Consider the following 127,442-nt stretch of genomic DNA (forward strand, 5'->3'; position numbering starts at 1 on the left):
AGAGATTTGAAATTATCTTGTCCCTTGATTGGTCCTCTGGTCAGGTGTTCATCAGGTTACTGAGCTTGTTAACCCTTTACAGGTAAAAGAGACTTTAACCCTTAACTATCTGTTTATGACATGTGCTCTGTTTGGTTTGGGAAAAGTATGCTAAAGTGAAGACTGTAAACTCCTTCAGTGTGTGGGAATTACTGTCTGGATGAGATTATGAACAATGCTACCCCTGTTAACTGTTGCCATTTTTGCCTTTCCAAAAGCGACCTTGACTGCTGGACTGCCTGTCTCCACCACTGCACAGAGGCTACAAAATCTCAGGAAGAAGCCACGAAAAACCAAGGAAGACATGCTGAAAACAGTTATTGATCACTCTGCTAGAGAGAGTAAAAACCTGCAGGACTGGAGAGAAAGGAAAAGCAGGATCCGCCAGAGAAACGCAGTGGCCAGGAGGAAAAGCACAAAGCAGCTGCTAAGCATCCTGGCGCGCCAAGCGGACTCTATCCAGTCACTCGTAGCCATGCAGGCAGAGCACTACCGTGATACCCCACCGCCCCCCCTGTCCCAAAGCTTTTTCCCTTGTGCCCCAATGTCAGCTCAAAACCCCCTTCCCCAGCATCCAGGTTCTTACCACCACCAGCTGCCTACAACACCTGTACGTTCACCAACCAGCCCTGAGAACTACGACCCTTACCCTCTGCACTCAACCCCCATCACCATGCAGTATATGCACCCTGAAGTGCAGCAATCATTGCACAGCACTCCAGACAGGACATATGCAAACTTGTGACTGTACAGTTCACCAACCCACCCCCCTGCCCTTTTAGGTTCCCAAAATGTTGTGTGTCTGTCAAGGAAGTTATTTTCTTTTCAATAAAACAATTCTTGGCTTTGAAAACAGTCTTTATTATTGCAGATAGTGAAATATACCGTAGCCCAGTAAAGAAACAGGCACTGCAAATCATTTTAGGGAAAACTGAACCCTACTAACAGTGTAACCACTGCACTTCACTCCTGTGCAAGGCAGCAAACATTACTGTTGGCTTTCAGCCTCAAATTCCTCCCTCAAGGCATCCCTAATCCTTGTAGCCCTGTGCTGGGCCTCTCTAGTAGCCCTGCTCTCTGGCTATGCAAATTCAGCCTCCAGGACTTGAACCTCGGTGGTCCATGCCTGTCTGAATGTTTCACCCTTCCCTTCACAAATATTATGGAGGGTACAGCAAGTGGATATAACCGCGGGGATGATGCTTTCCCCCAAGTCTAGCTTCCCATACAGAGACCTCCAGCGCGCTTTTAAACGGCCAAAAGCACACTCCACAGTCATTCGGCACCGGCTCAGCCTGTAGTTGAACCGGTCCTTGCTCCTGTCAAGCTTCCCTGTATAGGGTTTCATGAGCCAAGGCAGTAACGGGTAAGCGGGGTCTCCAAGGATCACAATGGGCATTTCGACATCCCCTACTGTGATCTTCCTGTCTGGGAAAAAAGCCCCTGCTTGCATCTTCCTGAACAGGCCACTGTTCCGAAAGATGCATGCATCATGCACCTTTCCAGGCCAGCCTGTGTAAATGTCAATGAAACGCCCACGGTGATCCACAAGCGCCTGGAGAACCATAGAGAAATACCCCTTCCGATTAATGTACTCTGATGCTAGGTGGGGGGGTGCCAGAATAGGAATATGCGTCCCATCTATCGCCCCTCCACAGTTAGGAAAACCCATTTGTGCAAAGCCATCCACAATGTCCTGCACATTCCCCAGAGTCACGGTTCTTCTTAGCAGGACACGATTAATGGCTCTGCAAACTTGCATCAAAACGATTCCAACGGTCTACTTTCCCACTCCAAACTGGTTCCCGACCGACCGGTAGCTGTCTGGAGTTGCCAGCTTCCAGATTGCAATAGCCACCCGCTTTTCCACCGTCAGGGCAGCTCTCAATCTTGTGTCCTTGCGCCGCAGGGTGGGGGCGAGTTCAGCACACAGTCCCATGAAAGTGGCTTTTCTCATGCGAAAGTTCTGCAGCCACTGCTCGTCGTCCCAGACTTCCATGACGATGTGATCCCACCACTCAGTGCTTGTTTCACGAGCCCAAAAGCGGCGTTCCACGGTGCTGAGCATTTCCGTGAATGCCACAAGCAATGTAGTGTCACACGCATCAGACGACTTGATATCATCGTCGGACTCCTCACTGTCACTTTGGAGCTGAAGGAATAGCTCAACTGCCAAACGTGATGTGCTGGCGACAGTCATCAGCACAGTCCTCAGCAGCTCGGGCTCCATTTCCCTCAGAAATCGCGCTTCACACAGAGAGTAAAACACAGCAAGAGACTCACAATGGCGCCAAACGTGGCCGGAACAACTGTGACTGCTGGGATGTGAAGCGATGCACCACGGGGCATTGGGACAGGAAGTGGAATGACCCGCACCCTTCCGTCCCCTTCCCACAACCCACAGCGGCAAAATGGGACGAGGTGCTCTGTGGGATAGCTGCCCACAATGCACCTCTCAATACAGCGCTGCAAATGCTGCAAGTGTGGCCACACTGCAGCGCTGGTAGCTGTCACTGTGGCCACACACGAGCGCTGTTCCTACACAGCTGGATGACCAGTGCTGTAAACTCCCAGCGCTGCAACTTTCCAGTGTAGCCAAGCCCTTAGTTTCTTAGTCTTCTCCACAGAAGGCTGCAACATCCCTGGATATCTGCTGGCCTTTCCAAAATTAGGGGACATGGCTAAAGTGGTTCATCAAGACGGTCTAAAGAAGGTGGAGGGACAATATTCTGCCAGGGCAACACAACAGACTGTGAGATTCAACAGGCAATGGAGGATAATCCATCTGGAATTCACAGGAATCTATGTGAACTGTTTGAATGAGTCATCCAAAGAACCAGACAGACTCTGGAGAATCTAATTCTTAGGAATGCCTCAGGAACTCGTAAATACCAAAATGATAGGCACAAATTTGCAATGTGGACTATGTACTAGAAAACAGATGGCTAGAACTATGTAGTAGACTGTACTACATTGACGACTATGTACTGCAGAAGGATTGTTCAGATTTTTTGGTTTTCTGTTACTATTGTCTCACTCAAAGCCAGAGAGATGTCTAAACAGGAAGAGGGTAGAAAGTAAGAAACACTCTGGGTCACCTTTTGGGAAGTGGGACAGGAAGTTCCAAGAGGTAGTTGAGGAAACTAAAACAGTTGAGGCCTGCCCTGGGTGTGGAGTTATTGTGGCTATTGTCTTATGTCTCCAGTAGAGCCTCAGTTCTGTTCAAACTGATATGGCTGAGACTCACGGTTCTGTGGTTGATCCTACACAAGGAATGGAGAAGGGCAGAACCCATGAACTCCTCTTGAGGTACTGGAGAATTGGTGCTGTAAATGAAGCAGTGAAGTGAAGTAATGAGATGCCTGCTGATAGAAGAGGATTTAAGGCCTCATTGGAGAGAAGAGTCTGCCATGGCTGCTGCATCTGAGAGGAGGACAGATCCTGGGAGAGGGCCTGAGACAGCTGTAGCAGGTTTGAAAAGCCACTGTTCAGAATTAATAGATTTGGTGGGTCAGGGGAGAAAATTATTTGCAAAACAAGCAAGAAGTATTCATAGGAGAGATATTTAGATTGTAAGCTCTGTGGAAAGCAGGGACTGTTTTTTTGTTCTGCCTAGCACAATGGGTTCCTGGTCTATGATTGGAGCTCCTAGATGCCACCACAATACAAATAATATATAAATAACAATTCCAATGGTGTGTGAGTGTCCATGTGTGGGTGGGTGAATAGAAGGTCTGGCTGTGTGAGAAGGTGTTCAGGGATGACACAGAGAAAGTGTGTGGAGGAATACTGTGGAATAGGCAGTGGTGGATTTGTGCATATCGGTGTATAAACCATATGTATGGTGTACAGTAATAGTTGGCTAGTAGATTTTTCTAGGAAATTTTGCAAGAGTGATGGAGTCATGCTCTCACGTCTGACTTTTTGTGATTATCTATACAGATATTCAAATAATTTTGCCTGTCTCTCTGACACGGCTAAGCATTACGTGTGAAGTACAAATGCTTACGAACATGTGTAATGGTTTGAGTGCATAGGTTACCATTTTATCCAGCCTCTGAGCCGGATGAGTTGAGTTCATGCAGTTGACTGTGAGGGGGAAAGGGAAGGAAGTGATGGTGGAATCTTTGAGGCAATATCTTAAAAAAAAAAGTCCAGTCTTCTCTGCATGGATATAAAATTCCCCATAGTACTTTTTATAAGCTGAGGTTTGTTCAGTGTCCTTGGTCACACATTTCTCTATTCTTAATGTTTTGCAGTGTATCTTGGGCCACTTTACTTCTTCTCTTCACCCCAGAAGCAGTTGCATTTCCATGCTGCTGCATAAGTATTGTTTGTAAAGCACTTAAGCTGCCTTTCAGATAAAAGAGTTCATATAAATATAAAATATTAATGAATATTAACAAATATACTATCTTTAGGTAAGTTTAAAATTAATATTTACACATGATGATCATCCTTTAACAGGACCATCCAATATTTCAGTATTGTACTATTGTACTATTCCAGTTCAGTGCATTGCAGAGGATCTCTACTGCATATGTATTGACTTGCTTCCCTCTGTCATATTGTTTAGCAACAGCAAACAGCTTTCTGCCAGAGTGATGATACTGCATACAACTTGATCATTTTACCACTTGTCCAGTGTCATATACCAAATTTTATAAACTCTGTACCAATAAAGGAAACTTATGGGATATTCTTTATGGAAGTTGGCTTCTCTAGCACTGTGGCTTGTTTGTACCTAAATTATCAGAAGTTTGGCAGGACAAAAAAAGGTGGTAGTGTGAGTCACCTTCTTACGTTATGATAGATATTCTGGCAGAGGCAGGCAGAGGCAGTCCGGTGGTGAATGTGTATACAAAGGGCTAGGAGACAAGAGCTGGTGGCTGGATATGTTTTGCTTAAGTAGTATTTGAGGAGATCATGTTGATAAGGTATGGAACTACAAGAGAAATCATGACAGGTTTCAGAGTAGTAGCCGTGTTAGTCTGTATCTGCAAAAAGAATAGGAGTACTTCTGGCACCTTAGAGACTAACAAATTTATTGTAGCATATTTGTTAGTCTCTAAGAGAAATCATGAAACCCCTGGGGACAAGTAATGTTAAAGTTTTTCAGACCATGGGATAACAGAACATCCTAGCTGTCATTGGGGCACTGTCTATTTAGGTGTACTATGTTTTTATTTTATTTTATGATTTACATTTTCGTTATTTAGACTGATTAAATTTATTTGACAGTCTAAATTTTCAAAGGTTGCACTGCGATGTAGTCATCCACCTTCAATTAAATGGTCTGATCCTACAATCCCTGCCCAGGGAACACTCACTCCCATTGTGAGGAATGGAAGTTTTCCCTGGACAGTAACTGCAAGATGAAGCCAGAAATCAATGTGACTCTTAAGTCCCTGTGCAATGTTTGAATGTATACCCACCATTTCTGGCTGAGCCATATGCCATTCTATTTATAGTAATAAAAACACCCTCTGAAATAAGCCAATCACTTTTTTTTCCTAAAGGAAGAATTATTGCTTATTATTTTATAAAGAATGGGTGAAGGGAGACACCAAGCATACAGACAGAAGAATAAGTCAGAAGGAAGGAATGGTCCTACTTTCCTGCAGGAGACCAGGTAAAGTGAAATGCTCTGTCATAGAATCATAGAAGTTTAGAGTTGGAAGAGACCTCAGGAAGTCATCTAGTCTAACCCTCTGCTCGAAGCAGGACCAACTCCAACTAAATCATTCCAGCCAGGGCTTTGTCAAGCTGGGCCTTAAAAACCTCTAAGGAAGGAGATTCCACCACCTCCCTAGGTAACCCATTTCAGTGCTTCAGCACCCTCCTAGTGAAATAGTTTTTCCTAATATCCAACCTAGACCTTCCACACTTCAACTTGAGACCATTGCTCCTTGTTCTGTCATCTGCCATCACTGAGAACAGCCTAGTTCCATCCTCTTTGGAACCCCCCTTCAGGTAGTTGAAGGCTGCTATCAAATCCCCCCGTCACTCTTCTCTTCTGCAGACTAAATAAGCCCGGTTCCCTCAGCCTCTCCTCATAAATCATGTGCCCCAGCCCCCTAATAATTTTCATTGCCCTCCGCTGGACTCTCTCCAATTTGTCCACATCCTTTCTGTAGTGGGGGGCCCCAAACTGGACACAATACTCCAGATGTGGCCTCACTAGTGCCAAATAGAGGGGAATAATCTCTTCCCTCGATCTGCTGGCAATGCTCCTACTAATGCAGCCCAATATGCCGTTAGCCTTCTTGGCAACAAGGGCACACTGCTGACTCATAGCCAGCTTCTTGTCCACTGTAATCCCCCAGTCCTATTCTGCAGAACTGCCGCTTAGCTAGTCAGTCCCCAGCCTGTAGCAGTGCATGGGATACTTTCGTCCTAAGTGCAGGACTCTGCACTTGTCCTTGTTGAACCTCATCAGATTTCTTTTGGCCCAATCCTCCAATTTGTCTAGGTCACTCTGGACCCTATACCTACCCTCCAGCATATCTTTGGATTTGCACTGCACCCTCCATTATCCATGTGTTTGAGTCTGGCCAGCCTGGGTGCTGTGTTGCTGTATGCCAAATAAAGGTACCTAAGTGACAAATTCCAGAATCAAATTGAGGAACTGAGTTTTTGGAAACTGACAGGGAGTGAGGAACCCGCCGCTAAATTACTGGACGTGCCGCCCCTCTCCGTTGGCCGTCCCGAGCACCTGCTTGCTGGGCTGGTGCCTGGAGCTGGCCCTGGCTGGGTCAAGGTGTTGGGGTGCGGGAGGGGGTGAGGGCTTCAGCTGGGGGTGCAGGCTCTGGGGTGGGGCTGGGGATGAAGAGTTTGGGATGTAGGAGGGGGATCTGGGTTTGCGGGGGCTCAGGGCTGGGGCAGAAGGTTGGGTCCTAGATGGGAGGGGGAGCAGGAGGCTCCACACGCTGTTCTTGCCCGCAGGCACCGCCCCACCCCAGCTCCCATTGGCTGCTGTGGAGCCGGTGCTTGGGGCAGCGCATGGAGCCCTGGTGCAAGCGCTGGGAGGGGAGGGGGAGAAGCAGGATGCAGCAGCATGCTCAGGGGAGGAGGCGGAGATGAGCTGGGGCGGGGAGCTGCCAGTGGGTACAGAACACCCACCCATTTTTCCCCTTGGGTGCTCCAGCCCTAGTTAGAAGCCCTGGAGCACCCAGGGAGTCAGCACCTATGTGTGTGGAGTCTGCGCATTCACATATCAAAACAGAGCTTTTCACCCATGGAAATCAAAGCACTTAAGTGGTTTTCCTAAGCAGCAGCACACCCCGGTGTGTGGAGGGGAGTCAGGGCTGAAGAGGGGAGTTTCTCTCTCCAACACTGAGAGAGCCCCGAAGGGTGTCAGGCCTAAACTGTTGGGCAACATCCGCCCTCTCCCACGAGTGCGAACTGGCGCGGGAAGGGATTGGATGATCGCGAGGAGGCTGCCGGGGCGTCTTTCTTTTGCTCCCCCCACGAGCGGGAGCATCCGAACGTTCAGGTAGGCTTGGAGCTGTACAGCTGCCCAGTGACTTCCCCCCGACGCCATTTTGGGAGCAGGGGCAGGCGGGACTACATTTCCCAGCATGCTGGGGCAGCGAGCGGCGCCATCTTGCCTCGTTGCGCGGCCGGGGTCTTCTTGGGAAGCAAGAGGGGAGGAAGCTGTGGTTCAGCCCATGGCTCTTTTCCCGGCCTTTGCCGGCGCCGCTGAGCCCGGGGAGACGCCAGCCAGCGGTAGCGAGGGCTCCAGGAGAGGTAACGTCCTCCTAGGGGGTCGTCATCAGCGGCCTGGTGCTCTGGCGGCTCCCAGCTGTAGCGAGCCTGCCCCGGTCCCTCTGCTCACGCCCCCAGACCTGCATCCAGAAACCCTGCTGGGTCTCCTGCTCCTTGTAGTGACCCCGCCCCGCCCCTCTCAGCAGCCCCCCGGGGCCAGCCCTGCACACACGCTCCCTCCAAGGGGTGGCTCCGCTTCCGCTGCTCCGTGCGTGGAGGTGGGGCCCGGACCCCTGAGGGAAAGGGAAAGGGAAAGCGGCGGCATCAGGTACACGAAGGTGCCTGCTGCCCCCATGTGGGGGTGTTGCCGTGTTAGTTATGCCCGGCTGTCAAGGTGGCCCCCGTTTTATGCCCTGCAGTTGTTACCCGGGAGCGCACTTACTGAGTTGTAATACATGGGTTTTCAGTGAGGCTACTGCTGGGAAGTCAGTGGCGTGTGAGAAAGGCTATCAATCCTCTGGCACGCCTCCCCCTAACTTGTGACTGCGCTGGGGGTATGGCGATTTAAAAACACCATGAACTGCTGATTTTTAGGCCCTCCCCTCGGGGTAGACATCTGTTCCCCTGTATTCTTTGTCCAGGTTGTGTTAACTTTGGACAAAGTTGGTCTTTATTCCTTTTACTCAGGTCCACAACACAAATATAGTTTTATTTACAGAAACATCATTTCTGTGTGAGACAGTAAGACGATTGCAGAGAAAACCTAAAATAGTGACACCTACAATTTTTTCCATGAGAGCTCACCCTCCTGTGTTATACAGCAGTGATTCTCAACCTTTTTCTTTTTGAAGCCCACCCAACATGCTATAAAAACTCCATGGCCCACTTGTGCCACACCGTTTTTCTGCATATCCAGAAGATTAAAAGCCAAGCTGGCATTAGATGTAGCAAGCAAGGTAATTGTCCGGGCACCATGGTGCAGGGGGTTTCACGAAGCTAAGTTGCTCAGGCTTCAGCCCTGGGCAGTGGGGCTCTGCTTTCTGCCCTGGGGCTCCAGCAACTCTAAGCCCGGCTCTGTGCTTTGGTTTATTTTGTCTGACCCCCTGAAATGTGCTCACGGCCCCCCAGGGGGCCTTGGACCTCTGGCTGAGAACTGCTGTTATACACCATGCTGTGCTTCCATTATATGGCACTGTAACCTTTGGTGCTGCCCTCACAATGAGGGGACCTTTTAGCCACGTTAGGGGACCTTGTTGGGTAGTGAAACTTGGACAGGATAGATGGTACTGGTTAAAGTCTCAATCCTGCAAATTACATTGCATGGGAAGACCTGTGTGCCCATATGGAGATCCAGTAGGGTTTTTCATGGATGCAGAGCTCTGACCACACATTGTAACTTGCAGGATTGTGACCTTGCTGTGTATGGACTTCATGGCCCCACAACAATCTTTCAAGGCATATAGACCAAGAGGTTGAGACTGAAGTTCAGATTTGGGTTCTGGTTTTTAGCACTATTTCTAGACCACATTTTGTCCACAAGTAATTTTTTAAAGAAATCATTCATTTTAGGAATATTGACACTTTAAGGGGGAATCATTCAATTACATTGCACTCTCTGCTGTATTTTGTTCTGGCTTTTAACCTCCTAATTCTGCAACTGAGTACAAATATTTTAGCTATATTTCAGCCTCAGAGGCTCAGTGCTAATTCACTTTTTGTGCCTGAGGTTGGAGAGGTAGAGATAGGAAGTGATTAGCAAACTAACACATAATTACTTTTCCAGAATTTGTGGAAATATCTTCTATAAATGATCAACTTCCACTAATTAACAGATTTGAGCATATTTTAGTAATGTTATAAAAATTAAATATTAAACAGAAATAACTGTTATACCACCATAAACTGTGATCCCATTAAATTTAACAAATCCAATAGAATAAAATGAATACTTGGCTGAGAACTACATACTGTATGTGGTGTTGATGAAAGATGGCACTCTTTCCTTGGTGTCCTACCTGAGTGTAGGGGTCATTGTGCTGCTGAATGTGTCATGTTTTAGATGATACATAAAACTGAGGTGCTCTTTGATCATTTAAGATCTCTGTGCATTTTTTTTTTTTTTTTTTTTTTGGTAAGAGCTGGGGTATTAACTCTGATGCCCTGGCCAGATTTCATTTTGGGTAACTGCATTCTGCCTACCTATGCTTTCCCTTCCGTTTTATTTGGATTTTTATAGTTTGACCTCTTCTCTGAAACTTTTGCTGTGCCATTTTGTACTCTAGACATCACTGCAATTTAGTGGTGAGTGAAGTGAAGAAATGTTATGAAGTTTAATTAGGACCCAATTCTGCAGAAGGCTACTACTAAACATAGTGCTTACTAATGTGAGCAGCCCCTTGATGGCAGTCTGTTGTACTTATAAGACTGGGCCTGTATTTTATAATGTGCCTTAAGATCCTTCAGTGAAAGGTGCTTTAAAAATGAAAAGTATCACTAGGTCCCACAATTTGTGTTAGAACCAGACTTTTAGAAGTTTGCAAAGCAAAAGAGTTTGTTTTGAGATTCTTGAACATTGACTCTGCTGTCAGGTTTTATCAGGTGGGAAGGGTAGAAAGAGTCCCATGCATTATGTTTCTGGTGTTATGCCCATGAACATTGAAAATAATAGGAAAAATTAAATTTTAACACAAATTATATAGACCAACAATATGCCAGGTGTGTTAAAAAGTTGTATTAAAGTGAAGTTCCGTCCTTGAAAACTGTACAATTGTAGGTAAATGATGATGAGATATGAGGAATTAAAAGCGATTCAAATATTTGTTCCCAGCTCAGTATTTCACTGGAGATTATTTACAAGTAGGCTTTAACTAGGTACATGTTATGTAATGAAATAGTTGTTTAATTCTCCCCCAAAGCATTAGGTCTGCATGGATTGCCATTTTGTACAGAGTAGCAAGAGCATTTTTAACATCTGGCTGGTATAAATGATGATTTAGGGGGAATCTATGCAAGTACATTGATTGTACCAGGGGTGGAGTTGGAGTTTCTACCATGATTCAACAAGTTTAAAACACAATTCAGTCTTGTCTACGCAGGCAAGATTGAGCTATGGACATAGTCAAAGAATTAACGTGTTTATATAATCATTTCTCAATGTCAAATTGCCTTTGTTGAAATGCCCTGTGACTGGGATCCCAGTGGGGGCCAGCTGAGGTTACTCAGTTAGGGTGAACTGCAAAGAATGGGGCATTCAGTCCCCAAAGCTGGTGGATATTTCAATACTTAGATTTATCAAGCCAGCACAAAACAGCTTCTTTATTACCTCACTGGTTGCCCAGAAACCAGTAACCCAGCCTCAGGCCTCCATCCAGGTACCCAAGTCAAATATGATGAAGATTTCTGAAAATCTTATTTCATCATATAGAAGGAAAGGTTCTTCCAATCCCAAAGGATCGGACACATTACTTCTCAGGTTAATGAATATTCCAGATTTTACCCAAATACATGCTTATAGCCAATTCTTATTAACTAAACTAAAATTTATTAAAAAAGAAAAGAGAGTATGGTTAAAAGATCAATATACATACATACATGAGTTCAATTCTTGAGGCTCAAGTTCATAGCAGAGATGGTAAAGCTTTGTAGTTGCAAAGAGTTCTTTTAGAATTTAGTCCATAGGTTATATCCAGGGTGTACCAGGTTAACTGGGATCTCATCTTGTGACTCAAACTTCCCCTGATGAAGCTTAAGCAGATCTGAGATAAAGAAGATCAGGACCCAGGGATCTTTTATACAATTTCAAGCCGCCTTTGACAAGTCCGAGTCCCTCAGGGAACAGTAGGTAATTAGGATGACTTTGAAGGAGGTCCATCACTGGTACTTAGCTATACTAATTAACACAAGGAAATTGCCTGTTCCTCCACCATTCACAGATGATTTGCTATACATTTCAAAGAGATGAATACCGCGATATTCCATGTTTATTATTCATTTAAATGCTAGGATGTTCTTTTGATCTCTGAACTATCAGAATACAGAATAGCAGAATACAGGGGACTGTTGATTACATTGTTGACCACTACCAATATACAGGGTATATGTAAACACACACAAACATCTCCCCACATGTCTTTAAGGGTTAAATTTGAGTCATTTATTTTGCAGGATGTTTAACCTTTTCTGGCCATGTGTCACAGGCCCTAAAATGGGAATGTAAAGAATCAGAAATTGAACCATACCTGTGTCCTTTTACTTTTGTGAGCAATCCCATTGATTTTAGTGGGTGCCTTCACCTGTTCTAGGTATAACAGATCCTTCCAGTTAAAGTTCATTTCAGGTTCACATTTTAAATATTTTAGATCTGCGGTATTTGGAATGTCTGTTAATAATGGCTCACAGTGAGAATGTTACCTTTTTTATATTTTTCCCTAATTTTTTTTGACAATCATCTTGAGAAATACACATGAAAAGGGAATATCAACTGCTTTTTTCTTTCATTTTTTTGTTTTTAGAGTATGGTTTTCACCCTTCAAGCAACTGTTTAAATTTAGAAATATTAGGTTTGATAACAATCTTCCTCCCTCCCAAAGTGAGATGGTTTCCCTATTTCCTCCCACCTACTGAGTTTTGGGCTCACCCTTCACCCTGACTGACTGACTAATGGATGAAGTACATTTTTGTTCCCCCAGGCAATCAGTTCCCTCACTGTTTCTCTGATGACCCCTGCTAGTGTCATCACAACAGCTCACCAACCTGTTTCCAAACAGGAAATAGTGTTTAAAAAATAAAAATGATCTGTTAATGTTTTGTTTATATTAAAATACTTTGATTTAGGGATTTACCTGACCTGATGTTCCTTCATTTAAGATGTTCTCACCACACCTAATGCTTGAGCATATAATTCTACTGATTTCTGCAAAGAAATAAACTTGAACTGAAGTAACTAAAGCAGTTTTGATTTGAAATAGCATTTTCATTCCACAGACTGGCACAAAAAAATAAAATAAATTGTAAATTAAAACAAATTTAGTTATTTTAGTGCAAGTTGGTATGTTGACCAGCCCTATACTTTTTTTGTGGTTTCTACCCATTGCTGCCTTTTTTTAATTCTCCGTGCACTGGCATCAAGAGTGATATAGTCAATAATATACACAGTTCAGGGAACAGTGTTTGTAATTAACTAATTCAGAGGTAAAGAGACCCTCATGCACTGTTGTTTTAAGACTCAGATTTTCAGTGGTACAGCGCACCTACAACTCCCAGTGAAGTCACGAGGAACAGTGGTCCCTAAAAATTAGGCCCCATATAACAGAATGGAGGGATGATGTCCCTAGCCTCTGTTTGCCAGAAGCTGGGAATGAGCGATAGGGGATGAATCACTTGATGATAACCTGTTGTGTTCATTCCCTCTAGGGCACTTGGCATTGGCCATTGTTGGAAGACAGGATACTGGGCTAGATGGACCTTTGGTCTGACCCTGTATGGCTGTTCTTATGTTCTAATAATAAGATTGGTAATGCAAAAATATTTCCCCCTTTATTGGGGTACTTTTACCATTTTATGTCTCAAATGGTTTTATTGTCAACTAAAACTTAGCACCTATCCACGTTAATTGTTTAAGGGCCTAGTTCTGTGCCTATTCTAGTCAGTGACACAGATTTCCTTCACTTCAGTGGTGCAAGGTGCCTTACTTGTTTAGGAAGAATTTCGGAGGCACTGTTATCTAACAGATTGGGAATTAGAACTTCTGGGTCCTGAACATTGTACCAACAGTCTCTGTGACTTTGGACAAATCACTTAGCTTCATTATACCATCTGTAAAACGAAGCTAGTACTTTATATAATGCAAATGGTCAGAACACTTTCTACTATTAAGTACAAAGTATTTTTGTCAATATTTAAAATTAAAATCAAACATGAAATGTTAAAGTATTTACTGTGCAGTAATTACTTTTTATACAAACTTATGAAAAGTATTTCAGCCAAAATAAATAATTACTCAATAGTGAGTTATTACATATTTTATTATGTAGGTAAGCAATAATTTATTAATAAGGGAAGCTGTGTGGTTATACAGAATATCTGCAGTTCTCAAGTACATTGTTAGGCATATGGCCAAAAATATAAATGTGTTCAATATATCCTCTGGGATAGGTGTAATGATTTTAAGGAGGGCTAGCTGACTTATTTCCAGTCCTGTGCTGTTATGCCACTTATCTGCACAACTAGAATCTTTGCCAGTCAGTCAGTTTTGTCTTTCATTATTTTCATCTGGGTGATATTGCAGAAGCTAAAATAGGCACTTTACAAATTCTACTGTGTGTTTGTGTAAACAAATAAATAATGAAAATGTTATATACACAAAGGACCAAATGCTGATCTCATTAAAATTCTTTAAATCCAGAATAATACCATTGAAGTCAGTGCAGTTATTCTGGATTACACAAGTATAAATTAGATCAGAATATGACCAAGGGATCAAACAACTTTTTGTTTGGGTAGTTCCTATCTCCCCCTCCCTCCCCCCCACAGCAATACTATAATACAGCAGTAATACAGTAATAATACAGTTGCTTTTACACAATAGCCAAATTCAAATTAAATGACAGTTTAACCTGGTCTATCTAGCTAGTGGTTTCTAGCTGATTGCCAGCTTGATTGTTCATATATGGTAGACTAAGGTGTAGTTGACCAGTCTCTTATTTATAAAGCACTTCATTTGTCTTTTCTTGGTGCTTGGGGCTTCCTTCACTGTATACTGTTACCTTCTGGTGTCTTTGTGGTGTGATATTTTCTGGTGTCTTTGGTCTGTGGGATGCAACCTTAAACAGCTAGTTAGTTAAGATAATACAAGTTTTTTGTTTGTTTTACATTTCTTCTTGTTTTCGGTAACCCAAATTTAATACACTTATTGTGTTTACAATGTAATAGATACCAAGTCTTTTATAACACAAGCTATACTTTTGCAGTTGTGGTATAGACATTCATTTTTTACTTGAGGTGCATTACTAATATACTAAATTTAATATCTAACTGCTAAAATAGATGCTCACAATCTTCTGTGAGAAGGTGTATTGCTTTTCCCTGCTGAGCACTCTGCTTTACAAAAGAGTTAGTAACATCATTTTTACCAAGGTGTAGCTTTTTAGAGTTAATTTGCTTGTGATACCAGTTCCACTTTTAACTATTTAGAATCAAAAACTTTAACAACCACTACATAACATAAAAGAAAAGTGTATAACAATTAAACCAAAATACATTTTAAATGCAAGTTCATGCAAACACTTTGAGGGTATTAAATTTTTATGATACTTTATTGCAGGGGAGGGCAAACTTTTTGGCCCGAGGGCCACATCTGGGAATAGAAATTGTATGGTGGACCATGAATGCTGACTAAATTGGGGTTGCGATGATGACTCTGGTTGGGGTGCAGGCCCTGGGGTGTGGCCAGAAATGAGTTCAGAGTACAGGAGGGGGCTCAGGGTAGGGTGCAGGGGGGGTAAGGGCTCCGGCTGGGGGTGCGGGCTCTGGGGTGGGGCTGGGGATGAGGAGTTTGGGGTGTAGGAGGGTGCTCTAGGCTGGGACCAAGGAGTTCGGAGGGCGAGAGGGGGATCAGGGCTGGGGCAGGGGGTTGGGGTGCAGGCTCCGGGCTGGGACAGAGGGATTCGGAGGGTGGGAGAGGGATCAGGGCTGGGGCAAGGGGTGGGGGGTGAGGTCTCCAGCTGGGGGTGTGGGCTCTGTGGTGGGGCTGGCGATGAGAGGTTTGGGGTGCAGGCAGGTGCTTTGCGCTGGGATTGAGAGGTTTGGAGGGTGGGGGGAGCTCTGGGGTGCAGGCTCTGGGTACAGCAGCGTGTCCCCTCTCCGGCTCCTACGCAGAGGTGCGACCAGGCGGCTCTGCCCTGTCCGCAGGCACCGCCCCTGCAGCTCCCATTGGCTGCGGTTCCCGGCAAATGGGAGCTGTGGGGGTAGTGCCTGGGGTGGGAGCAGTGTGCAGAGTGGAGCTCTCTGGCTTGCCCTTCACGTGGGAGCCGGAGCGGGGACATGCTGCTGCTTCCGGGAGCTGCGTGGAGTGGTCCCTGACCCTACTCCCTGGCTGGAGTGCAGAGGAGGGACATGCCGCTGCTTCTGGGAGTCACGTGGAGTGCTCCCTCCCCACCGCCCGTCACCCTGCTCTCTGGCTGGAGCGGGGCAAGCCCCAGATCCCACTCCCCAGCTGGAGCTCGAGGGCCGGATTTGCCCACCCCTGCTTTATTGTATTTGGGAGCCAAAGGTGGAAACCTGTTGAAATTGTTTGGTTAGCTTTATGCATAAATTGTTATTTTTAAACATTTTTGCTATGATATTCTTATAACTATATTTAAAAGTGCAAACAAGTTTATAAAAACTCAAACAAGAAATTGACATTTTGTTAAATATTACCTTAACCTTAATGTTGAGGTTTCCCTTTCATTTTTTTCTTTGAATAAAAAAACCAAAACAAAACTGTGGTTAATAATAGAGAATTCTTTTTGTTTGCAGTTGCATTATTTGTTGAGGCATATATTTATAACTGAGACCTTTTTGAACTTTGGAAAAAATGGTAATAATATTATGATGGCTATACCCCAATCATAATATTAAAATAGTGTATATCACTTATATTTTTTAAAAAGGTTATAAAATTGACTTGTTGCAACAAAATAAAAATAATTTTAAAAGTCGCCACATGACACACAACATACAACCCAGGGCAATATGCATGACATACAGGACAGCCTTACAATTAAAAACAAATGGTGCCAGAATTCTATTTAAGGCATTAAGAATTTAGTTACTAAAACAATGCATTTAAAACAAAACCAAGCAGATAAAAGGGTTAAACATTTAAATAAGCAAGTTATTACCTTTTTATATACAACTTTTAATAAAAATTGCTAACAGAAATTTGGCAAATAATATGAATTATCAATTTAGTAACTTGAGATATTTTTCATTACTTTATATTAACTTTATTTTAAAACTCTGCTAATTGGAAATATGGAATGCCCATGTTTCAAATATTAGTCAGTGGTTAGGATTAGAAACAGAGTCTACTTGTCTGTTGCTTTGCAACCATATCTTCAAGAAAGTTAAGAGTAATTCCAGCTGTTGCGTTCCTGAAGGGTTAAAATAATTAATTTACTAGATTAATTTAAAGTAATTTTTTACCTTGTTTTCTCTTTGATGTTTTGTTCTGTTTTCAGCTGCTTTATCTTTTGGAGGTTTCTGTAAAAACTTTAATTTTAAAACAGAGAAAGTAATAGTGTGGAGAGGCAGAAAAAAAGGTTGGGAGGAGGGAAGGATAGCTCAGTGGTTTGAGCATTGGCCTGCTAAACCCAGGGTTGTGAGTTCAATCCTTGAGGGGACCACTTAGGGATCTGGGGCAAAAATCAGTACTTGGTCACTGCTAGTGAAGGCAGGGGGCTGGACTCAATGACCTTTTAAGGTCCCTTCCAGTTCTAGGAGATTGGTATGTCTCCTATTATTATTATTATTATTTATTATTTTTAGCAACCTAGGAAAGTAGGGAGACCTGAGCCAAGAGAGATTAACTCTATCAAGGTATATTAAGGTACAGATAGCAGGAGTGAGTTTTGCAAACTGAGAAAGGCTATAAAGGAAAATGTAACCAGTATGTAAAAATATTTGAGAGAGAAGGTTTATATTTTTAGATTTGAGCGAGGATTGTGGCTCCGTAGGTTAAAGCAGTTGGGAACCTGCACCCCTGGTTTTTATCCTAGCTCTGAGAGGAGAGTGGGAGTCGTTACTTGCTCTTGAAAAACCTGAATTTGTTCCTCCTACGTCTGTTGTTTTTGTTTGCATGCCAAATGGATTGCGGGAGTGCCCTTTTTTCCTGCAGTTCATTGTTTTTGGGCAACCCCGTGTGTTAATGCATCAGTTCTAAGTGTTAACCCGCTTAATCTCGGTTTTTCATTTTGAAATTCTTTTTTATTCGTTCCCCTACAGGGTGGATATAAATCAATGATTTTTAAAAAAATAAAAAAATCAGATTTTTTATTTAAATCAGATTTTTTTTAGTTAAATTGGATTTTTTTTATAAAATGCTTTTTGAGGAAAAAACCTGTCTAAAGATCGTTTTAATTAAGATACGTTATAGCTCAAAGATATCTCATCATGGAGTAGGGATTATAAATTCTAGTTCTATAGTATAAGACAATATATTCATGTAATGTTTAACAAGTTTTGTAAATTAATGATCTAGAGGATGGTGTGGAGTGCACCTTCAACAAGTTTGCAGATGACACTAAACTGGGAGGAGTGGTAGATATGCTGGAGGGTAGGGATAGGATACAGAGGGACCTAGACAAATTAGAGGATTGGATTAAAAGAAATCTGATGAGGTTCAACAAGGAGAAGTACAGAGTCCTGCACTTGGGACAGAAGAATCCCATGCACTGCTACAGACTAAGGACTGAATATGGCTAGGCAGCAGTTCTGCAGAAAAGAACCTAGGGGTCACAGTGGATGAGAAGCTAGATGAGAGTCGACAGTGTGCCCTTGTTGCCAAGAAGGCTAACAGCATTTTGGGCTGTATAAGTAGGAGCATTGCCAGTAGATTGAGGGACGTGATCATTCCCCTCTATTCGGCATTGGTGAGGCCTCATCTGGAGTACTGTGTCCAGTTTTGGGCCCCACACTACAAGAAGGATGTGGAAAAATTGGAGAGAGTCCAGCGGAGGGCAACAAAAATGATTAGGGGGCTGGAGCACATGATTTATGAGGAGAGGCTGAGGGAACTGGGATTGTTTAGTCTACAGAAGAAAAGCAAGCAGCTATCAAATCCGCCCTAATTCAACTACCTGAAAGGGGGTTCCAAAGAGGATGGATCTAGACTCTTCTCAGTGGTAGCAGATGACAGAACAAGGAGTAGTGGTCTCAAATTGCAGTGGGGGAGGTTTAGGTTGGATATTAGGAAAAACTTTTTCACTAGGAGGGTGGTGAAGCATTGGAATGGGTTACCTAGGGAGGTTGTGGAATCTCCTTCCTTAGAGGCTTTTAAGGTCAGACTTGAGAAAGCCCTGGCTGGGATGATTTAGTTGTGGATTGGTCCTGCTTTGAGTAGGGGGTTGGACTAGATGACCTCCTGAGGTGCCTTCCAACCCTGATATTCTATGAAATGAGTTCCAATAGTTCATGGATTAGGGACCCAATCTTATGGAGTACCTGGGGCTTCTGTATAGATTATTTAGGTTAATCTTTCTATCTATCCAATAGGACTCAGTTCTCAGTCTAGAAGATACCATCAGAGATGCTTAGTTTTTCAGTTCTCAAACTGGATTTCCCTCCAGAGAGAACATGCTTAGAATCTCAGGGTTCCAAAGAGGAACAGCAAATATGTTTTTAAATATTTATTTTAAATAAATAAATAACATATAGAGGTGAGAAATAACAGACCTCAACCCTGTTGTCCCTCTGCAAATTTGTGTACACAGAGTCAATTCCTTACCTCTCTAAAAGTGCAAAGTTTCAAAAAGTTCAATGAATAGAAAATTGTTGGGGGTGGAATAGATCTGGACAAGGAGAAGAAGTCTGGAGATAAATGTGAGAAGGGAGAGGCAGGCAGTAGAAATAAAATTGAAACTGTTTGAGCAGCATATTCCAGACTTCTTGAGGTCTTTCTGAGTGTAGCCTTCATTTATTTGAGACCTACCATACCATTCTTTCACTAGAAGGGAAAACCTATAATGGCAGCAGGCTGTAAAAGAGACCAAGTTTGGGAATAAGAACCATTCCAAAATATATGTTTGCTGATAATGTTTTAAAGAAAGTCACACCGGTGAACTGGTGGAAGTCACTTCAGCACTTGGATTCAGAGACTGTTGAAGTGATAATCTCACTTTAACAGCAGTAGCTTCTTCTGTCGGTTTAGAAAGACTATTTTCTTCCTTTGGACTAATTCATTCCAAATTGAGAAATCATTTGGGACCCGAGAAAGCAGGAAAGCTTGTTTTTCTTTTCCAGATTATGAACAAACAGGAAATGAAGGTGAAGGTGACTGAATTAAATTTAATGTAATTATTTTAGTTAAAAATTTATAGTTAAAAACAATTTTAAAAACAAACCTGATTTTAAAAAACTTGAATGTTTAACTAAATTCAAAAATTCATATGCTTGTTTTGTTAAAATATTATATGTTTGCTGTTGAAGAAAAAAATCCAGAATACATAATGTTGTTGTTTTAGTTAACTAAAACAACTTAAATATCTGTCTGATGATGTTCTCCTCCTACTACAGCAGGCGTGGCCAACCTGTGGCTCTGGAGCCGTATGCGGCTCTTCATAGTTTAATATACAGCTCCTTGCACAGGTGCTGACTCTGGGGCTGGAGCTACAGATGCTAACTTTCCAATGTGCTGAGGGGTGCTCAGTGCTTAATCCCCTGCGCTGCCCCAGGCCCTGCTCCCACTTCACCCCTTCCTCCGAGCCAGTCATGCCCTCACTCTTCCCCCGCCTCCCCACCAGAGCTTCCTGTGCACTGTGAAACAGCTGAACGCCGCAGGCGGGAGGCGTGGGGAGGGTGGGGGAGTCACCGATTGCCGGGCTGCCAGCGGGCGGGAGGCGCTATGGGTTGGAGTGGGGGGAGCTAATGGGGTCTGCTGACATAGTACTGTGGCTCTTTGGCAATGTACATTTGTAAATTCTGGCTCCTTCTCAGGCTCAGGGTGGCCGTCCCTGTAATGCAGCATGGCAAGAAAATCCTCCAAATATTAATGATAGTTCACCTCCCAATGACTTCATAAATATCTGCTTCAATTACCTTTGGTAAATGAAATAATCAAACAATCATTCATTTTCTGAGATAGCTGTAAAACTAACCTGAAAATTTTCAAAATAAATCACTTAAAAATGTATAGTGTGTACCTTCTAAAAATGAAACCTACATCTATCTCTGAGTTGTGAAGAATATGTATTAAGGTTGTAACAACCAACAAGAGTGCACTTTTATGTAGAAATCCATGATTAAATCGAGTCTTCCTGACCAGTGATTTAAATCAGCTGTTTCCAACGTTATATTATCTTCCTGTGCTTTCTGTCTCTTGACTGTTTGCCACCGTTAGGAGAGTGGGAGCATTCCAGGACTGTGTAGCTGCTTCTGCTTTTTTTAACTCTTTCTTTGTTTCTGTGTTACTTGTCCCGCCAATCTTGTGGCGTGTTGTCTTAACCATTTAACAGCCATGGTCATAGTTTGCAATATTTTGCTTTTATTTTTTAAGGCTATACTGTAGTCTCTGCACTAGCCTTACAGATTCCATTACATGTTTCTTCCCCACCATATTTTTTAAATTCACATGGACCTCCTTTGCTGGCATCCCAGTGTGTCCATACCTTATCAAACTTTGTGGGGTTTTATAGGGAGGGGCTAAGGGCTTAGCATGTAGCTTTCTGCCATGTTAGATTGTGATTCTTACAGAGGACAGCTTACTTACCAGATCAACAGTCAGGGTCACCAATGTTGTCAGATGTTTGACTCTTGTGTGCTGTCCCAGCTCTGCGCAGATAGTTGGCACAGCAGACCTTAATCAAACTGCCCAATGACCGCAACATGGTTAAGGTACGAAGGCGCCCAGCCAGGTTTATTGTCGACGAAGCACGGTAATAGCACGTAGTAGATTCTACGAGGATACTGAGACATGTATGCCCGTGACAATGAACCACCTCAGTCAGTGGAGGGACTTTCCACTGCCCCATAGGCCGGACAAAGGACTAAAGCAAGTTATCCCAATATTTATAGACCGAGACAAACAATCTGGGATAAACAACCCACCTTACCTGTTGCATGACATGTTTGTTACCTCTCCTTGTACTTTCCGCCTGATGTTTTAGACAAAACATTCCTATTCACCACCTGTCTTTGTACCTTTACTCCTGATGTTTCAGTCAAACTATCTCTATTCATCACTTTTGTCAAACCATTTTATCATGTACTAGGTTAGGGTGTTCTTGTGCTGGCCTGCTGGAATGTATTTACATATTCGATGTGTTTTAGCAATGCTAGCAATACTAGTGCCGAGTTTGTGTACTAGTCACTGATTTGCAGGCAAGTATCTGCTTTTGATATTGCCTGACTGTTGCTCATAGCATAACCTTTGCTGATTTTGGTTCAGGCCTCAGGCCTTACACCAGGCCCATGCTTCATGGCTCTCTCTTTCTACTACAAATAACTTAGTATATTCAGGTTCTTATTGATAGAAAATGGTGAATGATATATTGCTTATGGACTAGATAATTCACTTTTTGCTTATGATTAAGGATAAGGTTGTCACAGAGGTCATGGAAGTCATGGATTCTGTGGCTTTCCAAGACCTTCCGCTTCAGCCTCGGGCGGTGGGGGGACCCGGAGCTCCTCCCACTCCTGCAGTGGGGCTTGGGCTCCCCCCCTTCTTCCCCCGCAGGACTTGGACTTCGGTTGTCCCCAGTCAACCCCTCCCTCCATTATTTTTAGTAAAAGTCACAGACAGGTCATGGGCTTCTGTGAATTTTTGTTTATTGCCTGCAACTTGTCTGCGACTTTTACTAAAAGTAACCATGACAAAATCTTAATATTACTCATGTTTTGTGTCAAACTGTTAGGATGGTAACTGGAATTTAATTACACACACCCAACAACATATAAAATGAATTATTAAACAAAATATCTTTAAATGTTTTGATAAAAGAAGCTTATGTATCCAAAATGTGGTTAACATTTATAACTAAATGATTTATTAACAGAGGGATTAACTGTAGTCAGTGAATTAGGCTGATTATTTCAGGTCACCATGGGAAATTTTCAAATATGCGTGTGAGAAAGTGACTGGAATTTAAATTCCTAATCTTGCCTAAGTCTGTTGAAAATGAGACAGTTTACTAAATTACTTAGGCTGACCTGTTGTGCCATATTCATAAAGCTTGATCTCAAAAGTTAGATGTTTTCCTCCTAATTTTTTCTTTATATAGAAAAGTAGCTTTTAACTCAGTTTTTGATTAAAAACTCATGGATTCGGCATATCTATTTTTTTTATTAAAATGTTTGAATAGATTATAATAAATTTAGGCTTTAATATATTTTGTAATAAATTCAAATTTCATTTTAAACAGGTTTATCATAAAGAGAATTATTGTTATTAAAATCTAAGAAATCAGATTTTAATTAAAAATCAGATTTTTTTGCTTTTTAAATCGAGTTTTATCCACCTTGAGTCCCACACTTTGAGAGCTTCTGAGGAAGTGTGCATAGTAGGCTTGCAGATTCAGGCCAACAAGGAAACCTTCACTTACAATCGAATCTTATTTACTTCTGGCAAGTCTTACTTGAATGAGTGAACCTTGTTCATGTAAGGCCCTAAGATGGACAAGGTACAGGACAACAGTTCAGGGAAGTGAGACAGAAGAGAAGGTTTTGATGTGGAGTTGTAAGGAAGTACTCCTGGAAGAATTGCATTTTGAAGGAGGAGGGAAGGAATCGTAAGGTTCTCTTCCCCCCACCCCATTATTATCACCACCACCACAAGCATCATGGCAACAGATTTTGTGCCTCCACTAGCTATTTTTCATGATTCTGAAAGGCTGGAATAAATATTTTTTGTATTCTTCCTCATCTTTTTTACTATTCTGAATGTTTATGAAAATAGGTCTTTGTTTCTGAATAGTTCATTTCCTTCTCTTTATTCTCCGAAAGAAGTCAACATCCACTCTCTTTCTCCATTCTGTTGTTGTGGAGATAATTTTGATGGCACAAGTAAAAATTATGGCAATGATTAAGTAGCCTGAACAGGTGAATTTTTAAACACAAAGAGTTGGTATTCATGGAGAGATCTCCAGCAATAAAATGTCTGGGAAGTGAACCAACTTTCATATCTTACCACCATCCAGAAAATGTGACATAAGCAACATTTTGGAGAAGTAATCACTTAAAATTTATATTAGTATATCAGAATTAAATGTGTCTTTGCTTTCATTTGATAAAGGGGTAATGGTACGTTAGTAGTTACAGGAGGGGGAGTCTAGGATTTGGGGTTCTAAATCTGGCTCTGTTATGTGAACTTGTATAAGTAACTTAAACTTGCTGAGTGTCCCTATCTGTAAAATGGGTTTAAAAATACTTTTCACACAGATAGTATTATGAGGCATAATTAGTTAGTACACATGAAGTGCTTTGATATACTTGAAGGAATTAAATAAATAAATAACACTTTGTATTTGCGTGTAACACAATCTTATTTTTCAGAATTTTTAAAGATAAAATAATTTCTGTATAGGAATGGTGGTTGAGAGTTTTGTATTGATATATTGTCTAGGGAAAGCTCTATCTGAATAATACAGGTATTTATGCATTATAATAAATGTTAACATTGAGAGCAATACATTCCTTTTGAAGTCCTCTGGTATTTTTTAATTTTAGTAACTACATGTCTGTTGTTTGGGGCATTAAAACCCACAGTCACCCTGGTTTTGACATTCCCCATATAGGGAGTTCTAGAGTATGTGAAACTCTTTGCTTTTCAGTTTACACTTTTAAATATTGTTTTGTAGCATTTTACTTAAAAATTAGATTGATGTCATGGGTGTATTCCAGGTCCTAAAAAATGTTTTACAATGTGCTAAAACTCAGTGCTCTGCTAAGTTAAAATTTCATGGATTGCTTTCTACTATCCTTGCCTCTTATAAATGACTTCAGTGATGTTTGCTGTGAATTAGGTTGTCTGCTGACTAGATGAATCTGCAACTTTAAAGAGCACAGCAGGCAAATTTTTGTAGATCTCACATTTTTCTCTACCTGCAGAATTGGACTGGCTTAGCAATCCAAGCTTCTGCACAGAAGATGCACTGAAACTGCACCAGCGTGCTGCAGATCTTACTCCTGAGAGATCACAACTTATAAGGTATCAGGTTCTTTGCAACTTTTTAAATAGCCTTTTTCTAATGTCCTACTTTTCTTTTGTTGTAAGTGTGGCCTAACTCAGGAGCTTACAGTGTAGCTTTTCATTGCATGGTTTACTGTTTATATCACCAACAGAAGTTGTTCCAATGAAAGATATTACCTCACCCACCTTGTCGCTCAGTTCACTGGTTAGAAAGCCAGGATGGTGTCATTTGTAAAACTACGAATAATTATTGCATTTCCTTTCATTTAAAGCGGGGTGGGTAAACTCTGGCCCATGGGCTGGACCCTCCTGCCCGGCCCCATAGCTCCTGGCTCAGGAGACTCACCCCCCAGCCCCTCCCCTGCTGCTCCCTCTGCCCCACAGCCTCAGCGCACTGCGCTAGCGGGGCAATGCTCTGGGCGGCCGGGCAGCACAGCTGCAGAGCCGCGGCTGGAGCTGGTGCTCTGGGCAGCGTGGCTGTAGTGCTGCCAGCCACCGGAGCTCCAGGCAGTGTGGTAAGAGGGCAGGGGAGTTCGGGGTGGTGGTCAGAGGATGGGGGTGTGGCTAGGGGTTGGGGCGGTCAGAGGGCGGGGAACAGAGGGGGTTGAAAAGGGGCAGGGGTCCCGGAGGGGGCAGTCAGGAAGGAGAGCTGGGGTTGGATGGAGTGGTGGGGTGCAGTCAGGGACAGGGGGTCCGGGAGCAGTCAGGGGACAGGGAACAGGGGGGATTGGATGGCGTAGGAGTCCCAGGGGGGACTGTAGGGGGTGAGAAGCGGGGAGGGAGAGGGGCTGATAGGGGTCGGGGGCCGGGCCATGCCTGACTGTTCGGAGAGGCACAGCCTCCCCTAACTGGCCTGCTATTCAGTTTTGGAAACTTGATGTGGCCCTCAGGCCAAAAAGTTTGTCTGCCCCTGATTTAAATTAATGAGAAATTAGCCTTTTAAAATTACTTTTCATTTAGCTTTTTCTCACTGATGCATTCAAATCACTGCTAATTTTGGTGATAGGTGGGAGCTGAGTGATCATGATTAAGTCAATGTTTTAGTCACTGGTGTTTTTAGTAAAAGTCATGGACAGGTCACAGGCAAAATCCACAGCCTGTGACCTGTTCATGACTTGTACTACATACACCTGACTAAATCTTGTGGTGGTGGCCGTGGGTACGGTGGGTGCTCGGGGTGGTGGCCTGGGGAGCACTGCAGGTGCTGGGGGGTGAAGGTTGGTGGGGCTGGCAGGCTCCCTATCTGGCTCTGCACCTCCCCGGAAGCGGTGACATCCTACTCCCTCAGCTCCTAGGCATAGGCACGGCCAAGCAGCTCTGCACGCTGCCTCTGCCCTGAGCACTGGCTCTGCAGGTCCCATTGGCCACGACTCCGGGCCAGTGGGAGCTGCGGGGGCAGAGTCTGCAGGCAGAGGCTCTGTGCAGAGCCCGGAGGCTGCGCCTCTGCCTAGGAGCCGAGGTATGTCGCTGCTTCCAGGGAGCCCCCCAAAGTAAGCACTGCCCAGAGCCCTCACCCCCTCCTGTGCCTCAACCCCCAGTACCCTCCCACACCCAAACTCTTGCTGCTGCTGTGGGAGGGGTGAATGATGGCCTGAGACTGCCCCAGCAGTGGCCGGGGTGGCTGACCCAGGGGTTGCCTGAGCTGTTTAGGTGGCCCCCGGGCCAGCCGCCCCGGCCACTGCAGAAGCCACAGAATCGGTGACCTCCATGACAAACTCACAGCCTTAATCATGATTTTTCATTAGCTTTTAAATATTCTAAGTAATCCTTGAAGGAATGCTAAGGCTTAGGTACCATCTTTGCGTGTTTTTCCCCCTCCCCCCTTTCTTTATGAAAACCAGTTCAAATAGTCACTTTCCCTACCACAGTTGAATATAGAAGATTGTCAGTTATAAACTGTGCAGAGATGGGCATTAATGAAATACTGTCCCATGTAAAGTTGTAGAGTTGCAATTCAATCTTATAGGTCACTTAAATGGCTGATTAAAGGGCATTTTGATTAAAAAAAATTGATCCAGTTCTATAGAATACAGGGTTGTATTTTAAACTCTTTTCCCAAGAGGGTGCAATACTAGACATATTGATTTAAGTCTTGGGTGTATTCTGTAGTAGTTAATGGAGTGGGTGGGTGAGGTTCTGTGGCTGGCAATGTGTAGGAGGTCAGACTATATGATCATGACGGTCCTTTCTGACCTTAAAGTCTGAGTCAGGTTGAAGCAGGAAAGTTCTGAACTTCAGTGATGTTTAATTTGGGACAAAGTCCTCCGTTTGATGTGTTGGCTGCTCTTTGTACTGACAAAAATGTGTTTGTTACAAAAATCAAAGTTGAATCCATCTCTGTTCACCAACTTATGTTTGACTTGGGTTATCACAATATTACTTCTGCAGCTAAACTTGCCAAAACTTTGTATATTTGTCATTTTTCTTCAAGTCTTTACAGGCTTATAATGTGATAAAGCAAAAGGAATTCTGAAAATTACCTTGCAGATGACATTATGTAAACAGTAAATATTTTAAATAAAAATATAATTTGAATTAAACTATCAAGAGAGAAAATATACAGAGGAATTATTTCATAAATTTGACTACTTAACTTTTGGTACATTTTGAGGGATTTTCCCCAATGATTGGCAGTAGCCCCTTCATGGATTTTTTTAACACCTATTTGTTTTCCCAAAAGGTAGTCTGTAAATAATTTTTAAAAGATTGGGTTTGTGACTTTTTTTTTTTTTGGTATCTTTATGAAGAAGGGTGCCAAGGGCTTTTTGTAGATTCCAAGGCCAGAAGGGACCATTATGGTGATCTAATTTGATCTCCTATATAACACAGGCTATAGAACTTCCCAAAAATGATTCCTAGAGCGTATCTTTTAGAAAAACATCCAATCTAGTTTTAAAAATGGTCGGTGATGGAGAATCCATCATGAGACCTTGAACGTAATAACGGCTATATTGGGGCAGACCAAAGGTCTATCTAGCCCAATCCTGTCTTCTGACAGTGGCCAATGCCAGGTGCTTCAGAGGTAATGAACAGAACAGGTAATCATCTACGAATTTATCCGCTGTCAGCCATTCCCAGCTTCTGGTAAACAGAGGCTAGGGACACATTGTTCCTGGTTAGTTACGCTCACCTTATTTCCCATCTGAATTTGTCTAGCTTCAACTTCTAGACATTGGATCATGTGTTACCTTTCTGTACTGGGTTGAAGAGCCCATTATTAAATATTTGTTCCCCATGTAGATACTTAAAAATTGTAATCAAGTCACCCCTTAATCTTCTTTTTGTTAGACTCAAAGAGCTCAATCTATATAGTTTACCACTATAAGACATGTTTTCTAATCCTTTAATTCTTCTCGTGGCTCTTCTCTGAACCCTCTCCAATTTAATTGAATTGTGGGCACAGAACTGGACACAGTATTCTAGCAGTAGTAATAAATATTGAGGTAAAATAACCTCTCTACTCCTACTCGAGATTCCCCTGCTTATGCATCCTAGGAGCTATGCATTAGCTCTTTTGACCATAGCATCACATTGGAATCTCTTGTTAAGCTGATGATCAGCCACGACCCACAAGTCTTTTTCAGAGTCACTGCTTCCCAGAATAGATTCCCATTCTATAAATATCACCTACATTCTTTGTTTCTAGATGTATACATTTATATTTAGTCATGTTAAAATGAATGCTGTTTGGTTGAGTGCAGTTTACCAAGCTTCTTTTTTTGCCCCTGAAAGAGTGCTTTTTTCTGATGGTTTTTGATCTTCGAAATATCAAGAATGTCAAGTCTGGTCTCTTTTGCTTTTTACTGAAAGATGTCTTGACAGTATCAGGTGTTTATTGTCAGCTTGTATCTTAGCTGAGAGGGTACTGATTTCTTAACAAAGACATCCCTTCTTCCAGCTGTTCATGAAGTACTGAAATTAACAGCGAGCATCCTCTCAATTGCTTTCTTCATCCTCTTAATTGCTCAGCTTTCAGTTGCTTGTACTGTAAAATTTTACTAATTTTCTAGTGAGCATAGATTCATCCAAGATCAGCAAGAAATATATTTCTAATCTAAAAAGTATATATAATATATATTACAACACATCTTTCAGGTATTTCTTATGCATGAATAAAAAGCAAAAAAGAGCACTAGTCATTCTCCCCCCCGAAGGCCTCTCCAATCATTTTAACTTGATCTAACGTGAAAGTGGCCTTGCAAAATTGTCTTGAAAATTTATCAGCCCAGGTACAAAAGCAACTCATTCGCTTTTACTCTGGGGGTGATAATAGAAAGGACTACTGATATTTATTCACTTATCAAAGTGTACTTACCATGGGCATGTGCAGCTTTGTAAGATCTGTCTCAAGTAGTAATTTCCAAAAAAAATTCAGTAATTTTAAAGGTAAAGGTGGTGGCTGTTGCACATATTTCTTCCACTTTAGTGGCAACCGTTGATGCAGTTCACTGTCTGAGAGCTATCCTTCCCTATAATTTGGAGAATGAGGAAAACTCTGGTATGAACTTTCTCACTGGTGAGATTTCTTTAAAATTGTTCTAACTATGTAAGGAATGATTTGTTTCTTAGCAGGAGTCCTTCAAGATCAGAACTCTCAGGAGGAAGTAATACCAATGAAGATCTAAAAAAATCAACTAAGAAAAGGAAAGAGAAAAAGAAAAAGCATCACCACCACAAGAAAAGAAAAAAGAAAACTAGAGAGGAATCAAGTAACAGCGAGCCAGACTCAGACAGTGAGTGTATGAAGGATAAACCTAGAGGAAGTGACACAAACCATGAAAGAGAAGCAGCAACATTGAAGTATGTGCATTTTATTAATATGCTTGGATATAAATGTAATCCTATTCTAATATGTGTTGCTTGAACTGGTTAGGTGAGAGTACTCTCATCAGTGGGTCAGTTCTAACGCTTATTCTCTTAAGTTTAAACTTCCGTTGTAACTATCTTAGAACAGCACAAGAAACACTCACACTTTTTTTTTATCCATTGTTGCATCTGAAAATTTATTATGAGGAATATTTTATGAAGTATTTTTCTCCAGAGCTGAACAGAATAGAGCAATGAAAATGTGGTGCTTTTTTAATCTTAATGCTCCCTGTGAATTATTGTAAATCTTTGTTTCATTATATTAATCCTTGAGTAACCTATTGTGCTTTGAGAGGAATTGTATTAAACGATGTTCTTAGATACTGCAGAAAATTGAAGTTGTTGAATAATGAAGCAAAAATTTGTTTTTCCTAAGGGGACGTGTTTCATTATACTATGCATTCATAATTTCCCCTCTCAGCAATGGGCATTCATTATAAGATGTATATTGAGGTTTGTATTAATTTAGTATTTTTAGTTTCATTTCTGGCCTTTAGCCATTCATTAGTATGCAGTATGCGTCATACACTTTATTTTTTGTATATGTGAATCAAGATTTGAATGAGTGATGTTCTATTATATCAGTGGTTCTCAATCAGGGGTACACATACTCCTGGGGGTATGCAGAGGTCTTCCAGGGAGTATATCAACTCATCTGGATGTTTGCCTAGTTTTACAACAGGCTGCATAAAAAGCATTAGCGAAGTCTGTACAAACTAAAATTTCATACAGACAATGGTTTGTTTATACTGCTCTGTATATTATACACTGAAATGTAAATATTATTTATATTCCAATTGATTTATTTAGATTTGTAGGTAAAAATTAGAAAATAAGAACTTTTTCAGTAATAGTGTGCTGTGACACTTTTGTATTTTATGTCTAATTTTGTAAGCAAGTAGTTTTTAAATGAGGTGAACCTTGGGGTATGCAAGAGAAATCAGACTCCTGAAAGGGGTACAGTAGTCTGGAAAGGTTGAGAGCCACTGTATTATATCACCTGTTGGCTTGCTGCTGCTTTCAGAGACACTAAAATAACCAGTAACTAGTCTGTATGTGGCAAGAAATATGTTTTAAAGTGACCGGTATGATGATTTGAATAGGAAAAAGAGCGTGCATGGATGCATTGGGTGCCCAGGCTCAAAAAGTGGGCCTTCCATTTTGCACTGACCACACTCATTGGTCTTTGATCACTTAAATGTAATTCAGGTGCCCAAACAAAAGGATTGATATTCTTGTACGGTACCTGTACTGTGCATATTGGTTGTTTGTATATTTTTTTCTGAGAAAACTTAAAACACTCTTTAAATATAAAGTCTGTGTTAAATTTTATGTTTAAAACTCTCACTGATGTTAAAATGGGACCTATGTACAGAATTATTCCTGTTCGCATTTCCATCTGAAACATAAACAGTGAAAACCCTCTTGAGTGCCTTGTCATAGGTGAATGTTGAAAACCTTTTCAGGATGCTGAAGCTCCTTTTTTTGTAATACAAATGTGAAATCAGAATTCACCTTATCTTGCAGTTCTTAGAGAGGTAACTTAGCTGCATCTTTAAAAAAAAAATCACTTATGTAACTAATTCATAAAACCTTTACATTTTACTGAATTGCATTGGTATTGTTACAGAAAATCAGCACAATATACTAACAGATTGTCCCCTTTTTGATTTACTTTTTCTTATAGAGAAAGTTACAGTTAATAGCAATATTTTTTCTTGCAGGCTTTAGACTTAGTAAGAAACCCATTTATTAAATCCTATTAAGCACTTTCCATGCTCTTGGAAGTCCATTTGGGAAATGCAGTGAATGATTTTCTTTTGAAAGTTCACTGTATTGGTGGCTCCAGTGGTAAATTTCCACTTCTGTTTTCCCATCTCTTTCACCAGTGTGTGACTTATTTGTTAAATGGTACATGTATCATGGCCTTTTGAATGTGTATAATTTATTATGGGATCTAGAAATGTTACATTTCCTGGTTTTGTAAATGCTTAATGTTTAACTCAGATGTTCAGAAAATGCTTCTTCCTCCCCTTCTTCAGTCTAGAAGACATAACTTCAAATGGTGTCACCAGTCGCTTTGTTTGGCTTGAGGATATTCAGGCTTTGACAGCAGAGACCTTCAGAACAGACAAGAATCCAGACCCTGCAAACTGGGAATACAAGTCACTGTATCGAGGGGACATAGCAAGGTACAATGGGCTGTTTTGTTTTGATCTTAAAATGTCTCAAGACATGTTAGTGGTGAGATTATATTAAAAGTTTGAGACTAAAAATATTTATTTATAAAATGTAAAACCATGCTCAGTAATGTCCCTAGCCTCTGTTTGCCAGAAGCTGGGAATGGGCGATGGGATGGATCATTTGATGATTACCTGTTCTGTTCATTCCCTCTGAAGCACCTGGTATTGGCCACTATCAGAAGACTCAGTATGGCCATTCTTATAACCTGCGAGAGCCACGGTTGATGTATGTGAAGCTGTGGTTGTCTTTACTGTCCCCTTGTCTGGACTGGTAGGGGTAGGGATGTGGCCCTATGCTGCAGTACTCCATGGACTGCAAAGGGAAGCGAGTCTGTGATTGTTGAACCTGTAGGTCCACAAGAATCTGCAGCATCTATGTTTGCTTTTGGAGAAGCCCCATTATGTCCTGGTGCATCTCCTTCTTTTTCTGATCTGTTCTTTCCATCTCCACACAGTCTGTGATATTCATCCTCCAGGCCATCTGTTCACAGACTGATGCAGCACTGGCTTGCAGGATCTCATAGGACACGTCCATCCTGAGTACGTCTTTTTTTCTCCTCTTTATCTGGCTCAGGTGTTCTGTATGTGTGGAGGGGGAAACTCCTCAAAGCTGGTACAGCACAGCTACAGATAAAATACAGAGGTGTCATAGTCAGTATAGTCAAATGGAAATCAGAAGTTAAGACTCAGAATTCCCTTGCCTTGCTCCCCTAAAGTTTTAAACAAGACTTGCTTATTGACACTTCTGCTTTGTAGTGATTGTGCAGAGTGCCACTCACAGCACCAACCATGGTGATTATGGCTTGCTGTGGTGAGGGAAATGAGGAGGGAATTGCTTGATTGCATGAAACTCTGTGGGAGTACAGGGCAATGGCATTGAATACTGGCACCATTTTCCACAGGCAGTGGTGATTTTAGCTGCTATCTCACTCCTGAAGGTAATAAAGGCACAGGGAATATAGCTGTGCTGGTGTCCCAGAGCTGTTCAGGCCCGTATGCTGCTAGCCTGTTTACTGCAATGGTGCCTGCTAAAGTTATCGCTGACTGGCATGGGAAAGTGTCCTACTTGGAGGAAGAAATAAGGCTGCCATCCCTAGAAACCTTCAGGAGAGGATTGCAGTGTACCTCCATGAAAATTTCATTGAGATTGCTCAGGAGAATTCAAGGGACATCCCTGTGTATATAAACAAACTGCGCTGCATGGCCCCCTGCCTAACTCTAGAGGGAGAATGAAAAGCTGGTAATATTTCTACCTTTGTGGTACCTCTTCTGGTGCAAGAAAATTAATGAAAAGTCAGTAGCTGTGTCCTGAGAAGTTGGGGGCGCTTTACTGTACTGACAAATTTACACAGTTACCCAAGGTTCCTTCCCCTGCATCAGGCTTGCCCATGCTTGACCGCTGGGACTGACTGTACTGTGGTGGAGTCTCAAACAGGTCCTGGTTCACAGCATAGCAGCCTCCCTCCCCCCTGCACTCATATTCCCAATTCTCTTCTTCCTCCTCCTCCCTCACCTTCTTGTGCTCTGTGTTCACAGCAGGGGCCTGTGACTCAGCCAGCTTGGGGGTATCCATGTGTGGAGGTGGTGGTGGGAGTCTCTGCCAAGTATGGCATGCAGCTATTTGTAAAAGTAGCAGGTCTGTGACTTGGCACAGGATTGATTGTTGGCCTCCCTGGCCTTCTGAAATGCCTGCCACAGTTCCTTCGCTTTCATGTGGCACTGCTGCTGATCCCTATCACACCCCTTCTTCTATGAGCAGATTGCACGGGGGATGCAGATGTCCACGTTTCTATGGCTGGTCTGTAGCTGTGTGTGCATAGCCTCTTCTCTACACAGGCCCAGGAGATCCATTATCTCCTGTTTACTCCTGGCCAGAGCTCATCTGGAGCATATAGCTGGCATGGTCAGCTGGGCAGTTGTGCACAACAGTGGTGAGTTGCTTAGAGGTGTGCTCACCAAAATGCACAATCAGGAAAAGGCATTTCAGAAATTCACAAGGTTTTAAATGGAGGTATCTGACATTAACCAGGGTACAAGCTGGACTGATGAACAGCTGCATCCTTTGAATTCTCCAGTCTAGGGCGCCTTTTACACTGCTTCGCTATGAGAGCTACCACTCCGAGTCTGCTCATAGCCTCCAGCATGTAATTTACTCCCAGTTATACAATATGAGTGCTATAGCCAGCCACTCTTGAATTACACTGCAGAGCAACACCAGCAAATTCCCTTTCCCCCAGAAATGTACATCTTGTACTGCCCAGCTCTCTCCTGCACAATACAAGCTCATATAAAGTACGTCATTTTATTAATAGAAAATGATATGCACAAATCCTGTTATCTCAAATGGAGTTTCCCAGACACTTCAGTCCAAACACATTGATTTAGGTAAAACAGGTTTGTTAACTACAGAAAGCTAGATTTGAAGTGACTACAAGTAATGCATAAAAGTCAGAACTGATTACAAGAAAATAAAAGTAAAACTCAACTAAAGCCTAACTTAACAAGCTAAGTGAATTCAAAGCAAAGGTCTCTCACCACAGTCTTAGTGTCTGAAACTCTTTCAGTCAGAATCTCTCCCCCAGTCCAGTGCTGCTTCCTTTGTTCTTCAGGTGTTGTCAGTGCTGTGAGTAGAGATGAAGGGGGAGAGAACTTGGGACTTCTCTTCTCTTTTCTTATAGTTCCTTCTCCTCTTTGTGAGTCATCTCCAGCTAAGGTTCACGAGACAAAGTATGAAAGTCACAAAGTGTGTGGGGAAACTGAGGTACAGAAAAGGTCACACAGCAAGTCAGTGGCAGAGTCAGAAATAAAACTCAATGCCTGACTCCTAGTCCAATGTACGACACCATAGAAACATTCTTTCTTTCATGTTGTTGTTATAAATCTAACGCTGGTACTTTGTATGCTGAGCTAGAGCAATATGTATATAATTTGTTACACAATTCTGCTGCCAAAAATATTTAAAGCTCAGCACATTTGTATACCGTTTTCCTTGCATGTATTTTGTATATTTTGTAGTAAATTTCTGTACGTATTTGTCATGTTTTCATGTAGCTCTGATTCCTGTGGTCTTGTCCATGTAGATTTGGTCTATTCCTTTTTGTGAAATTGTTAATGAATAATACAAAAAGGAACAGAGACCTAGAGATACAGAAAACTAGCACAGGACTAGGCTACTTATACTCTGTTTTTCCTATATAAAAACAATCCAATTTACATAGCAAATATGGAGTCTTAAATATGTAGCAATATCTTGATTGGATGGCCCCCAGTTTGTCCACATGAGAAGAGTGGTTCATGCTACTAGAAGGAAGAGAAAAGGTGATCTTTCATGGAGTACTACAGATCTTGCTTAGAAAGTATTAATTAAGTGGCAGTTTAATGCTTGCTTCAGTTCTAACGCATATAGTAGAAGTTCTGATGGGAAAGAAAAGTTGAACTGGAATAAGAGGGGGAAAAAAATAAGCACTTTGTACCTTTTTAAAGCTCTGTACAAATATCTAATTCAATTAGGAAATACTGAAAAGCGAACTTCTGTCTTATAAAAGATAAAAATACATATTTGACTAATGTATATTTTAATGGTCGTATTTTTAAAAAATGCATTGTTGTATTTTTTCTTTAAGATATAAGCGGAAAGGTGACTCATGTCTTGGTATTGACCTAAAGAAACAATGTATAACTTGGGAAAGTTCCATGGTAGAAAAGAAACAGTCCCACAAGCGACCTGAACGCTACTTCACGAAGAATAGTGTGCGGTTATTGAGCACAGATGGAATTCCAGTTTACAGTAAAAGCCAAACTTCTTCATCTGGTCCAAGCACTTTTATACCGGTTTCACATCTGGACAGTGATGCTCCTCCTACAACAACCTGTGTGAATCCTCTTGGGATTTATGATCCATTGACCACACTCTGGTTGCAAGGAAAAGGTCCCCCAGAGCATGAGACTTTAAAGCAGCAGGCATCCCAAGAGACCAGTGAGAATGTTAACTCTATTCTAAAGGCAAAAGTGGAAGAATATAATAGGATGGTCAGAGAAAATCCAAGAGATGTTCACACTTGGCTGGAATTTGTTTCTTTTCAGGTACACATTCTTGTACTTCTCGTTGAGTAATTTGTGATATATTTATTTTATTCGTATCTGAGTAATGTTCTGCTTTAACGTCTTGTTTCTGAGTTAAATTATATGTGTGTTTATGCTATTATACATGATTTTTTTTGTGATTTATGTTTTAAAAAAAAAACTTGCACTAATAGAGATGCAGTCATTCATTGTCACTTATGTCAACCTTCTCCTTAGTGCTTCTACAAAGCCTGAGAACCTTCTGTATTTATAACTTTGTGTTGATTTCCTTTTCTTTTAAGGATGAAATAATGAGAGGACCCAGCCCTTACGCCATCAAAGAGGGAGAGCAGGAAATAAGGAGAAAATCATTCAAGCTAATCCTAGAAAAGAAACTGGCCATTTTAGAGAGAGCTATTGAAAGCAACCCAAATGATGTTGATCTGAAACTCGCCAAGCTGAAGCTTTGTACAGAATTCTGGGAACCATCAAGTTTGATCAAAGAATGGCAGAAACTGGTTTTTTTGCATCCCAATAATCCAGTCCTGTGGCAGAAATATCTCTTATTTTGTCAAAGTCAGTTCAGCACCTTTTCCGTTTCAAAAGTCCATAGTTTATATGGAAAATGTTTGAGCACTTTGGCAGCTGTACAGGATGGCAGCATGGTATCACATCCTGTACTGCCTGGCACAGAAGAAGCTATGTTAGGTAAGAAGATTATCTTTTTATATATCTCATTTTATGGCCATTAAGATTTTCATACAGGCTGAATATATTTTAGGAAGAGATTCTCCTCTGTATTATGCTAATTTTTTGCTTTGCAAAGAGCCTGCTGAAAATGTCTGGCATCTTGCCTCTTTAGGTGATAGTAAAAGTAAATGTTCAAGCCCAATATGGATACAACAGATGCTTCCCTTCCCCAAAAGAGCTTGTGATATCACATCCAGTAATGTTCTGTAAAGAGTTAAAAGTACAAATTTCAAGGGAAGGGATTTGTAGTCAACATCAAATAGGTGTGGTGTTTACCTTCACAAAATAAATTCCTTTGGTTTGCGCAGCAAATAGCAGTTATATATACAGATGAAACGTCTGAGTACTCTTAATTAGGTCTGTCAATCACAGTTTACTCACGCGATTAACTCAAAAATTAAGCGCGATTAAAAAAATTAATCGCAAGTAATCACACTGTTAAACAATAGAATAGCAATTTAAATTTAATATTTTTGGATGTTTTTCTACATTTTCCAATATATCAATTTCAGTTACATCACAGAATACAAAGTGTACAGTGCTCACTTTATATTTTTATTACAAATATTTGCACTGTAAAAATGATAAACAAAAGAAATTGTATTTTTTCAATTCACCTCATACAAGTACTGTTGTGCAATCTCCATCATGAAAGTGTAACTTACAAATGTAGATTTTTGTTGTTGTTACATAACTGCACTCAAAAACAAAACAATGCAAAACTTTAGAGCCTACACGTCCACTCTGTGCTGCTACTTGTTCAGACAATCGCTAAGAGAAACAAATTTGTTTACATTTACGGGAGGTAGCTTCTTGTTTACAGTGTCACCTAAAAGTGAGAACAGGCATTCACATGATACTGTTATAGCTGGCGTCACAAGTTATTTACGTGCCAGATGTGCTAAAGATTCATATGCCTCTTCATGCTTTGGCCATCATTCCAGAGGACATGCTTCCATGCTGATGATGCTTGTTTAAAAAAAAAAATGCGTTAATTAAATTTGTGACTGAATCCTTGGGAGAGTATTGTTTGTCTCCTGCTCTGTTTTACCCTCCTTCTGCCATATATTTCATATTCTAGCAGTCTTGGATGATGACCCAGCACATGTTGTTCGTTTTAAGAACACTTGCACTGCAAATTTGACAATATGCAAAGAAGATACCAGTGTGAAATTTCTAAAGATAGCTACAGCACTTGACCCAAGATTTAAGAATCTGAAGTGCTTTCCAAAATCGGAGAGGGATGAGGTGTGGAGCATGCTTTCAGAAGTCTCAAAAGAGCAGCACTCCGATGCGGAAACTACAGAACCCTAACCACTAAAAAAGAAAATCAGCTGTTTGCAGGTGACATTTGATTCAGATTATGAAAATGAACATGTCGGGTCTGCACTGCTTTGGATCATTATTGAGCAGAACCCATCATCAGCATGGATGCATGTCCTCTGGAATGGTGGTTGAAGCATCAAAGATCATAATCTTTAGTGCATCTCGCATGTAAATATCTTGTAGCGCCTGTTCGCACTTTCAGGTGACATTGTAAACAAGAAGCAGGCAGCATTATCTTCTGCAAATGTAAACAAACCTGATTGTCTGAGTGATTGGCTGAATAAGAAGTAGGGCTGATTGGACTTGTAGGCTCTAAAGTTTGACATTATAGACAATGTAGATAACACCCCAAAATATTTAAATAGTATTCTTCGAGTGATTGTTCATGTCCATTACACATTAGGTGTGTGTGTGTGCCAAGTGCACAGATGTCGGAAACTTTTTCCCTTAGCGGCTCCAGTCGGGCCAGCAGGGGAGCCCGCCTCATGCTGGTGCATATATACCCCTGCCGACCCAACCCTCCCTCAGATCCTTCTTACCGTTGGTGGCAGCATTGGAACAGCTCTTCATCTCTCGCCTGAGTGTCCCTTAGCATTGTTATCAGCGTTTAGCAGTTATCAGTAGTTAATAGTTATCAGTAGTTAGCACTTCTCAATAGTGATAGTTAAGCTTCCTTTGTTCTAGGTGTTTGGAAGTTCTTCCAACACCAGCCCTGGGCTGCGGGGTATGCCGCAGGCCCAGGGCTTTAAGGTTTGTGCCACGTGCCGCAAGCCTATGCCTATTAGTGATCCCCACAACTCGTGTCTCCGTTGCCTGGGGGAATCACATCAGACGGAGCGCTGCAAGATCTGTAAGGCCTTTAAGCCAAGGACTAAGAAAGAGACTTTCATCTCAAGCAGCTGCTCATGAAGGCCGTGCTGCAGTCTTTGGCCTTGGACCATCCAACCTCGGCACCGGATTCCTCGGTTCGGAGTGCCCCTGCGTCAGTTTGTGATCTGGCACCAGTGGGGCACTGCAAGCATACCGCACCGAGGCAACAAGACAGGCCCCGGCACCGTTCGACCTCGCCGGCCCGGTCGAAGGGCCAGCCTAAGACCCGAGGGTGCTCCCCGCATAAGATGTCGGCACCGCCAAGGGAACTGAGCACGCAAAAGGGCATTGCTACCCCAGGGCATGTCCCGGCACCGGTGGCTCCAGCATCTAAGAGCCCGTTGAGCCATGGGCTAAGCGCCTCGAGTGCGGAGGAAGGGCTGGAGGAGCTCATAGAACAGCCCTCCACACTGGACACCTTTCAAGCGGCAAAGGACCTCATCAAATTGTCTGCGACAAGCCCCCTCGCTGCCAAGGAGAAGCCTCCGGCACTGTCACTAAGACTGCCATCTAGAGGCAAACCGGCAATGGTGCGCCCGTCGAGGTCACCATCCAGGCACCGCTCCTGGCGTTGGTCCCAGTCAAGCTCAGTCTTGGTGGATTCCCAGTTGCCCCTGAATCAGCGAGCCTCGAGGGCACCAGACCCCAGCCAACACATGGCACCGGCTCTGCCAATGCACCACTCCCCGGCACCATCGCTGGGCTGGCACTGAGGCGATGCAAGGCTGAAGTCCCCGGGCCTGACCACAAGCCATCAATACAGTTCCCAGACAACGAGGCGCCGTTCCCCAGCCCTGCAGCGGCACCGATCCATGGCATTGCCCTGGCCTTCGAGGTCAGTGTCCTTGGAATCCGAGGTGGACTCGGGCTGCTCCAGCTATGCCCACAGGGCACTGGCTAGCAGGGAGCCCCAAACCCCGTGGCACCCCCAGTGGGGCCCACCAGGACAGTGGCCGTTTTGGACACCATGGGCATATCACCAGCAGCAAAGGTCCCCCTCCAGAGCCTTAAGATCTGGCTACTTGAGGCATTGGTCCCGGTCCCCGCACCGACGCCCTTCCGCACCTAAGGAGGCCACGGTTTCCAGGCCACCAGACGCTTCTCCGGAACACAGGAGGGCGGAAGCGGCACTGAGCCCGGTGCCGTCCCAGACGCAGTCAGTCAGTCAGGCCCCAGATGAGCCCCCACCATGCGAGGTGGTGCAATAAGGGCTAGAGGACAAGACACAGAAGGCCCTAACCTCTTTGTCCTCCCCAGACGAAGCTGTGGCGGGCATGGCGGTATCAGGACCTCCCCTGATCGACCACAGGGTGCACCAGGAGCTGCTCTGCAGGATAGCCCATAACTTGGGCCTGTAGGTGGAGGAGGTGGTAGAGCAGGAGGATCTTATGGTGGACATCTTAAGCCCTGAAGGCCCCTCCAGAATTGCGCTCCCACTCATAAAGACAATCCAGTCAAACTATAAGATGGTCTGGCAACCTCCAGCGCGCCAACAGCAAAGGGCATAGAGAGGAAGTACTTTGCCCCTTCCAAGGGTTATGACTTCCTCTTCTGTCACCAGGCCCCCTTTTCACTGGTTGTCTCCATGGTCAACGAACGGGAACGACATGGGCAACAAGCCCCAGCTCCCAAGGCCAAGGAGGCAAAACGTCTAGACCTATTGGGCAGAAAGGTCTATTCCTCTGGGGGCCTCCAATTGAGGATCGTGAATCAGCTGGCGATCCTGAATAGACATAATTTTAATTCCTGGGCAGCAGTTTCCAAATTTAAGGATTCCTTATCCCAGGGCTCTCAACCTGAGTTCACGGCCCTCATGGATGAAGGGAAGGCAGTAGCCAAAACCTCTCTGCAGGCCTCCCTCAACTCGGCAGATGCTGCAGACAGAACAATGACCTCAGGAGTGGTGATGAGATGCTTGGCGTGGCTTCAGGCCTTCTGCCAGAGGTTCAAAATACCCTTCAAGACCTCCCATTCAAAGGGTCCGGCTTCTTCTCAGACCAAACGGATGCCAGGCTGCATAGCCTTAAAGACTTCCGGGCAACCCTTAAGTCGTTGGGGATGCACACCCCGGTAATGCAGAGGAAACCTTTCAAGCCCCAGCCGCCGCAACAAAGGCAATACCAACCTCGCCATAGGCAGGAACCATACTGTAGGAGAGGCGGAGATAATAGGCGTAGGCGGAACAACACACCTAGCCAAGGCCAGGGCCAGGGCAAGCCACAACCTGGCAACAAACAAGGGTTTTGAAGGTGCGCTCGAGGACAGCGCATCGAACCAGTTACCGGATCCTTTCCTATGTTTCCTGACCCACTTGTCCCGCTTCTACCGTGCGTGGTCCCATATAACATCGGACCGTTGGGTCCTACGCATGGTGAAAGTGGGATACACGCTTCAGTTCTCCTCCTTCCCTCCCTCCCACCCCCCTTCCCTGTCCCTCTCCAGGGATCCCTCTCTTGAGCAACTCCTGATGTAGGAGGTACAGACGCTCCTCGAGGCGGGGGCTGTGGAAGAGGTCCCTCGGGACCTAAGGGGAAAGGGGTTTTACTCCTGTTATTTCCTTATCCCCAAAGCAAAGAGGGGGTGTCTTTGACCCATTTTAGACCTGTGTGGACTCAAGAAATTCTTAGTCAAGGTCCGCTTCCACATGGTCTCCCTTGGCTCTATTATCCTGGGGATTGGTATGCTGCCCTTGATATGAAAGATGCGTACTTTCACATTGCCATTCATCCCGCTCACCGGCGGTTCCTGCGGTTCACCATAAACCAGCACCATTACCAGTTTACGGTCCTACCCTTCGGCCTGGCGACGGCCCCATGTGTGTTCACAAAATGCATGTCAGTAGTGGCAGCCTTTCTTCGCAAAAGAAAAATTGTGAGTATACCCGTACTTAGATGACTGTCTCCTCGCTGATTGGTCCAAGGAGAAGGTCCACTCCCACATGGTGATGTCACTGGACGTATTCCACAGGCTAGGTCTCCTAGTCAATGTGTCCAAGTTCTCCCTGATACCCGCACAGAGGTTGGAGTTCATTGGGGAAGTCCTGGACTCGGTACAAGTGCTAGTGAGCCTCCCAAAATCCAGGTATCTGGCCATCTAGCGTGCCATAGACTCCATGCTGAGGTTCCTCACAACCAAAGCCAGATGCTGCCTGCAGCTCCTAGGACACATGGTGGCGTGCACCCAAGTGGTCAAACACGCTTGTCTGCGTCTCAGGACTTTGCAGTTGTGGCTAGCCCAGTCGTATCGTCCCGGCAGAGACCCCATGGACCTTGTAGAGACAGTCCCTGCCCAGGTATTGGACTCCCTGCACTGGTGGCTCAATCAGCAGGTAGTTTGCGAAGGGATCCACTTTGCCACACCGCCACACGATGTGTGACACTGGTAACAGACGCGTCGGACCTCGGCTGGGGAGCACGCTTGGGGGACCTACGGATGCAGGGCTTTTGGTCCAGGGACGAAATGTCGCTCTCCATCAACGTAAGGGAGCTCAGGGCGGTTCGCCTAGCCTGCCAGACCTTTCACACTACTTTAGAAGGGCACAGCGAGACAGTTCTCACAGACAACACCACCGCCATGTTCTATATAAACAAGCAGGGTGGAGCCTGTTCCTCTCCCTTCTGCCAAGAGGCTCTTCTCCTATGGGACTTTTGTATAGCCCACTCAGTGCACCTTGTAGCATCATACCTTCCGGGGGAGCAAAACGAGCTGGCGCAACGCCTCAGCTGGTTGTACCAAATGCACGAATGGACGATGAGATCGGATATCTTGCATTCCATCTTCCAGAAGTGGGGATTTCCCCAAATGGACCTCTTTGCCACCAAGGACAACAATCAATGCCAAAACCACAGTCTGGGCTCGGTTGCAGATGCCTTTATGATCCCTTGAAACGGGCGTCTGAAGTACACCTTTCCACCACTCCTGCTCATCCACAGAGTCGTCCTCAAGGTTTGTAGGGACAAAGCGGTGATGATTCTCCAAGCACCTGCTTGGCCCCACCAACATCAGTTTACGACTTTGCTGGAACTGTCAGTGGCCACCCCAATTGCCCTGCCCCTGCCCCGAGATCTCATCATGCAGGACCGCAGGCGCCTGCTCCACTCAAACCTGCTGTCGTTACATCTAATGGCATGGAAACTCTGTGGTTGAATGCTATGGAGAGTCAGTGCTCTCTTCAGGTGCAACAAATTCTCCTCGGTAGTAGGAAGCCTTCCATTAGGGCAACATACCTCGCTAAGTTGAAGAGGTTCTCCTGCTGGTGTGAATCAAAGCACATACAGCCTCTACAGGCCTCTGTTCCAGTCATACTGGAATACCTACTGCACCTCAAACATCAAGGTCTCGCCCCCTTCTCAATTAGAGTGCGTCTGGCTGCAAGTTCAGCGTTCCATTCTGGGGAGTCTGGGCATTTGGTGTTTCCAACCTCATGATAGCCCAGTCCCTCAAGGGACTGGAGAGGGTGTTTCTTTACTCTCGCCCACCGGTCCCTCCCTGGAACTTTAACCTGGTCCTGACCAAACTCATGGGGACCCCCCCCCACTTTTGAGCCCCTAGCCTCTTGCACTTTCACTCACCTCTCCTGGAAGGTCGTGTCTTTGGTGGCCATTACATCCGCAAGGAGGGTGTCAGAACTGAGGGCCCTCAACTTCAGAGCCCCCTTATACAGTTTTTTATAAGAACAAGGTGCAACTTAGGCCACACCCTAAATTCCTCCCTAAAGTAATTTGGCAATTTCATATGGGACAGGACATTTGTTTGCCAGTGTTCTTTCCCAAACCACACACGGACCCGAGTCACCATAGCCCGCATACTCTAGATGTTCATATGGCCCTGGCGTTCTATCTGGAGCGAACTAGACCTTTCCGCATGTAAACGCAGTTGTTCGCTGCCATTGCGGAGAGAATGAAAGGGCTTCCGGTCACGGCACAACGGATTTCATTGTGGATTGTATCTGTGCATGCTATGAGCTCGCCAAGGTGCCAGTCCTGGCGATCACGGCCCACTTGACTAGGGCCTAAGCGTCCTCGACAACTTTTCTGGCACAGGTTCCGCTCCAGGAGATCTGTAGAGCAGCCACCTGGTCGTCGGTGCACGCAGTCACAGCCCACTACGCAGTCCATCAACAGGCCAGAGGGGACGTGGCGGTCGGCAGGGCAGTGCTTCACTCAATTGTTCCATGACTCCTACCCGCCTCCTATGGTAAGTTTGTGAGTCACCTAATGTGTAATGGACGTGAACAATCACTCGAAGAAGGAAAAACGGTACCTACCTTTTCGTAACTGTTGTTCTTTGAGATGTGTTGTTCACATCCATTACACTTCCCACCCTCCTGCCCCTCTGGCAGAGTCACCGGCAAGAAGGAACTGAGGGAGGGTCGGGTCGGCAGGGGTATATATGCACCAGCATGAGGTGCCACTCTGGCGGGGGCTCCCCTGCCAGCCCGACGGGAGCCACTAAGGGAAAAAGTTTCCGATGTCCGTGCACACGGCACGCGCACACCTAATGTGTAACGGACATGAACAACACATCTCAAAGAACAACAGTTATGAAAAGGTAGGTAACCGTTTTTTCTATTGTTTAACAGCATGATTAATCACAACTAATTTTTGTAATCGGTTGATAGTCCTACTCCTAATTATTGGGGAAAGGATAATGGGAAGTCTATATTTTTTTGTCCTGAGAATCCCCTCTAAAGAAGTTGAATTCAAAACACTGATAATATAGGAATAAAATGTATACTGTATATATATCCAGTCTTGATTTAAAGACGTAAAGTGCTGGATTACCAATTGGTTTAGAGTGCTTCTACATTGCTTGTTCATTTAAGCTGGGCTGGACAGAGCACTGGGAAATATACTATAGGAACAAATCCTGCATTGACAGATAGATGTTGGACCACATGATAATAGCTTCTTACATCTACAATTTCTGACATTTTAACCACATCCTACAGCCATCACAGTAAGGGATGTTTCTCTGAGTATGTATATCCTTATTGATCCTCATTTCTTAATCTGTAAATTCTTTTTCTTACCAAACACCTTTAAGTTATTTTCAATGTTTGCCACTTCCTTTGGGGAAAAAAGTTTGCAAATACCTTGTGTTACATGGACAATAATCAGATTTTTTTTCAAAGAAAAACTTTTTCTTTGTTTATTGAAATCCCTCTAGTTGAAATGAAAATAGACTCAATTTCACTTTTGTTTCTGGTCATTTTCACTTTCTGGTTCCCATGCACTAGCATGATGCTGTTATAGTTGGGTTGCAAACATTTTAGGAGAATGGTTTTGACATCAGAATTAAAATAATACTAATGGAAACATTTCTGAGAGTTTCAGGTTTTGTGAATGCTTTTTTTAACCAAACCTAAATCTTGGGTTAAATTTGACCTGACAGTGTCCCTTTACTTAGTAGGAAAATTACCAAATTGTCAGTCATGATAAACGCACCAGGTTTTTTACAGGTGACATAATCCTGTTATGAAGATAGTGAGTACTAAAGATGTATGCCAGTCTCCTATCTTCAGCCTTTGACAGGTACGGATAAATGAACGGATTAAAAAACCTGGTGAATTATGCCATCTAGTGTTTAATCAAATGTATTGCTAGCTGCATGAAAATAAAAACAATGAGGAATCTGGTGGCACCTTAAAGACTAACAGATTTATTTGGGCATAAGCTTTCTTGGGTAAAAAAAACTATTTCTTCAGATGCATGGAGTGAAAGTTACAGATACAGGGATAAATATATATTGGCACATGAAGAGAAGGGAGTTACCTTACAAGTGGAGAACCAATGTTGAAGGCCCATTTAGTCAGGGTGCATGTGGTCCACTCCCAATAATTGATGAGGAAATGTCAATGCCCCTCTGCCATGTACATTGGCTAAACCTGACAGTCTCTACATAAAAGGATAAATGGACACAAATCAGACATCAGGAATGGTAACATACAAAAGCCAGTAGGAGAACACTTCAGTCTCCCTGGACACTCAATAACACATTTAAAAGTAGCCATTCTTCAACAAAAAAACTTCAGAAACAGACTTCAAAGAGAAACTGCAGAGCTACAATTCATTTGCAAACTTAACACCATCAATTTGGGCTTGAATAGGGACTGGGAGTGTCTGGCTCACTACAAAAGCAATTTTCCCTCTCTTGGTATTGACACCACCTCATCAATTATTGGGAGTGGACCACATCCACCTGGACTAAATTGGCGAGGACTCCCCACAGCGCTCTCTCCCCGCAGCAGCACCTGGGATGAGGGGGAGAGGTGCCTTTCCCTGCTGTGGTGGCTCTAGGGCTGGGGGCCGTAGGCTAGGCGCCACTCTCCCAGCCCCTGCAGGTCCCGCTGGGGCTAGGTTCAGGGAGGAGCACCCCAGCTGTGACAGGTCCAGGCTGGGGCTGGGTTCTGAGAGGGGTGCCCCCACAGGGCCAGGCTGCCCGGCCCGTGGCAGATCCGGGCTGCTGCATAGTTGGGGCCACCACGGCCGTGGTAGGTTGGACGTGGAGCTAGGTTAGGGACAGGGGAGGGGTGCCCCTCCCCCGGCTGCGGCAGGTCCCCGAGCAGGTTCCCTGAGCACTTGCACAGCGCTAAATAGGCTGCTGCGCAGCCGTGCAGCTTACAGGGAACGTAGGCCTTGACATAAATCTTGGACATGCCAGTAACAGTTAACTATTTTTCGGAAGGTCGTTCTTTTGTTCCAACGTAATGAGTCTCCACAGCACTGGGTAGTGGAGGAGATATGTCTCTTTATCTTTGTGTTGCTATCCAATATTGGGGAACTAAATATTACTTTAAAGTATTATGATTTTGTTCCCTTTGCTTTCCAGCTGTCTTTCTTCAGCAGTGCCATTTTCTTAGACAGGCGGGCCATTCTGAGAAAGCTGTGTCTTTGTTCCAAGCCCTGGTTGACTTCACCTTCTTTAAACCTGACAGCGTAAAAGATCTGCCAACAAGAGGACAGGTAGCAATGTCTATTTAGAACTGTTTTTCACTCTGTCTCATTGCATGATCTGTTTACGTTGGAACTTCACACTGACAGAAAAATATTTGCTGATTTAAAGATGTTGGTTAACATTAAAAATTGATTCACTATTTATTTGGCACTTCTTCAGGGTGGTCCCTGCATTCTCCCCTGGTTGGGAAAGGCAGCCATAGTGCTGTGAACTTCTGGAACCTTCTGAAACGCATACCCAACAGGGAATGTGCATTCTTATGGCAATTAATATTGGTACCATTCACGCAAACATCGTATCTCAGAACCAGCATCAGATCTTGTACCTAGACTTGCAGATGTTTCATCTGACAGCTTGGATGTTGGTTGGTTGAGCACTACTGACAGAGATTGTTCCCTTCAGATTAAACAAACTCTCATACAAAGTAGGAAGTCCTCCACCAGGAAATGGAAAAATTGTCCTAAAAGTGGAAAAGATTTTGTACATGGGCAGCCAAAAATTTTTGGACTCAGTAAAGGCACCAGTACCAAAGATCTTAGATTATATACTACTCCTGGAACAGGTGGATCCATGTACCAGCAATATCTGCATGTTGCATACCACTACAGTCACACTCAATCTTGTCACACCAAATGATATTGAAGTTTCTCAAGAACTTCCTTCACATTTAACCTCCAGTTAGAGACCTGAAACCCTCATGGGACTTCAGTATCATCCTCGTTAAACTCATGGAGACCCCTTTTGTACCACTGTCAAAATGTTCCACAACTTATCAAGACTCTTTCCTTCTGGTGGCCATCACCTGAGCTCAGAGAGTCGGTGAGCTCTGAACTCTTATGGATGGATCGCCTTACACTTCCTTTATTAAAGACAAGGTGGTGGTAAGACCAAACCTCAAGTTCATCTCTAAGATTTTCTCGGACTTTCACCTGAACCAGTAAGATACCTTGCCAATTTTTTCCCTAAAGCTGATCCCGATGCCAGGAGAGAAGAAACGGCATACCTTGGATGTATCCAGAGTTTTACTGTGGTACCTTAATAGGATCAAGCCATTTTAGCTGTCTCCCTGCCTCTTTGTGGCTATTTGTGGACCATCCAAAGGCAAAGCCATCTCATCACAAGTGGATTGCGTAATGCATTTTTCACCTGCTATCAGCTGGCCGGTGAGGGTCCCCCTTTGAACATTAAGGCACACTAAACCAGAGCCCAGACTATATCTATCACCTGTTTTCAGAAATATTCTGAGATTTGTGAGACTACACCCTGGAATAACCCACTAATTTTTGTGAATCACTGTGCCCTTGACATGGGAGAGCAGTACTCCAGTCACAGTTTGATTCAGCCACCAGTCCACGTTCTCGCCATCCACGGAAGGCGCTGCTTGTCAGTTATTTACAGTGTGCTCCACATTGCCATTTGCTTGAAGGAGGAGGAGAATGGTTACTTATCCTGCAGTAAATCTGTGCTTCTTTGAGATGATGTCAGTGTGGGTCCTACAACCCACTGTGCACCCCAGCTACCATGGGCTTCAACTTCTGAGGGAACTTAGGGAGAGGAGTTGCCATTTGACCCTTCATGGCCTCATATGGGAGCATGAGGAAGCATAGGGCACATGCGCAGCCACGATGGACATGGCTACTGAAATTTCTAGTCTCATGCACATGAGGCACACGCACACCTCTGGCGCACCTCTGAGTCAGTCTGTATGTGAGAGAAAATCAGACCCTTTCAGGGATATAAGTCCAATGGTGGCCTATCGCAGCGCTCTCTGTAAGGTCCCTTTATCTGCAGCCCTAGCTCCTATTGCAGCATCCTGGTTTGAAATGTCTCTCATCCCCTTCTGGGCTCCTTTGAATTGTCCCTGCTCTTCAAGCAGTCCTGGCCCTGATGTGGGGCCACATCCCCCAGGGCTCCCTTCCTGGAGAGTCTTCGCCTCTCTAGTCCTTTCTGGCCCCAACTCTTAGCTGGCCCACTAAGAGAGTTCAGTTCCCCTTCTGGGATGTTTCAAAGTCCAGAGCACTTTCCCAGTGGCTGGTAAGGGGGACCCAGGCCTGCCCTCAACTCCGCGTCCCAGCTCGGGGACGCTAAAGATAGCAACCACCTGCCACGTCCCTTTAAATAAACTGTGTTGCAGCTACAATTCCCTGGGCTACTTCCCTGTGGCTCCAGCACATTCTTCACCTTTACCTCAGGGCCTTGTCCTGGTTGAGTCCTAGCAGCCCAGAACTCCTTCGTGTTCCCCCTGGCCTCTGCCAGCAGTGCTCTGTCTGGGTCCTGTAGCTCCCCCAGCCAGCCAGCCAGGCACACTATCCACACTCCACCAGTTCCATTAAGGAACTGATCTCACTCTGGCCCTGCAGCTCCTCTTAGACTAGCCTGCTGGGCTCTGATTGGCTGCTTCCCACACAGCCACTCTAGGCTGCTTGGAGGACCTCTCTACTGCCCTTTACTGGGTCAGGGTGTAGCATGGGCTGAAAGACCTCCAGCAGGGGGCCTCTGGACCTAGTCCACTCCATCACAGTAGAACTTTTTCATCTCTGCTCACATTTGTTAAACAAGAAAAAGTATTGGCAGGTTGTATCAAGAACATGCACAAACTATTATTACAAATTGTATATCTATTTTAAGAAGAAGCACACTCTCACAAAGTTAGTATATGCACTGTTAGGATCTGTATAGAAATAGATTCACTGCCACCAAAAAGAAATCATGGTTTTGGGAGGTTCACAAAAAAGAAATCACTTTTGGTTCTATTTTAATAATAATAATAATAATTAATAATTAATAAAAACCTAAACAGGAGGCAGTTTTCCCAGGTGAAAAATTGTATTGCTCTTTTGCAATTTTCACATTGAAAAGCTATTTGGTTTGGGTGATGAAATGTCACTTAATCTTTCTCCTATTTGTTTGAAAATGTCATCAGTTTCTTCCATCTCTATTAACTAAATCATTTATGGCTTTCTGTGCCATGTAGTAAAGAAAAGCGACATCTATTGAGTTGTGAAATCATAAACTTAATTATTTTAAATTTATAAAATGCACGCAGTTGCACATCCCTGTGTATGTAATACAGAAATACACAATGAAGACCTAAAACAAAACAAACTAACAACTTACATACAACACTGTACATATTCACATCCTGCTGTCAGACAAAAACCTGGGAAAGGATGGACTCTGCCTCATTTCTAAAGTTTTGTCTGTACTGGGGATTTTTTTATTTTTTATTTTTTTTTATTTCCCACCTTTGCTAACACCAATTTAGCTCATATGGTGTTAGCACCTTAGGAGCCCTAGTTTAGGCAGACTGCCGCTCATGTTTTAAGCACTGTCCTTTAATCATGCCAGCTGACATGGTTTATTAAAACACCAACGGCTTATCCGTACTTGGATTTGCAGCTTTACTAATACCAGTAGTGTGTTAGCAATGGTGGGAATTTTTTGTAAAATTTTTCCTAGTGTACATTAAAGTCTGACTGTCCATTCTAATACCTTGTTCAATTTCTACTTCTTCTTACCACGTCATATTTTGTAGAACATATTCAGGCTTCTCATCTGCCATATATATATATAGTATATATTTCTGCTTTAAGCATAGCTATATGGTGTTCTGCTGCCCATAACTATTTCTGTACTTACTGATTTGATACCACAATAAGAACGTTGAGTTGTGACGCAGAATTATATGAAATTAGATGCACTATTTCTGATCAGTTTTCAGCATCCCATTCAACAATGTACTGAAATAGCTCAGTGACCCATTTAGTATTTATTTCTAGAGCAGTTATCCTGACACAGATGTCTCACGGGTGCTTGTATGGCCAGAGGTGGATGATGAGCAGCTACTGTCCTGCTTCCACTATTGACGTGATTTCTAGGAGCCTCATTGCCCATGTTATATGCAGCAGCGAGCCTGCTCATCCATGTTAAAAGTATACCTTCAGAACTTTTTTTAAAACTTACTTTTATTTCTGTGTTACTTTCTTTCTACTGTGTGCTAATTTAGTTATTCCTCTTTTTATTAGCAGTCCATCTGTGTCAAGCTATCACTAAGTCATTTTAAAATGTGGCTACAATGTTGAAAATGATATGTAGTATGTTTCTTGCCTCAACAATAGGTGGAGTTCTTTGAACCATTTTGGGATAGTGGAGAGCCTCGGTTTGGAGAAAAAGGAGCAAAAGGCTGGAAATCATGGATGCATCAACAAGAAAAGGGAGGCTGGATTATCATCAATAAACCTGGTAAAACTGTACCCTTTCATACATTTGTTTTTGACAAGTTTTTTCTTTGCTTTCTCCTATTTATTAACTCATAAAGGCTTCTGGTTTTACTCATAGCCTGAGAACACTGAGAGTTACCATAAAAGTTGAAAATATATTGCCCTTTAAAAAAAAAAAAAAAAGAGAGCCTTACCAGTTACTACACTCAAATTAAGTCTGCCTTGGTGGACATATGAATTCTAACAGTTTGCTCTTCAGTCTTATACAATGTGTAAGGTTAAGATTTTGTCACAGTTATTTTTAGTAAAAGTCATAGACAGATTGCAGGCAATAAACAAAAATTCACCGGAGCTGTGACCTGTGCAAGACTCTTACTAAAAAGAATGGGGTGGGGCGAGGGCTGCAAGGGGAAGGGGAAGGAATGACAGCTGGAGCCCTGGCCGAAGGCACGGGGCAGAAGCATACAGAAACAGCTTCAGCTGCAGCCAAAGCCGCGGAGGGCAGGGGAGGCAAACGACTTCGGACAGATGGACTTTGGACTCTCCCGCACTGATGGAAAGCTGTGGGGTGCACAGCCCCAGCTGCATGGATGGGGACACAGCCCAGGCTCCTGTTATAGCTGCGAGGGGCATGCACAGCCCTGACTCTGGCTGAAGCCACGGGTCGGGGGTGCACAGCCCCAGCTTCTGCTGCAGTTGTGAGGGGGGAGCACAGCCCCAGCTCTAGCAAAGCTGTGGGTCAGGGTTTTACATCCCCGGCTCCAGCCGAAGTTGCCGGTTGGGGGTGCACAGACCCAGCTCCATCCCCGCTGCTGCCAGCTGAAGCGAAGTCACGGAGGTCCGGTAAAATCACAGAATCCATTACTTCCCTAACCCCTGTGATTAAATCATATCCTTAAATATGTGTAACATAACCTGCATCGCCCATCCCAGCCAGTTTGTTTATTTTATAGATGAGGATGAGGAAGATGTAGATGAAGATCAAGAAATAAAGGATAAAACTCTACCTAAATGGCAAATTTGGCTGGGCATTGAATGTTCCCGTGAAACAAGGCATTGGCTGCCTTGGCGACCTGACAGAACTAAAAAGCAGACTGAAGAAGATTGTGAAGACCCAGAGAGACAGGTCATTGTGATATATATAAGACGTGTGTGTGTGTGATTTCTTTACATTTAAGTTAATCTGTCAAGGACTCCATGCATAATTGTTTTAAACAAAAAATAATTTTGGAAAATCTTGGATATCTCTAGGGCAGTGGTTCTGAAAAAAATTTTTTTTTTCACTTGGGTGGGACTGAAAATTCACTAGTGGTTTCTTGCTGGGAGCTATGAAGTCCCCCCAAAAACCGACTGATGGGCTTGAGATAAGGTTATTCCAGGGAGTGAGGAGGTACTGGTTTGTGAGGGTAGGCTGATGGGGCTCATGGAGATCAGATATTATGTTGCGGGGAGGGAAGTTCCCGGAAGGAAGTGGAAGACTAGTGGAACTAGGAAACGGCATGGGGGTTGAGGTGATGCATCTCCCTCTTCTCATTGCTTAACTCCAGAACTGTGCTACTTCACAAAGCTGGAGCTGCCTTGTTGGCACCAAAGCCTGTTGGACATGCTGCTTCACCTCCCCTGGAGCTAAGCACAGTGCAGGCATCGAGAAAGGAGGAGCTTCTGTGGGTTAGGAGTGCGGGTAGAGTGTGCTGCTCCTTCTCTCCTCAGACTGTCTCTGGGTCCTAGCTACTGCAAGGTTTGGCTGATTTTTTTTTAGTTTTTTATTGTTTTGCCCCTGCCCTCTTGTTGATTTGTGCCCTACAGTTTAAAAAACTCTGCCCTAGGGATTGGTAGCGGGAGCCTTTGACCTGTAGGTCATTGTCTTTATATCCAACCTGTGTCAGTGGTGAGTGATAGTTCTGTGGTGGCATTTCTGAAGTGTGGTGATGTTCCCAGTCCAATCCTTTTGCAGATAAGTCCTTGTTAATAAAATCACGACCACGCTTGAATTGTCCATACAGTTTTATAAATCAAGGCTTGAAAAATTTACCAGACATCAAACCATAATCTGTATAGTCAGGTGTTGCCCTGGATTTGAGGGTTGTGTGTACCCCAGAATGTGATCAAGCTAATTGCAACCATTTTATGTGCACTCAGCCACCATGAATTAATGAAATAGAACACCACATAGTTAAGGGTTAATTTGTAGACTGGCTTTCAGAAGCAAGATCAAAACTACTGGCAGTTTTGCTAATCAGAATGTGAGGAAGGGAGAGGAAAATAAACAACTGAGACTCAAAACCTTGGTGGAAGGAAGACCTTGAGTCTGGATGCCTCTGATATTAGAAAGTTTATTGAAAGTTATTAAAAGTGATGATCTAGTAGGGGTCATTATGACCTATGTGTTTTATAGAAGTTAGTTATAAAAAGTCTAGATAATAGAGTGTACTTTGGAGCCATCTTGAGAGAGGTTTTTCCTGACACCTTTTCTCCCTGTTGGGTGAGCAACTGGCAACTGTGAACCTGCTGTTAATTACTCAGTACTGTTCCAGATATTAAGTAAATATCTGGGATGCGCTAAACCTATTGTTTGTCTGTGTGGCTTAAATCTAATAAACTGCAGTTTTAGATAGAGCATGCTTACTTGCATTCATCTTATCACATGGAATTTCTGTGTTCCTATTGATTTATTCCTGACACCGCCTGGAGTGAAATAGTTAAGGTGCCCCTGCTGTGGGTTCTGAAAACCCTGGGTAACCAAGGAAGTTGCAAAAGACAAGGATGGGACGGGGGGAAAAGCGCTTCTCATCAAGATCTAGAGGCCATACTCTGCTTATGAGCCCAGTACACTTGTCATTTCATGTGCTTGAAAGGAAGAAGGTACTGAGACTTCTACCCCTGCTTGAAGGCTTCCACCTTTATAGTAACCTCTCGCTAATAGGTGTCTTACAAATTTTAAACTTTACTGCTGGAGCTGCTGTAAGAGAAAAGGAATTTCTTCAAATTTCTTCATGTCAGGAGATTTTTGTCAGCAGTGTCTGAGATTCCGTGCCTGCTCCCTACATATCCTCTTGCTCTGATATGAGAGTATATAGGAAGGGGCAGATGCTCTGCCACTGCGGTTCCTTCTCAACGGCCTGTGGCTTGAGATGGAGCGTCATGGTGTCTGGTAGCCTGCTGACCCAGTTTGCTGACTTTTTTTTCTTTATTTCATCATTTTCTTGTTTAATTTAGTACAGCTTTGTGCTTTTTTGGGAGAGGGGGATGTCTTTGTCTCTCAGTATTCTTTTGTCTGTTCCACTCAGCCCCTCTCCTTCCATGGCCTTTCTTCGTGGATTATGCCAAAGATTTTGGGCTTCAAACCTTGCCAGACCTGCCACAGGTCCTTCCCTGTCAGCAAGGGGCATTCCAGCTGTCTTGAAGAGGTGCATGTTCCCGCCAAGTGTAGCATCTAATCAGCAGCATATCCAGAAAGCTGAGGGAGAATTGATTGAAACTGCTTCTTATAGACTATTCCCTGAGACTTGCAGGGTCCGAGTCCCCACTATTGTTCAACTGCCTCAACTGCTCAGAATTCTCCAGTGGCTGCCCAAGCCTCTGCTCGATAACCAGAGATCTGGGAGGGGAGCCTTCAAAGTCTTCAAGAACATCTGAAAAGAAGAGACCCCATTTCCCTGAGAAAGATACCAAGAGAAGGGAGAAAGTCACCCTCTAACTAGGGAACAAGGAGACTTCATGTCCCAGTATGGGTACCATTAAGGCTTTTCCCTTCTCCAGTACTGAAATCCCAGTACGATTTCATAATGCGTAGTGAGAAGCCTTGTGCAGTACCAGTGTTGGTACCAGAATAGGAGCCTTCTAAACAAAAGGATTCCTCGAAGACTCAGGACTCAGTCATTGTCCTTGGTGTCACTGTGCTCAGGCCATGAGAGAGAGCACATGGACCGTACTTTGGTACCATTCCAGGTATCTCTCGACATGATGACTCCCAAAAAACAGTACCCAGATTCATAGAATCTCAGGGTTGGAAGGGACCTCAGGAGGTCATCTAGTCCAACCCCCTGCTCAAAGATTCTCTGGTACCATCCAGGATCCTCTTTCATGAAAACCTTCGAATCCTGGAAGAGCCCAAATCACCTCTGCTGAGGGCTACTGAGAGGGATTTCCCACACATATTGATATTACCATCTGGTACTATACCAACGCACCCTTCTATGAAGGCTCGGCTGTCATTACTGATGCGATTGCCAGTCCATCCTTGCCCTTTGGTACCACAATGACTCCCAGTACTGACACTTGTTGCTCATCCACTGGACATGAGTAAGGACACTTTCTTGGACTCAGATGTGTTTGTCCAGAATTCCACCAGCTTCCCTTTCCAGCCTTCCTCCCTTGAAGTGCACCCTGAGGTCTCACCAAGAACACCGGCATCTGTGGATCCTCTGGAGACTTGGGAGAAGGGTCAGAAACTGGGGGGGAACATGGGCCACTATAGCAGGAATAAAGGAGAGAAAATCAGACCAGTATCTTACATGTCTATATACTAATGTGAGAAGTATGGGGAATAAGCAGGAAGAACTGGAAAAACTAGTTAATAAACACAACTATGACATGGTGTTTATTAACTTGGTGAGAATATTGGTATAGAAAGGTACAGCTTGCTCAGAAAGGACAGGCAAGGAAAAATGGGAGGAGGTGTTGCCTTATATATAAAAAAATGTATGCACTTGGACTAAGGTTGAGATGAAAATAGGAGACACTTATTGAAAGTTTCTGGATAAAGATAAAAGGGGTAAAAACAAGGGTCATGTCATGGTAGGGATCTACTACAGACCACCTAACCAGGAAGGGAAGGTGAATGAGGCTTTTTTTTTTTTTTTAAAATAAACTAACAAAATCATCCAAAGCACAGGACTTGGTGATGGGGGACTTCAGCTACCCAGACGTCTGTTGGGGGAAAATAACACAGCAAAGCACAGATTTCCAACAAGTTCTTGGAATGTATTGGAGACCATTTTTTATTCCAGAAGGTGGAGAAAGCCACTAGGGGAGAGGCTGTTCTAGATTTGATTTTGACAAATAGGGAAGAGCTGGTTGAGAATTTGAAAGTGGAAGGCAGCTTGGATGAAAGTGATCATGAAATGATACGGTTCATGATTCTACGGAATGGTAGGAGGGAAGACAGCACAATAAAGACCATGTATTTCAAGAAGGCAGACTTTAGCAAATTCAGGGAGCTGGTAGGTAAGATCCCTTGGGAAGCAAGTGTAAGGGAAAAACAGTTAGAGAAAGTTCTCTCTTTGAAAAAGTGCCATTATTAAGGGCACAAGAGCAAACTATCCCACTACATAGGAAAGATAGGAAGTATGGGTTGTTCCACTACCCGCTCTCCTTCCTCTCTGCTTTGGACTTTATGGTTGAAAAGGAACTGAAGTGGTGGTGGGTCCACCCCTTCTTTGTACCCTTATACAAGAGCATGAGAATGTGTAGGGTGCAAGTGTGGACCCATGGACTGATGACAAAAATCTCTGATCAAGAGTGCATGGGCACGTGCAAATCCTCACATGGAGCACCCATAGGGACGAAACACCTTGAAGAACTCCAGTTACTGTACAGGTAAGTAATCTTTCTGTCTCTCCTCTCCTTTCCAGACCTCCCTAACTGCTGTAAGAAGTGGGGAAGGTGTCTGTTACTCTGCCTCTCCCACAGCCTCTTTACCATTCTTCCAGTTGTGTTCTCATTCCTTGTGAATAGCTGAGTACCTGCCTCTGTCATGCATTGCTTTTTCAAGCAGCATGAAACTGGTGTGATTTTTGGCAATTTTACTGTTGCCCAAAGGGTTCTAAATAGACAGTGAACTTGGGCATTGCCTTGTTAATACCATTCTTCTGCTCCTTGGTGTGCAGGTATGCAGAAACAAAGCATTAAGCAATAGTGGCTGGGAGGCCCTTTGCCTGCCTAGGGAAGAAGGCATAATAGCTCCATGAGTGCTGGAAGGAGTTTGCTCACTAGTAGCAATCATAATACCATACATTTTTCTTTAAAGGGTGCAGCACTCACCTCCCTCAGCACTTGCCTCTGGGTACTAGCAACAGTCCATGTCCCCAGTCCCCTTGGTCATGTGCATATGTTGAGGAATGTAGAGTTGCTATCATTGATAGTCAGCCCCTGTTTTTAAGGAGAGCTGCCTGGAGCCTTGTGGCTGCCTTTGGAGTTGTACCAGGCGAGGGAAGGAGCTTGAGCTATTTGTGCTCTCTGTTTCTCCCCTCCCACATCTCACCCCCAGTTCCACATACATCCCACCTCATTGCTTGCCATTGTATTTCTACAGAGGAACAGAAACATAGACAGTAACTCAATCACTTACGTTTCAGGGAATTTCAAGTGTCAGACTGGTTCTGTGTTGTATTTGTATATCTGTCCTGTGGGCTCTTTTGTCTGACTTTAGGCAAGTCATTTGACCTCTCTGTTCCTTGATTTTTTTCCCTCATCTGTAAAATGGAAGTCTTGTGAGACTTAATCTTTATAAATGTTCTGAGATGCACTGCAGAGTGGTTAATAAAACCTGCATTTAGAAAAAAAGACGTCCTTATTAAATGAGCAAACTGAAAGACGATTTTGCTGCCTGAAAGCTGACCACTTATAAAATAAGCATCTGACATGAGAGCATGGGGGAAAAAACAAACTAACAAAAAGTAAAGAATCACCCAGAGTAGTTAATTATTTTATATAGGATACTATAGTCTTACACTTAGGACTTGGCTACACTGGCGCTTTACAGCGCTGCAACTTTCTCGCTCAGGGGTGTGAAAAAACACCCCCCTGAATGCAGCAAGTTACAGCGCTGCAAAGCGCCAGTGTAAACACTGCCCCAGCGCTGGGAGCTAATCCCCATGGGGAGGTGGAGTACGTGCAGCGCTGGGAGAGCTCTCTCCCGGCGCTGGTGCTGCGACCACACTCACACTTCAAAGCGCTGCTGCGGGAGCGCTCCCGCGGCAGCGCTGTGCAGCTCTAAGTGTAGCCATACCCTCAGATTGCAAGCTCTTTGGGGCAGTGACAGTCTGTTGCATGTTTGTTCAGTGACTAACACAATGGGGTCTTGGGCTCTATGCACTACTGTGATACATATAATAAATTATAATTTTATTATAGAGCTAGGAGAAATAAGTAAAACTGAAACCCATGCAAATAGAGAGAGGAAAGTTAGATTTGTAGACAAAGAAAATATAGTTAGAATAAGTGATCAGACATTAGCATCAAGGTAAAGACAAGTAAAACAATATAAGGAATAATTTTTAAACTATTCCTTTTGGACCCCTGTATATAAGTTTCTTGAAGAGGTCATTGGAGATCTTGCACTCCTTTCACTAATCCATACCTGTAGAAGTCTATTATCTGCAGATTGGGCCTGCAGTCTTCTCTGGAAGGGGGCTATTACTCGTCTAATTTGCCTTGTTTTTCTTAATGTGAATCAAGTTCCATCACCATTTCATATTCATTTTTTAAAATCTTCATTTAACTCAGAAAGCTGCTTGATAAATTATAGACTTATTTGGTTGAATTATAATTAAATTAACTATTTTATTCCTTTTTCTAGGTATTGTTTGATGATCTTGGGCCATCTTTAATCAGACTTTCTAGTCCAGATCTTCAGTTTCAGCTGCTATACTCATTTCTGCAATTCGTGGGAGTCCCATGTGGGCGTAGTCTCTTTCCTTCAAATCTCTATATCGTTATGGATGAGAACAATATCTTTGACACTGGGCAGTCTGAGAGGCCACTGACTTCTTTTGACTCGCTGCTTTCTGGAGTCAATAGTATTGGCCATATGGACACAATGACCAGAGGGAGACAGCACATAGGACACTGTAAGGAAGGAGAGGAGTTCATACAGAATGTCTTTCATTTAATGTTGCCGTTGTTTTCAGGAAAGGAAAAGGCAAAACTTTCTGTCTGTTGGCTACAATATGAAATCTCAAAGGTAATTAAGTATTTGTGCACTGTCTCTCAGTGTGGCTTATAGTTTTATTATGTACATTTTTTATACCATTATAATAAGCAACATTACGATAAAGTGAAGGTTGAGCACTCAAAGGTCAGGAAAAGCTATAGTTAAGGTGATGTACTCAGCTTTAACTCTGTTCACTTATGCATATATATCACAATAGTCTATAATTGCACAATAACATGTTTGTTGAAAAATAGTATAATTTTTCTACATTCTTAGATACATTACATTGTCTATTACTGTGTAATACTTTGTGTATGCTAGAGAGAGTCCATAAGCGATGGTTATACAAAATGCACAGTTAATGAGGCAAGAGCTCCTATGAAATCTAATCTACCAAGGCATTTTGTATGATACTTAGCTGAGTGCCTGAATGATATGGTACCTGAGTACTTAACAAGGAAACTCGATACTCACTTTACATTGTTGAAAAAATAGTATAGTATCATTTGGAAAGTAGAATGTGATCATGTAATTCAGTTGTAATTCTACTAGCCGTGATTGTGTGTGACTGTATAGAGTAGTGTTTTCTCAACTGTTTCAGGTTGGTGACCCCTTATTCAAAGTAAAAAAAAAAAAAAAAAAAAAAAAAGTTTTTTTTACAACTCCCTTTAAATTTATTATAAGAGTAAAAAATGTATCAATAAGAATGAGGAACCTATATAAATTGGGTATATTTTTGAGAGGTTGACAAAGAATACTGGAGCAGAGGAAAGTGAGAGTTTCTTTGCTTTAAATTATAATAACATTTTCAGCACTTTACAAAGTCTCCCCAAATTGCCTGTCATGAAATACTAATATGGGTATAATATGTGAAGGCAGCTTGATAGGGAGTGGTATTCACCTGCAGTAAACACATCTGACACTTGGCAAAGGATTCAGTGTTTTTTTTAGGCCTACAAAGGGGTTTTTGGCCTCTGGTGTAGCTTCACTAGTGCAGATCCCTAGTTGTAGGTAGGATGCATTGGTACATCTTATCGCAGTTTTAAACTATAGTAAAGCACATTGGTAAGTAATGGGTTTACACTCACACTCCGAGTCTACAATAGAGGCTTGCAGCAGTGTAGCAGCACTGGTGACTAAAAATCCTGGTGTGGAGAAGGCCTGAGTTTCTCTTTGCTGATTCTCTGTTCCGTACAACCACTCCCTGCAGTATACATGACATATGACATGAGCTGGCTGGTGGCCCAGCATAGGGAGGGAAACAGATTAATTTTTTTGGCATAAGAGCGAAGCTAAGGTGGTGAGGGCATTTTTTTCCCCTTGTCCTCTCAGTGGTTGTGCCTATGGGAAATGCTGTTGACTCAGTAATCTTTAATGGGCTAGTGATGCTGAAGAATACAGACATAGAATAATGAACCCAAATACAACTGTGAGTTGGAGGGTTTTTTGGTTTTTTTTTCCCTCCAAATTTTGTTCTGTCAATTTTCCATTCAGGTTGTTCAGTGTCTCCAAGCAAAAAACAAGAAGAGACTGAAGTCACAGGGGAAGAAAAGCAAAAAACTAGCCAAGAATCTCCTTAAGGCATCTGAAAACCGAAACAACCTTTCCCTCTGGAAACTGTATGCCTACTTGGAATGGTTACTTGGCAACACTGAAGATGCTAGAAAAGTGTTTGATACATCTCTTTGCTTGGCAGGCACTGAAGGAATGAGAAATACCCAACTCTGTAATCTGAGCCTGCTTTATGCTTCACTGGAAGTGGAGCTACTAGAGAGTTTGGAGGAAACTGTTATGTCACGTGCTTTACATATATTGACCAAACTGGCTGAAAGTGGGCCATATGTACCTTATACTGGGCAAGTGCTATCTGTGAATATCTTGAAAGCTCGGAAGGCATATGAGCATGCATTGCAAGATTATTTAAGTGAAAGTCCAGTCTCTAATTGGGATCAAGCCAGCAGTTCTAGCCAACTGGTTAATTTAGTTGGTTGTTATGCACTTTTCCAGTATTTGACTGTTGGGATTGATGCTGCTGTATTAATATGTAGACATATTTCTGAAAAGCTTAAAGGTTCTGCTTCACAGAAGTTTGAAAGCATTGGAGAAAATCTTGGCATTCATAATTTCCCCACTGCTCTTGAAGCTGTCACACTCATGCACACAAATTTACTCAGGTACCATATGAAAGTTAGCATTTACCCTTTAAATCCACTGCGAGAGGCACTAACGGAAGCTTTGAAGCTGTATCCTAGCAACCAGTCTCTTTGGAGGTCATATATCCAGATCCAAAGCAAGTCTCACAATGCTAGCAAAGCACGAAGATTTTTTGATAGTGTCACAAGGTCTACTAAGTCCCTAGAGCCGTGGCTGTTTGCAATCCAAGCAGAGGAGATGAGAAAGAAGCTTGTCGAGAATGTTCAGAGGTAATAGAACTCCAGACAATAATACTGTTCACTTCACTCTTCCTCTGTAGCTATCAAATCACTTTACCAAGGAGGGTGGGTACTGTCATTATCTTCACTTTACAGATGAGGAAACTGAGGTTTGGAGAGGGTATTTGTTCAAGATCTCACAGTGAATCAGTGGCAGAATAATGAATAAAATGTAAATCTCCTGACTCTTGTCCCATGTTCTTTCTGCTGGATCACACTGCCCTCAAACATTTCTCAAACCACACAAGTGACACTCTTGTTCTTGAGCTGTCAGTATAATGAAGTCATAAATTGTAATAGTTTGTGATAAAATGTAAAGGAAGATAGCATGTTGCAATTTAGAACTTGCTGTTTGCAGTCTGGATACTGTATTTTGACTGTTTTAACGAGAAGTCTCTAAATCAGCAGATGACTAATTATCATAAATATCAGATTAATCTTTGCTCATTGGTGGAAATTTGAGAATAGCCCATGCCTTCTTCCTTCAGACATTAAGAGGACGGGGCAATTCTCAGGTTTTTGATAGTGAGCAAAGAATTGCCTAGTATGCTAGCTGGACTGTTTTAATAAATGAAAAGCCCACAATGCTCATTTTACATAATCTGAACACATTAAGTGATTTAATTTGTATCACTGCAGCTCAGAGAGAGATCAAGAAGACCTGATGGTGTAATGGAGAAGAGATCAAAATATTACAAGCTTTTAAAAAATGGATGATTGCAGCTCTGTGCTGTCGGTGTTTGCCTTTGGTCAGATTACTTTCCCTGCAGTATTTCATTCTTTCCTGGATGAAGTCATCTTTAACCCAGACACCTTTGTGCAGATTGTATTATCCATTTGTATAAATTCCTATTACAGGACAAAGATACAAATGTTAATTAATTATGCATAAAATGTGTTGAATGCCCCCACTAATGAGGAATATGAGGAATTCAGTAAATAAAATCTCTGCTCTTTTTTTAAAGATTCTTTTTAGCATCTGGAAACTCTGTTTGCTCTTTCAGGTTTGCTAAAGATGTATTTTGGGAAATTTCTAGAGAACGGAGCAGGAGCTAGCAAAATTGAAGGTCATTAACTTTTTTTTATAGGCTAGTTATAGTTTGTTTATGTGCTAAATGCACTCCTCCCCCTCCACCTTGTTAGCTGAACGCAAACTTATTCTTTAAGTTTTTGTTTTTGGCTTTTTAATTCACCCCCCAGGCTCCATTGTGATTCGTTATGGGAACTTGCACCTACAGGTGATTGAGCCTGACTACAGTATTCTTAAATGGTGTCAAAAATATTTAACCTCAGATCACTGATGTTTTTGTGCTGTTTTCAGCATTTTGTGTTAATTACACTATTTTTATTAGTTATTTAAACTATTGTTCATTCTTCAATATGTTTCTGAATGCAGAACAGAATGTGCAGAACACATTAGACAATTTAAATATGTTGTGTAATCTTGAGAGCATATGTTGATTTTTTTTTTAAAGTGTTAACAATTGTTGATGTTGCTAATACCTTGTTTTTAATTAGTTCTACATATAGGCTAAAATGTCTGAAGAATAGTAATATGTCATGCTGGGTGAAAACTAGAATCCATAGGTGCCCTCAAGTTACATTGAATTAGGATATTATAACCTAGAAAAAATGATAATTTTTCTCAACTCTGAGTTTAGAGTGATAATTACTTTGATATGCCAGATGCCCTTTCCACAAAGAAAAATAAATACCTATTTTTTTTATTGATTTATATATTCAAATGCCAGTTGGACCAGCATATATTCCAAATCAGTTTCATCTGAGAGCACTAAATGTTAAGAGAAAGCAGCATGAAGTTCCTAATACATTTGTGAATTTTTCTGTGGAATGGAAGCAGTGAAATTACTCTCGCCTTCTTGTATAAGGACACAGTTGTTTACCTCATGTATATATTGTTTGCTTTTCTGTTTCAGAGTAGATGTCGGAGAAATATATTCAACAATTCCTGAAACTGGGTTAACAAATCGGATCAAAGCTTTATTTGAACACGCAATTCAGAGTGAAAATGGTGCCCATTGTCCATTGCTGTGGAGAATGTATTTGAACTTTCTGGTGAGATTAGAACAGTGTTTGGGCTTAATTTTATTATATTTACCATATTTGGAATTTCTGATTAACAGTGGGCACTATATGGTCTGGATGGGTTGAAAGATGCTTACATTTATCATTTTGAAGTTTGGTGCACATGTTAATCATATCAGTTTCTACAGAAGGGAATATTTGAGGAAATGCAGTTCAGTCATTTAGACCAGGGATTCTCAACCTTCTTCTTACTGAGACTCCCCCCAACATGCTATAAAAACTCCACTGCCCACCTGTGTCACAACTGTTTTTCTGCATGGAAAAGCTGAGGCCTGTAGCAAGCAGGGCAATTGCCCAGGCCCCCGCAAAGCTCAGTTGCTCAGGCTTTTATATACAGAAGAACAGTTGTTTTCTGCAGCTTCGGTGTTTTTCAACTTCAGCCTCAGGCAGTGGGAAAGTGGGGCTCCGGGCTTCAGCTCCAGGCAGCGGGGCTCCGGACTCTGGCCCCTGTGGGTCAGTGGGTCTTGACAGACCCCCTGAGACCTGGTTGCAGCCCCCCAGTTGAGAACTGCTGATTTAAACTGTGTTGGTTTAGTGAAGAGTTGTAATGTACTTGCAACATAGTTTTAGCAAGTAAAAGATACTAAGTATTATTACTGTTTGCTTATGGCAGTGGCCACAATGTGGTAGGCATTTTTCAGACATTCAGGAATGGACTGTCCCTGTTATGGAGCTTGCAGTTTAAAGAGAGGTGGACAGAAGTTAAGGAAAGGGGAAGAACCAATAGGAAAATTATAGAAGTCAACTACGTTTATTTTAGATAGCACAGCGGATAAGGATCTTTAAGGTCTTGAAGATTAAGCTGTAGCTGTTTTACTAGCTATATACGATAATTATGTTATATCTCCATTAGATTTTGTTTTTGTTGGTAAAGTCAAAATGGAAATATCTGCTGTGGTGGCCATAGTGGGCTGGGCACTTTTTTATAAAAAGTTTCATCCCGTTTTTTATTTTGAAAGTGATCTTATCTCTGAGCCCCTCTTGTATCATTTCTCTGAATCAGGGTTTCTCAAACTGGGGTCCACGAGAGTATTCCAGGGGATCTGCTAGTCATGTCCAGGGCCACCGGCCACGCTGATCAATTCCTCCCCCTCCCTCCCAGTGCCTCCTGCACACCAGAGAACAGCTGTTCAGAGATGTTCAGGAGGCGCTGGGAGGGAGAGGGAGGAGCGGGGAGGGGGTGCACTCATGGGAGGGGGCGGGAAGAGGGGCAGGGGTGGAACAGGGACGGGAAGAGGTGGGGCAGGGGTTGGGCCTTGGGGGGAAGGATGGATTGGGGGCGGGGCCAGGGGCTAAGCAGGGAGCTTGGGAGTCCGTGAAAAATTTAAAATCATAATGGGGGTCCACAGGTTGCTAAAGTTTGAGAACCACTGCTCTAAATGTTCCGTTCCCCAACTTTTTGGATCAAGCTTTTCAGAAAAGGAAGATAAAGGGGGGCTTTTTTATTCTGAACTTAACCCACAGGTAAGCTGGACTGGTTTCCAGCTAAGCATCTGTCAGTGTTCAGTGAGGCCCTGGGCCTTGGCATGAGCTAGGACCTGGTCTGCCAGTGTCACATCCCCAACGCTAAACAAAAATTGGTTTGACATTTGTACCATGTGTGTCTGAATGATAAAAATGCTACCTATGATAAAATGTGATCCTTACATTTTCACTTGTGGAAGAGTTATTGGTGTCAGATGAGAATAAGATGCAATAATAATTCTTCACCTAACATCGATGGCACCAAAAAGCTTCTTGAGGGGTAAAACCAATTATTCAGTAATGTTCAGCTCTGCAGATATTACCACTTAAAAGTAAATGTTATGTCTGTCCAATGTCACCAGAAAGTCCTGTAGATCTTGTCAGATCTTGAGATGTGTTTAGTTCATTCAGTCTTAAGTATTTTTGACAAGGTATTTCTCCATCTTTAACAGAATCAGTTATTCAGTTGGATTTTGAATCAGTATTTCCCTTCCCCTAAAATCCCATTTATTCTTTAAGAAAGAATTAGAGACAGAATGATATTGAGAGCTGTTTGCAGAACAACAGGAGATGTAAATTTTAGTGCTCATTTGTGACAACTAAATGGAGTGTGTTGCTATCTAGTATTCATAAATCTCAGCATGCAGTATAAAAGGTTTAGTGACCCAAAATAACCCAATCGGTATCTACAAATAATATTTCATCTATGTGAAATAGAAATCTACACTTCAGCATGAAACCTGTTGATCTTAATAGAATCATTAATGTCGTGAGACCAAGTGAAAATGTTAAATCACTTAGTTGAAAAATCTCCTGCTCCTTGAAGACCCCAAAGAACTTTGTAAATTGTTGGTGTAGGAAGGCACTGTTTATGTAAAGGAAACTCTGTGGCAGGTCTAGATCTAAAGTTATTTTCAAACCTGGTCAATTCAAAATATTCCCTTTGCAAGAAACTTTAAAATCTTTACATATAAATGATGACCGAATAATGAGACTAGCCAACCAATGCACTCAAAACTGTTTTAAAGCTCTGTGCTGCTGGTGTGTTCTGTACTTGCCCCATCAGATATCCAAGCTGGCATTTCTAGGAAGAGGATTTACTTTCCTTTAGCTAGATGCCGTCCTAGGTTCTGATGAGCAGCCCCATCTTGGCGACTCATCAGACTGCTGTGAGGGGATTTAGCTGCTAGATCCTGTTTGTTCAGACTCTGGAGGCTTAAAACAGAGCCCAGGTATAGTGAACAGGGACAGTCTTACAGCCTCTGAGCATGCTCTCAGGGTGCAGATCTTCTGTCATCCCCACTGAGATCACACAGCCCACTGCCCCGTCATTGGAACCGGTGCTTAGCTCTCAATCTCCCCTTGTAGTTTGAACCTACTCTCTCCCAGAATGCCACTCAGAAGTGTGAGCCTTCTGGTTTACTACTTCAAGGGGGCCTTGTGATAGGTGTAACTGTTAAATGCACAGACGCGGTACAGAATTCTAAAGAACTCTTTACTAAAGCACAAGAAATACAGAGTACAGATCGTATAGAAAACAACAAACAACCTGAACATAATGCTCACTTTAGTTCATCCTTCCTTTGGGAGTTCTTGGGGACCCATCTGTGTTCAGATACGCAGGGCTTCCCCTACCTACTCAGGTTCCTGCAGCAACTTCTCATATCTTGTTCTTGTGGTGATGGTTGAAATTGCATTTACATAGACGTTCCAGTGTACGTGACTTAACCGTTTAATAAACTGGTGGAAGGGCATTGAGCAAGTCCATGAGGAAACCAGGCAGCCCTTGCTGATGTAGTATATGATCTACATCATCTTGGCCACAGTGCCAATGGGGGGAGTCATGAAGGCCCTATTTATAGTCACTAGAAATATATCTTATCACTCAATCTGAAGCAATTGAGCTTTGCCCACAGATAGTGTGGAAAGTCAAAAGCAGGGGACTGGACTGTTGGCTCTTTCATGAGATAGGCACTAGCTATGCTGGAAGCTTGTTCTTGCCACCTAGTATTCTGCCCGCAGGTGACATCGAGGTTCCTTAAAAGGAATTGTCCAAATTGGGTGCTTTGAGCTAAAATGGTAGATTGGTGGATTTAGAGACCTTTGTAAACAGTGATAGACCCAGATTCTGTAAGGTGACTTGTCAACTGATGTCAGAAGGGGCAGGACCGGCAGCCAGGCCAGGTTGGTTGGTCTCATGGTACCAGTTATTATATACATAGTTTAATTCAGCTACATGTCCACTAGTTCTATGTGAGATGGGTTGAGCCACATTGGGGAACGATATTCTGCTACAGAATAGCACCAGGAAAGCCCAGAACTTCGCATTGGCTCCCTCATTTGAACCAGATAGCTGGCTGATCAGGACGTTTCTTGTCTTTATTTGCAGTGAGGTCTTGGTAAGGTGTTCCTTGCATGTCCAGGTGTGGCGCAGTGTGACGTCTAGATACACAGGCATTAGGTCGTTGTCCAGTCTGAGTCCATTCAGGAAGATGTTGAGCTGTTTGTTGGCCTTGTGTGTGGTTTAGATGCAAACAGCTGGAAACGGTCTTTGACACTTACTTTGAGTCTCCATTTTTTAGAGTACTGGGCCAACTTTCTCATATCTGCATGGAAGACTTTGTCTAAGTGACTGAAATCCTGGTCCTGCCAGACAGATGATGTCGGCATAGATAAAAGGCCTGGCTGTGGTGTAGGGAAGGTCATTTGTGAAGAGGCTGAAAAGTGTCAGTGCTAGAACTGAGCCCTGAGGTTTACCATTGTTTTGGCGGCCTCTCAGCAGCAGTTCCACATCTCTGACAGCCTGTCATGGTAGGCCCAATGACACTTTGCACCTTAAGCCTATATACCAGATCGTGTTATATGCAGCAGCAAGGTCTAGGAATACTGCACCTGTCTTCTGCCTGGTCTGGAAGCCATTCTTGATGTAGGCAGTGAGTGCCCGCACTTGACCACAGGTATTGTGGTTTGGTCTGAACCCTGCTTGATCTACACTCAGGATAAGGGGTGGGAGCAATTCTCTGACAGATAAGCCTTTCAAGTAATTTGAACACAAATCTTAACAAAGAGATCAGGTTGTGGTAATATGCTGCAACTCGATTGTCTTTCTCAGGTTTTGGCAAGACTATTTATTACCTTTGGTCCCGTGCAAGATCTTAGGCTTTTTATTCTTCTAGATGACTCTTGCGTCTAATTCTAGATGTCTCTTCTAGATGTCTTTTGATAGCAAAATGGCTACTCAGTGTTTTCTAGTTTTTCCCTGGCTCTTCAGGAATTCAGATGAGAGATGTGTTTTCAGTGTTTTGATTGCCCTTTCTGTTTCTTCTGTGGCAAATGGCTGAAGTTTTCAGTTTTAGGTATACACTGGTTCTAGTGCTGTCATTATTTCTTCATCTCTCCTTCAAACGTTTTGTCCTTATCTGCCTTTGCAACATTTATCAGGTGGGTAGCAGTGTTGTTTGGAGGGACTGGTTGTTGGCACTATGCTGGCAGTTGCTGAGCAGCACCAAGTTTTCTGATTAATGCCCTGGCTTTGTGGCTGGATCTTGAGGTGTTTAGTTTCATGTTAACCTGCTCTCATCTCTTCTAGAAATATTCAAGCTCTCTCAAGATGTGTGGTGATGTCTGGATCACGATTTTCTTCATGCTGATTGAGGAGTTCTGCATGCTCCTTATCTAGATAGAGAATGTAGACATTATAACAACCTCTTGGAATTGACGTGATGAAAGCTTTATAAATGGCTCTTGTAAATAGCATATAAGATTCTTCAGTAAAGATGATGTGCGATAAAACTGGGCCAATTTGCTCTCCAATAGTTCCAGCAAGGTTTTTTTGTTGGCACTTACAGGGGGGAAGGATAGCTCAGTGGTTTCAGCATTGGCCTGCTAAACCCAGGGTTGTGAGTTCAGTCCTTGAGGGGGCCACCTACGGATCTGGGGCAAAATCAGTACTTGGTCCTGCTAGTGAAGGCAGGAGGCTGGACTCAATGACCCTTCGGGGTCCCTTCCAGTTCTAGGAGATAGGTATATCTCCTTTCTTTCTTTTTTTTTTTAGGTGTGGATACTTGGTGAAAGTGGCTAAAGATCTCAAATCACTCAACTCCTGCCCTTTTAATCACTGTCTAGTCTCTGTCAGGTGACTTCAAATCCTTACCAGGTGACATTGTTGCCAGGTGCACTCCTCAGGCTGCCACCCAGAAGTGCTTTGTCAATCTGTTGTCAATTATATTTATATTTGAATAGAGGACCATCCTGAGTTAATGAACATTTATTGTCAGCCCTGTATCACTTCCCTTGGGATTTTTGTCCATTATGGAGGCAAAAGTACAACAGAGGAAACATCTACCCCCAGATATTCAAAATGGAGTTTGCAGACTGCTAAAGATAGAGAGCTCATAATCTCACTCAGAATTTATAAATTGTATAAATTGTGCCAAATTTATCACAGATGCTAAGTTAATTTTTGCAAACAAAAGGGTCTACATTTTCAAGAAGACCTCAACCCTTTCTTCTGCTGTTTGTGTGAAACTATGTGCACTATCATTCCTACACACATTTTTTGTGGGCTTATCGCTTTTGTAGGCAGGTGATAGAATTTGCCCGTGTAACCCCTTTATAAAATGCAAATATTGTTGTGCATGTAAATATTATTACTTACATACAAATAGCAGTATACTAACATTGTATGGACAAATGGAGGGCACTTCTTAGCAAATTTAGAATTGAGGAATGGAACAATTAGATATGCTAATTTTTTAAGGAGAGAGAAAATTTAAGATGACACAGTATTTTGAGATTAACAGGAAAAGATAGTATAGCTCAGTTGCTAATATACTTGCCTTGGAGCCCTGGTCTTCCATGCTAGGAGTTGTGTTCTTGCTTAATGCTAACCTGTGACTGTGGTATTAGAGGAGTGCTGTCCTGCAAGTGAAAAATCAAACAGGTTCCTTCTGTCATTCTTTGATGTGTTTGTTTCACTCCACCACTTGTGAGTTACGAAGGGCCAACTTCTAACTCATAAAGGCATTGCTCATATCATAGTCCATTAATATAATATACCATATTGCATTTATGCCTATTATACAATCTGTTCATAAAGGACTCCTCACCAGGGAAACTCTGTCTGAACTTGTGTGGTAGTTTCTCTGCTTCTAAGAAGACACAAAATATCACTTCATTACCACAATTTATTTGAAATACGGATTTTTTTTCCCCCTCACAGTTTTCTCTAGGAAATAAAGAAAGGAGTAAAGGACTGTTTTATAAAGCCCTTCAGAACTGTCCCTGGGCAAAGGTAACTGTTTTGTTTTTTAAATTTAAATTGGTCATCAAGAAATGAAGATTTTTATATTTAGAAATACATTTGAAAAGTTTAGGCTGTAATTAGCCATGATACATATGTGGAAAAAGAATGAAAACTGAGGGAACTCTTACTGTCAAAAGATACTAAAGCCTGACTACAAATGAGAGGCGAATTTGCAGGGCAAACAATAAATAAATAAAGTGGCCAGTGGAGTTTTCAGTTTCATAAGTTGAGGAATCGTATTGTATAAAGCATGGAGACAATCCCCCTCCCTGTGACCCTGGAGAGATGGTGCTTTGAGAACCGTGTTTAATTCTGAGCACTTCAGTAGCAGAAATATGTAGAAGACAAATTAGAAGGAATTCAGAGAATAGCAGAAAATAAATAAATTGGCGAGCACCTATGACTCCCATTGAAATTAAAAGGAGCTTCAAGAACTTCAGCACATTTCAGACCCTACATTTGGTTGCTGAATAAAAGAAATATAGTTTTAGAAACAGAAGAGACCTAGTCATTTATAGTCCATACCCCTGACTACAGGATTGCCACCCTATCTTGATTCTTTCTTCTATGTATGCTGAAATGCTGGTTGCATCTGCTAGTTGTATGTACTCCTTTCTGTCTAGTCCCTCTTTCTTGAACAGAAAGATGGCTGAGTAAATGTGGTTTGTTTTTTTTAAATTGTATTCATAGGTGCTGTATATGGATGCAATAGAGTATTTTCCAGATCAACTGCAAGAGACCCTAGATCTAATGACTGAAAAAGAATTGAGAGTAAGGGTACCTATAGAAGAACTGGAATTGCTACTGGAAGATTAAAAAAAGATGGTGCAAGAACAACAACAACAAAAAGAAAAAGAAAAAGAAAAGGAAAAAAAAAAGGGGAATGTTGATGTCCAAAAGTCTGTCTTCAACTGTTATCTTTGACTGGGACTTCAATGGACTATGCACATATTTTTCTTACTAAGAATAATTTGTTAAGAACTTTGCTATTCCTATGCCGCACTACTAGCTGTAAATATCCTAGAATTTGTTCCACATTTGTAGTGGGCTGCTTTACACATGTAAATACATCTGTTTTTCTGGAAAGTACAGCAAAATCCACAAAATGATACTTACCGATAATTAATTTGCTGTTGGACCCCACCTACAACTCGTATGCTACAATTTAATACAGCCGTTCCCTTGAATTCAGTGGAATGTCAAGACATGCCTACTACAATTTGCTAGGCAGCACAGGAAGTAAACATCTGCCAAATGTACCCTTTACAATCTGCTGCTGTCAACAGACTAAATATGTCCTGCTTGGTGTGGATGTATATATAAATATCCACATATGTTCCAGTATCTTGTTCTCTGTTCAAAACAAGAAGATAAGTAAAACTCTTGAAAAAATATCCAAACAACAATTAGCTCAATTGATAACTTGTTTGACAAGGTAACAGTTTTTGGCATTTATCAGTTTTTTCTTGTCATGTGTAATGATATGACAATTCTAATGTAAATATTTATTAAAACATACTTAAATACTTTAATCTAGTTGGAACTTGGATTTTTTATTTTTTAAATGTTAATTTTGGTGAGGAAAATGTATTCATCTTTATTTTTAATATCTAGATCTTTTCTAGCAGCAAATTTGTTTTGTTTTTAATATGCAAGCTATTATAATTAATTTCCCTGTATTCCCAACATACACTGGTTAATTGTCATGAGAGAAATAAATGGTAATTCTGTTTTGAGGTGCTCCTTCCTAAGGTGAATACTCAGTACATAAGACTGTTTATAGCAACTCTGTACTTTACAGGCTACTTGCCACTGATATAAGATGGAATATGGCAACTATTTAACAGTACATAGCATGTTTTTTCCACTTCCCACTATAAACAGATGTGTAGTGTTACTATGTTCAGGTGAAAATAAATAGGGAATTTAGTTATATAGAAAGTGCTAAAATATAAACAAGACACTGGATTTCGCATCCAGTGTTGTTAAGACTGGAAGTGATGATCTGAGTTTTCATCTGTGAAAGAAACTACTTCCAACAGCAGAGCCTTTCAATATCATATGGTGTATTGGTTTTGTATTGACTCTGAAGAATGCGAGCTACTCAATCACTTGTACTTATCTCTGTAGCAATAAGATATACCACAGAGGGCTCCTGTCCAGCCCAATCCTGGTCAGCTGATGAGATCTGTTGGCATTTCAGCACAGGCTAAGTCAAGTCCATTTTAGTTTGCATTGTAATTCATTTATCCATCTTGTGTACTTATTTTGAATATAGTAGGGAATTTGCAAATGTTTGACTATGATCTTAAATTTTCTAATTCTTCTGTAGCAGCTTTTACTGAAGATCTAAAACTGCTTTACTTAGTAAATTTAGCCTCATATTATCGCTCTGATTAAGTGTAAGTATGGCCACATTTTTGCTTCAAAATTAATGGATTCAGTGATATTTTTCTTTTTAAAAAACCCATTTCTTCTAAAACCCCCGTTTCATGTGAGTCTGAGAGATGGCAGGAACACTCAAATTAGAGCTAGCAGCTTGTTACTGGGTGGTAGGTGAAGAAAGAGAGGTCAGATTCTAACTTCTCTGTTTGTTTGGTGGGTCAAAAATTGAGTCACTCATTCTCTGTTCCCCTTTGAGACGTGGCCAATGGTAGGGGTGTGGAAGAGGATCTGGCATGCCTAGGCTCTGTCCACCCTTGGAGGTCTGTTTCTGCTTTGCTACATTGCTTTGCTTTTTTCTCCCACGGGATTGGGAAGTCCGTGGAGCTCCTGCTCTATATTATTCTCCACCTCTCTCCCTACATTGATCCTCTTGCTCACACTTGTCCATTTTCTCTCCTCCTAGCTCACTTTACCCTGCCCCCTCCTCTCCCAGCACCAGAGCTAGAACATTTGTGTAGCTTCATGGGTCTCATTTCTCATGCATAAGAGCAAGTCATTGACTCCACTCCACTCTCAGAGAAGTGTAAGCAGGTTGGGGGTGGTGGGTGCAGGCCCATTTCCCCAGACCCTTTTCTCCGCACCTGAAGAATAAGAGCAGCAGTAATGGCTGGCTGGCCCCCAATTCCATGAACTTACTGTACAATGCTGTATGCAGATGTAATGCCATTCCTTATTCATACATGATATTTCCCCTGCTTATATATCTGAGTTAGCCCTCTTAACCCAGCTTCAACCTGGTAGCTCATGTTCAGTTAGTTAGGCACCATGACCCTAAATCTATTTCAGAATCACTGCTTTCCAAGATACAGTTCCCCATTCTGTAAGTGTGACCTACGTTCTGTGTTCCTTGTAGTTTGGCTGTTTTAAAACACATGTTCAAGTGAGCCCATCTTATTATGTGATCCAGATTGCTTTGTAAAACGCACCTGTCCTTCATTACCATTTCACCAATTTTAGTGTCTTCTTTAGCAGCAACGGTTTTATATTATAAATATATTGGATGGCATTGGGCCAAGAACAGATTCCTGCAGGATCCCACTTGAAATAGCCTCTTAGAAGATGGTTTCCCATTTACAATTTACTTTTTGAGATTTGTCAGTATGTAATCCATTTCATGGGTTACTTTCCATTGGTATTCCATTGCTATTCTTTATATCGTTAATTTTTTAATCAGAATGTTGTGCAGTTCTAAGTCAAATACCTTAAAGAAGTCACAAGCATACTGTGTTCAGAATTACTTATTATTCAGCCTTGTAATTTCATCAAGAAAAATCAGCTTTGTGTCACAGGACTTATTTTTCCATAAAACCATGCTAATTGTCATCAACTACACTACCATCCTTTAATTTGTTACTGATTGCACCCCGTACCAATCTTTCCATGATTTTGCCTGGGATCAATGTCAGCCTAGCCGGAGGAAAAAAGACATGGGTCACAGAAATATTACGTCTACCCAGTTTCTGGAAGTGTCCTTTTTCCACATCCCTGACCCTTTGAGTAAGGGGTTACAGCATCTCTGAGACACCCAACAAGTTCTGCAGCAAAAGCAGGAGAATTGGACTGTATATTCCTGACATTTCTAAGGTTTGGTTTTTTTAAGCAGATTTTTTATTTTTAAATCTTTCAGGTCATCTTTATCATCACAAAGCAGCAAGAGAGCGCACAAGCCATGTTTACAAATTCCTTTGCAGGACCTCTGTAAGACAAGTCACTCCTCAGGCATATAAAAGGAAAGTTTGGCATCACCCTTATATCTGTCCCTGCTCCTTAGCCATGCAGACCCCATTGTTCTCATACCTCATTGTCTTGATCTGTATCAGTGAGCCAGGCCCTGCTCCTCCCCTTGTAGTACCAGAGGGTGCCCTAGGCTTGCTGAAGAACTGGAGTAGCAGCAATGGAGTATTAAGCCAGATTCCTCATCTTCCCTCAGCCCATTAGCAGACATGGAGCAGTGGTAATAGTAGGTCTGACAGGAGGGAGACCCCAGCTGGAAAAACCAGGATCAGGGTGAGGAAACCTTTGTCCCACCTCCCTGTCTGAAGAATGGGAGCAGCAGCAATGGCAGCAGGCTGGACCCCTCATGCAGGTACTGACCCCAGCCCTATGGGGGAGGAACGTGGGGTGGGGAGGGATGGCTGGGCAGTCTCCTTCCTCTGCAGCCTCACAGCTGCACCTTGTTCCTCTTTGATTTCTCCCTTTTCTGAAGCAGAGGTGCCTGGTGCAGCAGACTAGATTCTTGTGCATTTTAAGCATGCTCCCATGCTGCTCACTGAGCCGGGTTCTTAGGGCATGGACCTACAGAACCTAGTGCTTATTCAGCCGTGTTTGCAATATTGGGAGGCTTCAAGTGCCTGAAGCTAAGAGATGTGTGGGTGGGGGGAACCATCATCATACAGCACCACTACTCCAAAATGCTCCTCTGCAATTCTGAAACCACAGTCAAAGAGGCTGTAGTGGAAGGAGAAAGGAGGATCTAGAAATTTGGCAGGGGGGTTCCCCTGGTCTTGGTAACCTGCCCAAATTATGAGCCATTGAAAATCAGGAGCCTGGATAGATAACTGCAAGAAGTTCAAGAGTTGTAGGGAGCAGGAGGAAGTTTGAGGAGGACTGCTTAGGGGAAAGGGGGACGGAGAATGTGAGGGGTAAAAGACTGAGGGGAAATGATATCTGATTCTGTGACTGGACATTTAGTTAATTTAGTAAGATTCATTGCAGTAGTCCAGTTTAAAACCCACCTCTCTCTATTGGGTATAAGAGCCTGAAGATGGTGTGAATTGGTGTAGCTCTATTAGCAACACTGATTTACACCAGCTGAGAATCCACCCTACTGTGGGAAATTCATCCTGAGCCAACTTTTCACCTTCCTTCCATGGAATTGGATATACTGTCAAGTTAATTTTAGTTCCACAACCAGGGCCGGCTCCAGGGTTTTGGTGCCCCAAGCTGCAGAAAAGGAGAGAGAGAGAAAAGCAGTGATCGGGATCAGCTCTACCGCCGCTGTTTCAGTCTTCGGCGGCAATTCGGCGGCTGGTCCTTCCCTCCGACAGGAAGTGAGGAACCCGCCGCCAAATTGCCAGATGTGCCGCCCCTCTCTGTTGGCCACCCCAAGCACCTGTTTGCTGGGCTGGTGCTTGGAGCCGGCCCTGCCCACAAAACGACCGTACTTTCCTCTTCAACTAGGCCTTTTCACTGAGAAAAGTGCTTATGAGCTAGAGCATGCAGTGCTTTCTTTTCAGTACCATAAATGTCCCACACTGCTTTGGATTTAAAATATGTAGCTGCACATCTATGTGATGAACTGTGCCTGGAAGACATAATAATGAACTGGAACTGACTGCTGGAGATTAAGCTGCTGGCCATGTAGTGGGTAAATGGGAAAAACTTTTTCAGAACTACTATGTCACTGTTTCTATTGCATAGGGCCAAGGGAAAAAGATGTTTCCACAGTGTTTTCTTCTGTGTAGTCATTTTGGAAGTCATCTGCCATGTATCTCCTATTCCTAGGTAAGCGAAAAGGTACTTGGACCAGTGGTTCTTAGTAACAGTGAATGATCATTTTTCTCTCATTACTAAGAAGGGAACCTAGCAGAACTTTCCTGGATGAAGTTTGCTTTGCCATCTGTGATTCTGGATTGTTTGGATTTCACATGAAGGTCTCATCAACACTGATTGTTTGCCTGGAAAGTCTTTTTTTTTTTTTCTTCCCAAAATATCTGTTTCTCTAAATCTTTGCCTGAGACCAGATGAACCCAAACCAGTTATATTCTATAGAGTGGGAATTCAGAGGCTGGGCTTTGAACTTTCAGCTAACAAGATCTGGGAGGCAGTGTATCCTAAGAGAGAGTGCACTGGACTGGGAATCAGGAGCACATGGTTCAATTATTAGCTCTGCTGCTGGTTTTCTGTGACCTAGGGGAAGTGACTTCCCCTGACCAGCCTCACAAGGATAATGATCCTGACCTCCTTTGTAAAGCACTTTGAGATCTATGGAGCTATGATGTTTTTGCTGTATATTTTTGTTTGCTGTCTTTTGAATTTTCATCATATTATATAGTACCTGGCCTGTAAATACAAAGATATCAGTCTCCAAGGCTGTCAGTATGACTGAGATTCTCCAATTATATATTTGGGGTAGTTAATTAGGAAATGGCAGCGACCAAGAAAGTCAAAGATAGTGTTTAATGAAAGCAAACTCCTCTTTTAGTAGATTGCCCAGATGCATTGCCTGCCCATGGAAGCTGTGACTATGGTGTGTCTGCCAGTACAATGAGTATGTGATTTGCACTTGAACAGATGTAGGACATGTGGAGCTGTCTTTCTGGGCTATGACAACCTCACTGTAAATTGCAACCAGTGTAAGTCATTTTGGGGGAGGAGGGAATTCCTGTCACACATACATTGTACATTGCAGTGTTGTAAGTCGTTTTGGTCCCAGAATATGAGAGATAAGATGGGTGAGAGATCTTTTATGGGATCAGTTTCTGTTGGTGAAAGAGACAAGCTTTCGAGCTACACAGAAGAGCTTTGTTTAGCTCAAAAGCTTGTCTCTCACCAACAGAAACTGGTCCCATAAAAGATATTACCTCATACATCTTGTATCTCATATATACTGTAGTTAACTAGTCTGTGATCTCAGTGTGGTAATACAAATACAAGATTTGCTAAACTAGTGGCCTGGTTGTTTTGGTTCTTCAATTGTGCAGTGTTGTGCACCGATAAAGAGCTGGTGCACTGTACTGCCAAGGGAGCTGCACTTCAGTGGTGAATATATCAATTATGTGCATGAGATCTTACATGTGTATATAGAATTGATCTTTCAACACGCTGAGCTTAGGAAAGAGGACATATGGTAGGGTACCCTTCTTCCCCTCCACACACCCAAACCCATGGGCAAGCAGCGTGGCTGGATCTCTGCTTAGAGTTCCAGGGACTGCTAAAAGAAATGCACTGTTGCACTAGGAAGTTTTCTTAAAATGTTTTAGTAAGCATTCTGTGTTCTCAGATGGTGTTTCAAGGGGTTTCATTGTATTTCCATCTGTTTTAGCTTGCTGAATGCAACATAGCCAGCTTTCTATTCACTTTATAGTCCATTCTTCCAGTCCATACTTCTTCAACTTGCTGGCAAGAATGTTGTGGGAGATCATATCAAAAGCTTTGCTAAAGTCAAAGTATATCATGTCCACCGTCTTCCCCATATCCACAGAGCCAATTCTCATCATAGAAGGCAATCAGGTTGCTCAGGCATGACTTGCCCTTGGTGAATCCACGTTGACTGTTCCTGATCACCTTCCTCTCCTCCAAGTGCTTCAAAATGGATTCTTTGAAGACCTGCTCCATGACTTTTCTGGGGACTGAGGTGAGGCTGACAGGTCTGTAGTTCCCCGGGTTCTCCTTCTTCCCTTTTATAAATATGGGCACTATATTTGCCTTTTTCCAATTGTCTGGGACGTCCACCGATCGTCACAAGTTTTCAAAGATAACGGTCATTGGCTCTGCAATCACATAAGCCAACTTCCTTGGATGCATTGCGTCCAGCCCCATGGACTTGTGCATGTCCAGCTTTTCTAAATAGTCCTTAACCTGTTATTTCACCACTGAGGGCTTCTCACCACCTCCCCATACTGTGCTGCCCAGTGCAGCAGTCTGGGAGCTGACCTTGTCTGTGAAGACAAAGGCAAAAAAAAGCATTGAGTACTTCAGCTTTTTCCACATCATCTGTCACTAGGTTGCGTCCCACACTTTCCCTGACCACCACCTAACATGCCTGTTGTTGTTGCTAACATACCTGTAGAAACCCTTCTTGTTACCCTTCACATCTCTTACTAGCTGCAACTCCAGTTGTGCTTTGGCCTTGCTGATTATACCCCTGCATGCTCAAGCAATATTTTGATACTCCTCCCTAGTTATCTGTCCAAATTTCTGCTTCTTGTAAGTTTCCTTTTTGTGTTTAAGCTCAGTGAAGATTTCTCTGTTAAGCCAATACTGCCGTATTTGTTATTTTCTGCACATCGGGATGGTTTGTTCCTGCGCCCTCAATAAGGCTTCTTTAAAATACAGCCAACTCTTCTGGACTCCTTTCCCCCCATATTAGCCTCCAGAGGATCCTGCCCATCAGTTCCCTGAGGGAGTCAGTGTCTGCTTTTCTGAAGTCCAGGGTCCATATTCTGCTGCTCTCCTTTCTTCCTCTTGTCAGGATCCTGAACTCAACCATCTCATTTCCATACATAGTGTGCCCTTTGCTCAGACAATTGCACTGTACCTTTTAAACCTTTACTTATGACATATTTAATCATTATGAAAAAACAAATGGCTACAGTTGCCATTAATCTTAGAGATGTATGTAGCAGTAGCCAGAGCAAAAGATTTTATAGGTGGGTATTTCAGCATTTTTAAGCAGAGTTTTAAGTGTCCTGGTTAGAGATGAGTGAATGATTCACAATGAATAAATTAGCTGACAAATTTAGCTTCTCTTTCTGCTTGAAGAACATCTTCAGGAAGCATCTGAGGATATTCAGATACATTTGATGATATTCAAAGGTAACTTTTTAAAAAATGTTTGGCAGATCTGCTGATGCAAGATTTTTACTTCTGTGGATTGATCAAAAACTTGTCTTTGTGAATATTCAGTGTTTATCTTTGGTGCTTAGTTTGTTGTCTCAGATAAGCCTTTTGGTGGTGGTTCTGTTCTCAGATTGGGTTACTGAACAAGCACTTCTGGCACACATGCCCGGGTATGTGAATCCAAAGTTAAGAACGTAAGAGCTGTCATACTGGGTCAGACCATAGTCCATTTTGCCCAGTATACTGTCTCTGATAGTGGCCTGTAGCAGAGCTTCAGGAGGAGTGTACAAACAGGGCAATTATGGAGTGAACCAACCCTGTCCTTCACTCCCAGCCTCTGGTAGTCAAAGGTGTAGAGTTGCGCTGAGTATGGGGTTGTGTCCCTGACCATCTCTGCTAATAGCCATTGATATCTTCCATTAACTTACTCAGTTCATTTTTTTTTTTTAAACCCAGTTATACTTCTGGCTTCCACCACAATGCAGAGTAATGAGTTCCGCATTGAACTCATGTGTGAAGAAGTACTTCACCTTTTTTGTATTAAATCTGCTGCCTGTTAATTTAACAGAGTGACTCCATCTTATCCCATGACTGCTTACTTTGCTTAAGAGCCTCTGGTGAGGGACCTTGTCAAAGGCTTTCTGAAAGTCTATGTACACAATATCCACCGGATCACCCTTGTCCACATGCTTGTTGACCCCCTCAAAAAATTCTAGTAGATTGGCTAGACATGATTTCCATTTACAAAAGCCATTTTGACTCTTCCCCCCAAAAAATGAGTTCATCTATGTGTCAGATAATTCTGTTCTTTACTATATTTTTAGCCAGTTTGCCTGGTACTGAAGCTAGGCTTACTGGCCTGGAACTGCCAGGATTACCTTTGGACTCTTTTTTAAAAATTGGTGTCACATTAGCTATCCTCCAGTCATCTGGTACAGAGGCTGATTTAGGAGACATTACTCAGTTAGTAGTTCTTCTATTTCTTATTTGAGTTCCTTCAGAGCTAAGGGTGAATACCATCTGATTCTGGTAACTTACTACTGTTAATCAATTTGTTCCCAAACCTCCTCTATTGAACCGCTCTTTTTAGGTGAAAAATCTGAGGAACTGTCCCAGATTGAGCTGTCAAGTGTGGGAATCTCCCCCACATCCTCTGTGAAGACTGATGCAAATAATTCATTTAGCTTCTTTTGTTACGTTACATTTTACAGTTAGTTCTGCAATTGCATGTTTGAGTTCCGTCAGAACTCTTGGGTGAATACCATCTGGTCCTTGTGACTTATTACTTTTTAGTTCATCGGTTTGTTCTTAAACCTCTTCTACTGGCGCATGAATTTGGGACAGTACTTCACATTTGTCTCCTAAAAAGAATAGCTCTGATGTGGGTATCTCCGTCATGTTCTCTGTAGTGAACACTGATGCAAAGAATTGATTTAACTACTTTGCAATGCCCTTGTCTTCCCTGAGTGCTCCTTTAATATCTTTGTCATCTGGTAGCCCCGCTGCCTGTTCAGTAGGCTTCCTGCTTCTGATGTACTTCAAAATAAAAATTACTGCTGTTTTTTGCATCTTTAGAAAGTTGCTTCTCAAATTCTCTCTTAGCCTCCCTTATTATACTTTTACATTTTGCTTGCCAGAGTTTATGCCCCTTCGTATTTTCCTCATTAGGATTTGTCTTAATTTTAGAAGATGCTTTTTTGCCTCTAATGGCCTTCATTACTCTGCTGTTTAGCTATGGTGGCATTATTTTGGACTGCTGGCTTTTTTTGAATTGGGGTATACATTTAGTCTGAGCTTCTATTATGGTGTTTTTAAATAGTCTATGTGTTGCTTGCAGGCATTTTACCCTTGTGACTGCTTTTTAATTTCTGTCTAGCTAGCATCCTCATTCATGTGTCATTCCCCTTTTTTAAGTCAAATGTTACTGTGGTGTTTTTGTTGTTTTTGGTATTCCCACCTCCCCCATGAGGATGCTAAGTTTAATTACATTATGGTCTGTCACCGAGGTTGAGGAAGTCACAGATACCATAATTCTCTGCAACCCCAGTGACTTCTACAGCAGCTGCTCAGGTGGCCCTGGGGACAGCCACACTGGCCACTGCTGGAGCGGCCCCAGGCCAGCTGCACCAGCCACTGCTCAAGCGGCCTTGGATGGTTGGCCCTGGGGGGTGTCCCTTCCCCCCTGCAGCAGCCCCCAGCTCCCCCCAAGATTTAGTCAGGGGTATTTACAGTATAAGTCATGGACAGGTCACAGGCTGTGAATTTTTGTTTATTGCCGTGATCTGTCCATGCTTTTTACTAAAAATACCCATGATTAAATCGTAGCCTTAATTATGCTCACTATTACCGAGCAGTTCAGCTATATGCACCTCTTGGACCAGATCCTGTGCTCCACTTAGGACTAAATCAAGACTTGCCTCTCCCCTTGTGAGTTCCAGGACTAGCTGCTCCAAGCAGTCATCAGTGGTGTCTAGAAATTTTATTTTTGCATCCTGTCCTGAGGTGACATATTCCCAGTCAATATGAGGGTAGTTGAAATTACTAATTATTATTGCGTTTTCTGGATTTGTGCCCTCTCTAGCCTCCTGAAGCATTTCGCAATCACTGTCACCGTCCTGGTCAGGTGTTTGATGATATATTCCTGCTGCTATACTCTTAGTCAAGCATGGAATTTCTCTCTGTAGAGATTCTTTGGCAGTTTGATTCATTTAAGATTTTCAGCATATTTGATTCCATGATTTTTTTTTTTTTTAACTTCTAGTACCACTCCCCTACCAGCATGACCTACTCTGTCATTCCTGTATATTTTGTACCCTGGTATTCGGTGAACACTCAAGCACGTGACTTTAAAATACACTTTTCACAAATATCCTTTAGCAGTAAAATTTAGCTCCCTGGGGAGTGACCACACAAGGAGCACAAAGTGGCTACATTTAAAAATCTGAGCAAATATTCACAGTAACTATTTTGTTAGGTGATCTATCTTTATAGTTCCTGGTCATTTCCATCCCCTGGGGAGTAGAAAAGAGAATGTAGATGCTTACATGTTAGAGAAGACCTAGTTGATCATGAAGTCCAGTAGTTTTCAACTGGTGGGGTGTGATTTGGAAGTGGTTCAAGAATGGGTACCTGGCAAATCACAGCATACCAGATGAGAGCAGCAAAATCTCTGGGGCGGAAAAGGGAAAAAACAACTTGCTTCTCTGTACTCTTCCTTTTTCAGCCTTCTTTCTGCAGCATCCACACAGTGCTCTGCTTCAGGACAGGGGATATTTCATGCTTCAAGGAGCTGTAGAGCTGGTTTCACAGCCTCTCAGAATGGTGTTGTCCTGGAGCTGAGTGCAATGTGAACAAGGAGAGGAAGAAAGACCCCCTTCTATTCACAACCCCAGACCCCATCTCAGCAGCCCCCTTCACCTCATTGGATTCAAGTTAATCTCCCGGCCAATACGAGATTGTTCCCTACAGTCCACTTTTTCCAGTGTTCTATCCTGGCTAATTTTAAATGTGCCAAGTTATAGTGCTTCCACCACTTCCCTTGGGAGACTATTCCATACTCTACCAATCTCCACCTAATTTTTAAAATTTCATGCAATTATTGTATTCCCCATCCCACTACACAAAATAACTTTTTGAAGATTGTCCTATGGTGCCATTTAAACCTGATACATAGAAGTTGCAGCAAGATTACTCTAGTTGCAACATTCCATATTCTAGGGATAGAAATGTTGCAAAAAGTGCAGAAAGTTTAATTCTACCTGCAAATGGTAATTGGCAGGTTGTTAGTATGGACTAAAAATGTCATCTCCTCAGTTATTGTTGAGTCGAACTGTCTGCATTTACTTCTTTTTAGCTTTCCTTGCAAGCCTGTTAATCCAGCCTCTTCATTTTTGTTGCTCATCTCCAAAACTCCTAAGATTTCCACATATTTCTGATGTAGAGATCACATGTGGCAAGCAAGACTTTTAATTATTGTTTGCTGCAGCATCCTGTGTTTTCATTATGCCCGTTTTTATTAAAGCAACTGTGGCCTAACTTTGAAGCTGTAGTGAATCCAGTTACCTCAGGAGAACATAAAGGTTAGCACAAAATTATTGATTCTTCCTGAACATTGCACAGGATTAGGCATGCATCACATTGACAGGAGCAGGAAGTAACGCTCTCATTTTTGCTCTTTATAGCTGAAGAACAAGTTTGATTTTGGCTGGATGGCAAGATCCTTGAGATAGACCGACTCAATTTGTGTTCTGATTTTTGACAATGAACCATCTTGTTTTAACATTGCTGCCATCATCGTTTTAGCACTGGATATTTTCATAGGGATTTCTGTTGCTTTCCATTGTCAAGTATATCTTTAAAATTACCATATCAAAGTTACTGTGCTTTCCATTGCTGTGCAACAGCCTTAACTGGACAGATGAGTACATATATTTTCACTGGAATTTTGATTGGATACAGTATTCATCTCTTAAGTTGGTGGGTAGTGTTGCTTTGCACTGTTTCATTTTTGTAGTAAGTGATGACTATGGTTTGTGTCTGGAATGAAAAGTGCTATATCAACTAAGTTAACTATTGTATACAAGAGTGAAAATTTAACCTGTGTTAAATTTGAGCTTTGTCACTAATTCACATAGTGCCATAGTTGGCACTAGTTTTTAATCTTTTTGCTGCCAAGCTGGTGTTTTCTGAGAGAGATTACTGGAGTATGTTTCTGATTTGTATTTTTAAGTCTGTCGAGAGCTCATTTACCGTAGTATACGTTTAAATAAATAATGGAAAAGATCAATGACATGAGACCCTTGGAAGATTAGACACCCTAATAATTTGTACATCAATGCACAGGGGATTTTAGCAACAAATTTTCAGTATTACAGGGAAGTACCTCAGTGGCTATGTGTTAGGATATAGATATTCAGGCCTGTCTGCAAAGGCCTATACTTTAAGAATTTAGGTGTATTCTTATCACTTAGCTAGTTAGAGGTCTAAAAGAAAGAATAAAAATCACTGTCTGCTGGTGTAAGGGCCTTCTCTTACTGTGACAGTCTGAGGCCCTGTTCTTAGGCTAAGCAGCAGAGGCAGCCATAAGCTGGGAAGTGAACGGTCACATCCTCACATTCCAAACTAGTCACATTGAAATAAGGTGCTATTTGGCTGTTAGGCATTATCAGGACAGGACTCTATTCCTATCACCTCCAGAGAAAGGGAAGAGCCTAGATGTCAAAGGAAACTTAGTTTGATAGCATCCTGTCTGGCTCTAAGAACTCACTTTCAATAGCTGGGATGTGAAATCTTCATTTCTTTGTTCTATCACTGTAGTTCCCATTTCCCTATTGTTTGTATAATCTCTGTCTGGTTCTGTGATTGTTTCTGTCTGCTGTATAATTAATTTTGTTGGGTGTAAACCAATTAAGGTGGTGGGATATAATTGGTTAAATACAGTGAAACCCTGCTATAACACGATGTTTGGGGTCCAAAAACTTCCATTGCGCTAAATTGCGGGGTTGCGGTATAGCAAGGTTTCAAACTAGTCAGTGGTCCCCAATGCAGTGCATTGATGTGTGCCCCCTAGTGCCTAGCTCCTCTTGAAGCCGGAGAGAAGATGTGGCCCTGCGCCTGCCGGGGACAGAGAGCACCGGCGCCCGCAGCCTTGGAGTTCTCTGTCGCCGGCAGGTGCGGGGCTGTAGCTTCTCTCCCCTGCAGTGGTGTTGGGGACCACTGGTACAGTACTGTATTATGCCTTAAAGGGGAGCCAACCTATGATCGCATTATATGCAATTTCGCGTTATGGCGGGGTGCATTATTGCGAGGTTTGACTGTAATCATGTTACAATATGTTAAGATTGGTTAGTTAAATTTCAGTAAAATGATTGGTTACAGTATAGCTAAGCAGAATTCAAGTTTTACTATATAGTCTGCAGTCAATCGAAGTAAGGAGGGAATGGGAACAGGGGAATTAGAATCATGTTTTGTTAAGGGTGGGGAATGGGAACAGGGACACAGGCAAGGCTCTGTGGTGTTAGAGCTGGGAAGGGGGACACTGAGGAAGGAAACTGGAATCATGATTGCTGGAAGTTCACCCCAATAAACACTGAATTGTTTGCACCTTCGGACTTCAGGTATTGTTGCTCTCTGTTCAAGCGAGAAGGACCAGGGAAGTGAGAGGGTAAAGGAATAAGCCCCCTAACACGATGTAAGAACTAATTATCAGACTGTGATTGTATTTCTACCATATTTGGTCTACTCTCCCTGCAGAGTCCCCAGCTCTCAGTACTTTTGGGAAAATATATACAGAACTTAATATACTACAATGCTTATGGAATGCAGCAATATCCAGATAATCAGGATATTATAAATCATTGCATTTCACTCAGGTTGTGGTCAGAGGATGAGTAGAACAATTTGAAGTAATAAAAAAAAAAGGTAATAATTGGAGATATACCAGTCTCCTAGAACTGGAAGGGACCTTGAAAGGTCATCAAGTCCAGCCCCCTGCCTTCACTAGGAGGACCAATTTTTGCCCCAGATCCCTAAGTGGCCCCCTCAAGCATTGAACTCACAACCCTGGGTTTAGTAGGCCAATGCTCAAACCACTGAGCTATCCCTCCCCCCACGTTATGGTGGGGTGCATTATTGTGAGGTTTGACTGTAATCATGTTACAATATGTTACAGTAAGTGATGAGAGATTCTTTGTGACAGAAATAAGAGTAATCTAAGCAGTTTCTTTGTTTATTCTCATAGGGGCAGGAGCTGGGAGATTGCAATGTGAGTGCTTTGAACAAATTGGTAAAACTTCAGAAGTCACCACTGTTCAGCAGAAGTCAGGATTTATAAAATGTACTTTACTGTTCTAATTCTAATATGGTTGTCTTAAATGCAGAATCTTCTATATATGATGAAATCCGTAAGTCTTGACTTTACAAGATCTCAAACTGAAAATACACCACTTGTATGTTTGGGAAAATAACAATTGCGTTATCTTAGCAACACTTGTATTTAAAACTTATCCAAAACAGAGTATTACTAATGGACTAATTTTGTTGCATTTAATGTGACCTTTTCAAAAGGTTGTTTTGATAAAATTAACTGACAACCTAGAGACGGTCTTTCTCTAAGGTGTCCTTAATGAACAGTTTGTCAGCTGTGATTCTAACAAACAGGGTCTGAGTTCATTTAAAAAAAAACTGAACTAACCATTTTTATAACTGCCTGGGTACTATTACATTGAAATATCCTATAAAAAGAATACCATCGTTACTGGACTAGGTGTAATTAACTAGATTTAGGCTTACTACAAGATTAACACAAGTATAGGAGATTCATTTAGGATGTACAGAGGTACTATATAACTTAAATCCAATTCAGAGAAATCTTATAATAAAGTTGCTCACAGTAGTTAGTAAGTTGAGACTGAACAGTGGCTGCAGGTCTTGTTTTCTGAAATAGTCTATAGAAGCCAGTAGATTGATGAAAAAATTCAAGCCACTAATAGGTAACTAGGCAATTTAATACACGTCTGATGTATTGACAAAGACATTTTCTATTTGTTTCAGAACTGATTTTTTTAATTGAATAAGTATTTTATAGACTTACAACTAAACACAGTCCACCCATCATGCTTGGAGAGGCTAAGATGTTATGCTCTATTGATGAGGCCTGTGAAACATCTGTTGCCATTTCATGTATTTTGAAAGTAAGAGGAGTCCCTAAAGATAAAGCCCCTCTGGGGTGCCTTCTTGTTTCTTATAGAGAACATTCTCTTTTGATTTTTTGAAGTCTTCATTAGTTACTTTCATTCTGCGTTCTCTCAAAGCCATCAAACCAGCTTCTGTGCAAATTGCCTACCAAAGAGAAAAGCTGATATTAATTGCTAGCTATAGACAACTAATTCAAACTACACATGCATTACTGTGACACACAGTTTTCAAATATTTTCTAGATGCTAGTGCAAACAGAACAGTGGCAAAACCATGCTAATCATTAGCTTCATATGGGCAACTAAGACTGGAACTCAAGTTCTCTCTACACCTATATTGAACAAATAGTTCTGTTTCCAATCCAAGCAGTGCTTACATGCCAACAGGAAATCAACCATTACTATATAACACTTTTTCCAAGAAACAGATACATTTAGCACAATCCATCTAGTAAACTGAGGCTGCCAGTGTGTGATCGCTAAGCAGAACTTTAAAATGGGTCTCTAGAGGTGAAATTACAAGGAGGCAGAACTCCTAGTCTCTATTCTCAACTCTGCCACTGACCTGCTGTATGGCTTTAGGCAAGTTACACTCTCTCCATGTAAAATTTTTCTCATCTACAACTTGGGTATAGCAGCTTCACAGAGCCTGTAACTGTGACCTCCTTCAAAAGCCTTGGATGTATAACATTGGAGCTAAGGACTACTCACCAACTCCAAGGCAGAGGCTCCTCCAGATGGGATAAGAAATATTGGGTTAGATTCAGAGGAACTTTGTAATCCTGCCTAACTTTTAGGCACCTAAAAAATCACTGGGCTTCATAAAGCCAGAGTTAAGCTCCCTCTACAATGAATGGGGAGTCACAAAAGCCAGCATGATCCCCACTTACTTAAGTTATCCCTTGCCATGGCTATGTACTAAGCTTCCCTAACCTCAGGGAGTTGTCTCCAATGATTTTGCAAAAGGAGGCACTCCCTGAAAACTTTCAGCCCAGTGGTTAGGGTACTCACCAGCAACGTGAGAGACTCTGCTTCAAGTCCCCCCCCTCTGCCTGAGGGGAGGCAGAGTGCCCTAACCACTCAGCTATGAGAAGTCTGCTGTTGGGCACGCTCACTCTCCTGGTGAAGTTGTTTCAGTGGATAAATTATCTAAAAATAATCATTGAAGGAGGGGGACTGGTCCAATGACTCATTTATTCATATTGGAACAGCTTCAGCAGGAGACAGAAGAAGCCCCACATCAAAATATCCTTTGGGCTAAAAGTTATGAAGGATGGTCCCCAGCAAGCTCTTGTGTGAGCATGCCTAAGGCGGCCCAGTCCACTAGGCAAGCTCTGAGCATGCCTACTGGCATGTGCCCACAGACAAGTTAGGTGGAGGAATGCCTATTTTCCCACAGTTAGTACATCACACTGGGGCTGCACTGTGGATGCGCAGAGGCAGAAGCCCAGGCACCTACAGGGTGCAGCAGCAACTGAGCAGAGGTTTTGTGACTTCAGTAGGGCCTGATTCTGGGATTTAGGGAACTGTGACTCTAGCCCCATAGCCTTTAATTTCTACTCAACCACTGCTTGCATTTGCATTTTCAGCATTTAGAAAAACATGCTCCTCAGCCATTAGAAATGGTGTGGTAAGTAGAGTTTTGGTACTTACCTACCTACACTAAATGAAGAGGTTTTTATGGCACTAGGGTATTTGTTGACACCCAAATGCAGGAAATTGTTGATGTTAAAAAAATTTTTTTTGAGGAGCCAGAGAGTGGCACTGATGGTCCCCTCTCATGCAGTGATACTCAGACTGAGGCTTGGCAGCTGCAAGTGGCTCTTTCATGTGTCTCCTGCAGCTCTGTGTAGCACATATTAAAACACTACAATGTTAGTTACAGTAACTCCTCACTTAATGTTGTAGTTATGTTCCTGAAAAATGCAACTTTAAGCAAAACGATGTTAAGCGAATCCAATTTCCCCATAAGAATTAATGTAAATGAGGGGGTTAGGTTCCAGGGAAATTTTTTTCACCAGACAAAAGACTATTATATGCGTGTGTGTGTATAAGTTTTAAACAATTTAATACTAGTACACAGTGATGATTGTGAAGCTTGGTTGAGGTGGAGGAGTCAGAGGGTGGGATATTTCCCAGGAAATGCCTTACTGCTAAATGATGAACTAGCAATTGGCTGAGCCCTCAAGGGTTAAGTCTCACACTCGACAAGGCAACAGGAATGGAGGGAGGGGAGACAGCATCACAGACAGAGACACACACCGTGTGTGAGAGAGAGAGATGCACATTTCTCCATTATGTATGCTGATTCTACTCTTAAGTACACTGCCTTGTTAATTAGATCAGCTTGCTGAGACCACAGCTGCTGCCAGCAAGCTCCCTCCCGAGGCCTGTCATGTGTCCCCCTGCTCTATGGAAGATGGGGTAAGTGGGGCGCAGCATGAGGGAGGGACACACCCTGACAGCCCCCCTCTTCCTCTCCTTCCCCCCGCACAGCAAGCAAGAGTCTCAGGGAGCAGTTCCAAGGCAGAGGGCAGGAGCAGCACATGGCAGTGGGGGGAGGAACAGCTGAACTGCCCACAACTGATAGACTGCTGGGCAGCTGCTGCGCGGGGAGCTGATAGGGAGGCTGCCAGTCCACCCTGGTTCCAAGCCCACACCAACTAGCTGCAACAGGCTGCTCTTCCTGCAAGCAGTGGACAAAGCAGGCGGCTGCCAAATGACATTAGAAGGGAGCACTGCACAACTTTAAACAAGCATGTTCTCTAACTGATCAGCAACATAACATTAACCAGGACAACTTCAAATGAGGAGTTACTGTATTAACCAATGAGGATGCTTTTACTATGTTATAGTTGATAAAATCAATACTTGGTCATTCATTTTGCTGTAAGAATATATACATATAGTAAATGAAACAATGAATTCACACTATTGTGGCTCTTTTGGGTGATGGTGATTGCTAATTTGGCTTCTGCACCACTGCGCTAATCCATGATAAAGGAGAGAAAACAGTAAGAGCTTTGAAGGACGGTCTGACTGTCTTATGGTAGCAGAGAAGGGGCTGCTTATTTGGATCATAGCACAAGGTCTTAATTCACCCCAGCTATTACACACATCATAACCGATGTTTACAAACTTAGTCAGCACTAGTGCACCTTACCTTAATATCTGCGCCAGACAGATCATCTTTAGCCATAATGAGCTCATCTAAAGTTACATCATCTGCCAAAGTCATCCTACTTGTGTGAATCTGAAAGATGCGCTTCTTGGTCTTTTCATCTGGTAAGGGGAACTCAATTTTCCTATCAATACGCCCTGTGTGTAGGAAAGACATTTAAGTGATTCTGGATTGAAAGCAGTGGAGTTTGAAGTGCTCTGTCCCCTGAAGAAGTACAGAATGAGCTGTCACTGTTTCCCCCACATTGGCAGAGGTGTGGAGGCAATGTCCCACAGCCATATTCTGGAAGAAAAACTGAGGTCAGAAGATAGGTGAGGCTCCATGCTCATGAAAATATGAACAAGCTGTGACCGTTTTATTAATGTTTATGCAGTGATGCACTGTAGGGTCTGTGTGCAAGACAAAATAGACACTCATTGCCCCATAATGTTTAAATTAAATAGGGAGAGAACTACTACTGGCCTAGTCATATTTAGATAGAGGAACATAAGAATTGACAAACTGGATCAGAGGGAAGTCCATCTAGTCCATTATCTTGTCTCAAATAGCAGCAGAGAGTCCTGTGGCACCTTATGGACTAACAGACGTATTGGAGCATGAGCTTTCGTGGGTGAATACCCACTTCGTCGGATGCACGAGCCCAGCTCAAGTTTTGTTGCTACTCAGCTTTTATATCCGATTTTTAATATTATTTTTCCAGGCAAGAAACCCAAATAAGGACTGAACCCTATAGGTCTTTAAAAAGAAAAATCATCCAGCCCCCTCTTCTCCAGTCCCTATTATTAAATTCCAGCCAAACAGGACACTCTTGCATCATATCCTGAAGGTTGCCACGTCCAGAAAGCAAGTTCAATAAGTAAAAACTTGTCACAGAAAACATCCTGGCACTCGCCCTTTCCTATTTAAAACAGGTACCTGCTAACGTGAGTGAGGCTTAAAGCTTTTAATGCTTAGACTTTTATTTTTCAAACTGTGGAGTTCCTTTGTATACAAGTATTCTAGTAACCTTAAAGTTCACCGGCTTTAACTGTGAATTAAATACAAGTGATCAAAACCTAGCATTTCATTGTGTTTGCACTGAATTAAGTGCTTGGATAGTTCTACCTTTATTATAAAGCAGCATACTCCAGAACAGACAAAATGGTAGGTGCCAGGTTTATACTCAAAGGAAAAAAATAAAATCAGCCCAGAAATTATGGTACTGGTATTTAATACTGGTGGTCTGTTTTTCGATAGCTGAATGGAAAATGTGCTTCTCGATTAAGAGGAAGGATAGCAATTAGGACAGACACCCCTACCAAAGACATCCTGCATGAACATGGGCTAGATTTACAAAGGAATTTAGGCGTGGTGAGGTTAAGCATCATCACACCTACCCTTTCAGCACCTAGAAAATCGCTGGGATTCTCAGAGTCTGAGATAGGTGCCTTAGAATGGGATTCACAAAAGCCAGCATGCTAGGCTACTCCTCATCAATGGGTGATGCCAAGGAAAGTGGTCTGTCCTCATCCCCACCCCTCTCAGAGTTCAGCACCTAAGTCTGGGCCGCAGGGAGGCACCTCCCACTGCTTGAGACACTCAGTGCAAATCTTCTCTTAGCAGTGGGTGCCTATGCCATTTTGCAAGGAGCTGGGGATGCCAGGACCTCTCTCGTAACTTTTAGCCCAGTGGTTAGGATACTCAGATGGGCTGTGAAAGACCCCTGGTTCAAGTCCCCACTTTGCCTGAGGGGAAGAAAGGATTCAAATAGGGATCTGCCACCTCGCAGGTGAGTGCCCAACCACTGGACTATGAGATAATCTGATGTGGGCCTCCCTCATTTCTCCTACTGCAGCTGTTGCACTGTGGATAAATAAATAAAAAAACAGTCCCCCTGCTCCAATGACTTATCCTGGGTCTCCCATGGCCCAAGTGAGTGCTTTAGCCACCACATTAGAGTCATTGTTATGCTTGTTCTCTCTCTCACTCATGGTGGAACAACCTCAAGAGGTGAGACTGAGGGAACCGCACAGACTATTCCATAACCTAGTGGTAGCAGATCCCTGTTTGAATCCCTTCACACTTATGTGGAGGAGCAACTTGAACTGGGGGCTGAGGGGGTCTCCTGCATAAGTAGCCTAGCCCCTGGGCTAAAAGGTAAGAGGGAGATCTCCCCCTCCACAGCACTTCCCCAGTATTTTGGGTGAGCTCACCTATGGGAGCCTGATCTGGTAGGTAAGCTCTGAGCTGCGCACCAGATCAGGTCCCACAGGCAAGTCAGGCGGAGGAACACCTATCTTCCTCTATTTTATACATTGCTCTGCGGCCTTAGGCATCTGGACGTCTAGAGGAAGGCTGCTGCATTGCACATGAGTACATGCAAAAATATAGCCATGTAGGGAACTTTTACTGTGAAAACTTAGGTGCCTACAGCGTTCTGGGGCAGCTGAGCAGGGCTTTTGTTAATCCCATTGTGACCTGATTTGGGGATTTAGGTACCCGAAGTGGCAGTTAAGCACCTAAGTCCTTTTATGAATCTAGCCCTTAGTCATTCTGCCTCAGCTCCCCATCTGTAAAATGGGGATGATATCACTTCCCTACCTCAAAGGGGTGTTTTAAGGATAAATGATTAACAAATGATGAGATACTCAGTTACTATGGTAAAGATGGACATATAAAATACCTAAGCAACAGCCTGATACATTAAAAATAATTTTAATATTCTTCCTTGGGATTAACTATACATAATGCATTTATAATGCAATTTCTCCTGTAACTGAAAACTATCCTTTTTCTCCATGCACATACATCATGATTCATATTCTACATCCTGTTCAGGAGGACTGACTTTTTATACTCCTAAATCAATATTCCTTCTAAGCCATAACACGATTATGGAGAGTCTCAAACAACGTTCTATTAAGAAAGGCAGAAATGAAATTCAGTACCTGGCACAAGAAGCTTTAAGTAAATGCGACTTAATAAAAATGCATAATACAAAGTCTCTTACCTGGCCTGATTAAGGCTGGATCCAATGTTTCTATTCTGTTTGTGGCCATGATAACTTTCACATCCCCACGGGAATCAAACCCATCTAATTGGTTCAGCAACTCCAGCATCGTACGCTGGATCTCTCTTTCACCACCAGAATTTGAGTCATATCTTTGAGGACGGGCAAGAGAAAGAAATATAACCAAACCAAATTAAACCCTGTACAAAAAATACTTTTCTTTACCAATAATAAAATGATCAGCATATCAGAACTAAATGCTCTGACTCTACCAATGATTATAAACAGCTTTTTTCATCGGAGCGTAAACCACCGAGGTTATATAGGAATGTAAATATGCCCTCAAATACAAAAGCTTTCACAATAGCTCAGTTTATATACCACCTGGGTCCAATAAGGTAAGAAGAAGACAGAGAAACAGCCTTAAAAAGGGACACCCAACTTTAAAGTCACATTTCTGACTGAAAATGTTGGCTCTTCTGCAGTTACAAGTAACACTAAACTGAAAGATGAGCAAACTCTCTTATTTTTCCAGTGTTTACTTTATGCATCAGTGTGAATAGTTAGTTTGTCCCTTAATGAAAAGGCCCTTATAAATAGGGAAGCCAAAAAATGCTCAATTTAACAGAAATTTTAAAAAATATATAAACATACTATTTAGAAGGGTGTGTTCTCAGAAACTGATTATTTAAATTAATCCATTTCCAGTTTTTCATATATGCACAGATTTTATGATCAGAAAGTATTACAATCATCTAGTCTGACCTTTGAACAGAAAAGGCCACAGAATTTCACATGATTCCAGCATCTAGTCCAATAATTTCGGGTTGAACCAGAGCCTACGTTTATCTAATCCCCTTCTAACAAATCCCTCCCCATGTTTTTTTAAATCTAAGAACTAACATGACATTTACAAACAATCATTTTGCTGGTATATAATGCCCCTTTCCCTTACCCATTTTTCAGTCTTGTCTATTTACATTGTAAGCTTTTGGGGGCAGAGGCTGGGACTAGCACAATGGGGCCTGATGCTTGATTGGTCCCCTAGGCAGTACCATAATAAAAAATTAGAACATACAGTTTAGAAACACATCCAGTCTTGATGTAAAGACAGAGTGATGAATGTATCACATTCCTTGGTAAGCTATTCCAATGATTAATTACCCTCAAAGTTAAAAATGTGTGTCACTTCCAATTTGACTGTTGCTGACTTTAGCTTCCAGCTGTTAGGACTTGACAGCATCCCTCTAACAATCTCTTTGCCTGTGCTGACTCAAGTCAGACCTTTACTGAAACAGTTTGGGTTTTTTTAAACAGAAGTATGAAAATGGCACCTTCAGACATCCCAAAAATATACTGTTATTTCCAACGCTTTGATTTGTAGGGTGATAATGGGCTGCTTTAAGGACACCTTAAGCTGTGAAGTGCGTCAGTCCCAATTAAACCTTGCTCCATCTTTAAAACAGCACAGCCTGAATGCAAGCTGACATTAGTTCAGTGTGACATAATGGCTCACTCACATGGATCAATTTTATTAACTTCTGCTGTGGAGAGTGTAACAATTAAAAATGCTATAAAAGTTATGGAAAGTTATTGAGCATGGATTTTTATCATGATACACCCAAACAATGTTATTGTAAACTTATTGACAGCCCTACATATCTACATAGCAGAATGTATAGACAAGCATCTACAGATTTATATAAATAACAACACAATAGAAAAATAAGTTAAAGTAATCAAATGTCATACTCAGCTAATGTTGGGGGCATGACGAATTTGTTACACAAGCCATCTCTTTCTGCCTAAAGTGATCCATCATTACTGTAGCTATACTGTTAGGTTCTACTAGAATAGCAGCTATTCTTTTGGCATATCTTTTAACAAAAATGTTTTGAGATAAATGTTTTGAGAGTTTTGTAGTAACTACTTCAAATTTTACTTGTCAACAAATGGAAGTGTTGTTTACGTTAAAAATCATTTAACCCAGTGGTTCTCAAACTTTTGTACTGGTGACCCCTTTCACATAGCAAGCCTCTGAGTGCGGCCCCCTCTTACACATTAAATACACTTTTAATTATATTTAATACCATTATAAATGCTGGAGGCAAAGCAGGGTTTGGGGTGGAGGCTGACAGCTCATGACCCCCCATGTAATAACCTCATGACCCCCGGAGGGGTCCTGACCCCCAGTTTGAGAACCCCTGATTTAACCTATCAAAATGGCAATGATGAAAGGAGAAATTCAACACAAACTCACACAAAATGAAATGTTTCAGATAACTTCCCTATTGTTCTTGACAAAATTATTATTATATTCAGTGTCGAAGCATGAATGCAATACACTACCTCTTTGTACCAATGGCATCTATTTCATCAATAAAGACGATTGATGGAGCATGCTCCTCAGCTACGCGGAACAATTCACGGACAAGTTTTGGACCATCACCTAGGTACTTCTGTATAAGCTCGGAGCCAACAACTCTCAGAAAGGTTGCTGAGGTCTGGTTTGCCACTGCTTTGGCTAGTAAGGTTTTACCTATTATCAATTGTAAAGAAACACTGCAGTGAGTTTGCAGTAACAATTATTAACTTTAAGAAAATATATTCATATAATACAGAACAGCGCTGATATACCAAGTCTAATTATATTAAAATTACAACTCAATGACTAAGACATTGCAACGCTGAGCATCACAGCGCTGAACTTTTAGATGCCTAGAAAAATCACAGAAACAACACTGCGATCCACAATGATTGACTTAGGCAAACAGACTTCCTATACAATGAACGGGGAGGGTTAGGTACCTTAGAACATGATCCACAAAAGCCAACATGCTAGGCAGCTCCCCACCTAAGCTAGACAATGACGGGTGTATCCTAGAGACAGGCACCTACCTCTGCTTAGTGATCCATGAAAGAAGACCCACCTCTTTGAGCCAAAAGTTTTAAGTGCTTAAGGCATTTCTTGCGGGACATGACAGGTGCAAAGCTACCGTACCCCAAGCCTCCCACATCCCAGGTGAGTGTTGTAACCACTGCAATTCAGAGTCAGTCTCTCTCTCTGGCCCAATGACTATTTAAGTATTTATCAACAGTGGATCAGTCGTTGGGCCAGTGAGAAAGACTCCGTAAGCCCAGGGGTTAAGGCATCCACCTGGGAGATGGGAGACCCAGGGTCCAGTCCCCATGCTCTACCAGACATGTAGAGAAACTGAGGAAGCCCCACATCAGAATATTCCATAGCTCAGTGATTGGAGCACTCTCCTGAGAAGTGGGAGACCGCTATTCAAATCCTTTCTTTAGCAGAGGGGGGAATTGAAACTGGGTCTCTGATACCCCAGGTGAGTGCTCTAACCACTGGCTAAAGTTATAAGGTGGACACCACCTCTTCCGGGAAGACTCTGAACAGGGCCCGATCCAGGAGGTGGCCTCTGAACATGCCTACCAGAATGGGCTGACTACTACACATGTGACTTAGGTGGATGAACACCTATCTTCCCCCAGTTTGTGAATTGCTCTAGGGCTTATGCGGGAGATAAGCTTGGAACACATACAGGGAGGCAATAGCCTGCATGCCCAGAGGCAAAAACTCAAGTGCTGAGGGAACTTTTACCCTGAAAACCCAGACCCTAACTTCATCCAGCAGCTAAGGGGTGCAGCAAGAGTTTTGTGAATCGCAGTGGAGCCAGAGTTGGGACTTAGGTGCCTAAGTACCTTTGTGGATCTGCACGTAATACCTTAAATGGGATTAATTGAGCATACTTAAAGTTACTGTTATGGAAGATACCTGTGCCAGGTGGGCCATACAGAATTACTCCTTTGGGAGGCTTTATACCCATCTCTTCATAATACTCAGGATGGGTGAGAGGAAGCTCCACAGATTCCTATAGCATAAGAACAAGTATTTTACAAATATTGACTAATTAATCCGCACAACAGTCACATGAAGTAATTGAGTATTACTGTCCCCATTTTAGAAATGAAAACATAAAGGCTGAATGAGTGCCCAGCCAAAGGCCACATAGCAAGTCATGTCAGAGCTTAATTTAGAATTCAGGAATTCGTGGCTCCTAATCCTGTGTGCAGAGCACTAGAGGACACCTCTAGAGTCTGAGGATTATTCAACAAGAGAAATCTGGTTTCCTCAATGTGTTAATTATCAATTATTAAGGCCAACATTTTCACTAGTGTTTTGGGTGCCCAACCCGAGTCACCCTTAAAAGGTACCTATTTCAGAGGGTAGGAAATCAGCACTTTCTGAAAATCATGTCTCTTTAAAGTGAGGCAAAATATGACTCCCAAAATCACTAGTCACTTTTGAAAATCTTGATATAATTGTAAAAGACTGCTAAGGCTGAGGATTTTAAATGTACAAAATCCCAGAAAGCTCAATGCTGTCTTGGGTTCCACAGCAATTGAGACAATTCATGCACAAGTTTTAGACCATCATCTAGGTAACTTCCTGATAACAGACGCTTAAAGGTTTTCCTTTTAATTAGATAAATTACTAAATATGAATACCTTAATTTCTTGAATCTGGTTGTCAAGGCCACCAATGTCAGCGTAAGTCTCCTGAGGGGCCTTCTCCACTTTCATCACTGTAACTAAAGGATCTGTGTCATCCATCAGGACTCCTATCACAGCATGAACCTAGTCCAAGTGGTATACCAATACCAAACATAAGTAAAATAGCATGCATTTTACTCAAGAATGATCCTAAAGATAAAACACAAAGCTACACAGGTATCCAAGATTAAATGTACTGTACATTCACACAGCGACATGAAACACACAAAGCACTTATCCTTGGATCTTACACTATGGTACTCTTGTAACAGATTCCAAAAACAAAGGCTAGTTCAGAGGGATATTGGAACTTGCACCCCACTCCATCTTCATATTGTGAGACAACTTACCTTATGATTGAGCAAAACAGAGCAGCCTGGTTCTAGAAGATCTTTGTCCACAAAAGACAAAATACTGACATAGTGCTCAGATCCCACTGATGTAGACACTATAGCGTGATTATCATCAATAATCTCCTCCAGGGTACCTACAGACATTGGGGTTCCTCTCAGATCATCTACCTTTGATCTCTCTTCCTGCAAGAAACAAACAAGCAATAGTAAAGAACTAAACACAGAAAAAAAATAGTTTCTGCAAAACACGTATTGTACTGCTTTAAACATATATACTAAAGTAAGAACTACTGCCTATGTGAGGAAAAAATCAGTTCTTTTGACAACTATTTGAAGAAAAAAGTTCCTTCTACTTCTTGTGATTCAGTATAGATCCCACAGCAGAGGAGGACAGGAGCTCTCTTTTGGGGGCAGCTAAGAAGCTAAACCACTTGTTTAATCTCATGCTGCTTTATGCCTCTGTAGCTTATCCTATAAGAATGTGTATGTGTCTAGCACATTCCTTCCCTTCTCTGCTGGCTGGCCACCTTGTTCCACTTTCAGAGATCCACTAAACAAAAAGACATGCCCCACCTATAATAAACTGTATCGAAACTCAACCCACTAGTCCAGTCCCCAATATTCCTGAAAGTAGACTCCTCCATCCTCTGTTCTTCAACTAGGGAGCCGCTCAGTAAGGAGACTGTACCTTATATGCTTTATTAAATACAGTTAAAATAAATATTAAATATTTAATCTGTTTTTATAAATTTCAGTCACTTTATTTCCAGGTCTTGTGCATCATCTAGTTTACATTGTTTACAATTTTACTTCTAAAGATCTAGATTAGTAGTATCTTAGCTTTAATAAGAGTGCAATAATTTCCTCAAGACTTACCTCTTGCTTTTCTTCCAAAGGTTTCATCTGTTCCTGATTTCTGATAAATTCTTCCTCCATAAGTAGGTAATCTTTAATTCTCTCTAATTTCAACAATTTGAGTCTGCATTGTGTGTGAGGTGTCACTGTAATGAAAGAAGTAGAATCACTGTACATCTGACTCCCACTTAGATATGGTATAAGATATTCAATAATTCACTGCTAGAAATTGTTGGCCTAATCCTTATTAACAGGCCAGTCTGAATCATTACCCAAAGGTCTGTAAACTAAGAAATCCACCAGCAAATCTTTTCAAAATACTAGTTATTTAAATGAAAGTTTCTAACTGGATTTCCTTCCAAATGTCATAATTACCTTCCACCACAACAGTCTGTGGGGGGTGATGGCTTTAGGTGTGTTTCTCTATAAATGTACCCAACCACTACCAGGGTTTTCAGTGGCACATCAGTAGATGAGTCAATACTTCCAGAATCTAACAGGTAAGGTAAGAGTGCATCAAGCAGAGGTAGGCACTGCAGACTAAGAACATGCTCTGGCAGCCATAGCCACTACCATGCTAATACCTCACCACAAAAAAGCTCCAGTGGCCTAGAGTATGGATGTAATTTCCCAGTGGGAGTTCCAGCTATCAGGCAGCATAGTAAAGCAATACTTTATTCCACTTTAAAGACAGTGGAGCATAAGAACAACCATACTGGGTCAGACCAATGGTCCATCTAGCCCAGTACCCTGTCCTCTGATAGTGGCCAATGCCAGGTGCTTCAGAGGGAATGAACAGAACAGGTAATCACTGAGAGATCCATCCCCTATTGTCTATTCCCAGCTTCTGGAATTCAGACGCTAAGAACACCCAGAGCATTGGGTTGCATCCCTGACCATCTTGGCTAATAGATTCCATATCTACAGTATTCAGTCCGGACTCTGAATGATCCTTCCAGACCCCCAGTGCTTCACCTGATGGAGACCGTCAAAGAAAACAAAAATGCCAGCCACAATCTCACAGCAAAAGGGTCAGTTCAGGAGGAATTTTACAGGTCTTCCTTGAACTGGTGCTTTATCCACTGTCATAGAGATACATCTGTGCAAAGCACAGTATACACATGAGTTATAGAAGTACTGCACAATTTATACCTGTGCAGCTTATTCCAGCTACAACAAATTGCGTTGAATCAGAGTAAATCCTGTTTGCTCTATTGCTTGCACCAGCATGCTACACCAGTGGTTGAAAACTTAGTATAGGAAAGGCCATAGATACAAAACAAATTCACATGTCCTACTCACAGCTAAAGCTTCACACAATAAATGCCAAAACAAGAGTTCTCCCCCTCTAAATCCAGAAAGGGCCTCTGAAAAAAAGCAGCCCCCAAAACCACCTCATTCCACTCCCCAATTCATTTAGTTTCATACTGCAAGTTTCATTTGGGAATGTGAGGAGAACTACAACAGCAGCGAACACACTCATGTAACAGAGCAAATCTAACTGCAAAAATCTAATTGTTAATGACTGTGAGCAAGCACCTTAACCACAACATTGCATAATTTAACACTGTATCCCTTGTGAGTTCATCTGTTCAGACCCTCTGCAACAGTTAAAAAAAACACCTGATATACTACTGTCCATTTGTCTATCATGTTGCTGTTCTACTACTGGACAGAATATGTAACCCACTCAAACATATGTGTGCATTTTACAGAGAAAAAAATCCTACTGGTCCTGCACAAGAACAATGTTTCACAGTTTACTGATAATTCAGGTGAATAAAAGACTTATTTTTATTGTTTATATAGACAGAAGAGACTCAACATCACTTCTCCCAGCTCCTAAATGCACGGGAGGGTTAGTCACTCTTTTGCTTATTCCAATGCTCCTCCAACTATTTTATTCACAGGATCTTCCCCACTTCTGACCTAATTTAAGAAAAAATATTGCGTGCCCTATACAGCGTTCTCCAGAAAAAATATTAAGAATTACTGAGATAATCTCTAATAACCTTAACCAAGCAATAGGGAAGTTATTTCTAATAAAATCTTTACAGTGTTACCTTTGGTTTTACAATTTAGTCATTTGAGATTTAGGCCTAATCCTGCAGTACGATCTGTGGGAGCAGACCCCTTGTGGAGCTTGTTGCAGGATGAGAACCCTAGATCCCCCAATATTATAAGAGCCTTGTGAGATTGTAGGAGAAATAAACATACTTACCCAGTGGGAGTTTGCTGGCTGCATCTGGTCCCTTTGTTTTCTTCTTCTTTTTCCCCACTCTAGTTGGAACTGGAGGTTCATATTTCTTCTTCTTATCCTTTTAAACCAAATCAGACAAGCACAAAACAAAAATCAGAATAGCTATCACAAGAACAAGCCACAGAAATCCACCACAGCGCCAAGCTGAAAAAGAACTCAATTTGAAAGTAAACTACAATGCAAAAATATACTTGGTTTGTGCCCTTTACTTGTCCTTTATGATGTATAACATATAAAGAGGGAGGCTTTAAAAAAAAACTATTTTTTTTCCTGCTTACTTTATACATTAGATATATCAGATCTTGAGTTGCCTCTTTCAGATGAAGGATTTTGCCAATTTTTGGAGAACTAGGAATCTGATGTCACAGGAGGCTGAACCCTGAACTGTAAATCTTCAAGGCATCTAAAAGCGAGGCTTAAGGGAGAGAGGAGGTTGACTCTCAAGCCTAGTCTACGCTAGAGAATCACACTACTGCTCTCTGCACTGGTGTGATGGTGTAAGTTACAGCAAGGCAAAGTGTTTACACTAGCCATCCTATGTCGCACAGTGTACAGCTTCCACATGCAGAACAGAACACCTTACTCTGTTGCAGCAACACTGCCCTGTGGAGACTTATCCCACTGTTATTTTACATCATAAAGGAGCAGTCAGGTTTTGCAGTTCGTTTACTTTGCAGTTTAATCTGCATCCAAATATATTAAATTCACTTGTTAATTTGTATATTTATAAGTTTGCCTGCATAAACAGAATTCTAGCTCAGAAGGACTCATTTTTCTTCCTAAGCCACAAGAAAAAAAAGCCATATTAGTTGAATTTTTAAAAATGCACTTGCAGCCATGAGCCTAACATATGCACACAAGTGCTGACTTGGTGCTCACAAATCAGGTATCTGACTGCAGATTTTGAAAATTCAACTCCTTTGTGACCAAGAGCTATTTTTATTTCACTATTTGTAAATAGGATATTACTGCCATTAGTGCCTATTGTACAGTTTACAGAGCAAGCCATTTTCTGAGTAAACCATGTGAGTTCTTCTACAACATGCATATTAAAGTGATATTTGGGGAGGCTAGGAAATATAAGCAATGGGCAAATTTTAGGCAGTTTTGAGTACATGGAACAAAAGATTGTTTAAAAATCCATTGCTGAAAACTTTGGAATTAGTCATGCAGTTCACCCTATTAAAAAAAGGGCAATTGATGTTTCATTATTTACCTTGTCATCCTTCTTGCCACCCCCAGGACCATGTCCACCACTTTGACTTTGACCCTAAAGGAAAACAAAGATGACACCCAAATGAACGCAAGCTATTTGTATTTGGAATACTAAGAATCTTGAAAGAATCTTGCAAAAAGAATATGTAGTTAGATACATTTTAATAAGGCTAAACAAACTGCTGGTAAATCCTAGAATAAATCAGTCTTCTCAAGCAGGAGAGTTAGTGAAGGGATTTGAAGAGTGGAGCAATATGGACTGACCAAAGGGCAAGGAAGATTACTTCAACAGCTATGTTTTGGAGTCGTACAGCATTGCACTAGCTTGGTGTATAATGGTTATATCTCTTTCCTTTGAAGCGTAAAGTATTGGCCACAGTTGAACCAGATATGCCAAGAAGATGGCAATCCCTATTTCCAAGGCCTGTAAACTATTTCCTTGTCAATAATACAACTAATCACATAAAGCTAGTGTACTCATCTGTACTAAATCAAGGATTGGTATTAAAGGTAGTGAAAAGAATGTACTATCAATAAGGTTAAGATTTTGTCACAGGTATTTTTGGTAAAACTCGGACAGGAGTCACCGGTTTCTGGGATTTTTTTTTTTTTAAATTGCCTGTGACCTGTCCCTGACTTTTACTAAAAATAACTGTAACAAAATGGGGCTGACTGGGGGAGGACTGAAGCCCAAGATCAGGGGAGGGGCATGAGAGCCCAAGCCCCACTGCCAAGGTGGGGGAATCCAGCACCTGCTGCTCATGGCAGCTGGGAGCTGCAAGGGTCCCCCCACTGCCCACAGCACCTGTGGCAACTCAGAGCTGCAGGGCTCCATGGCGGCTGCCAGCTCCAGCCCACCACCCCAGGGCTGGAAAACATCATAGAGGTATCTGAAAGTCTCAGAATCCATGACACAATCTTACCCTTCACTATCAGACATGGGTGTTCACTGGACAAACTATGTTATTAAGTCCACAGGTTTTTATATGACTTTTCACATTTTTAGTGAGTTAGACTATAAAATGGGTTAGCTTTTGCTAATCAGTTAAGGCAATGAAACAATAAAGCTGTGTATTTTAATTGTGCATTGTACGCTTAATACACTATTGTCAGCTCTTGGGATTTTAGGTGTTTTTCTTAAAGCACCAGCTACTAGAGTCATGTGATTATATGGGCCTCTCAGCTGCCATTAAGAAAAAAACAAACAGGTTTCTCGACCTTGTGGTTGTGAAAACTGAAAATGTGACCCAAGTGTTGTCCAAAAACTCAAACATTAAAAAGGAGATAAAAAGACCCCAAACTGTATTTTAAAAATCTCAAGAATTTTAAGGTACTTGTGGTCTTTGAACACTGTGCGTTGGCAATACCCTACACAGCACCACACAATGTGAGCACTTCCCGCTGAGATCTACTGATGAAAAATGTTATGTCAAAATTAGGTGTTTTTATTATTTAAACAGAAGTTTAACAAACCAGTTGTGGGTGTGGGAAAGGGGACAGGACCAGGCACCAGCCCCCGTTTGTTTTGTCTCCGTTTTGCTAAATACCAGGCAGGCCGGCCGGCCTACAGAAGAGGAATCTTTTCGGTCTCCTCATGAGGTAGCGGATAAGACGGGTGGCAGCTTTGCCATTCCCCCCCCCCCCCTTTGTTTCGCCTGTGCCTGGTAGCAGCGGGGATCTGCTCCCTTCGCTGGCCGGCGGGGCAGGACGAGGGTCTGCGCCTGAGGGGGACCGGCCCCTTCTGGGCAGGGCTCTGGGGGACGCTCCCTTCCGGGAGGTGATTTTACGGCCTCCCGAAATCGGTCGATCACCCGCCTCATGCCGTTCCTCCTGCCCCGCTCCCCTCGCTCCGGGGCCGGCGGGGCAGAGGCCTCAGCGGCGGATGGGCGATGACTCCGCATACGCCGGGCCGGCGGGGGAAGGAGCCGGGCCCCAGAGGCAGGGGGCCCAGCCCCTCTCCATATCCCCCCGTCCCTCGGTCTCCTGACTGCAGCCCCCGGTTACCAGTGACGGAGACACGGGCCCGGTGCTCACTCACCATCCTGCACCCACCAACGGAAGCGCCGCGGCGTATGGGGGGCCGAGAGGGGACAGACAGAGACAGAGGCGGGGCCGCTACGGAGCCCAGGAAGGGCCAAGCGCGGCCGCGAAGAGAGTGAGGGGGCGGGGCCTGAGCGCGGGGAGGAAGGAAGGAAGGAAGGAAATGGATGGGGCGTGGAGAGCAAGAAGCCTCTGCCCACCCCTGGGGAGGAGGGACGGGTTGGGGCAGCGCGCGGGGTCACGTGACGCGGGACGGGCGGCGGGTTGGGGAGCGGAGAGATGCTGCGCGCGCGGCGGTGCTGGTCTGAGCTCGTGGGGGGCGCGCGGCAGGTTCGCGCAGCTGTGTCAATGGGGAGACGCTCTGAGCCTAGTGCCCATGGCAGAGCAGTCCCTGCTGTCACGTGGGGCCTCTTCCTGCAGCTGCTTCTTGGCTGAGTTAAACGCCCTGTTCTTTCCTGAAGGGATGTTCCCGACCTCGTTGGGTCCCTTTGCATTAGGGCTGCTTGCCGTGGCATTTCGCACTTCCACCCAGTTTCCTGACATCTTTGGATTTCACTGACATCCATAGAATTAAAAATCAATCACCCAGATTCCCACTCTGAAAGTGCTTCTTGTCTTGTCTCACACACATCTGAGTCTAAGAAAAATGTTGAACCAACCTAAAAAAAGACACTAATTCTTGATGTGATTAAATAATACACCCCATTGTCTTCTAAAAAACTAGGCAGAAGCTAAAGTTTAACCAGCTGGTCTAAAAAACCTTTATAGATTGTTCTCATTTATCTCATCTCTAAGTATCTCAGATCATTCTGTGCTGGAAAGAACAAATTTTTATTCTTGTTGGAATTCTGCAACAGTACTATGGCTCCAAATGCAACAGTGTCAAATGGATGGATCTTGGATCTTTCTTATGACAGCTATACGCAAGGAAAGCTGTAGAGGGCTCTGTATAATTAAAGTTCACCATGATACTAAAGAGATAGTAGGAACCAAATTCAGGTTTGGTGCAGACATAACCCTTTTGACCACGATAGAGTTGGCTTGGTTACAGTAGGGCTAATTCACCATAACTTTAAAAAACAATGAACTCCTCAACCCCCTATTGTAATAATTGGGCCTACCACATTTACCCTAATTGAGTTTGATTGTAAGAAGTGAGTAGGGTGACCAGACAGCAAGTGTGAAAAATTGGGACAGGGGGGCGGAATAATAGGTGCCTATATAAGACAAAGCCCTGAATATCGGGACTGTCCCAATAAAATCGGGACATCTGGTCACCGTAGAAGTGAGTGAAAGTTCATAAAGTGTTACAATAACCTATAACAATAAATTATAACAGGAAAAGGTGCAAAAGGGAGACAGACTAAATTAATGCAAACAAAAAGGCCCACTAATTTAGTTCAAAGACTAGTAAAAACATGCCTGGTAAACTAGAAAAGTTTGGGACTGGAACTCAATGAATCAAAGTTGGTGTGTTGGAAATGAAGCCTAATTGATTAACAAAATAATGAGGGGATGTGCTATTCTGACCATCACTTCCTTTTAGGTGCCTTTTTAAAAAAATGGGCCTGGGGGGTGACCTGACAACAGCAGCTAGCTGAGAGGTGGATCAGAAGGCACAAACTTCACCATCATGGCTGCTATTCACAGTGTCTCCTGGGACCCTGGGATCCACCATTACAACATTGGGCCTGCATTGTCCTGATCCTGAAATATGTCCTGATGAAACTGGGTCAAGAAAGAGACCCAGATGACATCACCACCTCTACTGGCTCCAGTTGAATCCTCAACTCCACCTGGGATGTGAGACTTTAGTGCCTGCTATCACTTCCCTCCCCCATGTGTCCTTTTCCTTCCCCAGCTTATTTCTTCTCTTTCTTATCCCTCTCCTTTTGCCTTCTGTCTAATAAAAGGCTGGCTTAGCTGGCCAAGACTGTACATTTTGCAACACTGGTGTAAACCTATAACTCAGTGGTTCTCAAACTTTTTTACTGGCGACCCCTTTCACATAGCAAGCCTCTGAGTGTGACCCCCCTTTATAAATTAAAAACACTTTTTAATATATTTAACATCATTATAAATGCTGGAGGCAAAGCTGGGTTGGGGTGGAGGTTGACAGCTCGTGATCCCCCATGTAATAACCTCATGACCCCCCTGAGGAGTTCTGACCCCCAGTTTGAGAACCCCTGATCTAACCAAAGAGGCAGTTAAAAATAATGCCGTAAGCATCCTGATGCTGGTACAGTTTGCCAAATCTCAAAGTGGCCAGCTGTGCGTTGTGCTTGTATCTCTCCAGCAGTGAGGTTACAAGTGAAAGTTAACACTAGAGATAGAGCTCCATTTTCTATCTTTGCTGTTATTTTCTCTCACCTCGTGTGTGTGTCTGTCTTGTCTCCTAGAAAGCAGGATTGGACTTTAACAATAAAAGCAACAACGACTGATCCAGCCCACCTCAACTAACTTTTTCTCTTTGCCTCAAAAAGAGTAGCTATTACCCTCTTGATTAATACTGTTTAACAGACTGTCAGGTGTGTGTGTGTGTGTGTATCAGTGTCCTTCTAAAGACACTTTACAGCTTAAAATAATGAACAAGGGACATTGTTAAAATAAAAGCCTTAATATTTTACTGTATTTCCTTCTTTTTCTGAATCTTTAATAAAAGGTTAAAAAAATTAATGGTTTGCCATGGTACTAAGGCTGAGGTCTCTGTATACCAAACTTTGTTTAAAAACTGATTAATGTTGGATAGTGACAAGGTCATGTTAACACCTTTGACTGTGGGCCCATTTATTCCATAAAGATTAACACAACACCCTCATTTGTCTCCTATGCCCCTTTTAGAGTGCAGGCAGATGTTCCCCACATAATGTTCATGTTGTGTATTTGGTTGTCATGGGTTTTGTTACTATGGCAACTGAGTTAGACTATTAAGGGATAGCTCAGCCGGTTTCAACCGGCTGAGTGAGCTCTCTGTGTCTGTAAATAAAATGGAGGTTTTGGTTAGCTGTCTGCTCTCTGGCCTCAAGTGATTGCTTCCTACACCGGCTGCCCCAAGGATATAACACTGGCGACGAGGGTGGGATCCTGGTGCTGCTCCAGTAACAGAAGGAAGTAGAAGTCAAGGTAAAGACCAAACAAAGAAAAAAAGCTGCTTGTTTGCACTGACTGTGAAAGTGAAACTAAAAATCATGGCTACTCTGACCAGGCCCCTGGAGCCTTTTGATGAGAATACAGAGCAGTGGCATGTGTATACTGAGCGTTTTGAGCTTTTTGGTATTGCAAATGACATTACAGAAGTGAAGAAGGTGCCAATATTCTTAACTGTTGTAGGGGCTAAAACCTACTCTCTGCTACGCAGCTTACTACACCCTGTTAAGCCTGAGACTAAATCTTACAGTGACATTGTGGAAATCCTGGGGTCTCATTTCTCCCCAAAACCACTGGTAATTGCTGAAAGATATAGGTTCCACAAAAGAGACCAAAAGGAAGATGAAACAGTTGTACAATTTGTAGCCATTTTAAAAAAGCTAGCAGAACATTGTGAATTTAAAGAGATGTTAAATGATGCCCTGCATGACAGGTTAGTGTGTGGCCTCTGCAGTGAAGCTATACGGAAGCGCCTACTGACAGAGGCTCAGCTTACATTACAGAAGGCTGTTGATATTGCTGTCTCCATGGAACTGGCTACAAGGGAGGCACAATACATCGGTGCACCCCCTAGGGTGCAAAAAGTGTCACAAGAACCGACCCACAAAACTGTGCAGAGTCAAGAATGTTACCGCTGTGGTAAGCCAGGACACCAGGCATCAGAATGCTGGTGTAAGGACCTGGTGTGTCGACACTGTGGCAAAAACATTGAGTGTGCCTGTAAACAAAAGAAAAAGAGGCCTGTGGTCTGGCCGACAAAAAGAGGAACCTTGCATACCCTAGAGCAGACCCAGGATGATCAAGGTGACACCGCCTCACAAGAGGAAGTGCCACTGCATGTTTTGTCTTTGGCAGCGGGCTCACATGAATACTGGGTAACCCCCTTATTGGAGGGCAAACCTATACGCATGGAACTAGACACCGGTGCAGCTGTCTCGCTGGTTCCTGAGACTGTGTATAAGGAAAAGCTACAGCATCTTCCGCTTAAGGCAACAAAAACTGTTCTGAAGACGTATACAGGTGAAGCTGTGCCCATGTTGGGCACTATTGATGTTAAGGTGGAGCTCAATGGACGGGCGGCTAAATTGCCACTGTTTGTGGTGAGAGGTAACTACCCAGCCTTAATGGGTAGGTCTTGGCTTGGGAAGATTCAGCTGAACTGGGCAGAAGTGCACCGGATGACTAAAGAAGAAACCAGTCTAACCCCTATACTAAGGAAACATGCTGCTGTTTTTGGAGATGATTTGGGAAGTATGAAGGGAATCACTGTGACATTGAACATTAAACCTGGCAGTCCACCAAAATATCTGAAAACCCGTGGCAACGTATTCACGTTGACTTTGCTGGCCCCCTTGAAGGAAGCATGTTCTTGGTGGCAGTAGATGCCCATTCTAAATGGCCAGAAGTCTCTATAATGCAGTCCACTACTGCAGAGAGTCATCATTCATTCATTCATTCATGCCCTTCACCCCAACCGGGGTATGGGCCGCCAACCATAGATCTCCAGAGTCTTCTATCCTGGGCCATTCGCTCTAGCTGGTTCCAGGTATAGCCCATTTTTTTGCTATCAACCTGAAGGTCGCGTTGCCAGGTATTTCTTGGGCGGCCTCTTTTCCGCTTGCCTTGGGGGTTCCACCGCAGTGCCTGTCTGGTGATGTTGGTTGGCTGCTTGCGTAGTGTATGTCCTATCCAGCCCCACCTTCTCCTTCTAATTTCTTCCTCTGCTGGGAGTTGACGGGTACTATTCAAAAACTACGAGGACTCTTTAGTCGTTTTGGTCTGCCAGAACAACTTGTGAGCGACAACGGACCGCAGTTCGTCTCTCAGGAGTTTCAAAATTTTATGAAGGCAAATGGGATACACCACATCACGTCAGCACCATATCATCCGTCCACCAACGGATTAGCTGAAAGATTTGTGCAGACAATGAAAAACGCTTTGAAATCAGCAAAGGGACAACACTCCATTCAAAAGCGTCTGGATACCTTCTTACTTTCCTATAGAAACACACCTCATGCTACGACCCAGGCTTCCCCAGCCTTTCTAATGATGGGACGACAGCTGCGCACTTGCTTTGATCTGCTGAAACCTTCTGAACCCAGACAAACTGTGCAACATCAGCAGCAATATCAAGTCATCAGACGGGCACCCAGAGCAAAAGACCGAACCTTTAGCCCAGGACAGCCAGTTTTGGCTCGGAATTATACTTCCAGAGCTAAATGGGTCCCGGCCACAGTCATCACTCAAACAGGACCTGTTTCCTATACAGTCCGGACTGCAGAGAATCTTACCTGGCGGCGACATGTAGATCAGCTGTTGCCAGGTCATGCCAGTCTTCAGGATGCATCTGCAGTTGAGGGGTCTGACTTCACCCCTCCTGGTGAGACACCGAATCATGAGTCATCTGTTCCTGACTGTTCTCCTCCATTACCGCCGGCAGCTGAGATACCCCTTTGCCCAGCACGAGCTGATACCACCTCCTCACCTATTCGTGCTGCGGACCCTGAGCCCCTAGTACTTTCGGGTGCAACAACACCAGAAGTTCGCCGTAATCCACCTAGAGACAGAAGGCCTCCTCATCGGCTGGATCTTTAGTTAGGGCGAACCCACGGTTATGGGGCAAAATAATCCCCAGGGTTTAGCCGGGAATGGAGGCAGTCTACCCTCCTTCTCTAGTCTAGTGTGTGTTTTATTTTGGGGATGTTCTTATTAGGGGGGGAGGAATATGTTGTGTATTTGGTTGTCATGGGTTTTGTTACTATGGCAACTGAGTTAGACTATTAAGTCCAGTTTCAACCGGCTGAGTGAGCTCTCTGTGTCTGTAAATAAAATGGAGGTTTTGGTTAGCTGTCTGCTCTCTGGCCTCAAGTGATTGCTTCCTACACCGGCTGCCCCAAGGATATAACAGTTCATAGGTGCAACAAAAGGGAAATTAGTGAGGAAATCTGCTCAACATCTTAGATGTCTATACAAATGCAAGGAGTATGGGAAATAAAAAGGAAGAACTGGAAGTATTAGTCTGTAAACTAAATTATGTCATAATTGGAATGACAGAGATGTGGTGGGATAAATCTCAGTCCTGGAATATTGGTATAGAGAGGTATAACTTGTTCAGGAAGGACAGGCAGGATAAAACAGGTTGAGGTTTTGTATTATACATCAAGAATATATACATTTGTTCTGAGATCCAGAAGGAGCTGAGAGGCAGACCAGTTGAAAGTCTCTAGGGTAAAGATAAAAGGGATAAAAAATAGGGATGTCATGGTAGGCATCTACTGTAGACAACTAAATCAGGACAAGGAGGTGGCTGAGGCATTTCTAGAACAAATAGAAGTATTCAAAACACAAGACCTGCTAGTAATGGGGGATTTTAAATTCCAAGACATCTGTTGGAAAACTAATATGGCAAAATACAAAATTTCCATTAAGTTCTTGGAATGTATTAGGGACAACTTTTTGTTTCAGAAAGTGGAGGAGGTAACCACGGGCACAGCCATTTTAAACTTTATTCTGACCATCAGGAGGAATTGATAGTAATTCTCAAGGTGGAAGGCAATTTGGGTGAAAGTGATCATGAAATGATAGATTTCATGAATGTAAGGAAAGGAAGGAGTGACAGTAACAGAATATGGTCAATGGACTTAAAAAAAGCAGACTTTAACAAACTCAGAGAACTGGTAGGCAGGTCCCATGGAGAGAAAATCTAAAGAGAAAAGTTCAGGCAATTTCTCAAGGAAACAATATTAAAGGCACAACTTCAACCTATCTTGGTGCAACGGAAAGAATAGGAAGAGGCCAACATGGCTCCATTAGAAGTTCTTTAATGACCCCAAAATCAAAAGGAATCCTAAAAAAAGTGGAAACATGGACAAATTGCTAAGGATGAGTACAAAGGACTAGTACAAGCATGTAGGGACAAAATCAGAAAGGCTAAGGTACACCTAGCAAGGACATTAAAGGCAATAAAAAGAGGTTCTTTAAACACATTAGGAGCAAGAAAAAGACACAGGAAAGTGTAGATCCTCTAATTAGCAGGGAAGGATAGCTAACCGATGACATCAAGAAGGCGGAGTCATTTAATGCCTATTTTGCTTTTATCTTTACTAAAAAGGTTAATGGTGAGAAGATATTCAAGACCATTAACAACAAAGGGGAAGGATCACAAGCCAAAATAGGGAAAGAACTGGTTAAATTAGAATATTTAGATAAATTGGATGTATTCCAAGTTGGCAGGGCCTGATTCATCCTAGGATACTTAAGGTACTAACTGAAGCAATCTCAGAACCGTTAGCAATTATCTTTGACAACTCATGGAGGATGGGTGACATCTCAGAGGAGTGGAGAAGGAGAAACATACTACCTATCTTTAAAACAGGGAACAAGACGGACCCAGGGAATTATAGACCAGTTAGCCTAACTTCAAAACCTGGAAGGATACGAGAACAAATTATTAAACAATCAATTTGTAAGCACTGGTCCTAGAGGATTATAAGGTAATAAGTAATAGCCAGCATGGATATTTCAAAAACAAATCGTGCCACACCAACCTAATTTCCTTCATTGACAGGTTTACTGGCCTGGTGAATAGCAGGGAAGCAGTAAACATGAGATATCTTGATTTTAGTTAGGCTTTTGACATAGTCCCGCATGACATTCTCATAAGCAAACTAGAGAAATAGCTGAAATTAGTATAAGGTAGATATGCAGCTGGTTGAAAGACCATACTCCAAGAGTAGTCATCAGTGGTTCATTGTCAAACTGGGAAGGTGTATTTAGTGGGATTCCACAGGGGTCAGTCCTAGGTCTAGACCATTCTATATTTTCATTAATGATTTGGATAATGGAATTTGCAGATGACACCAACCTGGTGGAATGGAGTGGTTGCAAGCACTTTGGGAAGCAGAATTAGAATTCAAAATGACATCGACAAATTAGAGAATTGGTCTGAATTCAACAAGATTAAATTCAATAAAGACAAGTGCAAAGTACTTCACTTAGGAATGAAAAATCAAATGCACAACTACAAAATGGGGAAGAAGTGGCTAAGTGATAGCATTGCTCAACAGGATCTGGGGGATATAGTGGATTACAAATTGAATATGAGTCAACAATGTGATGCAGTTGCTAAAAAAGTCTAACAACATTCTGGGGTGTATTAACAGGAATGTTGTATATAAGACAAGGGAGGTAATTGTCCCACTCTGTTCGATGCTGGTGAGACCTCAGCTGTGCCCAGTTCTGGGCACCACACTTCAGGAATGATGTGGATAAACTGGAGGGAGTCCAGAGGAAGGCAACAAAAATGATAAAAGGTTTAGAAAACTGGGCATGTTTAGTCTTGAGAAAAGAAGACTGAAGGGGGACCTGATAACAGTCCTCAAATATATAAAGGGCTGTTATAAAGAGGACTGTGATCAATTGTTCTTCATGTCTATTGAAAGTAGAAGCAGCAGCAATGGGCTTAATCTGCAGCAAAGGAGATTTAAGTTAGATATTAGGAAAAACTTTCTAACCATAAGAGCAGTTAAGCACTGGAATAGGCTTCAAAGGGAGGTTGTGAAATCCCCATTACTGGAGATTTTTAAGGACAGGTTGGACTTGTTAGCCAGGCTATACTTGTGGTGAACAACGTTAGTCTCTAAGGTGCCACAAGTACTCCTGTTCTTTTTGCGGATACAGGCTAACATGGCTGCTACTCTGAAATCTAGGGACTGTCAGCTCAAAAATCTGAGCTGAACTCAGGTGTTACAGCAAAGCACCAAGATAAGCAGGGTCTTTAAAATACCCAGGACCCAAATCATAAAGGATTTTATAGGTGAAAACCAATGTATTTAACTGAGCCTAGAACAGAAGCAAATGCTAATGTGAGGATCCTTGCTGAGACTGCAAAGTCATTTAGCTTTAATATGGAGACTAGCATTGTGAAAGGAGTCCAAATTCCCTCTGAAAGATATGTGAACAGTGTACAAGGAGGTAGGAAGAAGCTAATCAGCTGTCTGGAGGAAGATGACAAAAATATCTTTAACTCTGATTATGTAAAGCACTGTGATTTGAAAAATCACCTACTGAGGGACCATGTTTGGGCTAGTCTACTGAGCACTACCTGTACCAATAATAGGTACTAGAGCACTCTTACTGCTGGTCATTTTCAAACTGTGTTTTGAGATGGAGATCAACAAATATACTCATGCACTTTTATCTGTTCCAACAATACAAACAGTAGTACCTTATGAGTAAAACAGCTTTTCCCCCAATGATTAATTAACATATTCATGCTGTAACATTCTTTTCATTTGTGTTTTCAAAATAAATGATGGCATGAGATCCTTGGTTTTAATTTATTTGTGCAGAGGGTAACCAGAAAAGCTGATAAACAAGGGAAGAGCAAACACATGAATCAAAGAAACATGAGCACTTGATTTCATCTCTCCCTCTCTCTAATCTACTCCAAGAAAGAAATATAACCTTTAAAAGTTTAACATTTTCTTAGAGCTATAAATGGAATGTGTTTAAGCTGCCAGGTAAAAAGAGACACTCTGCTGACCTTTCAGTTGCAACCTCTTACTGTGAGCTGAGCTGTGAGGGGTTGTAGCTGCAGCAGGAGGAAGAGTGGAAATTATTCTTGTAACTGCAATTAAAAAGTTAAGGTGACTCATAGGTGCTGGAATTAGGGGTGCTGCCACACCTCCTGGATTGAAAGTGGTTTCCATTATATACAGGGTTCACAGTTTGGTTCAATGCAGTAGCATAGCTTGGGGGGAGCGAGTGAAGGTCCCGCTGCCGAGGTGCCGCCGAAGACCCAGAGCGCTGTCCCATCAGTAAAAGCGCCGCAGCAGCTGGTGCCTTTTTTTTTGCTCCCCCTCTTCCCTCCACCTAGCTACGCCACTAGTTCAATGGCTCTGAGCACCCCCACTATAAAAATGGTTCTAGCACCCCTGTAAGGTGTGAGTCTTTTTGGTAGCCCTGGTATTTGTTAACCCCCTTTTTGATCAGCTAGTTAATTTAAAAGACAAACTTTCCATTGGTGCAGGAGGTTCTGTACTTCTGATTTGATTTGAGAAGTACTTACCAAGATAAATATCATCAGGTTAGCAACCTTTCTACGACCCCAAAATAATATTAGTTTTTAGTACATATACAGAGGTCTACATTTTCACAACACCCCTGTGAAGTGGGGTAGAGAATTTTATTATGTCCTTCTGCAAAAGCAGAAAGTAAAGCATACAGAGATGAAAAGCAAGGTTGTGCCTATTCCTGCATTGGTGCACAAAGGAAGGGAAGTGGAGACTTCCCCACATACCTAGGTAAAGGTCAGGCAGAATCATAGTGTCTGGGAGTGCAAAGACTACTTGAGTCCAGCCTTGCTCCTGGCACTACATTCCCCAGATGAAATGACAAAATTGTTCATGGCATAAGAACATAAGAATGACCCATACTGGGTCAGACCAAAGGTCCATCTATCCCAGTATCCTGTCTTCCGACAGTGGCCAATGCCAGGTGCCCCAGAGGGAATGAACAGAACAGGTAATCATCAAGTGATCCATCCCCTGTCGCCCATCCCCAGCTTCTGGCAAATAGTGGCTAGGGACACCATCCCTGCCCATCCTGGCTAATAGCCACTGATGGACCAATGGCAGGGACTTTCTTTTACTATTACTTCTGGAAGAATTCTAAGCTAAAAAATTTAAAATGCTGTGCACAATATTTTAAAATTCTGCATATTTTACCTGTCAACATAACACAATATAATCACACTAGTTTCAATTATTTTGGTAATTTATTTCAAATAACCTGTTAACAAGTGTGTCTGTAACAATACAGACAACAGAAAAGATTCAAGAAATGTATTTTGACAAATAGATGACTTACAAGGCATATTAATACAGAACTTTAAGTAATAATTCATTTAAATTACAATACATAAATGTATTTTCCTCACCTCAGAAGTTGTGCAAAGGCTTGGGGGAGTCAGGGGTAACAGAGGAGCTGAGGGAGCGGGAAGTAATTGCTGGGAAGGAGACTGGGAGTGAACCTGGAGGGTTACTGAGTGTGGGTGGGAGAAGTATGGAACATTTTTTTGTGGGAGGAGGGACTGTTAGGGAGTTGGGAAGCCTCCCCATGTAGACCCTGACTGACTCCTACCCTCTCCCATTCAGTCAGGCACATCTGTCCCCACCTCCCCCAGTCCTCATGCACCCTGTACTTCACTCCCATGTGTCCCTGCATCCTCCCACCCCCTGTCCCATGTGGCTCTTCAGCCCGCCACCCCCCCCCCAACTCCATGTGGGCCTGTACCCCCACTCCCATTCAGCCCCCACCCCAGTCTGTCCCCACCATATCCCATGCCTCCTCACTGGCCCCATAGGCAAGGCGCTGTGAGGAACTCAGTCTCTCCTTCTTCTTATAGGCTGCTGACTGCTATGGCCGGTGAGACGGCTGCCTGTGTTCTGGTGCCACAGCAGCTCCTGGTGGGCAAAAGGCATAACTGCACCACCTTTCCAGCAAAATGTATTCTCTGTAGAGAAAAAATATCTGCAGGGGACATGAATTTTGTGTGTTCACAGTGGTGCAGAATTCCCCCAGATAAAGCGTCTACCACAATGGAGCCCCAATCTTAGCTGGAGCTCATAGGTGCTACTGTAATATATAATAATATGTAATAAAAATAATGGCTTCATCTCCCTACACGTCACCCAGCAAACCTTTCCAGGGTGGTACAGCAACCATGCTACCTGGTGGCCTCTGGAAGAAGTAAGCTTGATCCTGTTCCCTCACTGGTAAGAATCAGGAACAACTCCACTGAGGCAGTATAGTTATGCTGGTGAAGAACAAGTGTGAGATCAGATTTAGGGCCACTATGCCTTTCTGAAAGACAATGTCTCTAGGAGCCCAGGAGGGCGGGTGCACCTCTGAAGCACCCTAATCACAGGCTGTGTGATTGTAATACTACCAACAATATTGAGAAAGGGCAAGCGGGATGACTCGGGTAACTGATTAACTTGACATCAATCTCAGGCAAAATCATGGGAAGGCTGATAAGGGATTCAACAGATAAATAATTAAAGGAAAAGAATATAAATAATGCTAAACAACATGGTTTTATGGAAAATAGATCTTACCAAACAAACCTGATTTCATTCTTTGATGAGATTAAAAAATTGGTTGATAAAGGTAACTACACTGGACTCTCACTAGAATGCGCGTCTATATAGTGTGAATTCGCATATAATGCAGTCGCGACCATGGATCCTAAATTTAATTACTTCAGTTGCAATTCATTTTAATGCGGTCCCCAATATAACACAGTCCCAGTGTTAATGCAGTACCGCACATGGATCCCAAATCCCACGTTCTAGCGAGGGTCCGGTGTATGTAGATGGAATAACATACTTAGATTTTTATAAGGGATTTGACTTCCTACTGCACAACATTCTGATTAAAAAATTAACATTATACAGTATCAATAAAGCACATGTTAAATGGATTAAGAACTGGCTATCTGATCTCAAAAAGTAGTTAATTAGGAATTATCATTGAAGTGTTTCTAGTGGGGTTGTGCAACAAGGGGTAATAGTATTGACTATGCAACCTTTTCATCAAAGTTCTGGAAGTAAATATAAAATCACTGCGGATAAAATTTGCGGATCTCACAAAGATTGGTGGAGTATTAAGTAATGAGGACAGGGCAGTCGGAGTGTTTTGGGTTGCTTGGTAAGATGGGCCCATTCAAATAAAATGCAATGTAGTACAGCCAAATGTTAAGTTAGACAGCTAAAAACAAGGGATGCAGGCCATAGCTACAGAACAGGTGACTATCCTCAAAAGCAGCAACTCTGAAAATGATTTAGCAGTCATGCTGGATGAGCAACTGAAAATGAGCTCCCAGTGCCATGCTGTGGCAAAAAGGGCTAATGAGATCCTTGGCAGTATAAACAGAGGAGTAGTGAATAGGAGTAAGGAGGTGGTTTTACCTCTGTGTACTGCACTGGTGAGACCAATAATGGGATACTGTGTACAGTTCTGGTGTCAACATATTCTGTGGCCTGCGTTGTGCAGGAGGTCAGACAGGACAATCATAATGGTCCCTCCTGACCTTAAAGTCTATGATTCTATATTAAAAAGTTGTGACTTTCTTGTGGTGAGAAATTTAAAGACCTTAATCTGTTTAGTTTATCAAAAAATAAGATTTAGAGATGGCTTAATTCCAGTGTATAAATACCTTCGTGGGGAGAAAATACCAAGTACTTAAGGGCTATTTATTCCAGCAGAGAAAGGTATAACAAGAAACAATGTCTGAAGTCAGACAAATTAAAATTAGAAAAGCAGGCACAATTTTTTAACAATGGGGGTGATTAACCATTGGAGCAAACTACCAAGGTAAGTGTTGGATTCTCCATCACTTGATGTCTTCAAGTCAAGACTGGGATACATTCCTGGATGATATGTTTTAGCCAAACACAAGTTACTGGGCTCAATATAGAAGTAAGTGGGTGAAATTTAATGGCATGTGATATACAGGAGGTCTGACTAGATCAGTGGTCACCACCAGGTTGATCACGATAGACTGGTTGATCCTGGAGGATCTCTTAGTCGATCATGATCTCCGGCTGTGCAGCGGGGTGCCGCTAAGACAGGCTCTCTGCCTGCCCTGGCTCCATGCCGCTTCCAGAAGTGGCCGGCGCGGCCCCGCAGCCCCGGGGCAAGGGGAAACGGGTCTCTCTCCGCATGCTGCTCCTGCCTCTAAGCACTGCTCCCGCAGCTCCCATTGGCCGGGAATGGGGAGCTGTGGCCAGTGGGAGCTGCGGACGCAGTGCTTACAGAGGCGGCAGCACGCGGAGCCACGTGCTGCCCCCCTGCCCAGGGGCTGCAGGGGCACATTGGCCCTTTCCCGGAGTGGCGTGAGGCTGAGGTAGGCAAAGAGTCTGCCTTAGTGGCAGCCATGCTGCGCCGCTGACCAGGAGCCGTTGGAGGTAAATGCTGCCCAGCAGGAGGCCACACCCCAACTCCCAGCCCTGAGCCCCCTCCCACAGCCAGCACCCCAAACCAGCCATGAGCCCCCTCCTTGAGCCAGCACCCCATAGCCCCTCCTGCAGCCCAAACCCACTCCTGCACCCCAAACCCCAGCTCTGACCCCCCTCCCAGAGCCAGCACCTGCACCCCCTCCTGCACCCCAACCCTCTGCCCCAGCGCTGTCCCCCTCCCATAGCCAGCATCCTGTACCTCCTCCTGCACCCTAACCCCCTGCCCCAGCCCCTCGGCCCCAGCCCAGAGCCCGCACCCCCTCATGAGCCCCAACCCCCTACCCCAGCCCGGTGAAAGTGAGTGAGGGTGGGGGAGAGCAAGTGATGGAGGAGAGGGGGATGGAGTGAGTGGGGCAGGGCTTTGGGGAAGGGGCGGGGCCTCAGGGAAGAGGCGGGGTAGATCCTGGGTTGCCCTTAAATTCAGAAAGTGATTTTGGACATAAAAAGGTTGGAGACCACTGGAGTAGATGATCCAATGGTCTCTTCTGTCCTTAAACTCTCTCGCTCTCTCTCTGTCTATATAATCTATCTATGTAATCTGTGTTATACGTCTGGCCATCACCATAGTATCTGAGCACTGTCTATGTAATAGCAATAGCAAAGTCCTTAGTGTACTTCTGGCACTTCTCCCTTTTTGGGGTCAAAACTCCACTTGGGGTAGGGATTTTTTTGTTTGTTTTGGTTTGGTTTTTTTAGTGGGCAGATTAGTATTGGTTTTGGAATAGAAGGGCATATTCATATTGTGAGCGTCATTTATGGTGGAAAGGCTTTCTCAAAGATGAAGGTTTTTGCAATACTTGCTAAAGATTGTCAGACTCTGGATTCGCTTGAACTTCTGTGGATTTTCCTCAGCACACTGATTCTATTCTTTAAATTCTTTGAATCTGGGTTGCTGTGGTTCTAAGAACATAAGAACATATGGCTCATATGGGTCAGACCAAAGGTCCATCTAGCCCAGTATCCCATCTTCCAACAGTGGCCAGTGCCAGGTGCCCCAGAGGGAATGAACAGAACAGGTAATCATCAAGTTATCTATTCCCTGTTGCTCATTCCCATCTTCTGGCAAACAGAGGCTAGGGACACCATTCCTGCCCATCTTGGCTAATAGCCATTGATGGACCTATCCTCCATGAATTTATCTAGTTCTTTTTTGAACCCTGTTATGGTCTTGTCCTTCACAACATCCTCTGGCAAGGAGTTACACAGATTGACTGTGTGTTGTGTGAAAAAATACTTCCTTTTGTTTGTTTTAAACCTGCTGCCTATTAATTTCATCTGGTGACCCCTAGTTCTTGTGTTATGAGAAGTAGTAAACAGGGCCGGCTCTAGACCCCAGCGCGGCAAGCACGCGCGTGGGGCGGTCCTTTCCCAGGGGGGTGGCAGGCTGGGCCGGCGGACCTGCCGCAGTCATGCCTGCGGGAGGTCCACCGGAGCCCCGGGACGACCGGACCTGCTGCAGGCATGACTGCGGAGGGGGCGCTCGTCCCGCGGCTCCAGTGGACCTCCCGCAGGCATGACTGCGGAGGGTCCGCTGGTCGCGCGGCTTGGCTGGACCTCCCGCAGGCATGACTGCGGCAGCTCAAGCGGAGCCGCCGGACCTGCAAACCGTCCGCAGGTGCGGGAGGTCCAGCTGAGCCACGCGACCAGCGGACCCTCCGCAGTCATGCCCGCGGGAGGTCCGCTGCTCCCGCGGCTCCGGGGCGCCTCCCGGGCATGACTGCTTGGGGTGGCCAAAAACGTAGAGCCGCCCCTGGTAGTAAACAACACTTCCTTATCTACTTTCTCTACATCAGTCATGATTTTATATCCCTTAATCATATCTCCCCTTAGCCATCTCTTTTCCAAGCTGAAAACTCCCAGTCTTATAAATCTCTCCTCATATGGAAGCTGTTCTATACCCCTAATCATTTTTGTTGCCCTTTTCTGAACATTTTCCAATTCCAATATATCTTTTTTGAAATGGGGCAACCACATTTGCACACAGTAGGCGTACCATGGATTTATATAGCGGCAACATGATATTTTCTGTCCTATTATCTATCCCTTTCTTAAGTCCCATTCTGTTAGCTTTTTTGACTGCTGCTGCACATTGAGTGGATGTTTTCAGAGAACTATCCGCAGTGACTCCAAGATCTTTCTTGAGTGATAACAACTAATTTAGACCCCATCATTTTATACGTATAGTTGGGATTATGCTTTCCAATGTGCATTACTTGGCATTTATCAACATTAAATTTCATCTGCCATTTTGTTGCCCAGTCACCCAGTTTTGAGAGATCCCTTTTGTAGCTCTTCACAGTCTGCCTGGGTCTTAACTATCTTGAGTAATTTTGTGTCATCTGCAAATTTTGCCACCTCACTGTTTACCCCTTTTTCCAGATCATTTATGAATATGTTGAATAGGACGGGTCCCAGAGCAGACCCCCTGGGAGACACCATTATTTACTTCTCTCCATTCTGAAAACTGACCATTTATACCTACCCTTTGTTTCCTATCTTTTAACCAGTTACCAATTCATGAGAGCACCTTCCCTCTTACCCCGTGGCAGCTTACTTTGCGTAAGAGCCTTTGGTGAGGTACCTTGTCAAAGGCTTTCTGAAAATCTAAGTACACTATATCCATTGGATCCCTTTGGTCCACATGCTTGTTGACCCCCTAAAAGAATTCTAGTAGATTGGTGAGGCATGATTTCCTGTTACTAAAACCATGTTCTAAAGCAAAGATCACAGAGTTCATGAATATTTTCCCTCATTCCAAAGAAGCAAGTAGGATGTGGAGTATATTTTGCAGTTTGCTTTAATGTTTCCTTGTCTGTTATTTCACATTTTCTTTTGAACTGACATTTTTGTGTGGGAAAGGAGTTGTGTTTATGAAATATTAATATGCCTCTCTCTCAGCTGTGCAGAGGGGCACTGGATTTTTACTTTAGCTTGCTTTTCTTAGTTTTACTGAGTTTCTTTTTTGATTTCTGGATTCCATCTTGCTTTTCTTTGCTGTTCTACTATTTTTACTGTAAAGTTCAGAAGCATTCTCTCCCCCCCCCCCAGTCTTTTTTATTTTCTTCTAATTCATGCATTAGCTGCATTTTCTCTTATAGTGTCAACCATTCTTCATTTCTTTAGCTCTGAGATTCCCTCTGATAGTGTGCATCTGATATTACACCCTCCCACCCAAACACACACAATTCTCCCCTAATCTGAGCTCTGTCAGGGCTGGTGTGGAACCATATTTGTTTACAATTATAACTGGGACTGGTAGCAGTGTTTATTGTTAAGTTTGCCCAGCACTTCCCATTATAAGGCTCTTTTTTCAGTTGCATATAACTTTGCCAAACTTTTGCTGGGAAAATTGCAAACAAAACAACGTAGCCATTTTTGAGAACATGAGTAGGGAAAAATATATTGTTTGCCCATTAAAAAAAACTCTGGTGACCTTTTCTTTGAAATGGGCTGGGACCCCTGTGCTTTGGAGCAGAGATTTCAAATTTGGCAGGGATGTGACTTGTGCTATCCCTGTAAAAATCTGCCCAAATTTGGCCAGGTGATAAAAAAAAAATCAGTTTGCACATGCTCAATAGAAACTTACTAGAGCTTCACAGCTAAGAATTCCAAAGATTCTGTCCTCACTGGGCATGCTCCAGATCATGGCAGTAGGGGTTGAGCAGGACTTTCCCTCCGAATGCAGCTCTGTGCTTCTGTGGGCTGGGGCTGAACACTGGAACTGAAATCAAGGAGACTGTCTTTAATGTGCTCTCAATGTCCTCACTAGCCTTGGCTGACCCAGGCAGTCAGAAGGACGAAGCTCCTTGTTCAAATGCAGTGAAGAAAAGAGCATGACCAATAGGATTGGGGGATGGAGGAGTTGGGTGGGCTGTGAGAGGGATCTGCCTGCAAAACTGAAAGCATGCCCCCTCCCCTCTTGAAGAGGCTAGGGACCAGAAAAACATGGGGATCGACTGAATGTTCAGAATGACAAATGAAAAACCAGGAAGGGAGTGTGGGTCAAAGGGCGCCAGAAGGGAACACTGAGCAGAGAGCCCTGGACGGTGCCCACTGCTCTGCAAAGAAGTCCAAGGAACCAGTGGACACCATACAAAGAAACTCTGCCCGGATATGTGAAGTGACAAGAGAGTGGAAATTCAGTGCACAAGATGGACAAGTTCTGAGGAATGAGGGCTCTGAAGTGAATGAGACTCTTGTCTATCAGTAGAGCCCTGCATGGATATATAAATGTGTATCCTCATCCGGTCCATGATCCGCAAAAATTATCTGCGAATAACCGTAGATTTGCAGGGCTCTACACTGGGGGCCAGACTGAGGCTCTGAGGCAGCCCTCACTCCAGAGTCTGGTCGGGGAGAGTCACACTGGCAGGGGAGTCACGCCCGAGCAGCTCCCTGCCCGGTGTCCTGGCCCCCCGCCCAGAGCATGTGGAAGGATCCAGGCTCCCCACAGCTGCCAGCGTGTCTCTCCCTGACTGGGCTCTGGCCGGGGAGGGGGGTGGCTCAGAGCCACAGACTGGCCACAGTAAGAGCTGGGCAAGCAGCTATGGGGGGGCCATGGCGGACCTTCCACCTGCCCTGGGTGTGGGGCCTGAGCCCTCAGCTCCTGTCCCTGCTCCCCAGACCCTCTGCCCAGGGCAGGTGGAGGATCCGCACTACCGTTCCTTACAGCTGCCCGCTAGCTCTTACTGTCAGAGCCCTGCGTGGATACCATATTTGTATCTGCACCCGCTCTGGTATCTGCAGAAATGGTCCGCGGATATCTGCAGCTGTAAAGCAGATACCCGCGGATTTGCAGGGCTCTATCTAGCGGATCCCTGTCTCATTTGTTGCAGAAGTTGGAAAATGTGTAGTGAATGAGGTGGAGGATTGCAGGAGAAAGGCAGGACTCACAGCATTTGCACTTAGGCTCCCAAGTCACTTAGGTGTTTTTGAAAATTGTATCCAATGGCTGATAATAAGTCCCAGTCCTACACAGAGCTTTGTATCGACATAGGAGTCCACCTGCATAGAGCTTTTTGCAAGACTGGAGCTTTAATCTGTTATGATGTAAACAACCATGTTAAAAGTATGTACCTGTGATCAAAACTGTTATGTAAAATGACAAGTAGAAAAAAATGGATACAACCAGGACTCAGATGCTACATCTTTAACAAGGGAATCTCTCCTCCCCGCCCTCTTTTCCATGCATTCTGTATTGTAATGTTACAGCAGTTCATTTTAACAAGCGGAACTGGAGCCTGTTAGTTTCAGCTCTGGCTACATTAAAGTCCCTCAGCAGAAACACATTTGAGTTGAATAATTGAGTGTATAAGCAGAAATACCATGACTTTTAAACATTATTCGTAACTCCTGTAACCCTCTTTGACACAGTGTTGTATTCCTATTTAGAGTCCGTCAGAGTATGTTGTTGCCTAAAACCACCAAGATTATGTATTATGCTGGCTAGTGTACCTAGTATACTTTTAGATTATTTTAAGACAGTAGGCCATATTCTGTGTTGCAGATGAGGAGTACTAGGAACAGCTGAGATGACAGGGCTTCAAAGATGCCCTTTGCACTCCCCTGATCCTGAAGACACGCTGCAATCAACCAGTCCCACAGTGTAGATTAGAGCAGCCTTCAGGTTGCTCTAACATGCACTGGCAGCTGGGGATCACCAGGGCATAAGGGAACTTAAGTCATGTCTTCCCGTCCACTAGACACACTCCTTATACAATCAGTCAGGAATGGGGTGGTATAAAGTAACTATATGCCACACAAGGATTTCTCTACTCAGAGCAGATCCTTTGGGGAATAGATTCTACCAAGTTTAGGGCAGCGTTGTGTTGGTAGATTGGTGTGAAGTAGCCAGAGCACAATCCAGGACTAGGGCCACTAAACTGCAGCCTTAATCTCATTCAGATTTATTCGTGTACTTAATGTTACTCTCATCAGTAATGCCCATTACTTCAATGGAACTGCTCACCTGCTCAAAGTCAAACATATGCATAAGTTTATAGCATAGCACATGCTAAAATAGATTAGAAATTCTTACAAGTCTGATTCCTTCAAGAATGTGCCCTGTGTGTGGTTGGGAAGTTTTATTAATCTCATGTTGTATCGGGAAACAGAGACGAGACAAAGCTGCAGTGAGGCGTCTCTGGATAGTCCCAGACCGCTGCTTTTTATTCTCTTTCTTACAGACTTGTTACTCAGTATTCCATGATTGACATCACACAGGTTACTTATTACTATATGATTGATACACCTGTTTACTTCATTCTGATTGATTAAGGCTGGTTTCCCTCACCGGGCCATTGTCTTGTGTGACTAGGCTAGCATAGCAGAAAGTGCATAATATACTGTGCTAATAACATGGTTCAGTGCAGGGACAGCGTGGTTTGCCAACATCTGTACCTACACTGTACCTACAATCTCATGGTCTTAAATTTGAAGTACTCCATTCACACAAGTTGTGGAGGCATTAAGTATGCTCTCAACACATCCTTGTGACAGGTTTTCCATTCTGTAGTTACGTCTTGATTCCCAACCACCTGAAGACAATATCCACGTTATGGGATAATAAAACACACTTGGATAACATTCCATACCTAGTATCAGAGGGGTAGCCATGTTAGTCTGGATGTATAAAAGCAGCAAAGAGTGCTGTGGCACCTTATAGACTAACAGACATATTGGAGCATGAGCTTTCGTGGGTGAATCCGACAAAATGGGTATTCACCCATGAAAGCTTATGCTCCAATACGTCTGTTAGTCTATAAGGTGCCACAGGACTCTTTATTCCATACGTATTTTATTATTGCAGTTGTTACCCCTTTAGACCCAAGCAGCTAACCAAAATTTTGGGGTCTTTCAAGTTGTTCCAGTTAGGAGATGAAATTGATGTAGAAGTTTGGTACCTTTGATACCATTCTGTTTATTTACGAGAATGTACAAAGTCCTGTTTTCCTAAACACAGGAGGAGTCAAACAAGCCAGAGACAGTTTCACTGCTCACAGCACCAAACCTCTTTCAACCAGCATGCCCCCAAAGCTCTCTTCCGCAGGATCATTGTACCATGCTTGTTCTCAGGCTAGGCTGGAGCTTCTTGCTCCTTCTGTTTCTGTGGTGCTTCTCCTGTGTGCTCTCTCTCTTCTGCTTCTCTCCCACCCCCACCCCTTCTCCTCTACTCCCTCATCCAAAACAGTGCTCAGCAAAGCCCTCCTCCCACACAGTTTTAGTTCCTTGGCAGTCTTGCATTTTAAATACTAGGAGCTAGATCCACAAAGAGATTTAGGTGCCTCGTTGCCACTTTAGATTCTTAAGTCAAAAATGTAAATCCTCAAAACCCCAGCTCAGCTGCCCCCTAATCTTATAGGTGCCTAACCCTATAAGTCCCTAAGTATCTAATTTTCCACCAGCAAAGTCCACTAAGCACCTAAAAATCTTCCAGTGAGCATGCACACAGCCACCTAAGTCCCAAAACCCAGAGCCTAAGCCTTGGCAGGATCCTCAAACTAGGCATCATCTGTCTATCTCGCTTGCAAGGCCCAATCCAGTAGATGTTCTCAGAAGCTGCCAAATAGATTGGGCATGCTCAAAACACAGCTGCCATCACCCATATAACTTTTAGCCCGGTAGCTAGAGCACTCACCCAGGATGTGGTAGACCGGGTTCAAATTCCTACTCTGCTTTATTTAAACACACATCTTCCAGGTCAGTGCCCTAACAACTGAGCTCTGGGATATGCTGTGATTGAAGCTCTTCTGTTGAAGCCATTCCACTTTGTATAAATAATTACGCAGTCATTGGAGCAGGGATTTTAACTTGAGCCTCCTAACTTAGTGCTCTAATCACTGTCATTCTCATGCTTTCTTTTACCCAATGAACTATTTATATAGAGTGGAACAGTGTCAACAGGAAAGACTGAAAGGAACCCACCCTAGAATATCTTAGTGTTTAGAACTGAGAGGCTGGCGACATAGGTCCAAATCCAGCAGAAGGAGGATTTGAACTTGGGTTTTCTGTGCCCTGCATGAGTGGGTGAACGACTGGGCTAAAGGTTATAAACAAGGGAGTGACTATCTCCTCCTATGCCTAACTCCAGGAAAGGGTTCCTGGCTGTGAATTGTGAGCAAAGACAGGCTCTTCCCTCTAACCTGGACTTAGATGCCTAACTGTCTTTGAAGGGCTCTGCTTAGGCCCCACTTCTCTCCTTGGCATTTCCTATTGACTAGCTAAGGTGACCTGCTCAGCATGCTGGCTTTTGGGGAACACCTTTTTAGTCACATCATTTCCCCCCTGTATTGCATAGGGAGCCTGGGTGCCTAACTCGGGGCTATGGATTCCATTAGGCGACAGGGTATCTAAAGTTAGGTGTTGCAATGCTAAGCCTCATCCCCTTTTGTGGACCTAGCACTAGGAGTTTTATATACCCAAATTCAGCAATGTGCAATTTAGATTTTCATTTATATAGGCACTTAGGAAAGTGGCAGACTACTTAACTATGCAAATTTTATAAATATTCATTGCTATGCATGGTTAGCTACATCAAACCCTGTCTAGGGAGCAGAAGTATTTACTGTAAAAATCTCTGTGAAGATAGGGTTACATTTTTGGAATCCTCATGGAGAAGAGATACTTTATTAAGTAAATAAATACTTAAAAACTTGGTACATTGTGAATACTCAGAGGAAAATTAAACTAGCAATAGAAAACCATTAACCAGGCTGTCTTCATTAAACCTCTAGGGCATCTCCGTAAACTGTCAAACACTGTAACAAATAGTACTGATACGGCACACATTTTTTAGTGGTATTGCCTACACACTTTGGGCTAAACTCTGCCCTCCCATCCACTTGTGCAATGCCATGGCAGTTAATGGAGTCACACAAGTGTAAGTGAAGATAAAATATGGCCACTGCTTTTTAATTGTGTGGCTGTGTCTATATGGAGTCATTCAGGTTTTT

The 127,442-nt window shown here is 42.9% G+C and overlaps 2 protein-coding genes across 7 annotated transcripts; one reads left to right on the top strand and one right to left on the bottom strand.

Annotated features, from left to right (window-relative positions):
- The first annotated feature begins 7,582 nt into the window (after positions 1 to 7,582).
- NRDE2 (NRDE-2, necessary for RNA interference, domain containing) lies at positions 7,583 to 71,010 on the top strand. Of its 6 annotated transcripts, none has more exons than XM_045015331.1 (14): positions 7,583 to 7,788; positions 24,547 to 24,646; positions 29,201 to 29,428; positions 31,537 to 31,686; positions 35,361 to 35,820; positions 36,102 to 36,507; positions 46,576 to 46,709; positions 50,820 to 50,943; positions 51,875 to 52,047; positions 58,501 to 58,884; positions 60,349 to 61,277; positions 63,224 to 63,362; positions 70,078 to 70,149; positions 70,852 to 71,010. In XM_045015331.1, exons 1-14 carry the CDS (start codon positions 7,620 to 7,622, stop codon positions 70,975 to 70,977), a joined length of 3,594 nt encoding a protein of 1,197 aa, XP_044871266.1. In that variant the 5' UTR covers positions 7,583 to 7,619; the 3' UTR covers positions 70,978 to 71,010. The 6 variants fall into 6 exon arrangements, 4 of the variants coding, with proteins under 4 accessions (XP_044871266.1, XP_044871268.1, XP_044871267.1 ...); XM_045015330.1 differs by having other exon boundaries at positions 7,614 to 7,788; positions 29,198 to 29,428; XM_045015333.1 differs by lacking the exons at positions 70,078 to 70,149; positions 70,852 to 71,010 and adding an exon at positions 62,291 to 62,353 and having other exon boundaries at positions 7,609 to 7,788; positions 29,198 to 29,428; positions 63,229 to 63,352.
- A 15,702-nt stretch (positions 71,011 to 86,712) lies between these two features.
- PSMC1 (proteasome 26S subunit, ATPase 1) lies at positions 86,713 to 104,458 on the bottom strand. The gene is made up of 11 exons (XM_045016302.1): positions 104,322 to 104,458; positions 102,285 to 102,338; positions 101,030 to 101,126; positions 98,830 to 98,954; positions 97,951 to 98,136; positions 97,556 to 97,684; positions 96,822 to 96,918; positions 95,381 to 95,570; positions 93,032 to 93,183; positions 90,025 to 90,179; positions 86,713 to 87,006 (listed from the first exon to the last, which is right to left on the bottom strand). The coding sequence occupies exons 1-11, from the start codon at positions 104,322 to 104,324 to the stop codon at positions 86,872 to 86,874; spliced, it is 1,323 nt and encodes a 440-aa protein (XP_044872237.1). The 5' UTR covers positions 104,325 to 104,458; the 3' UTR covers positions 86,713 to 86,871.
- Positions 104,459 to 127,442: the final 22,984 nt, after the last annotated feature.

This window comes from Mauremys mutica, chromosome 4 (assembly GCF_020497125.1).
Source record: "Mauremys mutica isolate MM-2020 ecotype Southern chromosome 4, ASM2049712v1, whole genome shotgun sequence".
NCBI lineage: Eukaryota > Metazoa > Chordata > Testudines > Geoemydidae > Mauremys > Mauremys mutica.

Bases quoted from the DNA above. Each gene is read 5' to 3' on its own strand.
- NRDE2 (XM_045015330.1), top strand. From the start codon at position 7,620: ATGCTGGGGCAGCGAGCGGCGCCATCTTGCCTCGTTGCGCGGCCGGGG. The intron at 24,647-29,197 runs GTATCAGGTTCT...TTTGTTTCTTAG, and splicing joins GAGAGATCACAACTTATAAG to CAGGAGTCCTTCAAGATCAG. The intron at 61,278-63,223 runs GTAATAGAACTC...TTTCTGTTTCAG, and splicing joins CTTGTCGAGAATGTTCAGAG to AGTAGATGTCGGAGAAATAT.
- PSMC1 (XM_045016302.1), bottom strand. The intron at 101,127-102,284 runs GTAAATAATGAA...TTGGTTTAAAAG, and splicing joins GTGGCAAGAAGGATGACAAG to GATAAGAAGAAGAAATATGA. The intron at 98,137-98,829 runs GTAAGTCTTGAG...TGTTTCTTGCAG, and splicing joins CTTTGGAAGAAAAGCAAGAG to GAAGAGAGATCAAAGGTAGA.